The sequence below is a fragment of the Capricornis sumatraensis genome, chromosome 6 (genome assembly GCF_032405125.1).
Source record: "Capricornis sumatraensis isolate serow.1 chromosome 6, serow.2, whole genome shotgun sequence".
Classification (NCBI taxonomy): Eukaryota; Metazoa; Chordata; class Mammalia; order Artiodactyla; family Bovidae; genus Capricornis; species Capricornis sumatraensis.
In genome coordinates, this window is record NC_091074.1 from 34,245,065 (window position 1) to 34,389,243 (window position 144,179).

A 144,179-nucleotide genomic window follows, 5' to 3' on the forward strand; every position below is an offset into this window, starting at 1 on the left:
CAAAATAGAATTTATTTGAATTCCTGTGTCTGGAAGGCACAAACTCACCATAGTTCCACAAACAGCAAGTATTCCATAAGAACATATTATGAAAGAAACTGGATAAAGGTTTTCTAAATTGGACAACAATCCTAAAAACTAGAATGGTATGACCAATGTTGAGAAATGAAGTTAAAAGAAGCTTCTAAAAACATCAATAAAATTGTTTTGATTAACCAACCATACTGGAGGAAAGACTGAATTATATTGTTAAGCTTGCTACAACAATTATTACTAATTTGTTGAAATACAATAGGATAATCCAAGAATAAACAGCACACATATTTAAGGAAAAAGTTTTATAGAAGTATGTCAATAATTAAAAATGTTATTTCTTTGTCACAGAAAACATATCATAACTTAAAGGTTTTGAAAACAAAGGAATTGTTACGGCTAGATTTAAGTACAAGAACACAGTGGAAAATACCGCTTTTAGCACCAACAGCTAAAAAACATATTCCAAATAAAGCATTGTTATTGATCACCAATACATTGTATTTGTGCTCAGTCAAATCTGACTCTTTGAGACTCTATGAACTATATAACCCACCAGGCTCCTCACTCCTCTGTCCATGGAATTTTCCAGGCAAAAATACTGGAGTGGATTGCCATTTCCTTCTCCAGGGCATCTTCCCAACCCAGGGATCAAACTCGCATCTCTTGTCTCCTTCATTGGCAGGTGGATTCTTTACCACTGAGCCACCAGAGAAGTCCCATCAAATAGTGCTATCATGCATCTAATCAGGCTTTTGGGTTGTTGTAACTGAGAGCAGAGACCCTTCCCCAAGTTATTTCCTATAATAAAGGCATTTAAGAACTTATGTAGACTGGAACAAAAACTAGAAATCTGTCAGGAACCAATATAATTCCTAGAAACTTCGGTCTCTCAGTCACAGAGCAAGCCAGATCCATGATTATGGTTTACTTACATTTAATTTTCATGCTTTTCTATGATTTTCCACAATAAAATATATTATTTAGTAAAGCTATGGCACAGCGTATTCTAAAATGAGAACTTACACATATTAGGTCAATTGCTAAAGTGGAGAATGGAACTATAGAATTGTATAGTCTCCTTTAATCTTTAAATTCATGAATTGTCTCAGGGCAAAGAAAAGACTGCTATGGTTTCTTCAGTTCTTTCCCTACAAATGTTTCTGACACTTGTAATTCCAACCACCAACTTATACTCTCCCCAGCAGCCTGGAATGTACTAGATCCATCTCTGCAACTCCTGGAGGGAATAGTTACCAAGCATGTAAGTGGTAGTGTGTAGTGAATGTGTGCTGAATTGACTTTTCCTGCCATGACACCTCTCTAACATATTATCTTAAGATCCTGGCCCTGGTGATGACTATCATTTCATCATTTGACAGTTACTATCTACTTTATCACTTGAGTCTCATTCTTTAGCATCCCACATGATGCCTGACATATAACAGACACTCACTGAATATTTGTTGAAAGAGTGAACAAATGAAGGAACGAACACTTTATTGATTAAGGAGGTTTGATTTCTTTATCCTCTTGGCATATCATATTAGATTATTCCCTCACTTAAAACCCTTTAGTGGATTCCCATTAAAACAAGTCTGTCCAAGCTGCCTCCTGCTTATGTCTGTAATCACTGCTAATAGAGTTAAAATGAATAATAGTGATCCACATCAGCACCATAAGTGTAACACAAGGAAGAACAGATTTTATGAGAAAGACATGGCTTCATGGTAAAATGTCTAGGAAATGTTGACTAGGTTTCCTAACAACAGGGCTTCTCGGAGCATTTAATATTCAATTATATATCATGACTTTTTAAGGGGGGAACAGAATGTGCAGAATTTTCCAGATATAATTCATTAACTAGACTAATGTTTCAGAGTCAAAAACCTTGATCCAAATCAAAATAGAGAAAACCCTGCATTTATCTAGTATCTGATAAATACAAAAGTTTCCATCATTCTTAGTGTAAAGAGAAACAAATTATTTTAACACAATACAGTCTCATGCTTCTGTTTTCTAATCATGACATTATCTTCTCTGACACCATGGGAGGACACACAAGTCAGTAATATTCATTCAGCTGCACATATGCTGCATTAGGCATCAGGGTATTTCTTGAGGGTCAACTATTCAATGTGAATGAGAAGTTTGATCCCACTTAATTTGAGAAATTTAGTGAGATGACAGTCTGTTGTGTATCTGATGGAAAGAGAGTGTTGAAAACCAATATCACAAAGCCAGCTGTTAGCCTGAATATATTTTCAGTGTCATTTTACATCTGACAATTGCATTTTGATGCACATTGCCTTAACATAAGACAATACTTCATTGCTCCAGGGGTCTTTAAAATGTACACACCTCATTTGGACATTAGCCTCTAAAATCTTCCATCTTGGTGGAGGCTGAGAGAAAACATCAAGTTGAACCCAGAGAGATTTATCCAGTGATAAATGACCTTAAGACATCTGGAAATCCAGTTTGGAACAGAACAATAAGGTATAGATGCTTATCCTAATCTTTCAGAATTTAAGAAAATATAGGCAAACCTATAAACACCAACTTCAAAACAACTGAAATTAATTCCTTTCTAAAACAAACTTTTTCTTACACATACCAATGTCTCTAAAATTGAGATATGTCTTATAATCCAATAGCGATTTACAATCACTTTTGTGAATTCAAACTGCAAAGCTGTGTTTGTATTAGATTTTGGCTTAAATAATCAGAGGAGGCTTTGTTTTTTTTCTTCTACTCAGGGCTAATGTTAATAAATGCATTTTCTGGCTATCCTTTTCTTCATGGTGGTTTTGTTTGTTTTTTCATTTACTGATACAGTAAGGATGTATTCCTCATGTGCAACAAGTTTTTTATATTATTAGATTCTCTTAGATTATAGACTGAATTAGAAGCCTTGTCTTGAACTTTTTTCTTTTGGGGGGTGCACATAAAACAATGGTGCTTTTTCATTGAGGTATTATGGATTCAAGAAATATAATACTTACAAAAGCTCAGAGAATTTGCCCCTTTCTCCTCCAGGAAAGAGTAATGCAAAAAGGCAGGATTTCCTTTTGGGATGATAATATCATATTGAAAAGGAAGCAAGGCACTCTCAACTAAGGCTAACTTTATAACTTAAGTTCATAGACCATTGGGAAATCATTCAAGAACACCACTTATGAATGAGTAAGAGAGCCGAGAGAGAGGAAAGAAATATGGGATATGAAATTTAAACAAACCCAAACCCAGTGAGAATGTCCAATATGCAAATGAGTGTAAAAGAGATTCTAGGATCACATTAAATGGCATGAGGTGGAAAATAAAAATAATTATCAAAGAGTCTGTTAAGAGTCAGATCACTATTAAGATGCAAAGAGGCATAGTGCATATAGAGCCAATACATTTCTTAGGACCTGGTGGTCTTTAGGAATGTGCTGAGTTCTGATGCTTACAGCTAAAAATGATAGTGAACAAAAGAGGATTTGAAAATTTCCAGAAAGTGATTTAACCTAACCAATCAATATTATCATGGCAAAACAAAAACAGTCTCCTTTAGGGGAATAATCTTTAAGTAGATAAAGGCTTGTATTTTATTTTTACTAAATAATGTTAACATAAACCAATAACTGTAGCATGAGACTAGCCTAAGTCAGAATCTAACTTCAGGTTGGTTTCTTCTAGGGACTCACCCTGACATTCTGGGATTCAGTCAACCTCCTGCAACCTCCTGACTACTTCCACGTTGAGCTACATTTTCTCATCCATGGGCACCCACTGTCTTAGCATCACCTGAGACTGTGTAAAGGCAGAACAGCTGAGAAGCAAGTCACCAACTTAATGAGAAGGACAGGAGTGATTTCAAAGTGGGACAAAGTACAATCCTGCCTGTCTCACAGGCTGCACAAGAAGACCTACGATAGACTTTCTCAGAGACAAGACCCAGCTTTAGGAATATTCAGCCTCAACTGTCTAACTCGAATGTTGATTAGCATCAAAGGTTTCCCCTTCAAGAAAGGCCAGTATGAAAGGGAGTCACTTGGGGAACATCTGGAGAGCAGAAGACAGCATACAAGGATCGTGCATTTCCTCTTTGATGTACAATCACCTCTGCAGAGAAATGGCACATTAGTCAATTTTAGTTTAGCTTTTAGCATACCACTCATCCAACAGGCATCTGTGTCACAGACCCTAAGAAACTAAAATGTGTCCCACTTACACCAGGCTGAATAGAGACCAGTTCACTACCCTTCCCACCATTATTCAGCTCCAGATTCACAGGCTCAGAGCTCCTTGCCCACTCACAGTTGAGATGTACAGGTCCAGATGAATCCAACGCAGATGTAATTTGGTCTAGGGATGCCCCAGAAACTACAGGATTTCTTCTGCGTTGACTCTCCAACCACCCATTTTTTTTAATATTGCCAAATTTAAATAAAGTACCCTGTTAGAAAGTGGGTCAGTTTCCATTATGTCACTTAAAGTACAAATTTCAAAGTTCTTCTTTTGGAGAAAAAAAAAAAAGAGACAGGTATATTCCACCAGTCATGTTGCTAAATGATCTCATTCCTCAGTGGATGACATTTCCATTGAATAAAGCATGGAAATTTAATTCTATCCTGAATTGCTATGCCCTTCAGGTCAAGATCTGGCTTAGCAACAACCAATACCCATGGTTTTCTTTTTCTTTTTTTATCTCTAGTGGAAAAAAGTAGGATTTAAAGCTACCATTGGTTGAACATATGCCTCACTTTTTAAAACCTAAGTAAATTCAGTCTGGTTTCCTGTGAGTACTGTTTGGAAATGCAGTTTACAAATCTCACTTTTCCATGACATAATACAGGAAGGCTGAAATAATACTCACACACCTGGAAATGGCTTAAGGAGAAAGCAGGGTTGAAAGAGGAGCAAGAGGAAAGTTCATGACAGACCTGCCATGAAAAATGCACTATTTACCAAGCTGGTACATCAAACCTTAGACTAAGTGATAAACAGAGCTACTTAAAACTAAGGTTTCCAACAGTCTTTGTGCAGTCTTTGACAAAGGCTGCCTCTGTAACAGTTTATGAAACAACCAAAGTCAACAGACACAGGCCCACATCCTTGCAGCTTGCAGATACTTTTCCCACAGCCCTATTTATAACTTGACATAATGGGAAGTTCTCTCTTGGCAAAAGAGCTGATTAAGTGTTCCATTTAACAGTGTGATGCAAAGAATGCTTTCTTTTGCTTCAGACCTGCTGTTCTCATATTGTCTCATGCTGTTGAAAATGGAGATTCAGTAACTATTTTCTGAGTTGGTGTGCCTTTGTGATGAGGGTAATCTGGAGACACAAAATGAATAATTAAATTCATGTTGAATTTCTAATCACTTTCTTTTACTTACCCCCAAGGCCATTATTTTAGCCTGTTATCTTTGCAGCTTGAGAATATGAAATGGACTTTCTGTGGTTAAGTTTAAAGCAGAATAGTTTATCACAAATTTCTCTCTCACACACAGAATGATCCCCTTCATTTATATTTATATTCTTGTTGATCTGCTCTGACATCTATACTGTCAGGGATATTATATCCATTCAACAAATAACATCTGAAGATTAAAAAAAAAGAGAAAAAAGAACTTAAAGGGGTATGGGACTAAAAAAGAATGCTGTGAAGAGATTTTGTTATTGGAGTCAGTAGTAGTCCAGGCATATAGTCTTTAAAAGGTTTTTACTTTTTTTACCAATCAACTTGAGGGATTAAAATAATGTAGTCTCAGCTGATTTTGGTTGTTCATTTGTCCATCCAATTATTTCACCTTCCTCTTCTTTTAGAAAATTATTTGTTCCAGTTGTACTTCTAAAGCTGAAGCAATCATCAGTTAGAACTAATAAATGAATTCAGCATATTTTCAAGTAATAAAATTAACATGTGAAATCTGTCATATTTCTATACATTCATGATGAATTTTCAGAAAGAGAAATTAAGAAAACAGTTCCATTAACAACTGCATTAAAAACAAATAAAATGCTGGGGAATAAATTTAACCAAAGAGATGAAAACTCTGTACTCTGAAAACTCTAAGACACTGATGTAAGAAACTTAAGAAAACACAAATAAATGAAAAGATAAACTGTGTTTGTGGAATGAAAGGATTAACACTTTTAAAATATCCACACTACCCAATCTACAGATTCAATGTGATCTCTATCGAACTACCAATGACATTTCTCACACAATTAGTATAAATAATTCTGAAATTTGTATGGTACCATGAGACTCTGAATAGCCAATGCAATCTTGAGAAAGAAGAACAAAGATAGATGTATCGTGCTCCCTAATATCAAACTACACAATAAAGGTATAGGAGAAGGCAATGGCACCCCACTCCAGTACTCTTGCCTGGAAAATCCCATGGACGGAGGAGCCTGGTAGGCTGCAGTCCATGGGGTTGCTGAGAGTTGGACACGACTCAGTGACTTCACTTTCACTTTTTACTTCCATGCATTGGAGAAGGAAATGGCAACCCACTCCAGTGTTCTTGCCTGGAGAATCCCAGGGATGGCGGAGCCTGGTGGGCTGCTGTCTATGGGGTCTCACAGAGTTGGACACGACTGAAGTGGCTTAGCAGCAGCAGCAGCAGCAGCAGCAGCAGCAATAAAGGTATATTAATTAAAACAGTATGGTACTGGCCCCAAAAAAGACACCTAGATCAATGGAACAGAATAGAGATCTCAGAAATAAACCCATGCATATACTGCCAATAGGGCTTCCCAGCTGGCACTAGTGGTAAAGAACCTGCCGGGCAATGAAGGAGACATAAGAGACGTGGCTTTGATCAACGGGTCGGAAAGATCCCCTGAGGAGGGCATGTCAACCCATTCCAGTATTCTTCCCTGAGAATCCCATGGAGAGGTACCTGGCAGGCTACAGCACCTAGGGTCAGGAAGAGTCAGACTAACTGAAGCAATTTAGCCCACATACATACATACTGCCAATTAATCTATGACCAAGATGGCAAAAACATACAATGGGGAAAAGGCAGTCTTTTCAATAAATGATGTTGGGAAAACTGGATAGTTACATGGAAAGGAATGAAAGTAGAACATTATCTTATATCATATACAAAGGTAAACTCAAAATGGATTAAAGACTTGAATGCAGGACCTGAAACCATAAAACTGCTGGAAGAAAACATAGGCAGTATTATCATAAACATCACTCTTAGTGATATTTTTCTGGGTTTAACACCAGAGACAAGAACAACAAATCAAAAATGAACAAATGAGGCTATATTAAATTAAAAATTTATTGCACAGCAGGAAAAATCAGCAATAAAAGTCAACCTAAAACTTTTGCAGAAAAGTTGTTTTTTTGTTTTTTATTTATTTTATTTTTTAATATAAATGTATTTATTTTAATTGGAGGTTAATTACTTTACGAAAACAACTTACTATACTGTTCTCTTTTTTTTCCAGTCCTGCAAATCTGGGTTAATGCCACCTTACAAGCAACATGCTACTAATAGAAACAAGTTGATGGCATGAAATATTTTCACATGCATTACATTATTTCAGTCCTCACAACAACACTTTAAGATTGTGAAACTGGTATGACTATATTTGTTATTGATAAATGGAGACTCAGATAATTTAGGGTGACTTCTCCAAAGTAAGCTAGGAAGTAGTTGACTTAGGACTTGACCTCAAAATCATTTGAGTCATTAGTCAGTGTCTTTTCTGCCGAACTATATCCCATTTCCAATTACAGGTTCTCTTTAAGAACTAAAGAAAATCAGTTTTAAGACAGAAATGTACTTCTAGACATTGATTTTGGAAGAGGCTTGACTTATTAAGCATGTGGATAATGCCTGTGCTTTATAAACATGAGGGCTAGAGAAGCCCATATTTCAAGTATCAATATCTGACTTTTTAATATGGTTGTCTTGCAGAAAATTTCCAAACATTCCCATTCAAGTCATCCAAGGATGACTTTTCTTTCTGGAAATTTGAGTGAAATCCTGTTAGTATTCAAGTTTAGGAAGGAATTAAAACATTTCTAAGAAAACTCTTCTGGTTTTATGAAAGCAAAGGAAAACTGGAGTTTTAAACTTCTTTCTTAAGGGCCATCAAGTCAAAATTTTTAGTAAAACTAGTATGATGAAAGGTTTCAGTGGCCGGTTCCAGCACGCACATGATGGAGTATTTCTATTTGTCTCGTGAGGGTACCTTGATTAAAGTTTCATGAACATAATAGAGATATGTGAAAGAAAGAAATATCTTGTTAGAGGTGCCCCCAGTTAACCATTTTCTTCATCTAAGTGTAAAGATAATGTTGACACTGAATTATGCAAAAAATAATTTCTCTTAGGGAGTTAGAAAACTACACTCAGAATCTGTTAGGAAGAAAAAAAGACTCCACTCTGCACATCTTGCTTAGTACTAACAACTTCAGTGAGAGATTCTAGAATAAATGAACACAATATAATCTATAATATTTAGCAAACTATAGTAATGAGAATATAATTTACAGTAAAATTTTTGTATATAGTAATTTTGAAGAACTATATTGAAAAGATTTTTTAAATCTGAAAGATCAAAGAAAACAGATTTTAAAATATCAGAGTTATGATAGAGAAAAGTTTTGAAAAAGTAAATGTAAATGGCAAAAGTGCCCAGCATATTTCAGATCCAACAAAATAAATGAGATCCTCACCAACAGGGCAGGCTATTACCGTGATTAATTGGAAACGGTTTGGATCCACAGGAGATTCAGCTTTTTTTATGCCAGCCAGCAAGAAGGGCTTGTGTAGATGACTCACCTTACAGCCAAAGCAATCATTTTCACTGGATGACCCCAATGTCTAGCCTATTGTTAACAACTATAAACAAATTAACACCCCCAGTTATCTCAGCATACATTATGAAGCCCTGTTTATCTTGGAGAGCTCCCTTGGAGAGGCTTCCTTCCATTAGTGAAAGTTAGAGCTCTGTGTGTGTTTCACTGTGAATCTTTCAGGGTCTTTTTTCTATGTTTATCTGTGTGTTTAGGTGAACTCCAAGTTGCTTCCTGAGGAAACATTGGTCCTAAACACAGATATCTTGGTTTTTCGTCCACAGAGAAGAGGGAAAGGCCTCCCCTTATATGTTCTGGTTGGGAATTTGTCAGCACTTCCGAGAGGATGTTGGCCAGACCCTGTGGAGATGATTGTTACCGCCTGTGGTTCTGCACTGTCACTAACAGGCAGAATAGCCTGCGCTCCAGATGCTGGCCACGGGGTGAAGACTCTCATGCTGACTTGCCCTGCAGTACCAAAGAAAAGGCCAATTAAGAGAAAGAAAGTTTAGGCTGCCTGAAGGATAGTCCAACAAATTCAGACCTAGAGACTGTCATACAGAGTGAAGTAAGTCAGAAAGAGAAAAACGAATATTGTATAATATCACTTATATAGGGCTTCCCTTGTGGCTCAGCTGGGTAAGAATCCACCTGCAATGCAGGAGACCTGGGTTTGATCCCTGGGTTGGGAAGATACCCTGGAGAAGGGGACAGCTACCCACTCCAGTATTCTGGCCTGGAGAATTCCATGAATTATAGTCGATGGGGTCGCAAAGAGTCAGACACGACTGAGCAACTTCTTCACTTCACTTCATATGTGGAATCTGGAAAAATGGTACAGATAAATTTAGTTGCAATGCAGAAATAGACAGACGTAGAGGACAAATGTATGGATACTAAAGGGATGGAATGAATTGGGAGATAGGAACTGAGATACACACACACACACACACACACACACACGAGAACCCAGGCTTCCCAGGTGGCTCAGTGGTAAAGAATCTGTCTGCTAATGCAGGAGACACAAGAAATGTGGGTTTGATCCCAGGGTTAAGAAGATCCTCTGGAGAAGGAAATGGCAACTCACTCCATTATTCTTGCCTGGAATATCCCAGGCGCAGAAGCACCTTGTGGGCTACAGTCCATGGAGGCACAAAAGAGTCAGCCATGACTGAGCAACCAAACAATAAGAACAATGACACAGGTAACTTTATGAAGCTACTTGTTTACCCCAAAAGTGCCTGTGCACCTCATAGCAGAACTTTTTGTACTAGTCATAGAGATAATTGTGCCCAACATTTCAGGGGTTCATGTCTACCTAGAAAAAGAAATCACTTTCTAGTCTCTGTGCCAGAAATAGTATGTTTCCCTGAGTAGTTTCCTTTAATCTTATGGACACTGTGAATCCTATAATGATACCCCCTCCAAACCTCTCCTCATTGGCTGCTAAGAAGTCTAGAGCTGCATTTGTTTCCAGCCTCTAATACACATTTAGGACATCAAGGTAGATATTTTGCTAAATTCTGGTTTAAATATTCCAATTTTGAACCAACTCAAACTTTACTTTATTTATTTATATTTTATTTTATGTCACTGCACATATTCCTTTATATATATAAATTAAAATATAAATATATATGTATTATATTTTAACTTATAAACTTAGGTATTTTAATTTATATATAATATATATTAAAATAATATAAAATATATATTTTATATACACATTACATATGTGAAGTCACTCAGTCATGTCTGACTCTTTACAACCCCATGGACTGTAGCCTGCCAGGCTCCTCTGTCCATGGGATTTTCCAGGCAAGAATACTGGAGTGGGTTGCCATTTCCTTCTCCAGGGGATCTTCCCGACCCAGGGATTGAACCCCGGGTCTTCCGTGCTGCAGGCAGACTGTTAACCATCTAAGCCACCATACGTTAAATATATATATATTTAAAGCTCTTTTCGAATGATGCAAACTGCACATGACTGTAAGATCAGGGCTACTGCTGTAAACAAGCAATTTGTATCTCTCTGTGGGAGTCTTCGGGTTCCCCAGGTGGCAGTAGAGGTGGTAAAGGATCCATGGGCCAATGCAGAAGAAAAAAGAGATGTGGGTCCAATCCTTGGGTTGGGAAGATCCGCTGGAGGAGGACATGGCAACCCACTCCAGTATTCTTGCACAGAGAATCCCATGGACAGAGGAACCTGGCAGGTTACAGTCCATAGGGTCACAAAGAGCCAGACATGACTAAAGCAACTTAGCATGCACGCATGTGAAGGTCTTCAGCTACATCTGTCTCTAAATACATGCTCTTAAAAGCTATTCGATATAAGATTATAATTTCAATTTTTTTCCTTATGCTTTTTACTTTTTAATAATAATATGGTGCTCATCTGTACCTGTACTTGCAAAGTGAAAGTCACTCAGTCCCGTCCGACTCTTTGTGACCCCATGGACTACAGAGTCCATGGAATTCTCCAGGCCAGAATACTGCATTGAGTAACCGTTCCCTTCTTCAGGGGATCATCCCAACCCAGGGATCAAACCCAGGTCTCCCACATTGCAGGTGGATTCTTATCAGCTGAACCACAAGGGAAGCCCTCTCTCTTATTAAATTTAAAATTTAGTGTTCAAAATTTAATACATGGATAAGAATATATAATTTGAAATATATATTTTTTTCTACAATGGGCTTATCAAATTTTATTCCTAGGCATTGTAATGTATATCTTCAAGACTTTGAATCTAGGATACTGGTAGAGATGTAAGAATTGTGAAGCTCAAGATCCCTAAGAACTACAATGTAATTGGTTGAACCAAGTCTGTGTGAAATAATTTCAGTAATTAGAATGTAGGATAGCTATTTTGGTAGGATAGAAAGAAAACTCGATAAGCAGCTTCCTTACATTCCTCAGTACACACTGAATACCTTGGTTTAGTTCCAGAAATATTCTTGATGCGAAATTTTAATTTAGTGACTAGATTGAAATTGGATTATGTACATTAACCAATTTACATTTCTAGAAGATATATAGAAAGCAATTCTTGGAATAATTTATTGACACAGCCAATATATAGCCCTCAAAAGGCCTTTATATTCCAGTAATTAAGCAAAGAATTTAAAATTCTGTTTCGTTTTCTCAAAAAAAGAGAGAGAAGAAGTACAAGTGACTGGGATAAAACTAAATCTAAGTTATTTGTACTGCTTGGGGAAAATGTAGAAATATTAATTTTTAAACTTATTGAAATTAAATATGTGTTAAAATTTAATGTTATCCAACAAAAAACTGAAATAAAACATTTAACTTCCAAATAGGTATAGTAGAAAAAAGAATAGTGAAAATACAGAAAAAGTTCAGAATACCCTATACTTCAAAATAAAATGTCACAATGTGAAGGAGAAATGTTGAACTGGATCGTATTATGAGCTAAGCATCTAAGAAATAAAAGCAATTCCATATACAGTTAGCAAAAATACTGAAAGAGCACAGGTAAACATCTATAAAGAGAAATATAGAAAGAAAAGAGAGGGTCCTTATTAAATAAACAAAATCTAAAGAATCTCTGAAGAAAGACAAATATTCTAATATTTTGTCTGGGGAAATCTGATAGCAAATTTGAGGGGAGGCACACTGTTAGCTTGGAATGGAGAAATAATTCTGAACCCTAGTGTCTCAGCATCTTTAATGGGATACAGTCCCCAATTATGCTTGGCTCCAATAATTACCTCACCACTAACCAACATGGTTGAAAAATCATGAATCTTGGAGAGCTGAAAAGCTGAACCATGTCAAATGGAAGGTTCAGCAATTTGTTATTTTGTTGCCATGATTTTGCAATGGTAGAATTGGTGATTGCTTTTCATGAACCAACAGTGTATTTACAGCTTTGTGTAAAAGAATATTTTTTAGCAGTCTTTATCAAACAACAATTTTAGACAGTGAATCCTAAAAGAAAACTATTCCTACAACAATGAGGGAAGCAGAACTAAAATAATAATATTTTGCTGATTCCAAAAAAAAATAATAGTTAAGCACAGATATCATGAATGAATGGTTTTTGGATACTGGTTTTATTATACATTCTTTGACTTCACTGGCATTTATGTGCTGCCATAAAATTATTATTATCATTTTAGTGGGAAATAGAGAGGATGCAGGTGGGGAGAAAGCTACTTGAGAAACAAGAGTGAATAAATGATATTCTCACATCATTTAAAACAAATCCTGCCACCAATTGCCTATAACTCCCTTCCTGCACCATGTGTTGCTAGTTTGGGACTATAAATGTGACCAGCATTAAGTGAAATCTCAGCCAAATACTACTGGAATAGTGAAAACTACAATTCATCATGTACCAAGGATTTAAAGATTAATTTTGTGCTTTAAAACAAAAAGAGGGCTGAAATTTTAAAGGTAGATAATTATTCTTTTCATTGTTGAAATTAGAACTTAATATTCATTTCACAGCTAACATTACTAAGCTTTGGGGATTCCTGTTTGGACTTGGTAATGGAAAAGGAAGGGCTAGGAAGATGCTCTTTGTTCTTTATTATTATATATTCTTCAAATTCAAGGTAAGTAAAATATTTATAAAGTTGTTTTAACAAGGGTATTATTCAAAATTAAATTCAAGGAGTAACATAAAAGGGAAGTGAAATATTTTAAGCCTGTAGAAAAGTAAATTCTTCATTACTTGCAGAGGAAACACTTAATGCATTTCACCATAGAATGAGTCATACCATTTCTGTCCTCAACTGATATCTGGCAGCTGTACATCTTGGAGGCTAGTGTGGGAATTTGGAGAGATGATAAAGCCAGAAGCCCAGGGAAGTGTCCAAGAAATGCAGACAAGAGGTCAACTCTGAGGAAGAATTTAGGTTGAAAATTCTGTTGGGTCATACTTTCTCCAGTGGGTAAAAGAAAAATTGCCCAGAGCCTTCATAAGAGTGTCATTTCAATCCCCTGCCCCCCGCCCCAGATTTTGCTAGCAGCCTGTCCCCATTTGGCTGTGCGCTCCTTGGGGGCAGGATTTACGTGTGTGTTCCTGGTGATTCTGGCAGAACGGGAGGAGATCAAGGAAAGTTTATCTCTGAGGAGACAAAAAAACAGAGATAAAGTCCCCAAGCATAGATTTAGAAGATGTACCTAGAGCTTGTTCTTTGCAAAATGTTTATAAGGAGTGTAGGAAGAGTATGGGAGATGGTAGAACAGATGAGGACAGAATAATGTGATCCAGGAGATGTGTAAGCAGAATCAAGAAAACTCGATCAGCAGAACAGAGGGAGGTATGTTTCAAAAGAAAAGAAATGGTCAACAGAGACAAAGGGAGCAGACATGTCAAGTACAGGGAGAACTGGAAAACACACAAGTCCCCTGCATACGAACAAGCTCTGTTTCCGGAGAACATCTGTAAGTACAATTTGTCCGTAAGTCCAACAAATTAAGCCTAGGTACCCAACCAGCACAATCAGCTATGTAGTACTGTATTCTACTAGGAATGAAAACATGTTATAGTGGTGAAGGCGGTTCATTCCAAGGTGATATGAGGGCTTTGTAGAGTCAAATCTCTTCATATGAGATTTCCTGGGGATGAGAGAGATTAGGACATCAAAGGAGGAAGGGAGTGACGTGTGTAGAGCATCATCCACCATGATTATTTGATGATGCAAAGCCTCACTACTCAGGAGTGTGGTCCACAGAGCAGCAGCTTCAGTGTTCCTTGGCAACTCAGTAGAAATGCATCATCTGCAGCCTAATCTAGATACCAGACCTACTCAAACAAGACTCTGCATTTAACTAGACCCCAGGCAGTTCACATGCACACTACAGCTAGGGAAGTACTGTTTGAAATTTACATTAAAAGACTTCCTGAAGCACAGGAGTGTAACATTCTTTATTCCTCCATACCTGAACTCAACCTCATCACAAACATTCAAGCTCCCATCTGATGGGGACAATAACTACTCTACATGTGTCGTTTCCAGTTAGGGCAGTGTCTTCCTGGGGTAAATATGTCATTCCTTCAAGATTCAATCTCAGCTAATAGAACAATCAGGGAAGTACCCTCATATCAGAAGTCTCACATCTATTATTTATTGCTCAGTGACAAATGACCCTGAAATATAGTGACTTAAAAGTAACTACCACTTGTGAAACATTTCTGATAATTCTCTGGATCAGCTGGACAGTGTCTAGTCTAGGCTGGTTTGACTGATCTCTGTGGTCAGCTGACAGCTGAAAGATCTCGCCTGGGCCCCACTTTTGCCAGTGAAAATCAGAATTTCAAGGCCTTAGACACATACTCGATGTCTTTGTTCTAGGGGAATTAGGACCTCTCACCAGCCCTCCCCACTGCTCTCTACAGCCAAGAACAGCTTGTACAGCAAGCTGCCAGAAAAGCAAGAGAAAGTAGAAAGTGACATTTTTAATATTTTAAAATACCTTTTATATTTATAACTTAACATGAGATATTTAATGCACATACATACACACAAAAGGGTTTCCCAGATGGTGCTAGTGTAAAGAACTCGCCAATGCAAGAGACATAAGGGACTCAAGTTTAATACCTGAGAGGGGAAGATCCCCTGGAGAAGGCATGGCACCCCACTCCAGTATTCTTGCCTGGAGAATCCCATGGACGGAGGAGCCTGGCAGGCTACAGTCCGCGGGGTCCCAAAGAGTTAGAAACGACGACTGAAGCGACTGGGCATGCGCACACACACACAAAACTCCACCACCTTGTAATAACGATATTAACAGATGAGAAAAGTTTGTCTCAGGGTATTTAGGGAACTTCCCACAGGGACAGAATATATATGGTGGGGCCAGAAATGGAACCTAGTCTAGTTGTCCCTCTCTACTATGTAAGGAAATGTCTAAGGACAGAACACGGCATGATTAGTCCGTATTTATCCTCAGCTCTGTCGCATTATTTAACGTTATTTTTCAGTGTAGGCCTGTGGCCATTTTCACATGCTCCCTCCATGTACTGGCCATCCTTTTATTTGGCATCTGATCACCCTTTGGAAATCCACCCTATAAAGAGGTCCAGCCTAGAAGTGTTGTGTTACAATGATCATTGTTCATCACAACTTAGAACTCTGCTAGTAGGGATCTCTCCCCAGTAGGTGTTCAGCAGGGCTGGGAGGTAATTTCAAAGAAACCACAAAAAGTTCATTGTGATGTTGTTCCTAAGGTAGTTGCACACATATTCAGGATGTATCCTTTAAGCACAGGTCTCCTTCCTGCTATTAACATATCCCTAAACAGACTCAGGGTTTTATGGCTCCTTTGTTTCTTTGGAGATACTGATATTTCTTTCCTTTCTGTACTACAAGTTTCCATGTGCCTGCAGACGTTCTCGAAAACAAACATTCCTCTCACTCTTCCCAATCTAAAGCACTGTTCACTATTAAAGAAGGAAGAAAGTCATCTTACCACAGTTGAAAGGGAAAGTGGCTAAATTTAGACACGAGTTTTGGAGTCATCTCTCCTGCCAGGACTCTGGCAAAATTAAAATTTCCAAACAATTCTGCATTAGAAAGTCAGATAGGTAACCAACAAGGACCTACTGTTTAGCACAGGTAACTATGCTCAATATTTTGTGATATCCTATAAGGGAAAAGAATCAGAAAAAAGAATATATATATATATGTATGTATGTATATAATATATGCATTACATATATTTATATATGTAACTAATACAACCTTGAAACTAATACAATCTTGTAAATCAAACATACTTCAATTAAAAAAATATAAAAGAACATTCAATAATAAAAAATTGGGGAAAAAAGTCACACGTGGTTAAGACTGAGATTTGTGGCAGGAGCCTTGGCAACTGGCAATATGAGCATCACTGGAGCAGAAAAGGCAGCTTCTCCATCAGCTTCTTAAACACTTAACCATTGCTGATCTTGAGCTACTCATTTCTATTTGCCAGCCTAGAAAACACACACACGATCTCGGAAAGTTGTTAGCTTTTAAAGCCAGTCCTTTTCCAAGCCATTGTGCAAGGAAGAGAAAACTGCCTGCCACCTGTCAAACACCTCCAGCAGTAGGCTGAGAATCTACACCATTGTGAAGATAAACCAGGAACCTGGTTTATTGTCTTTGTATGCCAGCAGTCATTGGAAAAACAGAAATCCTCAGGAAGGAGCCAAGATAGAGTATAGGAAAAATATTTCATTGAGCTGTCTAGAAACGGTATTTTACAGGCTATGGAAGGGAAAAAGGAAACATCTAAAATCACCACACTTCAAATAAAAGGTGCAAACATTGGTGTTTTTTCTTTCATCCGTCGGCTGTCTTTAAAATAATTCTCATGGGTTATGGTGAAATATTTTACTGGGAGAATATGAAGAGAGTCAAAGTCTGGTTCTTTCCTCCCCTGCTCTGAATAAGCTCTTGGAAAATTTAAAAAGGAGGTCAGTTTTCTTTTCCTTCTTCTATACAGAGTCAATGACACCATGGCCCTTCATCAAGTGTAAATTCCAGATTTCTGCACACATTTCATTAAAGTTCTCATTCTCCATTAGACAGAGACAATTCTTTTTTCTCCAGGTGAAGTCTTTCGCCCTCGCTTCCCACTGTCACCTGGCAACATGGTATTATACCACATTGAGAGATGGCATGCTGTGGACAGTCCTGGAATCAAATATGGCTCTATTCCAAACAAGCATGATCCTGGGCAGGACATGTAACTTTTCCAAGTCTCAGCATCACAATTTGTAAAGAGGGACTAGTTATATCTGCTTCCAAAAGCTGCTCAAAAAACCAAATGTAAAACAGTACACTCAATCATTGGTAGCTATGATTAATATTATTATTGCACCTTAAGAACACAGATAGTAAAAGCTACTAATTTTTCATAGCAGGAACAAAGTAAGTCTTTAAACTTGAGGGGAAAATGAATGGATGGACGGACAAACCAAAATAACATTTTATTGATTAACCTAGACACCTTTTCTCTCTGTTTCACATATCAAAACCACTTCTTGAAGAAGGTCTAATTTGCCTGGGTCAAGGGATGACATGAAGGCCAAGCAGCTCCAGAAAGAGTTTAACCACTTTAATATCAGTGTAAGCTTTCATTATTTGAGTCCAGTGTATGAATATTACATTTAATTTCAATTAGTTTCACCCATTCAGATGCATGCATTCAACCTGCATGACTTCACCCAAGAGGAGAACTGAAAGATCTAGAGAAAATGAGAGAAAAGCAAATAAATACTGAAACGTGTCAGCACACCTTGTGGGAGAAAAGAGCTGGGGAGAAAGGGAGAGAGGACTAGCAGGAACCACCTGTTACCCATGTGGGTTTTCCCTCACGTCCGACGGGAGGGTCTATGTTATTTCAGAATAAAGGGCTCTCCTTGGTGGAAATGACCCACCCTTCTCACTGCATTTTGTAATGGCTCATGTGCCTTCATTTATGGCATGGATTTACCTGAAGAACTGGACTAAGTGAGGAAAACGAGATGGATAGAAATGGAGGTAAATTCAGCCTTAATGAGAAAAACATGAACATTCTTTTTTAAAAAATGAAGCGCTAATAAGTAAAATGTGAACCCTCCAGATTGACCGAGTCATTTGGAAGTTTATTCAGAAAAACGTTCACTTTCTTCCTTCCCCAAGTTTTTCATTAAACTTCTCTTTGCTTCAGTTTAAAAGTAGCAACATTTTATGTTCTTTTCCCAGAAGGGAAGACCAGAAGAGTCAAGTCAACAAGTAAAAAATTATTTATAACTCAAAATAACTATTAGGGCTATTGCTATGGCATAGAGGGAATAGAAAATCCAAATTAGCTTTATAGTATCCATTTAGAATACTATACATACTCCTTAATTTTCTCATTCCCTTACTTTTTGCTTCCACCTTTATATCATCTATTCATTTTGTTTTTCTCTCATTTACCATATACTTTCCTTCTTTTTTATAAATTGCGTATTCTTTCTGAACCATTCAGGTTCTCATTTATTTCTTATAAATGAAGAAATTTATATTTCAGGTTTCTTATAAATTTGGGTTTCTTATATTTTTCTGTTTTTTTTATCCTTCTTCCTTCATATTGTTTTTTCTAAGTTCTTATACTAACAAAGTCAAGTAAAAAGAGAAGCCTAAGGAATTAATAAAACAGAGTAAAAGGTGTTAAAACAGATGCAGTGGGTGACAAATAAGAACACAGGAGGAAAAGGAAACAGCAAGGATAGAGAGAGCGGGAGAAAAAAGAGAAAATAGGAAAAGAGTCAACAGTCCTTATTTTAACAGCCCCTAGGTACTCCCCACACTCAACTCCCCCATTCAATCTATGCTTTATTTCTTTATGCCCATGGAATGAGAAAACAGGAAAGGGGACTTGCATGAAAGCTCTTAATCCCCATTGGGATGATGGAGTAAGGGCAATGGCCCAAGAATGCAAATATGGGAAGTGCTGCCCATTTCCTAATTCCCTTATTCACATTTACACCTCTTTGTTTTAGCCAGGCCTTTTATTTTTTGTTCCAGACACTCAGTTTATGTCTTTTCTTACCTTCGTCTCATATTCACTGTTACTTACATTCTTATCCTCTCATCTCTTAGAAATCCATTTTCCCCTTTCCCTGTTCTGAACTTTGAAGGCTAACTAGAGACTCTCTGGCAGCCTCATCAGCTTCCTCACTCATGCCAGTCATAGCTGTCCTGTTGCCCCAGCTCTTCCCTACCAAGCTTCTCACCTCAACAACCATCATCCTTACTCTCAGAAGATGACTTTGCTTCTTTCTTCATAGAAAAAAAAAAAAAAAGATAGAGGCGTTGCTCAGGCGCTCCCTCAAGTTCCAACATTCACACGGGCATCTACTACCTCACTCACTCCTGCGACCAAGTGTTTCGCAGCCCAAAGCTAATTCTTTAACCTGCACTCTCAATCCCATCCTTTCTAAGCACCCTACCTCATCAATGATTTTCAGTCCCACTCCTGTGTTGATCCCACTAGCCTTTGTGACGCTATATATATGCACACACATACACACACACATATATGTGTGTGTATATATATATATATATGGGATTGGTCAAAGGATGCTGTTAAATTAATTAAACAAGGAGGCCGTTAGCCTGAGGTAGCTCTAATCCTTTTGTGACTTACACAAACAAATTAGAATCTAAGCCTGTAAATGGCTAAAGGTTAAGAAATGGAAACCTAAGGACAACCAATCACAGCCAATTAGGCTTTAGGCTCTAGCCAATCAAATCATTTCCTTTCCTTGCTTCTGCATTTTCTCTCCTTCCTCTGGCTCCTATTGGCAGAGCATTCCTAACCTCTTTGGTTTGACACCTCCCAACTTGAATGGAGTTTTGCCCAAGTGAACTCTCTAAAAATTTTAGCATACTTTAGTTTATCTTTTAACAATGATATGACCAAAGAGGAAGAGGAAGGAAGGAAAGAACTTAGTGAATAAGATGGAGGTAATGAAAATAATTAAGAAGGAGGGTGGGGTGAGGGGAGGAAAAGTCTTAAGGCAAGAGGTAAAGGAGGAGAGAGTTTTGTTCTGAAGAGGGTGAGGAGTGAGAAATGGGACCCTGCCAGGGGATTTGCTGTGGACCTACTTTAGCATCCTGGAAGAGATGTCAGTAAGACACATTTTCTCTTAGGATGTGCTTCTTTTTCTGTGACACAAGAAAACGTTCAGTGTGTGAGACGTGGCTTCAATTAAGTTACATCTCCCCATCTTTAAAACAAAAGCAAAAACAAGCAAAATTTGAAAATACCCCTCAAGCCGACATCCCTCTCTGGCTGTATTGCCAACCAGGATTCTTGAAAGATTTCTATAGGCAAGGTTTCTGCTTGCTCACTCTAACTGTTATTGTTGTTCAGTCATTAAGTTGTATCTGACTCTTTATAACCCCATGGACTGCACCACGACAGACCTCCCTGTCCCTCACCATCTCCCAGAGTTCACCCAAGTTCATGTCCATTGAATCAGTGATGCTATCCAACCATCTCATCCTCTGCCACCCTCTTCTTCCTTTGCCTTCAATCTTTACCAGCATCAGGGGCTTATTATACCAGCATCAAGTATAATCACTCTCATAATACTTTCCAAAAAATAGTTCAAAAGAGTTACCATTCATCTGTGTTTACTAGGTGCCAGACCCCTAGCCTCACAGACATCATTTCCTTCATTCTTCAAATAACCATCCCTGTATTTTAATGTGGTTGAAGACTTATTTCCTAGGCCAAAGGCAGAACTAAAACAGGTCCTTTCTCCTTTCATCTAGTGGCTTTACACAGATAGCGCCAAGCCAGCAAATAGCGGTAAAGAAAAGCCATCTTTATTGCCTCCTCCCTCCACTCTTTTGCTCAGAATAAAAAGAAAGCATTGCTCTGCTTTCTCTCAGAGCAACGATCTCATGCCCCCATCACTCAGGGGACTCACTGTAGACTGAGGGCCAATGTGCTGGGGGCAGTACCCACAGCAGCCTTCAGGGTGCTGAGAAACATCCTGCTCACCTCATCTCATGAGCACAGGGATGGAATTCATAGCTGCGCTGTCCATACACACCTTAGTATGGAATGCAGTAGAAAGTTTCGATCTCCAAATGCTCCCTTGTTTCTAGAAGTTTCCCTGTTGGTAGTGCCAAGAAGTCTAACGAAATATTATCACAGAGGACAACAAGGGCCAAGAATCAACTGGTAGATTTCTGATGCCTCTGCTGACTCCCAAAGGCAAAATTAAACCGCCAAGCACTCAGGCACTACTTGGGGAAGAAAAGAATTAGAGATTATCTGAAAGGACTACTGTAAACTGAAATTAGACAAAATATTATCAGGCAAGTGGAATTTTCTCCAATAACCATCCAGTATTTACAATCAAGATTAAATAATTTCCTAAAATGAAGCTACTACATTTTCTTTACACATAAATATATATTAGGCTAAATTCCAGACCCCACAGGAAAAATGGAAAACTCTTTAACCAGTGCTTAGCCTAGAGTAAATTCATAATAAATGACAGTTGAGATAGTTAATTCAGAAGTCATTGTGTGTCATAATGATTAGTGATCAAATTGAACTGGGAGGCTCAATTAAAGGTCATTGAATACTATAGTTAAATGTGAAAAGAGTCTAGAAACAATCCAACTAAACTGTATAATTTTAGAAATCACAGCAGCAAGTTCCAGAAGATAAAGAATTCCCTGAGGATCATGCAGATAGCTTTCTTCAGGCATTTCTGATAGCCTGGCCCACTCTCACTTGGTAATGACAATATGTTGATGGCAAAGGTTATTTACAAGATGGTCACCCACCCTCTCCACAACTCCCCCGCCCTCACCTCACCCAAGCACTGTGAGTAAGTGAATGAAATGGTTCCATAGTTTGCTGCTTTGCCTCATTTTTGTTATTTTTTCTATGGCTATGATTTTATTATGCTTTGTCCCATATTTCAATATGGAATCAGGAAGTGGTTGTGTGCAGAGAAAGCATATATTTAAGAGAGCTCCACATGTAACCAAATCCTTCAATACTGTATTATATCTGTAATAGATGGGAGTAAGCCTTCAATTAAGAGCCAAGCCAAAAGTCCTCGATGATAGAGTTTAGTGATTATGTGTTTTTATAGTGTCGGTGGATGCACATTAAATCTAGGAAAATGAGACTTGTGACATTTGGAATATGGCTGTGTGGTAATGGAAAGAGTCCTGGACTAGGGGTCTGACGACCTCAGTCCAGGTCTACTACTAAGACCTTGGGCCACCCTGTGCTCTTCTCCCTGTCTCTCAGCTGTAAATGTAGATGACTCCTGCTCTACTTTTCACAAGGTGATCATGGCAATCAAACCAGATACTTTAAAGGGTTTTGTAAACAGTAACAGGTTCAGTGGGAAAGAATCCACCTGCCAGTGCAGGAGACATGGTCTCCATCCCTGGGTTGGGATGATATCTGGAGAAGGAATTGACAATCCACCCAGTATTCTTGCCTGGGAAATCCCATGGACGGAGGAACCTCCAGGCCTACAGCCCATGGGGTTGAAAAAGAGCTGGACTAGTTTAGTTTAGTGACTAAACAACCAACAACCAAACTGTAACAGCTAATCAGACATGCAATGCTAGGACTTTCCTGGTGGTCCAAGGGTTGAGAGTCTGCCTTCCAACGTAAGGGATGTAAGTTTGATCCCTGGTTGGGGAACTAAGATACTACATGCCATGGTACAACTAAGCCTGCATGCTGTAATTATTGAGCCGTGTGCTCTAGAGTCCATGCTCCACAGTGAGAGAAGCCCCCTTGCACCAGCACAAGTAGAGAAAGCCCTCGTGCCCCAACGAAGACCCAGTGCAGCCAAAATTAAAAGCAAAAACATTCAACGCAATTCACCATTCTAATTATCCATGAGTGTCCTTCTCTATGTGTCTTTCTCCTCCTTTAAACCTTGGTGATGATACTCAGTGATTCTCTTGCTGGTTATTTAGTCCTGAGAGCTGCCATTTCAAAGTTAGCTCCAGGTTATTTTTATTATGCATCCCCTCTTGTTTTAAATGTTGAATGGCAGACACATCTTATTTTGCTACTTCTAAGTTCCCAAATTTGTTCTCGAAATCAAATGGGGAATTGCAGTTAGAGGATTCTCTATTTGACTTTTAAGTTGCTTTGCTGTCCAGGCCTATTCTTGCACTGATTAAAAATTCCCATTGTCTATAACATACAGATATTTTGCTTGTCTTAGAATTATCTGGAGCATCATTCCCACTGTGGGGCCCACTGGTGAGAAAGAACAGCTCATGCATATTCAGAGATCTAACACCAGAGCTGAGCCCAGGGCCCTTGTGGGGAAAGAGCTTTATTTATACAACATATATACCTTTCGAGTTCTAAGTTTCATCAGGACTGCATCTGGTTCCAGAGAGAGATTCTAAACTAGAATAAGAATTGCCTCTTTACATCCTAATGTCAACATTTGTGTTTGCAAAAAACACTTTCAAAATTCAGGACATCATACAAACGTGTTGATACATTTTATAGTGTCATGTATTTGTGGTTCTAAAAACCTGTTTATTATAATTTCACTGTCCTTTTGTGTTTAAAAATGTATGTTTAAAGAACTACATAAACATATCACAATAATAAAACTATTATGCTTCAGCAAACATATATTTATAAAGCACGTAAAAATAACCAGTAAACCGAAGAGAAGCAACTCAGATTATATCAGATTCCACTAAGAAGAAAAGCCTCTCCTTTGTGCCTAGTGTATTTTTAAGGTTTGGCAATACATGCAGTTTGCAATGTGATATAAGTTTCTGATGTATCCCACCCTTAGTAAAATATCAACTACAGGGGAAAGACATTTGGTGTATAGTCATAAAATATTATTCTAATGATGGAATGCATGATAGCTATGCTGAGTTTTATATCAAAAAACAAACCTAAATTGAGATCCTTTAACAAGGTCAGGGTGTACACATACATGGCCCAAAATATAAAGCATTAGAACATGAATAAAATTTCTATGAGCACTGCAAAATCAAGGACCTTATTCTATCTGAGACATGCATTGCTTAAAGCAAGCAATCACTTTCCAAATTTAGATAGGTTTTTATCCAAACAGAGCAAATAAAATAGAACCAGACATAAAGATCAACCAAGAATTCCTATAGAGGCATTTACCCTTTTAAACAATGGCTTTCAATGTAGCATCTTGTATCAGCCAGAACACATGCCAATGTTTAAAAATGGCTCTATCTAGAATATTTACATCTAAATATTTCCCTGAACTCACATGCTAATTTTATGAGCTGACATAATCATAGTCCCTCAAATTTATCCACCTAAAAAAAAACACACAAGATCATTATCTTTTTTTCTCCATCTCCATCCAATTGTTACGAAACTGTGTCTAGCTCATAGTGACTGAGTTCAATGCAAAAGTGCTATGCTCTCTCTTAAATAAAGATATTCGAGGCCTGGCATGCTGCAATTCATGGGGTCGCAAAGAGTCGGACACAACTGAGCGACTGAACTGAACTGATTCTATAAATGCAAACTTATTCACATGTGAAATGCAAACACATATACAACCCCAAAAAGGAAATAGTGCTTTCATATGCAGTAATAATAAGTAAAATAAAAGCTATAGAAATTCCTGTTATTTACCTTATCGATATAGACATGAGTTGCTATCATTTTTTGACTCTTTAGGATGTATGAGGTAACATGCTAAGTGCTTTAAATAAATATTATTTAATAAACAGCCTTACAAAATAGATGGTTATTATATCCATTTTACAGGTGAGAAATGTAAGGCTTAGTGAGGCTAATTACCTGCTCAAGAGCTCATGAATAGTAAGTGCTAAAAGTGAGTTCACCATGGCAGTCTGACTCAAGAGCCCAAGCTACTACCCAGTGAATAGAGTATGATATTTACCCAAAATGTGAACTCTTCTTTAAGAAACAGTAAATTTAGCAACTCATTTTTCTATATACTACAGTTAATTAATCAGAGTCTAAATTATCCTATAATATTACACAGTTCTAATTTCTCTCATCATATCATATTTAGACTATTTTTTTTTTCTAACTGAAGACCAATAACACCAGAACAGAATCCTTATTTTGGGCATAAGCAAAGTTAACCAAGAATTAAAGGACAAAGAACACATATTAGATTAAATGATTAGTGAAATTTTTTTTTGAAGATTATGTCTTTATTTTAATCAACATAGAGAATTAATTCCTTGGCTGTAATACATCATCTGGATTCAGTTATTCTCTATTTTCTTTCTACATGAAATACCTAATTTTCCTGCAGTTCATTACGTATAATTTCTTCTCTTTTTAATTAAATTTGAATATATGTCAATTATTATTTTTTACATTAAGTACTATTCTTGACGTCAGTCAAGATATATAACCTTATGTTCTATCTCATAATCATGTCAGTACATGATATCAGTACAATTTTTCATACTTCTAAAAATCCTTATAAATTCTACCTTTATTATTTGCAAAAGCAAAAGTAAATCTATTTCTTTAATCATTTATGTCAATACTAAGGCAGTGTGTATATATTTACTTCAAGATGAGGAAATCAGTATAGGTTGGGCTTACCCTTCTAATTTTTAATTGCATAATCTACTTGTTTGAAACAACTTACTATAATGTTTAAAACTTACCATAATCTTTCTTTTTCTTCTTTATTATTATTATTATTTTTTTACTTTACAATATTGTATTGGTTTTGCCACACATCAACATGAATCTGCCACGGGTGTACACATGTTCCCAATCCTGAATCCCCCTGCCACCTTCCCCCCAAAACCATCCCTCTGGGTCATCCCAGTGCACCAGCCCCAAGCATCCTGCACCCTGCATTGAACCTAGACTGGCGATTCGTTTCTTATGATATTACACATGTTTCAATGCCACTCTCCCAAATCATCCCACCCTCTCCCTCTCCCACAGAGTCCAAAAGACTGTTCTATACATCTGTGTCTCTTTTGCTGTCTCGCATACAGGTTTGTCATTACCATCTTTCTAAATTCCATATATATGCGTTAGTATACTATATTGGTGTTTTTCTTTCTGGCTTACTTCACTCTGTATAATCGGCTCCAGTTTCATCCGCCTCATTAGAACTGACTCAAATGTATTCTTTTTAATGGCTGAGTAATACTCCATTGTGTATATGTACCACAACTTTCTTATCCATTCATCTGCTGATGGACATCTAGGTTGCTTCCATGTCCTGGCTATTATAAATAGGGCTGCGATGAACATTGGGGTACATGTGTCGCTTTCAATTCTAGTTTCCTCGGTGTGTATGCCCAGCAGTGGGATTGCTGGGTCAGATGGCAGTTCTATTTCCAGTTTTTTAAGGAATCTCCACACTGTTCTCCATAGTGGCCGTACTAGTTTGCATTCCCATCAACAGTGTAAGAGGGTCTCCTTTTCTCCACACCGTCTCCAGCATTTATTGCTTGTAGACTTTTGTTTTGTGCTTTTCCTACAAAACTTTGGGCCAAACAGTAACTCCCTAAGGTCTCAGTAGTAATTTTTTTTTATCCTACTTGAAGTCCACAATTTTATTATATCTGCTATATCAGTGAATATTATTGAAATGCTCATATCATGGCTTATATAATGATCTAGAATGAAACACATTTATCCCCCAGAACTTCTCCTTCCATCCACAGACCTGATCTCTCCTCAGAAGGCAGCTCAGTTACATATAAATGTAGAAACTTGAATGAATTTCACATTCCTAGGGATGCAATCTCTTTTAAATAAAATTCTCTGTTTTAGTACATAAACAGCAAATAAATAAAAATTCTATGTTTGTATATGTTATAACTCAATTTATCTCAATTTTTTGGCTGACATCTCTGTCAGTTTGGACGTTGGTAGAAACCTTTAAATGAGCTGATTACATTGGCCAGTGAAGAGAGTTTTTCTGAGTAGAATGAACAGAGGTGATTAAAGAGGGAAATGTCAAAAAGCTGCTTAGTAAGAAAATGTTACCATTTTAATACTCAGACAAAAGAATAAGAGTTAATTATTGACTTTCATATTTTTCTACTCTAATGATAGTTGATTTAAGAGACATCACATTTTAAAAATAGAACTTGGTTTTTTTTGTTGTTGTTGTTTTTTGCAGGAGAAATTACTAGATCACAGGAAAGTATGTGCTAATTCTGCAATGCCTCCAAGTTTCTGAAGAGTAATAATATGAGAAATCTGTGTGTCTCAGAAATAAGGAAATGGTATGTGACGATACTCAGAAATATACATGTAAAGGAGAATTATGATATGTGGGACTAATGAGGATGGGAAATAGAAATGGGATCAAAGGAAGGGAATATGATGAAATGGAGCATGGTGATGACTTGAGTTATGTATGTACAAGAAGCTGATAGAAGTCTGGTTTTTTCTTACCATGAGAAACTTACACAAATACAAACAAACACAAAAAGAAAGGCTATAACTCATATAACTTTGATCTGCCTTGTTTCCTTCTTGGGTGCATTCAAAGAAATGCCACTCTGGCATCCAAAAATACATAAAAAGTACATTACATCATTATTACTATCTCTCAAGAAAATGTCAAAGGGAAATGATACTCAAAATATGCAGCAATACACTAACTCAGTCCGCATTCTCTCACTCTTTTCTGTTACATTTCAAGATCTCCAAATTACAATTCAAGACCTCCTCTACCTCAGCCTAAATCTTGTTTCTTTTGCCTCTTTCTTCTAATTCCTGTTTGCATCTGTTTATTATTGTGAAATTACCAGGCATGCAAAGAATGTATACAATGCATACGTATCTCGAATAGAGTTTAAAACATAAATACCTCTGTGCCACCATTCAAGCTTATGGGCTTCTCTAAGATTTTCCTCCATGACACTAAATTTGGTATTAATCAATCCATTGCTCTTCTGGCATACATCTCTAAATAATGTATTGCTTTTGAAATTTATATTAGTAGAAATGTACTTGATATAGTTTTCTACGACTTACTTTTTGTCCTCACTGTGTTTTGATATATAACCATGTTGATAAGGTAACTATAATTCATTAATTTCGAGGGCCTCCATTTTATAAAGGCACCATACTTTACTTATCTAGCATACTATTGATAGAAATTTTAGGTTGATTCCAGTTTGGAGCTATCAAGAAAATCCCTGTTATTGATGTTTTATACATATTTCCTGGGGGCATATGCCATGCCTTTGTATGTATATGTCATAGAGTATGGGCATGTTATTCTGTTATCTGATAATTTCAATACCTGTAGGTTTTGAGGGTCTGCTTATATAGCTTATTGTTTTTGCTTATTACACTTCATAGAGACATTGCTATTGTTTAGTCGCTCAATCATGTCCACCTCTTTTGCAACCATATGACCTGTAGCTTACCAGGCTCCTCTGTCCATGGGATTTTTCAGGCAAGAATACAGGAGTGGGTTGCCATTTCCTTCTCCAAGAGATCTTCCTGGCCCAGGAATCAAACCCACATCTGCTGCACTGCAAGTGTATTCTTCACTGCCGAGCCATGGGGGAAGTCCTTTTAGAGACATACATGAGTTTGTGAGCTCTTATCTCTTGGAGTTTTCTCTCCAGGAATACTTTAAGGTCAGAGACTCAATGTTAGTGTTTCAGAGAGCATTTGGGCCTGCTTCTATTCTGTGGCATTATCAGTATGGACCCACTTTAACTTGAATTGTCACCTGAGTTTCTATCTGGGGCCCCACACTTGTGTTTGTAAGTAGACATCTTAGATTCTTCCCATTCTTTCTCCCCGTTCTATTCAGAGTCAAGCAAAGACATGGAGAATTAACGTGTCCCTTTAACAAGTGGTTTTGCCCAGGGAGAGTACCACTGTTTAGATGGGAAAGGCCCTGGATTTATGAAGGAGTTTCTACTCCATCTCCTGTTCTTCTCTGGTCCGTAGGCTTTGTCTCTTGTTCAAGAAAGTATATCACCGTCAAGACCTGACAGACAGCTCTAGCCCCTGTTTTCCTCTCTGGATTCACACTTTTTCTTCAGTTTTAGCCTCTAAGAATTTCTTTTAATTTATAGCTCAGATATGCTTTAATAGCATGATTATAATATTTTAGTCAGTATCTTCATGTGTTCTATTCAGGATATCCAGACCACCGTGTTGCTAGCAACTATACTCCTTTTCCTGTTTCTGGTGGTTTTAATTCTGCTACTTCTCCATTTATGATTTCTGTTTATCTTTCTTTTTAAATTTCTTCGTAACGTCTTTAATTTTCCTTTCTTATTTTCTCTTGAACCAATGCAGCTGGATATTACTTAAAGCTGCAACATGTTAGAAAGGAGGAACAGGCAGCTCTGACTTTCTCTTTCCTCAAACATTAATCAGAAGAACTTTGTTACGCATTACCTTACCTCTATTACAGACTCACCACAAGTACCAGCAATATTTTAAAGATCATCTTTAGTAATTGTAGCTGTGTGTCAATCTATGTTAAGTGGTTCATAAGCATTCCTTACAAAAAGCATGAAGAATTATCTATTCCTATTTTAAGAATGAATAAACCAAACCACAAAACCTAAAGTAATTTAAGGTCACAGAGCAAATCAAAACTGAATGTTAAATCTGATTTCTAAGCCTAGGGTCTTTCTATGTTGCCTTCCAATTGAGTTAATTAATTCCTGTATATGTTGGTCAATTTATAACAAGCAAATAAGATATTGGATTGCCTACACAGCTGAGTTTATGACTGTTTCTTTAAGACAGACCTCAAAAGAATCACATTAGTTATTGCCAAAAATTTGTAGCAGGATGCCTGATGGGTGAGTTGGTGGGAGTGGCATTAGACCCTCAGTTAACACCTCATCTAGTTGGGAAGGGCACTGATATTCTGGGGAAGATGGCTAGAGTTCCCAGTCAACAAACTGCCTTGGGATGTTCTTGATGGAATATTCCCATCATCAGTTGCTTTGTCTCCAATATTACTTTTAGGTATGAGACTGAAGAGAGAGGAAGTTCTGTTACCAACACAAGCATGCCTGACTAGCTTGTGCCTTTTTGTTCTTAATAAGAAAGAAAATCTGTTTAATACCCCTGCCAGTTTCTTGGGAAAAGAGTTAAGATACAAATAAGCTTATTTGGGTTATTGGCCTTTGGCTACTTGGTTGAATTTCTTTGCTCACATTAGTCAACAATTTGTTGGTTTTCATTAAGTTTTAATTAGTGCTAAAGCAATAACCAGGTGCTATTTTAGGTTCTGTTAAACTACCAATAAACTCTAATTCCAGTATTTTAATAAATTTAGCCACTAATGTGGGACTCATTCAGAGAAAGAAATATCAGTCTATCAATAGCACAACTCCCAGGCTGGATTTACCTTGCCACTCAGGCTTCACTAATGAATGACATTGAGTGGACTCTTACAGCCCAGTCTCTGATAATGGGTTATGATTATTTGTGCAGGAGCCAAATTATTTAGTTGTACACCCAATGATCTTGCCAATAAAATGCCAACCCCCTAAGAATTAGAACACAAAGCAAGGAGCGTTTTGCTATTCAGCATACTTCTCTCTAAATAATTAAAACAAATCCAAGTTGAATATATGGAATGTGAGAGGAATGGACCATGGAAAGAAAAAGTTAATTGCTAGAATTTTCATTTCCTGAGTTGGCCTATGTTCAATCAAATAATTATTGTGCATTACTGCAGTACTAGACATTTTTGAGATTTCTAGAGATTCATAATATATTTGTTCCAACTTATTAGGCACCTCATCAAGTCTGAATTTTTTTCCTAACTACCTTCTTAACTGATTTTGTATCCTTCCCTATGTTCCAACGTTAGGAGAATAGAAAATTTTCATGGATCTTAACTCACTTGTGCCAACTGTGGCTGGAAGAGAATCTATGAGCCCCTTGGTGTTAGAACTGTCAACATCCTTTGAATGAAGACTCTAAGAGTGAGAAATTTCAAATGGTAAGCACAGATGATGTCCAGTACCCATTTATCACCAGAGTCATTATAATTGACAATACTTCTACCCTTTCCACATAGGTAATACAACCTTGACCTGAGAGAACAGCTCCCACTAGGAACAAGAAGTGTTTTATTCTTTCCTTAAGCCTCAAAACAGAGGGCTTCTCCTAAGCAGGGACTGGAAGTTGTGCCAAATTGAACATAATTATGTATGATGAATTTGTAATACAGGCTAAAACTTGCTGGAAACTCAGCTGAGACCACCAAAATCATTGAGCGGGGTTTGGTCGAAGGCCAACCCTTTATTTGCTAAGCTACAAAGTCTCTAGAGCTTTTATTTGCTCACGAAAATATCTGAATCCAGTACCAGAACCCTTGTCTACACGAAAAGGAAATCAGTTTGATGTTGCTTTTCAGTTATGCTCCCTGAAGTACTCTAGGGGATTAAAAGTTGGAAAAAAGAAATGACTTTGGAGTAGAACATAGACAACTCTAGATGCTAAGAAGATGGAATTTTTCTTGTTATTTGTTTCAAGAAACAATGCAGCATTAAGTTCAAATCATTTTAGCAGGGGGATCTATAATCCTCCCCCCAAAGCCTGCAGCCACAAAGACATTTAGTGAAAAATTATTTATAATTTTAAAAGGAGTCATATAAATATTAGATGGAATGTTCAATGAAAAAACTCTTGGTAAACAATTGAGACTATATCAAGTGAAAAAAAAATACTAAAAGGAAATATACCAACATTTTAATAGTGGTTATTTTGGAAGTGGAATGATTATAGATGATTTCTCTGTTCTTTTCTCTATTTTCTAAATTTTCTATAATGCAAGTTTAATATTCTTTATAATAGAAAAATAAATTTATTGGAAAAGAGCTCTAGATGCTTTACAGATGGTTTCGTTTCTTCTCGTGCCATTCACATACTGCTGTAAATGTAAACCTGTCGACAGTATGACTTGTAGAGGCCCTCCAAATCAGGGAAAACAATACTGTTTTGTATTTTATGTAGCTTCTGTACTCCAAAGGGCCTACCACACATTTAAGATGCCTCATTTTGTGATTCAAATCTCTTTTTTGTTTTTACCAATTGTTAACCCCGAGATTTACTCAGATTCAGATTTATTTGGTGGCACAGAAGACAAAATATGGGAAATGTAAAATTACATATCCTTTAATCCATTTTTCTAGGAAAAAAATGAAAAGATCAGAACATTGTCCAAGACTTGCTAGTAATAGAACATAGGAAAGGAGATCCATCACCTGCCATTTGAACCCACATATTGAGTGGATACTGTCTAACTTTTTATGTCAGAAGTTTGATTTTTCAAAACATATTCATCAGATGCCATGTTTCTAAATAGTAGTGCTATTGGCATTTTGAATGAGCTAGTCCTTTGGTGTCTGAGAAAATCCCACATGGTGAGTATTGCGTGCCCCTGCTCCTATACCCTGAATTAGCCAGTGATGCCCTCTTCCAGTCATTGGGGTAATCACAATCGTCCCACACCTGCCTCCCTTTGCTCATCATCAATAAAGAGTTTCTTACTTGTTTACACTAAAACACAAAGTGATTAGTGCAAATACCACTAGTTCCATCTCACAGAAGAGGGAAATGAAGATCAATGAGTTTAAAAATCTTGCTCAGAATATCCTATATACCTATGAAATAACAGAACCAGAAATGGAACTCAGGTTTCTGACTTCCTACAGCCCAGTACATAGAAACTGTGATAGGATTCTTGAAATCACCTCATCATTCCTTCAACTTGTTTTTATGTAGCTTCTGGATCATATAACTTTACTATTACTTCATACTGTTTTCAGTTCAACTCAGTTCTGTCTGGATTTAAAACCACTGAGTGGGAGGAGCAGATGAGGTAGATGCTTAGGGACCAGGAGGATGGAGCATTTCCTATGAAAGCTCCAACAGACACATGAGCTATCCATGAATGCCCAAGGCCTGGGAAACCACTTTCTGACTTCCCTTCACTGGGAATGACATCAATAATAAAAGCACCATTTATTGAGCATTAATTAAGTGCTGTATACTCTGCTAGCTGCTTTCATCTTAACCCCACCATAATTTGGAGGATTTATGTTATGATGATTGTTTTAGAGCTCAGAAAACTGAGGCCCAGAGATTTAAGTTAAAACGTCAGCCCAGATGTATCTAATATCAAAGCAGGGTGTGTGTGTGTGCATGTGGTGGGGAGTGGATATTAACACTGATGGGTGGAGACTTTTGGTATGATGCCAACACTTTATGAGAAACACCCTTAGACAGATTAAAAATAGTATGTGGTGGTGGTGGTTTAGTTGCTAAGTCATGTCCGACTCTTGTGACTCCATGGACCATTGCCCACCAGACTCCTTTGTCCATGGGATTCTCCTGCAAGAATACTGGAGTGGGTCGCCATGCCCTCCTCCAGGGGATCTTCCCAATCTAGGGATCAAACCCAGGTCTCCTGCATGGCAGGCAGATTCTTTACCACTGAGCCACCAGGGAAGTTACAGAATAATATGAATTATGCTTAATCCCCTGGAGGAGGGCCTGGCAACCCACTCCTGTATTATTGGGCTTTCCTGGTGGCCCAGTGGTAAAGAATCTGCCTGCCATGCAGGAGACCTGGGTTTGATCCCTGGATTGGGAAGATCCCCTGGAGGAGGGCATGGCGACCCACTCCAGTATTCTTGCCGGAGAATCCCATGGAGAGAGGGGCCTGATGGGCTACATTCCATAGTGTAGCAAAGAGTCAGACATCACTGAAGTGACTTAGCACACATGCATACATGCTTAATCTATACCATACATGACGAAAATGGCTGCATGCACAAAGATAGGTAAGACCTGCAAACCCAATTTGGGTGCACAAGAAAGCAAAGGGTACAGTCACCTCCCTGATTATTGGCAAGGGTTCGGATTCATGTGCGTCCCTGTAAGGAAAATACCATCTTTAGTGACCATGTTTCTGTTAAGCATTGTCCTTACTCTTTGTCCTTTAATATGGAACTATCTCTAGGGGAAAAATAGCACATTATTAACCCACAGGTCACCAGTGAATGATCTAATCACATAACTGTTCATCAAAGATTACCATAGGCCAAGCATTCTTAGAACAGCATTGGACTCTGGGGGGAGAGGAATGGAAGAGATAGGGGTTGAAGGAACCAGGAAGGGCCCATGGGAAGGGAAGGGGGTTACCTCACATACAAAACTCCCAAACAACTCAAGCCAGGACCAGCCTTATTTTCTACTAGAAAAGTCCTGTAGCTCAGTGGGTGCATGGATGTGTTTGGATGTGTGCAGTATAATTGAAGAGTTATTATAAAAATGAAATACTGAATGAGTTGATATTTACCATAGTTTATTGATTAAGAGCATGACGGTATATCTGACTATGACATGTACTCTAATAAAGGATTCAAATTTTCTGAAATCACAGAAATTTTATAACCCCTCCTCTCTCCTGTGACTCTAAATCCCTGTTTTAGATGATGACAACAATCTGTACTATTTAGCACATGATATTGGGAATCAAATTCTTTATGATCTTAATTGAAAACATGTTCACACCAAAATTTATACATGGATGTTCATAGTAGCATTAGCCCTAATAGTCCTGCAAGGGAGTAGTATTCAGGTATAAAAAGGAATGAAGTATATACTATATAACATGGATAACTTTGAAATCATTATGCTATGTGAAAGAAGCTAAACACTAAAGGCCACATATTATATGATTCCATTTATATGAAATATCCAGGATAGGCAAACTCACAGAGACAGAAAGTAGATTAGTAGTTGCCAGGGAATAGGGGGAGGGGTGGAGAAGGCAATGGCACCCCACTCCAGTACTCTTGCCTGGAAACTCCCATGGATGGAGGAGCCTGGTGGGCTGCAGTCCATGGGGTCATTGAGAGTCAGACACAACTGAGTGACTTCACTTTCACTTTTCACTTTCATGCATTGGAGAAGGAAATGGCAACCCACTCCAGTGTTCTTGCCTGGAGAATCCCAGGGATGGCGGAGCCTGGTGGGCTGCCGTCTATGGGGTTGCACAGAGTCGGACACGACTGAAGCAACGTAGCAGCAGCAGCAACAGCAGCAGGAGGAGGGGTGGAATTGAGAGGGACTGCTTCATGGTTAGAGAGTTTATTTTGGGGGTGATGAAAGTGCTTTGGAATTACTGGTGATGGCTATGCAACATTTTGGATATGCTAAAACCACTGAATTTTATAGTAACACCATGAGTTTTTCATGAATTTTAGCTCTATTTAAAAACTATCCCCAAATGTCCCTAACTTTCCCATGGAGGGATCAAATAATGGAAAAACCATTGAGGTCATTTATCATTTCTTCCATGTTCTATTCTTCAACACATGGGAAAAAAATAGCTCTGAGGTTAACTAGCATTCTTTAAGTTCTCCTAAAGGAAATCAGTCCTGAATATTCATTGGAAGGACTGATGCCAAAGCTGAAATTTCAATACTTTGGCTACCTGATATGAAGAACTGACTCATTGTAAAAGACCCTGATGCTGGGAAAAATTGAAGGCAGGAGGTGAAGGGGATGACAGAGGATGAGATGGTTGGATGGCATCACCAACTCGATGGACATGAGTTTGAACAAGCCCCGGGAGTTGGTGATGGACAAGGGAGGCTTGGTGTGCTGCAGTCCATGGGGTTGCAAAGAGTCAGGCACGACTGAGCAACTGAACTGATTAAGCTCTTCTGCATGCCAGGCACTGCAACGTGACTCATGTATTTCTCATTTAATTCTCACAGCAACCCTAAAGAGGCTACTGGTAACCTTACTGTAGAGATGAAAAAATGATGAACTGATGTGACCACGGTCATTTGTCATCTAGTAAATGGAAGAGGGAAGGTTTGACCTGTTTAGGTCTATAAGCCCAAAGCCTAATACTCTCATTCACTACTGAACCCCTTGGAAAACACTGTGAAAAGGAGATTTAGACTGAGCCACAATGAAGTAAAATATTTACTGCCTTGGAGTCTAATCCACTGTGCGAGGGGTGGGGGTGTGGGGAGTAGGATAGCAGGTCATTCTACTAAAATAATAAACTTAGAGATGAACTTGCAAGATTGCAGTGAATGACAACTCTTCTTCATTTTCATGTTTTCCTATATTTTCATTTCCGAGGCTATGGGAAAAAAATGAAATACATATTCTACCTTGTAGCTGGCGATACTTAGACAACTGTGCTTTTGGCACTGTATTTGACTCTACTTGGGAACAAATACATAACTGAGGGGAAAAATTCAGATGAAGAAAGAGAATTAGATTCACATTCTGAAATGTTATCCTTATGGAAACTTGAAATTGTGAAAAAAAAAAAAATCCAGCAACATCACAGGAACCCTTATGGCTAATCTCTGATTACAAAATACCCAAAGAACTCTAGGAAGCATTTGAGATATTCTTGAGTTAGAAAAAACCCTGATCTAGAACTCCTTGCCCTCTGGGAATCCATGGGTATAGGCATGGAAACTCAGTCTTTATCCTTTATCAACTTTCTGCTCAAGTAAACAGAGTTTGTTAATAATACTTCTACCAGAGGAATTACCGATGGGTGGGCCACAACCTATCTTTAATTAAAGTCTTAATCAAAGCTTTCAGTTTTCTCAGCAGGATTCTTCTGAATTAACTGGGGGAAAAAACATTGCACAGTGGCCCTACTTATATTTCCCATCAAAAGTACCCAAAGGTGAGGTTTCTCATTAGAGTATATACACTTGAGGGCCCTTTCTATTAAAAAAAATTCCCTCATACATTTCAGACCGTCAATAACTTCTTGGAAATTTGGAGAGAAAATGCCCTGGTATGACTCTCAGGTATGTGTGCTGGGGAAATGGGGTCAATGACGAATTTAAGGTCCTTCAGCTTGGATAACACTGTTTGATATGTATTCAAAGAGCTTAGTGTAAATGTTACTAAGAAGTTGTAGGAATCACCATAGCAAGTCGTGCTGGGAGTGGCGGACTTTTACAGTCAAAGTAGATTTCAGCACAGAGGTCTTCAATGTGTGTAGTATGTGAAAACTTTTATGCTTTTTGGAACATGAATCAGTGGGCTACAAATCTTTCTTTCTCTGTGAGGCCTATTAGTAGCTTGTAGTAAATTTTTCATCCTCTCAGATCCCCTCCTGCTGTCTTATCTCTCTGAAGATGGAGCTTACTCCTTACTTCCTGAAATGTGTCAACTTTATTGATTCATTTTAACACGTTCTAGGAAGTAGTGCAAAGTGGAGTGCAGATGCTCTTTTTGAAATAGAAATAGGTATTGAGTGGGGGCTTCCCAGGTGACGTTCATGGTAAAGAATTTGCCTGCCAATGCAGGAGACAGGAGAGATGTGGGTTTGATCCCTGGATTGGGAAGATCCTCTGAAGAAGGGCATGGAAACCCACTCCAGTATTCTTGCTTGGAGACTCCCATGGACAGAGGAGCCTGGTGGGTTATGGTCCATGGGGTCACAAAGAGTTGGACACTACTGAAACGACTTAGCACAGACGCACACACACACACACACACAAACACACACACACAGAGGTACTGAGTAGGTGCATGAAAATTTTAGGGTAGAGATAAAATAATTTTTTAGTTAAGAGTCATTACTTTAGCTTAGTCAGGGAAAGTTAAAAAAAAAAAAATAAGCCTGATTCAAACAACCCTCTTAAGGTCTGGGCTGATAGTAGAAACTCTAAACATTTACTGAATAAGTTCAGGAATATGTCCCCCTTTAAGAATATTTATAGACATCTCTAAAATAAAATGGAGTTTTGGATGCTGTATATCTTTCCCTAACTATAAAAATGTTTCAAAATAGCTTTAGAAATATACTCTTATTTATATTTGAAAAGGGGTTTTAAGATTTTAAGAATCTTTCTTGCTATGAAATAGCAAATGAGCTGGATGAAAACACCACCTCCAGTTTTTGAGCCAGCTTGGTGTTCTACTGGCACTCTTACAAAACACATATTGAGAAATCCTAAGCCATTTGATTAACCTAGTTTTGACTTTTTATAGAAGTCAAAATATATCTCTGTATACTTTATATTATACCTTTCTGCCATTAAAAATTGCTTCTAGAAGTTCAAGGATCTTCAAGTGACTCGTGTTTTGATTAATTTCTTATGGCACCATCAGAGAAAGATGGCAATATTACAAAGAAAGCAGCATCTCAAAGAGGTGAAACAGCAGGACCCAGGAACCTCGTCAGTGAGGGTCTCCCAGGCCTGGCCTCCAAACCAGTGATTTCCAAACTCAGTGTTTCTGGAGCTCCGTGGAATGCAGCAGGGACAGCTGGGCAATATCAAGGTATTTTGTCTCTTTCTACAGTCTAAATGGGCTTCCCTGGTCGTTCAGACAGTAAAGAATCTGCCTGCAATACAGGAGACCTGGGTTCGATCCCTGTGTTGGGAAGATCCCCTGGAGAAGGGAATGGCAATCTAATCCAGCATTCTTGCCTGGAGAATCCCACGGACAGAGAAGGCTGGTGGGCTAAAGTCCATGGGGTTGCAAGGAATCAGACACAGCTGAGCGACCAACACTTTCACTTTCGTAATCTATCTATTTATAACCCATAATCACATTAGACACACATTACTTCCCACTTTCTACATCTGCTTTGCTTCCTCTTTGCACTAATATAACGTTTTATCTTCCATTTTCCTCTTTAAAAATGGAGAGAGGAATAATGAAATCTTGAATCTATAATACATCAGCGATCTCATTGTGTCAGGGGAAATGAGTTCTCATTTAAAATAAAAAGACTATTCATCATAGCAACAAAGTGTCTGACCTATTTCTCCATATGAAGACATATGTTTATTTATGGGCTTTGTGGTTAGTAGTTGCTAAAGAAACTAACAATGAAATGAACATAACATAACCAGAGGTATGGACAAAGATGTATGTATACTAAGTATTTATTTGTACTAGCAAAAACTCTATATCTAAATGGAGAAGGCAATGGAAACCCACTCCAGTACTCTTGCCTGGAAAATCCCATGGATGGAGGAGCCTGGTAGGCTGTAGTCCATGGGGTCGTGAAGCGTCAGACACGACTGAGGTGACTTAGTAGCAGCAGCTATATCTAAAAGTATAGCAATAGATGATTAATTAATTAAACTATGGTATATCCATACAAGGGAATACTATATAACTACTTAAAAAGGTGATGTCAATATTTATTTATATTTATAACAGGAACATACATGCATGATATATTTATTGTGGAAGGAAAACTGTGTGGAATATAATCCTGTTTTAGTAAGGAAAAAAAATTAGTATTTATAGTAACATATAGGTATAGAAGAAGTCTGGAAGAATATACCCTAAACTATTAGCAGTAATTTCTATTTTTATGAGATTACATTTTGACTCTTTTTCAATACTTCTTTCTTTTTGATAGCATCTTCTAAGTTTTCTTGCAAAAGGCATATATTACTTTTTATAATCAGGAGAAATGATAAGGCTGTTCTGATTTTGGAGGAAAAGGCAATTGAATTTTATACACACACACACACAGATGGCAACAATAGGTTTATGCCTTATAACCTGTGAAAATAGAAACCATGACTATGACTTTCCATTGCCCCCTGGCGGAGCAATATAAGAATTTTATGTGTATCCTTGAAGTGAAGTGAAGTGAAGTCGCTCAGTCGTGTCCGACTCTTTGTGACCCCGTGGACTGTAGCCCACCAGGCTCCTCCATCCATGGGATTCTCCAGGCAAGAATACTGGAGTGGGTTGCCATTTCCTTCTCCAATGTATATCCTTACCAGCTAACTTTAACCCATGAAATGTTTGAATCCAAAGTTAGATCAATGCCATCTTTATGACCAAGGGAATGCTTGCCTATTTCATCCTAACCTAATTCAGTGGATTAAGACAAGAAACGTCTGCTTATCCTCAATAAACAATTACCAATGTCCCTGAACTTACCTAAAACTTACATAAAGCTATCAATCCTGTTCACTTGGAGGTGAATTCCTCGTAGCAAGCTATTTTAGGCTTTAATGTCTGCTCCAGGTTTGGTCACCGAAGAAGAACACAAGTTCAGGATTATGGTTGATTTACTTTAATTTCTCCAAGGCTTCCCTAGTGGCTCAGACAGTAAAGAATCTGCCTACAATGTAGGAGACCTGGGTTCGATCCCTGGGTTGGGAAGATCCCCTGGGGGAGGACACTCCGGTATTCTGGCCTGGAGAATCCCCATGGACAGAGGAGTCTGGTGGGCTACAGTCCATGGGGTCGCACAGAGTTGGACACAGCTGACAACTAAGGACAATTATAATTACTTTTGAGTTTAGAAAAAGTGCATACTGGGAACCATGTTTGGTACACACCAAGTTACGTATCAACCACTGTACTACAACTACTCTTTTTACATCTAAGATAAAGAAGCACTGCTAAGATATCCATGAGATAAGAGTACAGATTAGTTCCTTGGTGCATCCAAGGAACATACAGGCATATCTGATGTTCTGTGGTCAACGACTGCCACAGGGAGTGAGATACCGCCACATGGAGGAACCCAGAATGGAGGACTTACTTTTCTGGGAGTCCCTGCTCAACACATCAAGCTGACACTCAAGGGTCTACACTATTATCACATAAGGAATTTTCAGCTTGCCACATTCTCTTTCTCACTTCATTAAGCGCCTATGGTAGGCTTGTTCATAGCCTACCAAATATATATATATTTGCTTTTGTATACAAAGAATGTCTCTTTTAGACAAGCATAAGAAAGATGTTCAACAGAGGTTGTATCCTGCTGGGGAAGTTAGGTGACGGGGGAATAGGGGTGGAAGGTGAATTCATTTTTCCTATATACCTTTTTGTTACTTTTATTTTGTATACCCTGTGTCTGTATCACTAATCAAAAATGAAATAAAAGCTTTTGATGGTTTCTTATACAGCATACATTGAAACTGCTTGATACAGTATACATTTTTAGATGGGGTTGGCAAACAGAATATTACCAGAGTACAAAGGCAGAGGGACATGGACACTTAGGAAGTTATCCTACGTACTGGGATATAGAAAAGAAAAATGTTTAAATAATCCCTAATCTGAAAGCTGCCAGACTCCTCTGTCCATGGGGATTCTCCAGGCAAGAATACTATAATGGGTAGCCTTTCCCTTTTCCAGGGGTGCTTCCTGACCCAGGGATCAAACTCTGGTCTCCCACATTGCAGGCGATTCTTTACCACCTGAGCCACAAGGCAACAATAATGTTTTATACACTTCAAAATGTTACAAGAGTAGATCTCATGTTAAGTGCAGAGGAGGCAATGGCACCACACTCCAGTACTCTTGCCTGAAAAATCCCATGGACGGAGGAGCCTGGTAGGCTGCAGTCCATGGGGTCACTAAGAGTCAGACGTGACTGAGCGACTTCCCTTTCACTTTTCACTTTCATGGATTGGAGAAGGAAATGGCAACCCACTCCAGTGTTCTTGCCTGGAGAATCCCAGGAACGGGGGAGCCTGGTGGGCTGCCGTCTATGGGGTGGCACAGAGTCAGCCATGACTTATGCGACTTAGCAGCAGCAGCATGTTAAGTGTTTTTTGCCATCATAATAAACAAAAAGGCTGTTAAATCCCACCAAATACACAGGTGCTAGGACAACAAATTCCATCTATTATTTCTCACAGCTTTTAAAGAAGCTACAAATTCAGTGATGATAATTGAACAACTAGATCATCCTTGACATTTGAAACTATTGTCCATGATCCTTAACTGCCAAGTGAACTGCAAAAAAATATTGATATAAAATGTTTTCTCTTAAAAAATTCTCTAATTTTTTTTTTAATCACAAAGTTACCCTATAGTACACTGGTTGCTTTAAAGAATGTGGTGTCAGGAAGACTATTACACATATTTTTAATGCACTGTTAATACAGCAAATATTCTTCTTCACAATATCTAACTGAATTTTAGTTCAGTAAGGAAGTATGATCCAGTATATCCAAGTCTATAACTAGAGGGAGCTGATGAGAAGGAAGGTCAAGTTTAAGCTTTCTGGGGGGTCTAACCTCTGTTTCAGCCAGACTTCTTTCCCCTTTCGGCCTGAACTTACTAAGCATTTGTAATTATATTTAAAAAATATAACGTGCTATTACATGCCAACACTGCCTTGCCTCTGCTTGAGAACTGGTATTACTAAGTGTTCTCTCATCATATTTCCCAATACTTTTAGAATCAAAAACTAATGAAATGCAAGAGTTCTTATTTATGTGTTCTTCCTCTGGTCAAAGATATGACTAATCATGCCTTGCAAGTGAATCATTAAAACTCTATGAAAACCATCCACCATGTAGCCTAAGTACCTTTTGTAAAATGTGTTTTTAAAAAAGAAGAGGTTTGGACCACACACAGACTTTTTTTTTGTCTTTCATCTTGAAAGCTTTTTTTTCAGTCCTCCCAAGGAACCTGACCTGCTTTAAATCTTCCTCTGCCAGATGATGTAGTGTCTTGCATCACCTTATTAATCTAGATGCAAGGTATTTGCTTCAATCTGTGTTTAGGCAGGCTGCTTATTATTTAATGTCTTCAATTTCGTTATTTCAAGGCAGTGTGGGTACAAATGGACTAAGAAATCCAGTCCCATGTGAGATACAACTTGTGTCTCTGTTGCTAAAATGTACATACAAGAAAATGAATTCCAAATATACACACAGTCATATGGTGCACTTCCAATGCTCCTCAGACACAGTCCTATGAAGTTCTCACCACCTTTTCTCCTTATAGAAAATTTTGAGACTATTACAGACTGCATTTTGCCTTGAGACTCGTGAAGCTGTCCTGCCAATTCTATAAAAGAGTGAGATGAAAAACTCCTTACCAATTCACTCACATCTCTAATAATGTGAAGTCTCTGTCTGGCCAAAACAAAACCCGTATCCTCTTCAGGTAAAGGAAAAGTGGAAATTCCAGAAATTACCATCTTATTTTGATGACTTCCAGTGTGAGATAATTAACGCCAAAACAAACTCTCCAGGGCTTTCTTTATTCCTCCAAATCCATATGTGGAATCCAGAACACACCCAACTTTCCATTCTGGCAACTGTCTCGTATTTCTAGACTTAAACTCATAGGTTTTCGAAGAAATATGTATTCTCCCTGCTCCTCTCCTCTCTTGATAGGCAACAAATTCACCTTAACCTTTATTTCAGACTTTGGGAGTGGGTTAGAGGGGAGGCAGGAGGGAAGAAATGGGGGCTTCACGTTTTCTTCATGGGATTTCTTCCTACTTTCTGATGTTTTTGATTAGGGCTGAATCCCTCCAAGTGTACAATTTCTTTTCTTTTTCTTTCTTTCTATCCTTCCTTCCTCCTTTCTTTTTCTCTCTCTCTCCTTCCCTCCCTGCCTTCCCCCCCTTGCCTTTCACAGTAGCAGACCTCTCTTCAGGCACCTAGAAGAACAGAGCAGTTGTTCCAAGGTGGGCAGCCCGGCTTCCACTGTGCCACACGCAGCAGCACCAACAGCATTCTGTGGTTCTTACACACCTGGGGACCAGGTGGGGATGTATCAAGAGAAGCTGGGAGAAGGGACTGTGTGACGGACCATTTGCCAACTAGTTAAAACTCTCTTCAAATCTGCTCCTTCTCTTCCAACTCTTTGGGGGTCTTTTCCACTTGGGCTGTGCCGGTGTCCAGGTTACTGCAGGCTGCTACAGCATCCGTGGTGGGCTTCTTTTTTTTTTTTTTTTGTCTTCAGAAATCTAGGCTGAAAGGAAGTTAGAAAACTTCCTTCAGACTATATTTGGGCCTAGTGTCTTTCTGAAAGCTAAGTGGACCAAGGAGGTGGTAGGCAGCCATTCTCCCCTTTAAGATCAGCCCCATGAGTGGCTCATGGTCTCCAGTACTCTGCAGGGTCTGTGCCGCAGCGCAGGCTGACACAGGAATAGCTCAATTTTACCATGATTATGTTCTCCTCAGGCTCCTATAGGCTCATCTGTCCATTGAATTCTCCAGGCAAGAATACTGGAGTAGGTTGCCATTTCCTCCTCCAGGGGATCTTTCCAACAAAGGGATTGAACCCAGGTCTCTTGCATTGCAGGCAGATTCTTAACCAGCTGAGCCACCAGGGAAGCCCAATTATATTCTAACGAAGAGGAAATGAGTAAATGTGTTCCTCAATGTGATTTTTCTGAAGCTGGTAGAGGAAATTAGGAAAGGGTATCAAATCATCACTCCACTTTCCTCTGAGGCAGAGGTCTCCTCTGGGGATCTCTTATGCACCAGGGAGTTGCATTTACGTCTGACTAAATCCAGACAAAAAGACCTCAGGATCACTCTTCTTATTAAATAACAACAACAAAACCAGGAAATCAGTTCTAAACAAAGGCAAGGACAAAAGTTCAGCCTTCTAGAAAGACACAAAAGCAGGATTGGAATACAGAGCTTCAGACACCTAACTTACGATTTCCTTTTAGCTAGAAGCAACCCACTCTAGTATTCTTGCCTGGGAAAACCATGGACAGAGGAGCCTGGTGGGCTACTATCCATGGGCTTGCAAAGAGTTGGACATGACTAAGGGACTAACACTTTCACTTTGATAACTACCTGTAGCCTCTGGGCACTCATTTAAATAAATTCATATTCTGTGATAAACAGGATGTAGCTTCCAAGTTTAAAGCTCTTTGTGATGTGCTCTCATTGGTTTTCAAGTTGCCTAGGGAGATAACAGTTGGGGCATGAATCATGTGTGTCTCATTTACTCAGGAGTACAACCAACAAATACAGTCGGAATGCTGGTTAAGAAGGCTAATTCCAGAGACAGGCTTCCTGCATTCAAACCTTGCCTCTGCCTCTGGAAAATGTAGGACCGTAGCTAATTATTTAAGCTCTCTGTGTTTCACTTTCCTCAACCTTGAAAAACAGGTACAATAGTAGTACTTACTGAACAAGGTCATTACAAGGTTTAAATGAGACAATAGAGGTAAAGATTTAGTAGAATGACTGGAAAACAATACTTGGTTAATAAGATGATTATTCTTTTACAGAACTGTTTTACTATATAGAGGTATAATATTGTAATTTATTTTAGAGTAATTACTTTAAAATGAGACTTCCCAGGTGGCTCAGCTGGTAAAGAATCTGTCTGCAGTGCAGAAGATGAAACATGGGTTCTATCCCTGAAGTGGGAAGATCCCCTGGAGAAGGAATAGCAACCCACTCCAGTATTTGTGCTTGGGAAATTCCAGGGACAGAGCAGCCTTGCAGGCTACAGTCCATGGGGTCACAAAAAGCTGGACACAACTAAACAACTAAACAACAACAATTACTTTAAAACAGCCTGGTAGCTTAATAGCGAGTGACTTGGATGAAGAAAAGAACCTGGTTTCTTACCTTGGCTCTGCAGCTTTGGGGTCATGATACCAGGAGAGATATCCTCTTTGATCTCGGGGTTTTCAATTGTAAAATGCAATAAGCTGTTGATACTATTTCTAGATCTTTCTAAGGATCCGGAACTTAATGTGTCCATGACATAGAGAATTTATTTACTGTGTAGTAATCATTATACTTCGCATGCATCTGCTTACTTAAATGTAACAAAAACATTCCCATTTTACAGATGGTGTCAGTGAGGTTTACTTAGAGGGATTAGGCAATTTGCCCGCCATCCTAATTCCCAACTGGCAGTGCAGAAATCGTATTCAGGTCTGACCGACTACATGTGCTGGCACTAATCACCGTGCGCTGCTCCCAATCTGTTCAACTGGGGACCCATTAATGAAGTAACAATGGTCTCTGTTTTAACCACCCAAGTAAGTAAAAGTCCATTATAAACGGAAAATACTAAATCAGTTCCCTATTAGCCACAATGGCCATTTTCACTCCTAAAAAGATTAATAAGTGTGAGAAGCTCGATTTAAATCTACAAATGGCCAGAGAGTAAACTAACACAGGTCTGTTTTGGAAGGAAGCTTTTAAAAGGCCAGAACTCAACTTTTCGAGTTAACGGGACTCAAGCTTTCAATGCTTTCCTTTCTCCTTCCCTTTAACTAAACTCAACTTTGTATTTTTCATCTTGTTTTTGGAATCTTTCCAAGTCACCTCTGTTAAGACACACAAGGCCCTTGGCACTGAACTTTGGGGACTGTGCCCACATCTGCCTCTGGATGTCTGCTTGACTAACTTTGATGCTGCATTCAACACCTAACGTAAAACAAAGCAGGGCTTGAGACAAAAAGCTACTCAGTACGATGGATCCAGCTCACCAATCAGTGGCCTCAGTGATAAATATCATGAGCAAAAGAGGCCTGAAAACCCCCAAAGAGTTCAATATTTCAAGGCAGGGCCAACAGATTCTCATTTAGTGGCGGAAAAAGAGCAGTGCTACGTTACAGAGGAAGAAAGGAGTAAATGACAGCGACAGTCGTGCTGATTCATTGGTTTTTTGTTTTTTAAGTAATTCTGAAGCATTCTAACTATGTTGATGCCCCGTAGATCCTTCCCAGAGCTCAAGAGGTTTGGTTCCTATTCATATACATTCTTTTATTTATAAAAAGGTTTTCATTTTGACATGATAACTCCAGTTTCAAATGTGAAATTCTTCCTTGCTTTAGTTCTTTAGATTTAAATATGTCATTCATCATCTTGGTGGTCCCAGTAAACTGCCCTGGAATTCTCATCCCAGTTTTCAATAGTTACGCATCCATCCATATGGTAACAATATTACCACAACCAAATTCCTGCTACCAGAGACATCAAATAGTTTAACTTCACCCCACACCCAGGATATTTCCTTGTCTCTAAGTAGGAAATTTCAATCTCTAAATCATCAGGACAGATAAATATGAAATAAACTAAAGTAATATGTTCTATTGAACGTACCCTATTGTACATTTTGAAGAGAGGGGGTAACCACTTATATATAGGGCAGAAAAAAGGCAGAAGAGACTGGGGTGTATTTCTGTTTCAAACAAGATGAACCTCTACAAAACTTGGAAGAACTGAGTCAAACAATCACTGTGGCTGAAAAGCAGCCTTCTGCAGCAAGGGCTCTGCGTGTTTGCCTCTGAACAATAGCTTTCTTATTCTAGGATCCTGAAAGGAGAAGTCTGAGATGAGGAATCGCTTCTACGGAAAAATGAATGGAGGTAGAAGAATGCGCCAGGGCCGCCAGGTCCTGACAGATCACCCCCAGTCTCAAGGTCTGTCAGTGTCAGCCTGAGGCCCTCAGAACATCAGCAGTAGCTAGGTGTGATGGTTGCGAAAGACTCAGGTAGGAACCAGGTAGCCTTGGTTCTTTCCCTGTCCTCTTGCTAATTAGATTTTCTGGAAATCTTCTAGCTTTCTGTACTTCGGTTTCCTCATTCGAAAAGGAGAGAATCCAACTCACCAACAAGGTCATTTTTATTTCTAAACTTTCTGCTGGGTGCATTTAACCAAGTGGGACTTCCTCTACATACCTAGCTGAATCAGAGCGAATTACAGGATCTACCATTTCTTACGTGATATCTGTTACAGGCACTGTGCTAGAGCTTTCCCTATGTGATCTCTAACCTCCCAGAGCCTTCTCAGGTTGATATGATTCCCATTTTACAGATGAGAAAACTCTAAGTTGCTTACAGTCGCTAAACTAGTTAAGTGACAGGCTGGCATGGAACCCAAACAGTCCTTACTCCCAAAGCTCGAGATGTTTTGCTGCCACACAATGACCAGTGTCCAACCCTGCTCTGAGGGGGCCATTGCGGGAATACCCAAGGTCCCCACCAGGCTACCCATATGCCATGTCCAGGAACATGAGGAATCACAGATAGGGACAAACTCATCCACAAAGCAGAATAATAATGAGATTGCCTTTTAAATGCAAGACTTAAGATTTGTAAAGTACTTCGATCAGTATATGGCATATGGTAACATAAAAACTTTCCAGGTGGTGTCAATGGTAAAAGAATCCACCTGTCAATGCAGGAGATACAAGAGACCTGGTTTGATCCCTGGGTGGGGAAGACCCCCTGGAGAAGGAAATGGTAACCCACTGCAGTATTCTTGCCTGGAGAATCCCACGGACAGAGGAGCCTGGTGGGCTACAGGCCATGGGGTCACAGAGTCAAACATGACGCAACATAACAACTATAGATGTGTTTGTCATACAAGTTCAAATAAATAAGAACCTTCAAGAAGTAGAAGACTAATGAGTGTGCAGTCTTAAAGGGCCAGAGGGGAGCTAGAGATTGGGAGGGACTGGAAGCTGGGAATGGGGCAGGAGAATGCAGCCACAACGGGAGCGAAGTGAGAGGGCCAGGCTGACTGCCATCAGGTAACCTGCAGTCCCTAACCTGTGGTCTTGTTTTGTGTTTGCTTGTTTTTTCTGGACATACTGTACTTGAATGGGTCTCCTTACTCCTCCCTATCATTGATTTGGGGTCACCTGCCCCTTGCGTTTCCAGATGCTGGAGGGCCAATTCCTTAGCTCAGAGTTCTGCGTAGTGCCCATGGTCCTGTGAAGCGGAACCCAAAGGTAGCTACCACAGAAGCAGTTCCTCCCACTTCTGAGATGCAGGTCCATGAACTTGTGTGTCTTCCTGATCTGGGCAGTGGTCGACATGCTGTCTGACCTGCGAGTACTCTTGACAGGGGACTGGGTTCATAGAGGGAACTCAATCAGAATGGAGTTGTTCATGAGGAAAGTGCTGCACTATTTCTGGGTGAAAAGACTCAGCTCCAGGGATGAAACAGGAAGGTCTGGGTCACCTGGCTACTTTCACCGGATCTGTCAGAAGCCAGGACCACGCCTTTGAGCTTAGTGGAGACACGTCTACCAGGCCTCAGAAGAGGCCCTCCAGAGGAGAACTCCGCTTCAACGGCTTCATCAGAATGACTAGAGAGATTCCAAACTCCCCTGCTGAGCTTCCTCCCAAGCCCCCTGGTCTCTGAATTCAGAGCAAGTCTCAGATGTCAAGTATGCGGTGTGGTCAGACTTGGCGCCTGTCGCTGTTCATGTCGTTCCCACCCCGACCTCAGTGCGGTTGATTTAACCAACCTTGCGGATCCGCTTACACCTTTTCTAGGATTGTAACTTGTTACTTCTTTATCAGCATTAATGGCCAAAGGCAACTCTGTGGTTCAACGCCCCTTTCCTCATTATCCCAAGTACTCAGGATGGGTCCATTCTGCGGGGAATGCCGAAGTTTCTTCTATCATTATTATCAACAAAACCTGTTTGTGAATCTCACGTATGTATCAGCCACTTAAAAGTTTCCAAATTTAAAAGACAGTATAGATATGGTTCCAAAGATGTTGACAGAAATAATTAAAGTGTTAACAAATAGTGAAAGGAAAAGTTAGATTACCTCTTCAAAGATCTAAATAGTTATTATGAAAAGGTAGCAGGGAATAAATGAAAATTAAATCAATTGCAGTTTAAGATATTTCAGTTAAAAGAATTTCAGCATGGGTGGGAATCCTACATTTTAGTGCTCAATGAATTTTCTACTCTCATGACAAGAAGAGTAGGTTGTACGTTGCATAAACATTCTTTAAGACTACCAGTGTTTCCTTGAAACACATGAAGTAATTTTTTGGAGGGAATGGATGGTTTAGCACTCAAACATGAGGAAATGAAGTTTGATTCCATTAAGAGACATTCTACTGGACCTCAAGAGAGACTTCCATACAAGGAATTATGAAATTTGTTTCCCAAGAGAGTAAATATGCCTATCACATTCTTCAGAGGTAATGCTCTTTTATTAATAGTAACAGATTGAGTTTGGAGTTCCTGCATTAAAGTCAAGGACTTATTCCCAAATATGAATGCCCAGGAATCCTTGGCTAGACCAAATGTATCACAAGTTTTTTTTTTTTTTAATTTTCTAAGATAAATTCTAAGAAGCTTAAGGATCTTAGGTAATATTACCTATTCACTACCATACAAAGCTTTGAAATAAGCTTTCATCTCCTCATTCTTCATCCCAACTGTTTACCTGTGGCATAGACGTGTAAGAAGGTAAAAATCTAAGGGAGGATTTAGAATTAGAGAACTATTTTAGTTCCATTGCACCAAACACCAATGACATAAATATATTCTTTGGGAGTAATCAATCAGGATTATATATTCTCTTGGTTTACTGAAGAAGGTTGATTTCAAGCCAAACTAGCTCATGCTGGATAAATGTTTGTAACTGATACTTTTTTCATTGATCTCTGCTGGGGTCCAGATGAAGGAGTGGGAAATTCACTTATAGATATTAACATGCAAAGGAGAGAAGGAGACAGAAAGCAAAGAAGTAAGGTTTTAAGATTAGTTTTGAAAAATGAAAGGGGGCAGAAATATTCTTTTAAAATGTAAGAGGAGGTGAAACTTTCCTGAAAGAGAACTTAAAACCACTAAGACCTATACAACTTAACTGATATACATATTAAAGAAGACATTTTTTTTAAAATAAAAAACATTCAGTCTAGTGAGAATTATGTTCACTTCCACTAAATAAAAGTGTAGCTTGTTATCTGTATACCAGTGGCCTTACATAGGAAGTGTCAATAGGCGAGGGCTTGCTCTAGGGAAAAGGTAAGAGATCAGAAGCTTGGGATGGAATCTTCCTTGAGTCCAGTTCCTTTTCTTATTTATTTATTTTTTATTTTAATTGGACAGGGCAGTAAGAGATATGGTCCTCAGTAGATATTAGATACAGAACCAGGAGTAGAAAATCATGAGTTCTGCCTTTCTCTGGCCAGTACTCTTTTGTATGTCAAGGCTGGACACAACTTTAAGTCTTTTAAATTAATACAAATCTCAGGGAAAAAAAAAATCAATACACACATTCTCAAGGGTCTTAATCGCTCCAAATAGGTACAATCACCTGGGACAGAGAACAGTTAGGCAGGAGTAGCCGTGTTTGCCACACAAAATATCTTACTAAACCATAATCAAGCTTAAAGGTTAAAAGGTAAAGTATAAAAGATTAAAACTTATATGTGTAATTTAATAAGTAAAAGGGGTGATATTTTCTAATATTGAGATCTAAAATAGAGAGATGCAGCTAAAACAAGACGAGCTACAAAAGCTAATGGATTCTCCTCATGGTCCCTTTTATGACACCAAGCTACTCTAATTCTTCTTCACCATTTCTATAGCCCAAATGGCGTCTACCATTTGAGGTGATACCTGTGAATAGTGTCTGAAACTATAATACCAACATAAGTCATGAAATAAAGAATTAAAGGAAATTATCTATGAACTGCCTAAGCAGTTATAAAAGTGGTTTAAAGGAAGATTGAAGAAAAAAGTTCCTAATTTTCCCAGGTTGTAATTAACTTGTAACTTCACTGGGCCTGTGCCTTCTCTATACTGAAGACCAGAGCCCCTTTGCCCATGGGATATTTTCAGGCAAGAATACTGCAGTGGGTTGCCATTTCCTCCCCCAGGGAATCTTTCCAATCCCGGGATCAAACTCGTATCTCCTGTAGCTCCTGCACTGGCAGGCAGATTCTTTACCACTGAGCCACCTGGGAAGCCCCAAGTAGCTAAAATGGGGTTAAGAAAAAGACATGTATAAGAATGGAGGGATTGGACTCGTGAGCAAGGCAGGGAAGTATGATAGAATAAAATTTTACCTAAATAAGAACTGAAATGGTCAATTTTGTACTTCAGACAGATTATCTTGCTGGTAGGGAGAAGACTGCTTATGGTCTGTTGGGACAGACGTAAGCGCTGCCGACCACCTAGGAGACTAGTAGTTTGTCATTTGAAAGGTGGTGGAGTCTGGTCTGGGGTAATGACAGCAGAGGCAGTACATATGAAGGAAAAGTAGACAGATCTGAGAGATAAGTAAGTTAATTTGATAGAACTTGATGAACATTTAGTGTGGTTTAGTCGCTAAATTGTGTCTGATTCTTGTGACCCCATGGACTGTAGCCCAAGAGGCTCCTCTGTCCATGGGATTTCCCAGGCAGGAACACTGGAGTGGGTTGCCATTTCCTTCTCCAGGGGATCTTCCTGATCCAGGGACTGAACTGGTATCTCCTCTATTGGCAGGCTGATTCTTTACCAGCTGAGCTCACAGAGAAGCTCTGATGAATACTTGGGTTATAGGAAACACAGGCAAGGGGAAGAGAGTTTATTTAGATAATATTTAATGCCTTGATAAAATGGACCCAAATGTGCACAGTGAGAAGAGAAGGTAGCTGATGACAGAATGTGAGAAACTCTGGTATGTCAGAAATAAGCAAAGAAAAACGTATCTGTCAATAAGAGAAAAAAGCAACCAAAAAACCAGAATAAAACCAAAAAAATTAGTGGCGTTGGAAAAGTCTGACCTAACTTTAAAAGCTAAAAATATAAAGCTTCCAGTAACAATGTAGAAAAATCTCAAGTGTCTTTATAGTTTGAGGAAGGCAAATCAAGTCCAATATCTGCTTCTGTTTGCAAGTATGGTCAAATAATTTCACCTAGCTATAAAAATAGAAATTAGACTACATTAACAATTAAACATTCTATCACATAAAAACCAGTCCACTCTATAGCACAGGGAACTATATTCAACATCGTGTAATAATGTATGGTGGAATAGATTTGCAAAAAGAATATAAATAGATACTTATATATGTATGTACAATTATAGATATAAAACTGAATCTGTTTTATACCTAAAACTAGCACAATATTGTGTATATCAACTATATGTCAATAAAATAAATAAAAAATAAACAACTGCATTATGTGCAGAATTTGATATAAACCACATGCTTTTAATAGTTAGCCATACATATAATTTCTTGAATATTATACTGTTTTACTCTGGCAACTCTAGAGCAATTTTATCACTTTAAAAAAAATGAAATATATAAACATCTTTATTGAATAATTTCAAATATCCAGACCATTAAAAAAAAATTCAGCTTAGATCTTTTCATCAGTGCACAAGGCTGATAGTTCTCAGGTAGAAAAACTGGTGTCTGTGGTTAAAAAAAAAAAAAAAGTGAATGTGAAATTATGACTTCCTAAAAGAAAAATATTTAAAGAGCATTAGGAATCCTTACAAGTTACTTAAAGTTTCCTGCAGTCTGTCTTATAGACAAAAATACCTCTCCAAAAGTTTTTTTCTAGGTCCAGCTACCTGGAACACAAACTCTTTAGGCATTTCACTAGAATTTATTTGAATTCTATGGCATACATTTAAGGTATAAAGTTTAGGTAAATTGTAAAATTCCAGGTAATTATGTTATACATGGTATAATAAAACCTGGACTTGTTTACTCAAATGAAAATATGTCTTAAAGACTTGCTTCAGAGTCCCTCCCATTATACTAGGTTATCAGTATCCCCTATAGACTATACATCTATAGTCAATTAAGTCATTCCTACAGATTCTAAAATCAAGGCTTCCCAGGTGTCTTAGTGGTAAAGAATCCACCTGCCAATGCAGAAAATGCAGGAGATGTGGGTTTGATCCCTGGGTCAGGAAGATCCCCTTGAGGAGGCAATGGCAACCCACTCTTAATATTCTCGCCTGGAAAATTCCATAGAAGAGGAGCCTGGTGGGCTACAGTCCATGGGGTAGCAAGGAGTCAGACATGACTTAGCAACTGAGCGTGATCACAGATGCTAAAATCAGGGGCCAGAATTTTCTTTTCTCTTTGTGAAAAAATTTCAACAATTTTCCAAATTCAATTCAGGAAACCCTCAAATCTTCAACTATCTTATTACTTTATGAAACTCTGAAGGTATTAAAGAAAAAAAAAGAAAACTTTTAAAGTATGGTAGTAAATCCAAATACTTTGAAAGTCTAATGGTATTAATATATTTTAATATCAATTCACATAGGTATGGTATAAATGGTTCAGATTTTCATTTTTGAAGTTTTTTGGAATACATGGTTCTAAAATAGGAAAGCTATGAGGTTATTTAATGGTGACAGTGAATAGTAAGATTGTCTTAAATTGAGTCTTCCTTACAATGTATGAAGTACCTGGAGGTCCAGAATCTAATCTTTTTATTACAGGGTAATCTATGTTCAGAAAATTTGGTTACATTTTTAACCAAACCCACAAAAGACCTCTGTATAATTACGACATGTGGAAACTCCATTATGAAGACTGGAATATTGCCTTCCCAGTTTGGAACTAATTAGTGGTCAGTAAACTCCAATACTTCGGCTACCTCCTGCAAAGAGTCGACTCATTGGAAAAGACCCTGATGCTGGGAGGGATTGAGGGCAGGAGGAGAAGGGAACAACAGAGGATGAGATGGCTGGATGGCATCACTGACTCGATGGACATGAGTTTGAGTGAACTCTGGGAGTTGGTGATGGACAGGGAGGCCTGGTGTGCTGCAATTCATGGGGTCGCAAAGAGTCGGACACGACTGAGCGACTGAACTGAACTGAACTGAGGTTTTTAGTAAATATAGAACCAGGGAAAAAATGAGTTTGGTATCTGCTTAGAATATTTTCACTGTATTGTAGTAGCCTGTCTCAAGCCAACAAGTTCAGGAGTATTTTTTTTAATACAAAAGACATGTGAGGTCCCTTTGCCATTTGAATTTGAGCCCCATGGATAAGAAGAATATTCCTTTTTCCCACATGTCTATTATGGCAATCAGCCCTCTGAGGGTCATTATATTGAGATGCTGACATATTTCACAATGTGTTATTCAATATTCAGGTTAAGACATCTAAATTATCAGGAGCTTTTATTATATATTAAAAATTCTTTGAAAACTATACATGGTTATGTTCATGAGGATTTGTCTTGGCTAATGGAACAATAGAAAATGTTCTGAATAAAGAACTGGAGAAGAGAACACTTAGCAGTGGCAGTTTTAAATAAGAATAAATGAGAATAAATTGAAAATAAATAAGAGAGAAGTCTTTTAATTCCACTGGATTTGTTTTCTTCAAGCCTCAGTCTTGTGACCTAAATTGATAACAGACTCTAATTTGTTAAAGATTACTCTGTCCACCATATGAATTTGGAAGAAATGTGTAAATTAGCTAGATGAATTGGCTTATTTAGAAAATGATTTGTAAGTATGTTAAATGTTAAAAAAAAAACAAAGAAAATATTGTCTGAATAAAACCACTATTAGGACTATGAACTTCAACTTTACAAACTAGCCAATGATGTAATTTCAGAATTAAAGTGGAAATAGCACCACTTTAGGCAGGAGAGAAATAACTTTCTGTATAATCTTTTATGAATCATAAAGTTCTATACAAGGACTAAATCTAGGCATATTTGTGTGTGCACACGTGCACAAGCATTTATGAAGAAAGTGATAGCTCACAAGCATCTCTTGTGAGAAGTCTCCGGCAAAAGACCACATGAAACCTAAGTCAGAGCTTCACAATACGAATGTGCATTGTGCTTAGAAGATGAACGGCACCTCTGGAACCAGAAGCAGACTGTTTAGGCACACTCCTCTCCCTTTCTGTATATTTTATTTCATGAGATGCTTACTAACACTCTAAGAAGTAGGTATTAATATCACTATCTCTTGCTTGTTTTTTTTAACAATGATTTGGTAGCTTGAGTCAGTTTGCCCAAGTCTTCAAGGGACAGTAGGAAATAGAGCTGAGATTGAACCAAGGATAGTTCAATCTCACTTCAAAGCCACTTCACTTCAAAGCCAACGAAATCTCTACTCTACCAATGTCTCCCCTGTGTCGGTTATGAAGCCAGTTGATTCTCAGAGTAAGGCCTCCAAAGTAGGATCTGCCCAGAGCCTATGTATATCTTGCTGCCTTGGACAGGACTGGGGCTTTCCTGGTAGCTCAGATGGTAAAGAATATACCTGTAATGCAGGAGACCTGGATTTGATCCCTGGGTTGGAAAGATCCTCTGGAGAAGGGAATGCCTATCCATTCCAGTACTCTTGCCTGGAGAACCCATGGACAGAGGAGTCTGGCAGGCTACAGTCCATAGGATCATGAAGAGTTGGATACAACTGAGTGTCTAACACTAACACACCTGGACAGGACTAACTGTACTAGTCGGAGTCCCAAGGGTATGAGTTAAGAATATCACCTATCATATTAAAAGAAATACTGTCTCTAAAGAGTCCCAACGAAATCACTAAAATAAGAACTGGTTTTGAATACCAGGCAAAATTCTGTCTGAATTGCTTTTTTTTTTTTTTTCTCTTATACTGAAAGCTACATATAGTGAGAATTTTCTTGGCCAAAAATTATACTCATTTACAGTAACTGGATCACAGCCTTGTTGTGGCAAAGGGCTTTGGGTAACTCACTGAGCCATAGCCATACTATGCAGGGCTACCCAGGACAGACGAGTAACAGTGAAGAGTTCTGACAAAATGTGGTCCACTGAAGGAAGAAATGGCAAACTGCATTGGTATTCTTAACAGGAGAATCCCATGAACAGTATGAAAAGGCAAAAAGACATGACATCAGAAGATTACCACCACCCACCCAGGTCAGAAGTTGTCCTATATGCTACTGGGGAAAAAGCAGAGGGCAACTACTAACAGCTCCAGAAAGAATGAAGCACAGGGCCAAGTGGAAACAAGCCTCAGCTGTGTTTCTGATGGTGAAGGTAAAGTCTGATGCTGTAAAGAACAATATTGCATAGGAACCTGGAATGTTAGGTCCATGGATCAAGGTAAATTGGAAGTGGGCAAACAGGAGATGGCAAGAGTGAACATTGACATCTTAGGAATCAGTGAAATAAAATGGGACAAGAATAGGCAAATTTAATTCAGATGACCATTATATATATACTACTATGGGCAAGAATCCCTTAAAAGAAATGGAATAGCTTTCACAGTCTACCAAAGAGTTCAAAATGCAGTACTTGGGTGCAGTCTCAAAAAGGACAGAATTATCTCAGTTCATTTCCAAGGCAAACCACTCAACATCATAGTAATCCAAGCCTATGCCCCAACCATAGATGCTGAAGTAGGTAAAGTTGACTGGTTCTATGAAGACCTACAACACTTTCTAGAACTAACAACAACAACAAAAAGATATTTTTTTCATCATAGGGGATTGGAATCCAAAAGTAGGTAGTCAAGAGAGACCTGGGATAACAGACATATTTGGCCTTGGAGTACAAAATGAAGCAGGGCAAAAACCAACAGAGTTTTGTCAAGAGAACACAGTAGTCATAGCAAACACTCTTTTCCAATAACCCAAGAGACAAGTCTACACATGTACATAATCAGATGGTAAATACCAAAATCAGATTGATTATGTTCTTTGCAGCCAAACGTGAAGAAGCTCTATACAGTCAGCAAAAACAAGAGCTAGAGCTGACCTGCAAGACCTGAGCTCCTTATTGCAAAACTGAGGTTTAAATTGAAGAAAGTAGGAAAAACCAGTACGGCATTCAGATACGACCTAAATCAATGCCCCTATGATTATACAGTGGAGGTAAAAAATAGATTTAAGGGATTGGACCTGGTAGACAGAGTGCCTAAATAAATATGGATGGAGGTTCATAACATTATACAGGAGGCAGTGACAAAAACCATTCCAAAGAAAAAGAAATGTAAGAAGGCAAAGTGGTTGTCTGAGGAGGCTTTACAAATAGCTAGAAAATAAGAGACATGAAATGCAAGGGAGAAAGGGCAAGATGTACCCAACTGAATGCAGAGTTCCAGAGAATAGCAAGGAGAGATAAGAAGGCCTTTTCTCAATGAAAAGTGCAAAGAAATAGAGGAAAACAATAGAATGGGGATGACTTGAGATCTCTTCAAGAAAATGAGATATCAAGGAAGCATTTCATGCAACGATGGGCACAATAAAAGACAGAAATGGCAAAGATCTAATAGAAGCAGAAGAAATTAAGGAGAGATGGCAAGAACACACAGAAGCACTATAGAAAAAAGGTCTTATGACCTGAATAACCACAATGGTGTGGTCACTAACCCAGAGCCAGACACCTTGGAGTGTGAGGTCAAGTGGGCCTTAGGAAACATTAGTAAAAACAAAACTAGGGAGGTGATCAAATTTCACTTGGGCTATTTAAAATCCTAAAGGATGATGCTGTTAAAGTGTTGTACTCAATATGTTAGCAAATCTGGAAAACTCAACAATGGCCACAGGACTAGAAAAAATCAGTTTTCATTTCAATCCCAAAGAAGAGCAATGCCAAAGAATTTTCAAACTACTGTACAATTGCACTCATTTCATATGCTAATAAAGTTATGCTCAAAATCCTTCAAGCTACACTTTAGCAGTATGTAAAATGAGAAATTCCAGATGTACAAGCTGGGTTTCAAAGAGGCAGAGGAACCAGAGATCAAATTGCCAACATCCGCTGGATCATGGAGATAGCAAGGGTATTCCAGAGAAACATCTACTTCTGCTTCATTGACTACACTAAAGCCTTTGACTTTGTGGATCACAAAAAACTGTGGAAAATTCTTAAAGAGATAGGAGTACCAGAAACTACCTTACATATCTCCAGAGAAACCTATGTGCAGGTCAAGAAGCAGCAGTTAGAACCAGACATGGAACAACAAACTGGTTCAAAATTGGGAAAGGAGTACAACAAGGCTGTATATTGTCACCCTACTTATTTAACATATATGCACAGAACATCATGTGAAATGCTGGGCTGGCTAAATCATAAGCTGGAATCAAGATTGCTGGGAGAAATATCAACCACCTCAGACATGCAGATGATACCACTTTAATGGCAAAAAATAAAGAGGAGCTAAAGAGCCAATTGATGAAAGTGAAAGAGGAGAGTGAAAAAGTTGGCTTGAAATTCGACATTGAAAAAACTAAGATCACGGCATCTGGTCCTATCACTTCATGGGCAATAGAAGGTGAAAAAGTGGAGCAGTGACAGATTTTATTTTGGAGGGGCTCCAAAATCACTACAGACAGTGACTGCAGTCACGAAATTAGAAGACGCTTGCTCCTGGGAAGGAAAGCTGTGACAAACTTAGCATATTAAAAAGTAGAGATATCACTTTGACAACAAAGGCCTGTATAGTCAAAGCTATGGTTTTTCCAGTAGTCAAGTACGGATGTAAGAGTTGGACATTAAAGAAGGCTAAGTGCCAAAGAATTGATACTTTTGAATTGTGGTGCTGGAGAGGACTCTTCAAGAGTCCCTTGGACTGCAAGGAGATCAAATCAGTCAATTCTAAAGGAAACCGACTTTGAATATTCATTGGAAGGACTGATGCTGAAGCTGAAACTTCAATACTTTGGCCACTTGATGTGAAGAACCAACTCACTGGAAAAGACCACGATAGAGGGAAAGATTGAAGGCAAAAGTAGAATGGGGCAGTAGCGTATTAAATGGTTCAAGAGCATCACCAATTCAATGGACATGAATCTGAGCAACGCCAAGAGATAGAGGAGGACAGAGGAGCCTGGTGTACTTCAGTCCAGGGCATTCCAAAGGGAAGGGTATGACTTAGCAACTAAACAACAGCAATAAGTGAGTTAGAATATTTGGTCCCTGTTCCCTTATCTTTTCTCTCCATTATCATTTTACATGGTTACTACATTTGTCTTATTTGGAAAGCTGTCTGAAATCATCTTTGCAAGAAAGGCATGGAATAAATAGATGGCAACATTAAAATAAATAAATAAATAACACCTGAAGCCATTAAAAATCCTTTGAAACCAGATCCCTTCTTTGCCAGATAATGTGATATACATGTCCAGGCATTCTGTCCACTCACAAATAATTACATTCTGAGACGGGAAAGAGAAAGGAAGATATGAGGAAAAATTAATGTATCATTAAGCTTCTGCTGGGTTGGGTGCTTCATGTACATAATTCCATTGTATTCCTCACACCTTCACAGGTGATGAAAGAGACTCTGGCAATCACCAAACCCAGGCCACTCATCAGTGCCAGAGTTGGGATTTTAAATTCAGTTATGCCTGATTCCTAAGCTTATGCTTCTTTTTACTCTGTCCAGCAGCCTCCTGATAGAGTCATGCTGAACTCAGGTACTCCAATGGGCCAGAGCATACTGCCTTTCAACTTTGCCTACAGAAATAAATGTGTAAGTTCTAATTTAGAGGGGTGGGGTGAGAGATGGGGTGGGGTATATATACTTACGGCTCATTCACATTGTTGTACAACAGAAACCAACACAACATTCTAAAGCCACTATCCTCTAATTAGAAAAATTTTTAAACTTAAAGTAACTTCACTTACAAGTATGTAGTCGTCAGCAATCTATGCTCATGCTATATGTTCATATTGCAACAAGTTTTTTAAAAGAAAAGCTGGCCTGCTACTTATCAATAAAAGAGAGTAAAACTTACAATACGTGATAGCATGGGGTATGCAGTTTTTCCTGCTACTTGTTTATGGAAAACTTCAAAACTAGTATCTCTATTTATATGTAATATTTTCATTTTTAAATACAAAACCATGAAAATTTTATAAGGCTCCCAACCTTTTCCCCAGATATTGTGTAAAATGTATGTTTACACCTATGTAGGATACATGAGCTGGATGAGATCCAGCCATGAGCGTAAGGTGAGGAGTGTGCCTTTTGTAGTTAAATAATATATTGACTTTGGGCTTGTGCTAGAGGGATTGTTCTTGCCTCCAGCTCCTGAATTTACTACAGCTGCCAAACACTTCCAAAACCTCTCAGTCTCAATCCCAGGCCTGGAGAAATTCCACAGCACTGGGAGATCAAATTTCACATCAATATTTTGGTGGGCTCCTTGCCAGTGCCTTATCAAGAAAAAATATAATTATAGGCGAGACTGCAGCAAGCTGATTCTATAATATTCTCCCCTCCTGTCTCAGCTGCTAAAATATAATGCAATAAAAGTGATATAAGATACATCATCTGCCCTTTCCATAATTCCATTTTCATTTTCGTTCCATGACTGGATGGAGGAAGATTCTAAGCATGCCAGAGCTACTGACGCTTAGCTCCTAAAACTCTTAACATTTGATTTAGGAAAGTTATAGCTTAAAATAGAACTCACGATAGAAAGAAAAGATGGCAGTAGGGGAGAAAATCTGGGGTCTTGTAGTAAATGGGATATTCCTGGTTTCCTTCCTAGGACTGTTTTAATGACTAGTTCAACTTCTACATCAGCAATACAATTACATTAAGGACCCCAATAAGCCATTTATATCGCTTATGTGTCTATTGTTCATTCAGATTGGGTTACACCAAGCTTTTGTTCATGGCCGACCCAGGAGAAAGGCATGATTTGATCCGTGGTATCTTAGAAACCATAGTTAACAGGATGGGGTTGAACACTACCAAGAGTCATTTTTTATTTCTCTGTTTTTCCAGCTTTATTGAGATATAATTGACATGTAAGACTGTGTAAGTTTAAGGTATATAGCATGATGATTTGTATAGGATATGTCTATATTGCAAAAAGATAACCACAATAAGTTTAGCTAACTATCTGTGATCAGAGTCATTATTTTAAAATACAGACTTTTTATGGCTGTTCATCAGTTATACACCCAAGTCTAGATGCTTTAGTATTGCATTAAAAACATGTCTGTCATCTTGCCCCACCCCAACATCCTTCCTTAGCCTTATCCCTCATTCTTCTCCATAATTATTTTCCTCTATCTGCCGCATTCTTTTCTGAAGTCCCTTCAATTGACTTCTGTATTCTCAAACAGTTGTCACCTTCTCATACCTTTTACTTTTATCTCTTATGCACCTCTCCTTCCTCTGCCTGTAAAAACTGCTTGGAAAGTATGCCCTGACTGTGCCATCCCCAATCTAGACTGAACTAATGATTTCTTCCTCAGATTCATAATCACCTCCTATTCGCCTCACTTCCCCTTCCTCGTTTACATGAGTGCCTTTGGACAGGATCATGCCTACCCATCTCCAATACTGAGCATCTAGGAAGTCACCAGCATGCAACTGGTGCTCAGTAAATATTGGTTAATCAGTGATTGATTTCATGAATTGGCTTCCAGGAAGGCGATGCATCTCTTAAAATACAGTCCCTAACAATTTGCTTGCTTAGGGCTACACCTAAGGGCTGTATGTCTTTACAGCTGGGATGTATCTTGTTTTTACAGCTTGGGATTTATTTTGTTTGTTGTTCAGTCACTAAGTCCTGTTTCACTCTTTGGGACCCCATGAACTGCAGCATGCCAGGCTTCCCTGTCCTTCACTGTCTCCTGGAGTTTGTCAAACTCATGTCCATTGAGTCGGTGATGCCATCCAGCCATCTCATCACTTTGTCTGTAGGGAGTCACTAGATACTGGATTCTGAAGAAAGAATTCATATTCTAGCTTCACCACTTTCTACTGTGTGAATTTGAGATGATACTATGCTGAGATCAGACATGCGTTTGCTCTCTAGAGCAGTGAAAACTAACAAACTGGTTAACTGGCTAACCTGACATCCAGGCAAGCCCTTCTTAAAACAAGATTTAATTTTTCCTATATATTCAGTTTCCTTCTCAGATCTTGCAGGGTTATCTTAATCAGTGATGTTGTTTCACACTTTTATTGACTTGTAATGCCTCTTTCACAGATTTCTTCTGTTATTGGAGTCTAATACAGTTACTCAAGTTTTCTAGCATGTATTTCTTACCCTTACAACTAGATCCTAATTTACTTTAAAGTAGAAAAATCATCTTAAATATCTTGAAACTCCCACAATCTAAAACCATGCTGAAAATACTTACTGAATAAATGAATGAGAAGCCAAGTTCATAAGATTGGTAAACAAGTTCTTTTTCTTCCTAACGTATTTTCCTAATAGGATTACTTTGAACACAAAATATACCTCTATTCCTTTACATATTAATCTCTGGGTCATGATCTTTTGTAGTGATTTTAACATTAGCCCAAAGGCATTCATATCAATAGACTATAATTCATTTGCCTAACAAAAGGAACATTAATATGTCGAAACAAGGTTTGGAAACCTGAGGTGTAATCGTTGCCTCTCTGCCTCACGCTGTGGCTTTAGAAACCCAATTGCGACTCTGTTCTTTAGCAGGTGCATTTGAAATGGGAAGGCAATTTCTGATGTATTGCTATTTCCCACAGATAAGGGAGAATCAACACATACATGGGTTGACTAACTTTCAGTTCTGCAGAGGGAAGAGCCCAGATTCTCTTGTTCAAAATTAGAGGGTCAGTTGCTAAATGCCCCAAATAAAAAGAAAACGTATGCCCACAGGGTCTGACTCTAAATGGGGTCACGAACGGGTCTCTTCAGTTCACTCTTTGGAGCAGGTCATTTAAGTCAAGAAAAACACAATCACACTATGACATCATGCCAAACACCCATGAGTCTAATTTCATCTATGTTTCAGTCAATTTGGTAAAATGCAATACTAGAAGAGCATAGTGTTTTGCCCAGTCACTTATTACAAAAGCAGGAATGTCACTGCTATTTAGCAAGAAGCTACATATAATTAAAAATGACCTACTGTGAAACTCAATAAAAGTGGAGGATCAGTAATTTGAGGTTTTTATCAGCTTTTGCTAAGTTTTCTCTATTCCAAACCAAGAAACCACTCTTCGTTTGCTAAAAAGATCTGGAATATATTTATTGGCTCTTTTTTATTCCTTTGTATTGGCAAAAATAAGGGTTTTGAAAAAAAAAATAACTGGCCTCAATGTTTTGCTCATGGTTGACTTTGCATTTAAATCCAATTGTAAGCAACAGGTCATATTTCACTTAAATAATGGCAGGCAGCCCTATGTTAGAGACATTGTCACATAAAAGTTCCATAGAAGGAAAAAAGCATTCTGGGAAATAATGAACTTGACCACAAAGAGGTCAAGTGTATGGAAACCAGAGCTCTGATCTTCAAAACGTTTCAATAGCCTTCATTCATTTACTGGTGGAGGGGGTGAGTGGGGCCCTGCAGGGCCAATGTGTGAATACCAGTTCCTCAGGAGAAATGTGCTAATACTTAAATACTTCTGAATCAATTTTTGGTTAATATAGAAGATGACCAATTTAATTAAATATCCAATGTTTAAGATGAATTTTATTAGAGTAAGGAAAATCCAAACCACACTATGACTGATTTCTGTAATTATCTAGCAACCAATCTCAAATTATTGCTCCTTTTTTCTTGAGGTTCAAAAATTACATGAAGGAAAAATGCACACATTTTTAGTGTGTAACTGGATGAATTTTGATAAAAGAATTCATCCATATAATCACCACAATTGATACAAATTTCTGTCACCCTAGAAGAATTCCCTATGTCTCCTTCTAATTAAGCCCTCCACTCAGGTAACTAGTATTGATTTCTATTGTTGTACATATGATTTCCCTATGGTTGTATATTATAGAACTAGTAGATATCTGACTTCCTCCACTTGATATAATACTTGAGATTCATCCATACTGTTGTAATACTAGTTCTTCTTTGAACTGATAAGGAGTATTGGCTTGTATGAAAACATCATAACAACTTGGTTCTCTATACTACTGCTGATGGACAATTGGGATGATTCCAAAATTAGGCAAACTTGAATATACCTGGTATGAACATTCCTGTGTATGTGAAGGAGGAAACAGACAGAACAGGCTTCATCTTGAAAGCAGGACTCCATCCTGGGCCGGACTGTGGACTTTGAGCTAGAAGCCCAGTATCTATGGACATGACAAACTGGAAAACCAGGCCCCCTGGATGGAAGAGCCCCAGGGCTCATGCCTCGACTCTCTGTTGCCTAAAAGAGTACTTATGTGTGTAACCGAATAGAATCATAAATTCTGTTATGCTTTTTGGGGTATGACCACAGGCCTATTGATAATTGTCCACTGTTAACTACCTAGCCTTAAGGCATATGAATCACGGGTTAACTTTGACTGTATCTTTCTTTTCCTTTGTTCAGACTAGTTTCAGGGAATTTGGGGAGGTGGGTTTGGGCACGTACGCTTAGGGTATATAAGGTTTTCGGAAAAACTGGTCAGGGTCCTTGGCTAAGAGGAGACTCTGCCTTGGGCCCGCTGGTGTAATAAACCGCACTCCACTATCTGCATTGTCCTTCTGAGCGCGTTTGTTTCCCAGAACGCATGGCTACAACATATGCCTTTTTTGTGGAAATCATGTTTTCATTCCTCTTGGATGAATACACAGAAATAGGATTACTGGGACACAGAGCATGTATATGGTTTGACTTTATAAGAAACTATCAAACTTTCTGCAAAATGGTTGTACCTGTTCACACAGTCATCATCAAAAGATGCTGCTGCTGGTTGCCCTGCATTCTTGCCAACACCTGGTGTCATCAAAGTCTTAAATTTTTCCATTCTATAAATGTGTAGTAAACTTTATATGGTTGCAGTTTAATTTCCTTCAAGAATAATGATACTGAAACTTTGTATGTTGATTGGCCACTTGCAGCTCTCCATCTGTGAAGTGTCTGTTCAAGTCTTTTTGCCCATTACAAAAACTAAGTTGCCCCTTATTATTGATTTGTGGGAGTTCCCCATATATTCTGGATACAACAATTTTGTCTTATATGGATTGGAAACATTTCCTTCTAGTATGTGGCTTGCTTTTACAGTTTCTTAACAGTGCCCTTTGATGATGAATTCTAAATTTTGATACAATCTGTAATTTCTTTTTACATTTAGTACTGTTTGTGTTCACTTTGGGCTTCCCTCGTGGCTCAGGGGTGAAAGAACCCAGCTGCAATGCAGGAGACACAGAAGACGCAGGTTCGATCCCTGGGTCAGGAAGATCCCCTGAAGGAGGGCATGGCTTCCCACTCCAGCATTCTTGCCTGGAGAATCCCATGGACAGAGGAGCCTGGTGGGCTACAGTTCATAGGGTCGCAAAGAGTCGGACATGACTGAAGCGACTGAGCAAGCACTCATGCATTCCCTCTATAAAAAAAATCTTCACCACTTCAGGCTATAAAGACACTCAAGGTTTTCTTCTATGCTGTGCCTAGAAGCTTTTGATTTTTACCTTTTAAGGTTAGATCTATTGTCCATTTTGAATTGTATTTTGTGTGCACTGTGAGGCAGTAATCAATGTTCATTTTTTCCCCTTATATTTACCTAGGAGCTCCAGCATACCTGGTAAGAGCACTTTCCTTTCCCATTGCACAACACTGGCAGTCCTGTCAAAGGTCCATTTATGTTCGGGTCTGTTTCTGGTCTCAGTTCTGTTTCATTCATCTAGTTGTCGATTCTGGTACAAACACCACACTGTTTTTATTATTGCGCCTTTACTTCAAGTCTTGAAATCAGGTAGTGTGCTTCCTATTTAATCTTCTTCTTCTCAAAATTCTTTTGGCTCTTCTGGGCCTATGTAAATTTAAGAATTACCACAACAGTACCTACAAAGAAGCGTGCTACAAGTTTAAATGGCATGACACTGAATCTATAAGTCAAATTGGGGAGAACTGGCATCTTTAGCAATATTGAATCCTCCAATTCAGGCACATGGCATATCTTTTCATTTATTTAAGCCTTATTTGATTTATCTGAGCTATGCATGTGGTTTTGCACATATTTTGTTAAATGTATTCCTTATGTATTTCATGTTTAATGCTATCATAAAAGTGTTTTTTTAAGTTCAATTTCCAATTGTTTGTTATTGGTATCTAGAAATATAATTGATGTTTGTGTACTGAATTTGTATCCTGTGACGGCTAAATTTGACTTAATTATAGTGAGTGTTTTGTATATTCTTTAGGATAAAGAACTATGCTGTCTGTGAATAGAGTTTTACTTCTTTCTTTTACTTAAAACTTACCTGTGGCTTTATATTTAAAGTGTGTCTCTTGCAGAGAGCATAAAATTTAGTGTAACTTTTTTTTTTTTTTTTAAAGAGAAGTTATACTGGCGTAGGTAGACATTCCCTTCACCATGGATCTTCCGACCCAGGCATTGAACCCAGATCTCCTGCACTGCAGGCAGTTTCTTTACCATTTAAGCCACCAGATTTACTACAGAAATTATAGATTCATAGCAAAATTGAGCCAAACTTACAGAGATCTCTCACACACTCCCTCCCCAACATATGCACAGGGTACCTCATTAGCAACATCCCCCCTCAGCATGGTACATGTGTTACAATTCATAAACCTACATTAGTGTTAATAACCTTAGCGTTATTTTTTATTCATTCTGTCAATCTGAATTTTGTCAACTAACAATGTAATTATAGATACAGTTTATTTATATCCACTATTTTGTTATTTATTTTCTATTTGTTTCACCTTTTTTATATTCCTTCTTATCTTCTTATTGGATACCTTTTTTAAGTATTCCATCTAAATTTCTCAAAACACTTTTTAATCAGTTCTACATACACTCCCTTAAATCATCAGTTTACTTAGAATGAATGTTGTATTATTTTACATGAAATACTGTAAGTATTTTGCAAATACTACATGTAATTATATTAACCTCTCCCATATTCTGTGATAATCATTTTTATACATTTTTTGCTGACTTATTTTTCCATTGACTTATAAACTAATGCAATTTTTGAATTTTGTATTAAAATCAGTTATCTTTTAAAGAAATTAAGAAAATGGTCTTTGTATTTACCATTTATTTACCATTTCTAGTGTTCTTCATTTCTTCCTCTAAATCTGGAATTTCATCTGGTATCATTTCCCCTTTATCTTAAAGAATCTCTTTTAGCATTTCTTATTGTATAGGTCTGCTGGCATCAAATTGTACTCATTTTCATTATCTGAAAATATGGTTATTTCACTTTCATTTATAAAAGATATTTTTGTTGGATACAGAACTATACATGGACTTACTTTCCTTTAAAGGAAACCTGAGAAGTTCCAAGTCCTATAAAGGACTTTATAGATATTTACACATTTTCTTCAGTATCAGTTTTTTTAAAGCTACAATAAAAATTATCGCCAACAGTAGCTTAAAACCAAATAAATATACTTCACAGTTCTCTAGGTCAGAAGTTCAAGTACAGCATGGTTTAGCTATTCCTCTGCTTAGCGACTTGCAAGACAGACAGTGGGACATTGACACAGCTTCACTTCCTCTGCAGGCTTTTGGGGACAGTGTATTTCCTTGTTCATCCAGGTCACTGGCACAATTTAGTTCCTTGCAGTTGTAGGGCCAAGGTTGTTTTCATCCTCGCTGGCTGTCAGTTGAGGGCCATTCTCAGCTTCTAGAAGCCTCTCTATTCTTTCGCTTACACCCCCCTTACTCCCCCTTCAAAACCTTCTTACAGAGGGGGTACAAGTCCTCCAAGTATCAAATCCCCTTTGCCTCTTCTCCTTTCTTTCTCTGACTCCAGCTGGAAAAACTCTGATTTTGAAGGTTCATGTGATGAGATTGAGGATGAGACGGTTGGATGGCATGACCGACTCAATGGACGTGAGTTTGAGCAAACTCCAGGAGATGGTAAAGGATAGGGAAGCCTGGCGTGCTGCAGTCCATGGGGTTGCAAAGAGTCAGACACAACTTAGCAACTGAACAACAAAGCAGCTAGCCATAGGAGACTCAACTAGTACCAGAATTGGAAATTCCTCCTTCCCTTGCCTTAGTTTAAAAGTTAGAGAAATACTAAATTGCTGCAGTTCATGAAATAAATGATAATAACAGGGCAATTAACATGATTTTATATTTAAGGAAATCCACTCAACAGATCAGTAGACTATTTAGACTGCTATGTAAATAGAATATAAAATTGAAAGAAAAATATCCAAGTTTTTAAGGATACGATAAGCTTAAAGCTCAACTCTATCATTATTAACTGTGTGAGCAAAGGTAAATAATGTATATTCCTTGATCCTCTTCCTTTATTTGTAAAGTGTTAATAATGAAGTTATGATATATACATTCAATAGTTTATACTCAGTTAAATAACTTAGCATAGAACTTGGAATATAATATCCTTTAAAGCAGAGTGGGCTGGATCTGAATCACTCCTAAAATGGCCTAAAAACAAAAACATTTTTAAAAAAACTTTTCAACTACAGGGACCATGGACTCTAGACTCTCTAGAGAATCAAAACCTCTGGGTCACTTTTTCAAGTCACATATGCCCCTGGAAGCACTGACACAACCCTGCAGGGAGAGACACAGCCTTCTCCCCCACTCAGGAACCAGTGGCTTAGATCAATTTTAGGGATGCATAGCAGACTAACAATGTTGTGTTTTTTTGTTTTTTTGTTTTTTTTTTTCCCAAATAGCTGTTCTTCTAAACCAATGTTTCTCAAACTTCTGCATATGTTAAGATCACCTGAAGGGCTTGTTGAACCACAGATGGCTGGTAATAATTCTGAGTTTCTCATTCAGTAAGTATGGGGGGCTGGGGAGGCAAGAATGTACATGTCTAACATGTTCCCAAGTGCTGCTGCTGCTGCTGATCCATGTAAAGACCACAGCTTGAGAACTATTGGTCTAGAAATCTGAGAACGAGAGAACAGGTGTGTCCTCATAAAGTACACTTTAGGGCCATCGTTTAGAAACACTGCTGGGTCTGGATGAACTATGACCTGGCTGAGAGGCAATGATGTTGAAGAACATGAAGTGAACTCACCAGTGCAAATGAACATCAGTATTGACACTGACCTTGACAAATCACTGACTACATGTATTGTGTGGTGAGATGTGCTTTATATCGGTCATCTGATGTAAATCTCACAAAACCCCCATGAGGTATCCATTCCACACCGAAGCAAACAGAGGCTCAAAAAGACTAAATCAGGGGGTCCAGGCAGCCCAGTAAGAGGCAAGTGAGCAAAGCTTCATGTGTATTTACAGCCACCCCTCATTGTGCACATGACCACCTGAGCTCCCACTGATTCTGCATTATGGCGAGCTGTATAATAATTTCACCATATATCACAATGTAATAATAGAAATATGGTGCACAATAAATGTAACATGCTTGAATCATCCCTAAACCACCCCACCCCCCACAACCTGGTCTGTAGGAAAATCATCTTCCATGAAACCCATCCCTGGTGCCAGAAAAGTTGGGGGCTACTTGACTAAATAACATGTCCAGAGCTTGTGAGTGGCAAAGCTGGGTCTGCCCTCTACTCTATTTCAGGAAGCATGACAAAAAATCAAAAGAGTTCTATTCATTCCTTCCAAAGCCCAAAGTCAACTGGATCCTGTTTTCCAGGCATGGGATTGAGAGAAAATTCAGACCTGGTGTCTGTCTTCAAGAAATTCACCTTCTCATAGGAGCAACTGATTAAGTCCACAGTGATTACAAATATCATGAACACTGTTTTGATAAAACTGATTTTAAGGAGGTGGAGGAGGGCTTCATCTGCCTGGGGGTGGACATGTAAGGGACCCTTCCTTCCTGAGGTGGGATCAGGCTGGGTGCTGAAGTAATTAGTCTAGGAAAGCAGGGGGGCTAAGGGCCTTCTAAGAGGCTTTCAGCCAAACCTTGGCTGCACAGGAGAAATATCTAGAGAGGCTTTTAAGAAATACAGATGTCTGCGCTTACACTGACCAGCTGAATCAGAATCTCTGGGAGTATGACCTACAGATCAGTATTTTTAAAAGCCTCTCCAAGTGATCCTACGGTTAAAGAGAACTGTTGCCCTAAATGATTGTTAAAATAGGTTTTTAAATATAACAATCACATAATTCACCTGGGGAATGTTCACAATATGGTCTAAATTTCCCTGATGACTGAAAGCACCTGGGCCTTTTGGAGAAAGAAAAATCAACATCTGAGGATCCCTCCCCTGCAGATTCTGTTCCAGTAGGTCAGATAAATTTGGGATACAAGATAAATGGTTCTCGGGGTGTTATCCAGGTTGCATTAGCATAGCCTGAGAACTTCTTAAAAATGCAAATTCTCAGGCCCTACCCAGACCCACTGAATCAGGAATTCTGCAGTGTAAGCCAGCAAGCTATGTTTTTAAAAATCTCATTTGATTCTGATATACACTCCAAATTTAAGAACCACCCCAAATTTGAAAATCAATTAGTGAGCTGTGTCAGGTTAACGTCATGTGATGATGTCTGCTGCTACAGACCTATTTTAAATCCAAGGCCTTTGGTCAGAGGCAGGGTCAGTGTCCCTTATTACCGTTCGTTCTAAAGAACTGGCTCAATGGTAAAGTATCTGCCTGCAATGCAGGAGACACAGGGGACTTCGGCTCGATGCCTGAGTTGGGAAGATCTCCTGGAGAAGGAAATGACAATCTACTCCAGTATTCTTGTCTGGAGAATCCCATGCACAGCAAGCTTGGTGGGCTACAGTCCATACAGTTGCAGAGATTCGGATACAACTTAAGCAACTTAGCACGCAAAAGAACAGAAGTGTTCTTCAGCTAGTGGTGGCCAGAATCAGCACATTACTCATATAAATATCATTAAAAACACTCTTTCCCTTATAGGCTAAGCTATTAGGGTGACTGCCATTAGGAAAAAATGGAGAGAGATCAATCATCTTTGCAGAAAGTTGTATGGCAGCACGTTCAAGGAACTTTAAGACAGTGGGAGAGGTTGTGGATAGGGTTGTGGGGTAGACAAGAATCAACAGATTTGATTCCTGTTTTCAAACTGAGGGTGAAAAATGGGTTCCCAGAATACCCATTTTCAGGCTTTGCACAGAAGCCTTGTGTTGTTCCAGGAATTTTTAAAGTACCCAGTGGGAACATCTTGGCATAGCATTTACTGTGATCCATCTGGCTACCTCAGGTGAGGCCGTGTGCACACTCCAAGTCACTGGCAGGCAACAGGAATTCAGGTTCAAGTCCAAGGCCAGTGCACAAGGCTACCACTTTGCAGCCATTTCCTGTGACTCCTGCTCTCACTTCAATTTTTCTTCGCTTTAAATCTTCTTACATGCCATGGTATGGCATTTCAATTCCCACCCAACGGAGGCTATGAAATCAGCTCAAGGTCTTTTCCTCCAGCAAATGCCAAGATGAACACTGTTGCACTTTTAGGCACACTGTCTGGTTTTAATTTCATTCACAGAAAGTCATCATCCATCCTGCTCTCCAGAGGCAAACTGGTCAACAACCCGAGGACTCACGTTACAGGTTAAAGTTCGGATTCCTTAGTTTGTCTTTCAAGACCCTTCTGATGGGAACTAAACAGTTTCACCAGTCTCATCTTCATGACTTCCCCTCATTACACTAAATGACTGGCCATTACCGGAACACTGCAAGTCCTCTCATTCTATTAGGATATTAGTTTCATGGGAACTAGTACTTGGTTTTAGTTGCTGTTTTGTATCATTGCATTCAATAAATATGTAATTCTCTGTGCCCTTCCCCATTCTGTTCTGTCCCTGGAATGTAGCCTGCTCACATGCCCCTTGGCAAATGCCTTCTTGGCCATTAGGTCACATTTCTAGCCCACCCCACCACCACCACCAGCATAAGCAGAGGGCACTGTTTATTCAGGCTGTGTTATAAGTGTTCCTGAATTTTTCCTATAAAAGTAATTTACAGTGATAACCTAGAGTGGAGGGATGGGGGTGTACTGGGAGGGAGCTGAAAGGCGGGAGTCCCTGTATACATACAGATGATTCATTTCATTGTACAGCAGCAACGAACACAACATTGTAAAGCAATTATACTCCAATTTTTTAAATAATTTTTTAAATTAAGTAAATTTACAGTAAAACTTCACTAAATAAGACTCATGAGAAAGTGATTGTTAGATTAATGCAAATAGGAATTACAGAGTCCTAAAATCCATACAAGTAAAAGAGATAAGACATTTTTGAAAGCATAATATTGATTAGAAAAAAAGGTTTACAATTAGCCTACTAAAGAGTCCTCAAAAAAAAAAAAAAAAAAAGCCTAGGCCCTTTTGTTACAAAGCTTGCCTACGTTAATAGCACCAAATGTGTTTCAGTTCAGTTGCTCAGTCATGTCCGACTATTTATGACCCCATGAGCTGCAGCACGCCAGCTCTCCCTATTGATCACCAACTCCTGGAGCCTACCCAAACTCCTGTCCATTGAGTTGGTGATGCCATCCAACCATCTCATCCTCTGTCATCCCCTTCTCCTCCTGCCCTCAATCTTTCCCAGCATCAGGGTCTTTTTAAATGAGTCAGCTCTTCACATCACGTGGCCAAAGTATTGGGGTTTCAGCTTCAACATCAGTCCTTCCAATGAACACCCAGGACTGATCTCCTTTAGGAAGGACTGGTTGGATCTCCTTGCAGTCCAAGGGACTCTCAAGAGTCTTCTCCAACACCACAGTTCAAAAGCATCAATTCTTCGGCGCTCAGCTTTCTTTATAGTCCAACTCTCACATCCATGCATGACTACTGGAAAAACCATAGCCTTGACTAGATGGACCTTTGTTGGCAAAGTAATGTCTTTCACATTTTGTAAATGTGTTTGGAAGCAGTTTATTTTCTTAACGTAGGCACACAACCTTCTTGTACTTTTTTATAATTGTGGTTTTCTGAGGAAATACTTTGCTTCACTGACAGTATTAATGAAAGATAAATTTGAGCTTGTATCCTCTGGGAAGGATTGGTGGTGGTGGTTTAGTCACTAAGTTATAATTGATGCCATAGACTGTAGCCCACCAGACTCCTCTGTCCATGGGATTTCCCAGGCAAAAATACTGGAGAGGGGTGCCTTTTCTCTCTCCAGGGGATCTTCTCAACCCAGGGATGGAACCCAGGTCTCTCATGTTGCAGGTGGATTCTTTACCTATTGAGCCCCCCAGGGAAGGATTATTGATTCCAAATACCAATTGAGGTTTTGCTATCTTGATATTACACAACAACCAACACTAGACATATTAGAGAGGAAATGAGATAGACATTTCTGGAAAGAGTGACAGATTTTCTTTTCTTGGGCTCCAAAATCACTGCAGATGGTGACTGCAGCCATGAAATTAAAAGACGCTTGCTCCTTGGAAGAAAAGTTATGACCAATTTAGACAGCATATTAAAAAGCAGAGACATTACTTTCTCAACAAAGGTCCATCTAGTCAAGGCTATGAATTTTCCAGTAGTCATGTATGGATGTGAGAGTTGGACTATAAAGAAAGCTGAGTGCTGAAGAACTGATGCTTTTGAACTGTGGTGTTGGAGAAGACTCTTGAGAGTCCCCTGGACTGCAAGGAGATCCAATCAGTCCATCCTAAAGGAAACTAGTCCTGGGTGTTCATTGGAAGGACTGATGTTGAAGCTGAAACTCCAATACTTTGGCCACTTGATGCTAAGAACTGACTCATTTGAAAAGTCCCTGATGCTGGGAATGATTGAAGGCAGGAGGAGAAGGGGATGACAGAGGATGAGATGGTTGGATGGCATCCCCAACTCAATGGACATGAGTTTGAGTAAACTCCAGGAGTTGGTGAGGGACAGGGAGGCCTGGCGTGCTGCAGTCGTTAGGGTCACAAAGAGTCGAACGCGATTAAGTGACTGAACTGAACTGAATGTTCATGGGCTCATAATGATTTCTTTTTTTTTTAGAAAGTAGTTTTTACAAAATTCTGCTTCTTGAAAACCCTCAGGAGCTGCTAGAGGTAGGAATGGGAGTGAGAGAAGCTGGCCAATTTCTGACCCCTTCCTTCAACCTTCACATCCAAGTAGCCCAGGTTCATGTTGCTTTACAGACAAATTGGGTTCTGTGTGAGAACAAATTTGAACCAATTATTCTATAACAGAAAAAAAAAATGTTTGAAAGCCACTGTTTTACAACAGTGACAGACATGTAGAGGACATGTAGACAGGAAAGTAAAAATATTAAAGTGATGCTTAAATAGACCCTGAAAGATTTACATCTCCCACAGGCCAAGGTTAAATTCATTTTATTGGTGTGGAGCAATGTAGCTGTCTAAATGGGTAGAGCTATGGGAAGAGAGCTGTCATCTCCCCATGGATCTAGCAGAGAAGGCCCCACAGAGGAAAGAAGACCAAGGCCTGGAGGATGAAAGGAAGTGAGCTTAGTGGGGGGCAGAAGAGGACTGCAGGATAGTCTAAGTCCAGGTGAAAACTGCAATGGACTCCATGATGATGAAAAAGTGAATTCTTGCTGCTAAATCCATTCATGGTCATAAAAATGTCATCTTTTCCTCGTTAGACAGGATTTTGCTTTACTCTCTTTGGTTTCAAATGTCAGTTATTTCACAGTCTTATTAATGCCCCTCTCACACCCCCAGGAAAACATTTTATTTATTTATTGAAGTATAGTTCTAGGTGTTCAATACACTTGTATTGCATTGGTTCCCAGCTTATAAAGGTTTATAGTTATTAGAAAATCCTGGCTATATTCTCCAGATTTTACAATACATCCTCCCAGTTTACTTTATACCTAATCACTTGGACCTCTTACTCCCTGTTCCTATACTGCTCCTCTTCCCTTCTGTCTCTCCCCTGGTAACCACTAGTTTGTTCTCTGTATTTGTGAGTCTGCTTCTTTTTTACTATACTCACTAATTCTTATAGTGTTCTTTGTATGTGATATATGTGATATCATACAGTATTTTTCTTTCTCCATCTGACTTATCTCACTTAGCATAATGCCTTCCAAGTCCATCCATGTTGCTGCAAATGGCAAAATTTCATTCTTTTTATGGATAAATAGTATTCCATTGTGTGTGTGTGTGTATACACACACCACATCTTCTTTTTCTGTTCATCTGTTGATGGACACTTAGGTTGCTTCCTCATCTTGGCTATTGTAAATAATGCTGCTATGAATATTAGGGTGCATGTATCTTTTCGGATTAGTGTCTTTGTTTCATTCAGATACACACCCAAGAGTGAAATTGCTGGGTCATATGGTAGTTCTAAGTATTTTCAGGTTTTTGAGAACCCCTCACTCTGTTTCCCACAGTGGCTTCACCAGCTTATATTCCCACCAACAGTGTAGGAGGGTTCCCTTTTCTCACACCCTCACCGACATTAATTACTTGTGTTCTTTTTGATGGGAGCCATTCTGAGCGGTATGAGGTAATATACCCCATAGCGGTTTTGATATGCATTTCTCTGATGATTAACAACATTGAGAATATTTTCATGTGCCTGTTGGCCATCTGCATTTTTTCCTTGGAAGAAAATGTCTATCAGTTCTTCTGTCCTTTTGAAATCAGGTTGTTTTTTGATGTTGAGTTGTATGAGCTGTTTATATATGTTGGGGGGTTGATCTCTGATCAGGGAACTAGATCCCGCATGCCACAACTAAAGATCAACTAAAGATCCTGCATGCTGCAATGAAGAACTGGCACAGCCAAATAAATTAATTAGTTAAAAAAATATTTATGTTGATAATTTTAAAAAGTGCCGATTGACTCCCTAGACACTGCTAGACCCTTCCTATACTCTATCCTTTTTAATTGTTTGAATAAATTTGATGAAAAGAAACAAAGTATGAGTTTCTATGACTCCTTCCTTATATATTAAATCACCCTTATGAATTGAATATTCTCTCATGGGAATGAAGTTCAGATCATTTCATGCCCAAGATATTAACTCAGATCCTTTTTCTGAGTTACACACATTCATTCCAAAAGTGGGAACCAAAATACAAATATCTTTGGCTATCTGTTAACAATAAAAATTAAATAGCCTTTTGCAAAGACTATTCTTTTATTAAAAGTATTGCAAGTATAGGATTTAAAAGATGCCTAAAACTCTAAGCCATCATTAATTATTAGTTAGAAATTTGATACTTAGGCATAAAAGAAAATATAAGTAAGTAGTTATTAGATTGTTATATATGCAATTAACTCTTAGAAGCCTCAAGCAAGGAAAATATTTAAATCATAATAAAATCAATCAGTTAAAAAAAATAATAAAATAAATAAAATCAACCAGTAAATATTGATAGCATACCTGATATTTATCTATTTAGATAACCTGTTTACATATTTATATCTTTCTGTTTAGCACAAGAACACTCGGAATCTAGACCCTCAATATTTTACAGTTTTATTACAGTCAAGAGCTAAACATATGGAAAAAAAGGAGAAATAAATAGAAAAAGCAAGAGAATTCCAGAAAAATATCTACTTTTGCTTCATTGACTACACTGAAGTCTTTGACTATGTGGATCACAACAAACTGTGGAAAATTCTTAAAGAGATGGCAATACCAGACCACTTTCCCTGTTTCTGGAGAAACCTGTATGCAGGTCAAGAAGCAATAGCTGGAACCAGACATGGAATAACAGACTGGTTCAAAATTGGGAAACGAGTACATCAAGGCTGTTTATTGTCACCCTGCTTTTTTAACTAATACTCAGAGTACGTTATACAAAATGCTGGGCTGGCTGAAGTTCAAGCTGGAATCAAGATTGCTGGGAGAAATATCAATAACCTCAGATACACAGATGACATCACCCTAGTGGCAGAAAGCAAAGAGGAGCTAAAGAACCTCTTGATGAAGGTGAAAAAGGAGAGTGAAAAAGATGACTTAAAACTCAACATTCAAAGCAACTAAAATCATTGCATCAGGTCCTATCACTTCATGGCAAAAACATGGGAAAATATGGAAACAGTGAGAGACTTTATTTTTGTGGGCTCTAAAATCATGCAGATGGTGACTGCAACCATCAAATTAAAAGATGCTTGCTCCTTGGAAGAAAAGCTATGACAAACTGTATTGAAAAGCAGAGACATTACTTTGCCGACCAAGGTAACCATATCAAAGCTATGGTTTTTCCAGTAGTCATGTATGGATGTGAGAGCAGGACCATAAAGAAGGCTGAGCACTGAAGAAGTGATGCTCTTGTACTGTGGTATTGGAGAAGAGTCTTGAGAGTCCCCTGGACTGGAAGGAGATCAAACTAGTCAATCCTAAAGGAAATCAACCCTGACTACTCTTTGGAAGGACTGATGCTGAAGCTGAAATGCCAATACTTTGGCTACCTGATGTGGATTGTCGACTCATTAGAAAAGACCCTGATGCTGGAAAGACTGAAGGCAGGAGGAGAAGGGGACAACAGAGGGTGAGATGGTTGGATGGTATCACCAACTCAATGGACAAGAGTTTGCACAGACTCGGGGAGATGGTGAAGGACAGGGAAACCTGGTGTGCTGCAGTCCATGGGGTCACAAAGAGTCAGACATGACTGAATGACTGAACAACAAAGTAGTATGGCTCTCAAATTTTTTTGTCCCAACACGATAAAACATATATATATATATAGTATAATACATATATATAATACTTTTATCAGTAACAATGGCAAGGCTGCAAGGCAACAGGGCCTTGACGAGGTAGAGAGTATTATCTTGGAAAGCTGTTAATATCAGTAACTCGTTTGTGTGGTGTTGTAACAGTCCTCACCAGCAGGCTGAGCTTTCTCTTGATGTTGGGGTTCAGTCCCTAAGTCGTGTTGGACTCTTTGAGACCCCATGGGCTGCAGCACGCCAGGCTTCTCTGTTCTTCATTATCTCCTGGAGTTTGCTCAAATTATCATGCCTGTGCCCAAACTCTGTCCTCTCCTCTGGCATGGAGAGTTCCTGGAGTGGCTGAAGTACAGTAGAAACTTAGAAAAGGTAGAGGTCACGTAATATCAGAGCTTTTGACGAGCTTTAATGAAATGGAACTCCCCACTGAAACTTTAAAGATGGTACAGCCTTGGGACTTTCCTGGTGGTCCAGTAGTTAAGAATGCACCTTCCATTGCAGGGGACATGTTTTTGATCCCTCGTTGGGAAACTAAGATCACACACGCTGTGGTGCAACTAAGCCTGCACACTGAAACCACTGAGCCCACGTGTTCTAGAGCCCATGTGCCCCAACAAAGATCCTGCATGCTACAACTAAGATAATATGCAGCCAAATAAATACACAATTTTAAAAAAATATATATGGTATAGCCTTAACTCTTTGCAAATGAGTACAATCTTCCATACCTTTCCTGTGGAACATAACATAAGGCCTCTACGATCAACTCATGTGTCTGAAATTTAGAGGGCCTGCCATTAGCACAGAATAAGAAACTTTTTTTCACATATTTGGAATATAAGGCAGTTAAATTTAGATAATTTTTATATTTATCAAAGTAATGTATGCACACCGTTAAAAAAGACAAAAAGTGCTCAAAGATTTGTAACCAAATCTGGAGGCTCTAACACAATTTTCTTCATCCTCCAATTTCCCTAAATAACATAATCACTTTTCGTGTGATTTCTTCTGCTTTTTGCTGTATTTTTCTAAATATGTTTTGTAATATCTTGATTAACCAAATTAAAATAACATATATTTGCTTCTGATAATGTTACATGAGGATTTTCGTTCTTTTACACTCCTTTCTAATTATTCTGCTGCTGTGCTGCTAAATCGCTTCAGTCGTGTCCGACTCTGTGCGACCCCATGGACTGCAGCCTACCAGGCTCCTCTGTCCATGGGATTTTCCAGGCAAGAGTACTGGAGTGGGGTGCCATTGCCTTCTCCTTCTAATTATTCTAGCCAACTGCATTTTATCAATTCTAAGTTACATTATTTTCATATATTTTAATATCTCTGAAATTGATAGGTACTTTGTCATGAATTTGTGTTGTATACTCTTTTTTTCTTTCTTATGGGTACCTAAGATAATGGTGCATGTTATAACTGAAGGTAACTTGGACTGATAAAGTAATTTTGTATTATATCCATATTCCTACCTCATTATTATGACTACAAAATTAGTACGTACTGTAGAGCTAAGTAGTAACTTGATTATATTTTTCTTCTACAATTTTTCACTTACAATGAAATAACTGTCCGATTTTTTGTCATTAAAATTCTTTTTAGCCTATAGCTAATTTATCCCAAATATCTGTAAAGTGCCTATCAATATAATTTTCTACATGGCTCCATAGTATTAAGAAATCCTTAGTTTAATAATTTTGTAAACTTCCCTCTGAAACCCAGCATACTTCTGCTCTCATTTGGGCTGGGCACTTTAGGCTCGCTATTCAGCTGTCACCCCGGGATTTAGTTCTCTGTCTTCATCTTATAAGTTCCCTTTGCCTTTCTCCTGTATTAGGTCATCTGCTCACTGGATCTCATCCATGGTTTTGTGGTCACCACCCACTAAGAGCTTCCTTAAAAATCATTTTCATCTTGAATTTTGAAAGCATTGTCCTATTATCTTCTAGCTTCCAATTTTGCTGATGAGAGGACATGTTCTCTGGAAATTTTTAGGCTTGCCCCAGTTTCCTTGGGATTTTGAAATTTCATCAATGTCAAAGTGTGCTTTGGTGCAGATTTTTTTTTTTTTTTTTCATTTTACAGGTTCCAGACTCGTGACTGTTTCTGGCTCTTATTCCCCAGATCTATGTTTGCCATTTCCAGCGAGTTACCTTTGGCCTTGAAAATTCTCACACCCACTCTCTGCTTCATCACTCAGATTTTTCATCTTCAGCTTTTAGCCAATTCTGATGCAAGCTAAGAATTCCATGTTTGAAAATAGCAAGTGTGTATCCTGGTCCCATGATTGTTTTCCTCAGAGAGAACATGGCAGGGCTCAGATATAAGCCAGTTTCTTGAGCTGTGTCTCTGAGATTCCTCTTATGTGTGGCATTCAGAACACCTAAGTTCAATTCTAAGCAGTATGAGAGACTATTAATAGCTTTATCTACTCTGAAACATTAACTGCCATTTCAACAGATGATAGCAGTAGTTGTCCTATGGCATTTCTTTAAAACCTAACTAACTTGAGACATAGCAAACTCTTTTTACCAGGTCATTTTCTCAACCAATGGAGAAGATACAGATGGACACCAAGGAGGAAAAAGTTCAGATGTATACAGTAAAAACTACGTGAAGAGGCAGAACAATGTGGCAGCTCAGAGGCCAGGCACTGTCATCAAACTTCTAGGTTTGAACGACCTCCTAGCTGCAGGATATTGAGAAACTTACCTAACTCCTCTCAGCCTCAGTTTCCTCACCTACCAAATGATGCTAATAATAATGTTTTATACCATGCCGTTATTATGAGGACTAAATGAAGCAAGGATACATGCTGCCTGGAAGAAATGCCAGCTATTACTATTCTTGGCTGACACTAGTTCTGTGACTGAGCAAAGTGCTTACCCCAAGTCTTGTTTTTTTCATATGAAAAATGAGAATACTTGAGTGCTTACTTCATAGGGTGATTCTGAAGAACAAATGGTTAAATGAGCATACAGTTTAGCTAGGCACCAGTACACTAAGTACTTAATAAAAGTTAGTTACCCACACACCCCCAACCCCCCCACCCCCACCCCACACATACACACACACTGGAGATGATACCTCTGAGTCAAAATTCAGTGCCTTGTGGCCCATGGTTACAGCTACTGGATTCAGAGTAACTTCCCTCACCTTTTATTGTGGATATGACCTTTTTTGGCACCTGATTTTGTTTTCTGGCATCTCTTTCAATTATAAAAGAGGAATCTGTTCTCTATGACTCGTGGGATGTATTTATTTTTACACCATTTTTGGCCCTTTTGGGATTTGGGTTCTACTTTCTTTTATATAAGTACCTGCTCTTCTCCATGCCTTTACTTTAACTCTAGCCTCCTTGGAGTTTCCTTTTTCTCCTAATCACTGCCCTCATCCCACTTGTTTAAGCCGCTTTCTTTCCTCTCCTGGGACTATAGCCTAGCACAGAGAAGCTATGTCTGGTTGTAGCCGACTCCAATTGAGAAACGATGGGTTAGCGGAATGGAGACTAATTCAAACCTGCAGGTCTCTTTTTATGATGCTACTTTATCATTCCACGTTAAAGAAAAAGGTAAAAGAGGAAGTGGAACTAAATGATAAATGCTGCCAATAAAACAATAGCATCAAGTCCCCTGCTCCGAAACGATACCAAATGACCCCCAAAAGACTTACTGAGGTTCAAAGAGTTCCCATTTCTGAAATACTAGGTACAATATTTTTTAACAGAGTAAATAGAGCCCAAGAGATAGTAAGTCTTTTAAACACTTCTCTCCCTTCCCCTTCAGTTAAGAGGAGCCAACTTAATATATTTTTCTTCCAATTGAGCCCAGGGGACCCTATGCACTACTGGGGGACTATAAAAGGTATTTGGGAGTCTAACCAACAGCAGAAGACAGATGGCAGGCTCTGTGGCAATCGCAGGTTCATCTGAGGGGTGCTTATTAAGCCCATGCCCTCTTCCAGAGCCTTCTGACACACATCCCTTTTGAATTTGACCCCTTTCATTTTCGTGTGGCAACTTGTAGCTCATGATGCCTTGGGGCTAGTTATAATAAGTTCATGTCTGAGATTACACATCTGATATTTATAAAAACACAAATACTCCAGAACTTTCTCCAGGCAGGAAATGACAAATCTTTGGTAAGCTATTTTCAGGACTTAAAAAAAAAGAAAAAAAGAAAAAAAAGAAGTTGGTGATGAACTAACCATTGAAAGTACGATGTTGCCTTACTGCATATTGAAACCAGTCCCTTCTAACAAAAATGCCAAAAGCCATTATCTATACAATTTAATACTGTGCAGTAAGTCCTTGGCAATCCCCAGTAATCTGAAACATTACATAGTACTGCACCGGACGGGACATGAGATAATATGGACTGACTTAATTAGACTTGGGGATGCCGGCCTATCGTGACTCTGTAAGTCCAACTTTGTTATTTCTCAATGAATTCCAGTTGGAAAATATGATCTCAGGTGATAACATTTCCTTAACTTTTATGTATCTCCTTTTATTACATCAGAGGATCATGGTGGTGGTGGAGGTGGTGGCCAATGGCAGCTGTGGTATGTTTTGTTTTAAAAAGTACTCAACTTTAGTGTTTGCCAGAAAGCATTATTGAAGTCTTCAAGATACAAAGTCCCTGAAAGCAATGCTCTCTTTTTAGTATTCAAAGCACAGATTCTTAATCATGTTTACCTCTGGTATGAATGGGGGAAACAAAGAGAGAGCTTCACTGTGATATCTTGGTACTGGATGACCTTTTGTAAAATGCTTGTTCTTGGCTCTGTGAGGTCAAGCTTTTCAAAACCAACTATTTCAGCAAAAGGTCATACACTGATATAATACATGACTCAGAATTGTAAGTCCTTGTGCTATTACTTAAAAATTTTTTTTTAATTCATTTTTTTCTATTTGTATTTTGAAGATTTCAAGCATAGAGAAAAGTTGAAAGAATGATATAGCACATTAAGATTTTGCCATATATACTTTATTTATATGTATATATATTGATGTACATTGATATCTATCAAATATATATAAATATATAAAATACTATTACATATATGATAATTCACAATTATTCTCTAATTTGATACAAATGACAATCATTCTCTAATTTCATCTACTATCTAGCTTGTACTAAATTTTTCTTAATTATCATCCAAATATTTGTGGGAAATAGATTGAGAAACAGTGGAAACAGTGTCAGACTTTCTGTTTTTGGGCTCCCAACTCACCGCAGATGGTGATTGCAGCCATGAAATTAAAAGACGCTTACTCCTTGGAAGAAAAGTTATGACCAACCTAGATAGTATATTCAAAAGCAGAGACATTACTTTGCCGACTAAGGTCCGTCTAGTCAAGGCTATGGTTTTTCCTGTGGTCATGTATGGATGTGAGAGTTGGACTGTGAAGAAAGCTGAGCGCCGAAGAATTGATGCTTTAGAACTGTGGTGTTGGAGAAAACTCTTGAGGGTCCCTTGGACTGCAAGGAGATCCAACCAGTCCATTTTGAAGGAGATCAGCCCTGGAATTTCTTTGGAAGGAATGATGCTAAAGCTGAAACTCCAGTACTTTGGCCACCTCATGCGAAGAGTTGACTCATTGGAAAAGATTTTGATGCTGGGAGGGATTAGGGGCAGGAGGAGAAGGGGACGACTGAGAATGAGATGAATGGATGGCATCACTGACTCGATGGACGTGAGTCTGAGTGAACTCCGGGAGTTGGTGATGGACAGGGAGGCCTGGCGTGCTGCAAATCATGGGGTCGCAAAGAGTCAGACACGACTGAGTGACTAAACTGAACTGAACTATTTGTTGGTTTGTTTTTATCTAGTTTGTTTATTTGAATTGGAATCCAATCAAAGTTTATATTTGCATTTGGTTGTTATGTCCCTATAGTTTCTTTTAATTTACAACAGTCCTCACAGATGTTTTGTTTATTTGTTTGGTTTATAAAGATCTTGACTTTCTCAAGGGTCAAAACTAGCTCTCTCGGAATGTTTTGTATTTTCAATTTGTACAATTCCTTCTTTGAAATAAATATAATTTTGCTTAAGTTTTTAGTTCCTGAATATTTTATCAACTAGAAGTTAGTTCTAAAGGCTTTTTTAGATGAATAACATATTTTGGCTGACATACTTCAATAATTATGCATTTATCAGGAGACACATAATGTCAGGTTGGCCCACTGTTAGTGATGCTAAGTTAAATCGTTTAACTAAGGTGATACTGTGATGTTGGAGAAGACTCTTGAAAGTCCCTCGGACTGCAAGGAAATCCAACCAGTCCATTCTGAAGGAGATCAGTCCTGTGTGTTCTTCGGAAGGAATGAAGCTAAAGCTGAAATTCCAGTACTTTGGCCACTTCATGCGAAGAGTTGACTCATTGGAAAAGACTCTGATGCTGGGAGGGATTGGGGGCAGGAGGAGAAGGGGACGACAGAGGATGAGATGGCTGGATGGCATCACCGACTTGATGGACATGAGTTTGAGTGAACTCCAGGACTTGGTAATGGACAGGGAGGCCTGGCGTGCTGCAAATCATGGGGTTGTCCCCATGGGGACATGACTGAGTGACTGAACTGAACTGAACTGAAGGTGATAATGAACTGATTTCTGCATGGTAAGCGCATTTCTCCTTTTTGTTATTACATTTAAAAAAATCTGTACCTATTTTGATGTTACTTAATGTATTGTGTATAAATCATTACCATTTCATCTTGAAGAATTTTTAATCTCAGACCCATAGATAAGCTTGGAGGATATACATGAACTCTTTGAAATTGCTTGCAAAATGTTATGTACATGCTTATGCCTATGGGTAATGAAACTCATGCAAGTTTCAAAGGGGATAAAGACACAAAAGTGACAGGAACAGTGTTAGCACATCAAAGTCTTCCTCCTTGAATTATATTGTAATACCATCCATTTTGGGAGAAGGAAATGGCAACCCACCCCAGTATTCTTGCCTGGAGAATTCCATAGACAGAGGAGCCTGACAGGCTATATAGTCCATGGGGTCGCAAAGAACTGGATATGACTGAGCAACTCAGCACACACACCATTGTTTTTCCCTCTTCTTCTTCTGGCAAGTTGGTGCTCTCTACACTGGAACCTCTCAATAAAGCTGATGATTTACTGATGTGTGACCTCACTGCTACAATTCATGGACTCATCACTTTGGGACCATAAAGCTGTGTGACCCATTCCCATTATGACTATGATGTAGACTGGCACTTTATAAAGACATTTTAAAAGCTTTATTGAAACAGACACATGACATGCAGGTGTAGCAAGGGGAAATAGGAAGAGGACGTTCATGAGAGGGGGGAGGATGAGAGGGAGAGAGGCAGATACTGTGATCTAAGCTGATCTCAGAAGTGATGAAAGAAAGGGAGAAGCAGAGGATGCAGAAGAAGGGGAAAGGAGGAGGGAAGAGAAAGGGAGCGAAGAGAAGGGCACAGAAATCTGCCAAACACAAAAAACTGAGAAGAAGCATAGGCCTTCCTCCTCCTCTTACAACCCATGAGGATTCCCTTAAAACACTCGATTAGCCAACCTCCTCCTATCATTGGCCTTCCCTTGGGTCTTATTTATCACTGACTTCATTGTGCAAAGTTCTGCTCTTGGGAAGGGTGTGCAGGACTCAGTTCAGCTCCCTCTCTGGATCCCACAGAATGTTCCTTGGAGGTTTCACTAGAAAGGCTTCAAGTATTACCACAGGCTCCTCCTTCCCCAACAAATTCAAGATGATCCCAGACTTTCAGTAGGCACCACCAGGCAGACCCATCACCAGACCATGTCTCATTTATGTAAATGTGGAGAATGGCGACCCATGGGGCAGAAGAACTGGACAAAGGAAACTGCCTCTACCCTACCTCACCTCCCCCATCCTGGGCAAACAGTTCATTGGCTCATGGCTTGGCCCTCAGAATCTGGCAGGATCTTGGTTCCCTTCACCCCACTGATTGGGCACCATTGCACCATTACTGTTATTTTTAGCCTGTCAAGCAAAGGACCCCAATAAGTAGATTCAGGAAAAACAATTCAAGGAAGAACTTCCCTCCCCTTCTGTTTCCAATATTAGAGAAACCTGAAGAATCCAGGTTTATAAACATACTCCTGCTAAGTATCCCCCTCCACTAATAAAGTGGAGTCTTTTTGAACTTTTACGAAAAACCACTCCACATCAACCTGGGATTCAGATGATTTTTGGCGTGAAATTTCAGGTTGGCAATTACAGGTATTCCATTCATATTGGTTCATTTACCCCCAATAATGCCTCTGTGTTTTATAATGAAAACCTCAGCACAGGAACTCTCTTTTTAAGCCCATGCAGCTGGACGACAACTTAAATTCATGGTTCTGAGTCGGGTAACTGATTTTTCCTATTAGCTTTAAGGAAATATTTTCCCTGTTATTTCAAGTTTAGTACAGTTTAATATGGCTATTACAATATATCACCTCTGCCTCCACTCCGCCCCCAACCCATTTTTGACCGATTAGAAACACCATATTCCTTATTTAGTATTTGTAAATCCTTTGATTGAAGAGTCTATATAAATAACTCATGCAGTGTCTAGAACTAAGACCCGCTCTTTGGGCAGAAGGTAAGGCATCCTAACAATAACTAGGTTAAGCAGAAATTTATCCTCCTTCCTATATGGGCCAGGGCCCATATTACAATCCTGCAGAGGGGAGGAAGACCAAAGACCGTATGAGGGTCTCAGAATCTGATTTTCCCCACAATTGTTCACTTGCTCACTCTGGCAGAGCCTGAGACAAACCATGGGGACAGCAGAGTTCATCTTCTTGGCCACAGAGCTCTTTATGTGTGACTTGTAGTGTTTGCCTCTGGGGCATGAATCTGGGTTCCCTGGTTAACAGGGGCCACACTGCACTGGGCTGGCCCAGGCAACTACCTTTTTAAGTGGATGACTGCCTGTCTAATCAGTTAACATGGTTTTACACGTTAACAAGTCTATAGTTAAATATAACTGACTCCACTGGTGGTGGAGGAGACTACAGGTTTTTTTAGACCAGGAGACTATAAACTAAAACCTGTGGACCAGGTCCAATTTCTAGTTTTTCTTTTTTTTTAAATAAAGTTTTATTGGGACATAATGTGATGAGCAGTTATGTCGGAAATCGTATCATATAGCCTATAAAGCCTGAAATATCTACTTTCTGGCCTGTTACAGAAAAACAAAACAAAACAACTTGCTGATCAACCCTGGTCTATATAACAACAGCTACTTCCTTTTCTTCCTATTCCTTCCTCAGTAATCATGACTGGCCTTGAATCCCTAAGACTGAGAACATGCCTGCTACCCTGGTCTCCTATTGACTGCTTTGCTTACCATTTGATCCTATTGTTCTGCACTCTATTTCTTTTAGGCAACTCTAGCACCCAAGATGTCAAGCTGGGCCAGACCTCTGCTGATTACTTGCAGCTCATGTGCTCTAGCCCTGTCTAGGATCTGAACTTCATTTGAAATTTCTTATTAATCTGGCCCTGATGGCTCACTGGGTAAAGAAGCTGCCTGCAATGCAGGAGACACAGGGAAGGGGAAAATGGTAACCCACTCAAGTCTTCTTGCCTGAAAATTCCCATGGACAGAGGAGCCTGGCAGGCTATAGTCCACAGGGTCAAAAAGAGTCAGACATGACTGAGTGACTAAGCACACACATTAATGGCCTTCAGGAGTTATCTGAAGCTTCCTTTAGGGATTAATCTTCTAAATCCAGATCTTTATTGGGATTAATATCCCATTTATCAAACGACTAGTTCCTGACTTGGGTAATGTTCCAGTGCCCAGTGCTGGCCTGACCCAGACCAGTCCAAGCCCTGCTGCTGAGTCTCAGCAGTACCGTTCTCTTCCACTTGTTCCAGCTTCCCTCAGTCTACCTCACACAGTTCTCATTATCTTATGTATGTGATTACTGAAATACGAATGTGTGATTTTGAATGATTAACACTTATAGGCTGTAAAGAGTAAAGGCACATCCTCATATTAAGGGGAAAGTTAGTTAGTTAAGTCGCTCAGTCGTGTCCAACTCTTTGCGACCCTGTAGACTGTAGCCTACCAGGCTCCTCCATCCATGGGATTCTCTAGGCAAGAAGACTGGAGTGGGAAAAGTCTCAGCTAAAAGGTTAAGTCATTTGTAATACCTACGGGTGCATGTTTTGGATAATGGAAGAGAATTTAAAGAGATTACCTTGGAGATGGAAGTGTCTGTGTGTCAGAGGATGGGGGAGGTTGTCTTTTGGTTTTGAGCCTAACAGTGGCAAGAATCCAGCAGACAGTTTATCAATTGCAGATATAAAGACAGGAAACAAGAAGCCCACAAATGGTGCTGGTTCCAGCTTTTTGGGGCTGAAGTAGATATTTTAAGATAGGGGGTTGAGAAAGACAGTCCCTAGGATCATACTGGCTACTATACCTTCACCTAGAACAATGGCTGGCATTCAGGTCAGTTCAGTTCAGTCACTCAGTCATGTCAGACTCTCTGTGACCTCATGAATTGCAGCATGCCAGGCCTCCTGGTCCATCACCAATTCCCAGAGTTTACACAAACTCATGTCCATCGAGTCAGTAATGCCATCTAGACATCTCATCCTCTGTCATCTCCTACTCCTCCTGCCCCCAATCCCTCCCAGCATCAGGGTCTTTTCAAAAGAGTCAACTCTTCGCATGACGTGGCCAAAGTATTGGAGTTTCAGCTTCAACATCAGTCCTTCCAATGAACACCCAGGACTAGTTTCCTTTAGGATGGACTGGTTGGATCTTCTTGCAGCCCAATGGACTCTCAAGAGTCTTCTCCAACACCACAGTTCAAAAGCAGCCATTCTTTGGAGCTCAGCCTTCTTCACAGTCCAACTCTCACATCCATACATGACCACTGGAAAAACCATAGCCTTGACTAGACGGACCTTTGTTGGCAAAGTAATATCTCTGTTTTTGAATATGCTATGTAGGTTGGTCATAACTTTCCTTCCACGGAGTAAGCGTCTTTTAATTGCATGTTGCAATCACTATCTGCAGTGATTTTGGAGCCCTGAAAAATAAAGTCTGACACTGTTTCCACTGTTTCCCAATCTATTTCCCGTGAAGTGATGGGACCAGATGCCATGATCTTCGTTTTCTTAATGTTGAGCTTTAAGCCAACTTTTTCACTCTTCTCTTTCACTTTCATCAAGAGGCTTTTTAGTTCTTCTTTGCTTTCTGCCATAAGGGTGGTGTCATCTGCATATCTGAGGTTATTGATATTTCTCCTGGCAACCTTGATTCCAGCTTGTGCTTCTTCCAGTCTAGCATTTCTCATGATGTACTCTGCATATAAGTTAAAGAAGCAGGGTGAAAATATACAGCCTTGACGTACTCCTTTTCCTATTTGGAACCAGTCTGTTGGTCCATGTCCAGTTCTAACTGTTGCTTCCTGACCTGCATATAGGTTTCTCAAGAGGCAGGTCAGGTGGTCTGGTATTCCCATCTCTTTCAGGATTTTCCACAGTTTATTGTGATCCACACAGTCAAAGGCTTTGGCATAGTCAATAAAGCAGAACTAGATGTTTTTCTGGAACTCTCTTGCTTTTTCCATGATCCAGCAGATGCTGGCAATTTGATCTCTGGTTCCTCTGTCTTTTCTAAAACTAGCTTGAACATCTGGAAGTTCATGGTTCATATACTGCTGAAGCCTGGCTTGGAGAATTTTGAGAATTACTTTCCTAGTGTGTGAGATGAGTGCAATTGTACTGTAGTTTGAGCATTCTTTGGCATTGCCTTTCTTTGGGATTGGAATGAAAACTGACCTTTTCCAGTCCTGTGGCCACTGCTGAGTTTTCCAAATTTGCTGGCATACTGAGTGCAGCACTTTCACAGCATCATCTTTCAGGATTTGAAATAGCTCCACTGGAATTCCATCACCTCCACTAGCTTTGTTCATGGTGATGCTTTCTAAGGCCCACTTGACTTCACATTCCAGGATATCTGGCTCTAGATGAGTGATCACACCATCATGATTATCTTGGTCATGAAGATCTTTTTTGTACAGTTCTTCTGTGTATTCTTGCTGCCTCTTCTTAATATCTTTGGCTCCTGTCAGGTCCATACCATTTCTGTCCTTTATCGAGCCCATCTTGGCATGAAATGTTCCCTTGGTATCTCTAATTTTCTTGAAGAGATCTCTAGTCTTTCCTATTCTGTTGTTTTCCTCTCTTTCTTTGCACTGATCGCTGAGGAAGGCTTTCTTATCTCTCCTTGCTATTCTTTGGAACTCTGCATTCAGATGCTTATATCTTTCCTTTTCTTCTTTGCTTTTCGCTTCTCTTCTTTTCACAGCTATTTGTAAGGCCTCCTTAGACAGCCATTTTGCTTTTTTGCATTTCTTTTCCATGGGGATGGTCTTGATCCCTGTCTCCTGTACAATGTCATGAACCTCCGTCCATATTCATCAGGCACTCTGTCAGATCTAGTCCCTTAAATCTATTCCTCACTTCCACTGTATAATCATAAGGGATTTAGGTCATACCTGAATGGTCTAGCGGTTTTCCCTGCTTTCTTTAATTTAAGTCTGAATTTGGCAATAAGGAGTTCATGATCTGAGCCACAGTTAGCTCCTAGTCTTGTTTTTGCTGACTGTATAGAGCTTCTCTATCTTTGGCTGCAAAGAACATAATCAATCTGATTTCGGTGTTGACCATCTGGAGATGTCCATGTGTAGAGTCTTCTCTAGGTACTCAGTAAATATTTTTTGAACAAATAAGTGAATGATAGCATAAGAGTCTCTAGTTTTTAAGCTGTCTTCTGCCACCCAAGGAACCATTTGATACTCAAGGGTCTCAACTTGTTCAGGTATAAATATGAATAAGTTTTAATTTTTGAATAGCTACTCTCAATGGGTATAGAGCTTCACTCTGGTTATTAGCTTAATCTGTTTCATTTTAGAGCTTTAATCTCAAATTTAATTCTAAGTTCTGTTCTTATCCTCTTGCTCACTTACTCTACAGCCCTAGCTAGATGACCTGGGGTAAAATTTGATCTCTCATCCAATTCACAAGTCAGCTTTCAACCTCATACTCGTACAGCCCTATTATGGAGTAGGATAAAGGGAAAATACTGTCTGTGATAACTTGGTTGTTGTCATTTCTGGGTCTAACATTGAATGGCATGGGACCTAGATGTGTAGCTGATTGATGAATCCTAATTATTTTGTGGAGTACATGTGTTAGCTTTGGGGCAGATCCTGCTGTGGCCTTTTGCTCCACAGTCCCTATATGAGAGATTCATCTTGCTTGACCCCTGCCTTACCTTACCTCAAGCCTCTACCCTGCTAGTAGCTTGAGAAGTGGGATGACAGGGGAAAAGTTTCTTACAAGGTGGCTCAACCCCAGCCATCTTCTTTGGTGTCCATGTGATCGATGGTGAACTTGGCCTCCACACATCAAGTTGTAGGAATGCAGGACTCCTCTTGGCTGTCGTTTAGCACAGTTTTGCCATCTTGCTCTTGCTAGGTTTTCCACCCTGCTGCAGCACCAGGCAAACCCTGTTCTATAGCAGAGCTACTTTCGAGAAAGAGACCAACTCTAGTTCCCAATGCAATAGGGAAATCAACAGTGATTCCACTTAAATGTATTAGTCAATAAGATCTAACAACCACAGGGTTCACCATGGAGCTAGTAATGCCATCATTTTCCTTTATACTTAAAATTATATTCATTATAAAAAATAAAATGAAAGACAAAGAACAGCAAAAATTACCTATAAACTCAGTATGTAGGATAAACTTTGATATATGTACTTCCAGATTTTTAAAATAATATATCTACATTACATTTAAAAAGTAGGAGAATGGTGGAACTATATGCTATATTGCTTTGTGCCCTGCTTTGGTCATACAGTAATAAAAGTACATCTACTACTCCACATTGTTACTATGCTGGCAACCTGGCATTTCATTTTACAGATACACAGAAAATCTTATTGTAGGACATTTGGGTTCCATCCAATTTTCCATTCTTATAAATACTGCTTTAGTAAGTATGTCTATACTTGTAATTTTGGTACCATTTCCAATTATTCTTCAGAATAATTCTTGGAAGTATAATAGCTAGGTCAAAGGATGTTTACAATTTAAAGTCTGGATCAAAGGGTTTACATCTTTGTAAGGTTATAACCAAGACACTCTTCAGAAAGCTTGTCAAAATTATGTAAAACAGTGCCTGTTACCTACATCCTCATCCGAGAGTAGGTATTTTTTTCTTTCTCTGTTTTCATCTAGTGATTATCTGAGAATATCAAGGAAAGGATAAGCTTATTTTACTTCACCTTATAAAGTAGGTATAAGTCCAGCCTCTGCAAAAGGGTAGTGGAATGAACTTGGGCAATTTCTCTTAGTGGAAAACAAGTATAAAACTGGATAAAATTATTCAATATAGTTATTTTAGGAATGGAAATAGCCAAAAATTGGCAACAGTTGGATAAGTGTTTATTCATGAAAAACAGCTACTGTATTTGATTAAAAACTGAATTAACAGCCTTGTTACTTGTGAGTGTTCCCATCCCCTTAAAGCTTAGATGGCAAAACTCCACAGCTTTGCCAGTTGAAGATGATAGACTTGAGTAAGGTTAGGGGACAGAGCAGCTAGGAATTTAAGGTAGAAGGGATTTTAGAAGTGAGAGAGCTATAGAAGTATTGTGGTAATAAATTCTCCATGCATTGCTGGATGACTGCTAATCGATACATGCCTGACCAAAATTGAAAGTCTGGGGACACATAAGAATATGCTGTGCCTTTATGTCTTTAAGCCCCACACAGCCTAATATCAACAATGGAAACTGGCTTGACTGAATATAACCCATGCCGAATTATTGGCTGGATAGCCGCTAAATTACATAAGTGCAAGGAAGATGCTTAGGAAGTCATACTAAAAACAAGAAGAAGGAAAAAAGGAAGCTGAGCTGAGATACAAGAAGCTGCTCATTCTGAACGTGACAGATTTCTTTCAGACATATTTCAGCACAAGAAATTTAATCACCTACAAAGCAAAACAAAACCACCAGTTTCCTCCTAACAAAATGAAAGTCAGAATTGATAAAGCATATTACCTTGGCACCCCACTCCAGTACTCTTGCCTGGGAAATCCCATGGATGGAGGAGCCTGGTGGGCTGCAGTCCGTGAGGTCGCTAAGAGTCAGACACTACTGAGCGACTTCCCTTTCACTTTTCACTTTCATGCATTGGAGAAGGAAATGGCAACCCACTCCAGTGTTCTTGCCTGGAGAATCCCAGGGATGGGAGAGCCTGGTGGGTTTCCGTCTATGGGGTCACACAGAGTCGGACACGAGTGACGCGACTTAGCAGCAGCAGCAGCATTACCTACAATGTCCACATTTCAACCAAAAATAACTAGATATTCAAATAAAACATAAACTCATTGAATAATGTGCTTAATAGAAAATGACACCACCTGGCCCATATGTTAGCAAAAACTTTAAAGTAATTATTATAAATATGTTCAAACACTTAAAGAAAATATGTCCAAATAATTAAAGAAAACATATACTAAGTACACACAGAGAATGTGTTTACTTTTGGTTAAAACCAAAAGATAGAAACTAGAGAAATCATTTAATACAAACCATAAACCTGAATCTAAATCAACTTGACAGATTTGAGAAGAAATAAGAATCACTAACGGCTTTCCTGGTAGCTTAGCCAGTAAAGAATCTGCCTGCAACGTGCGAAACCTGGGTTAGATCCTGGGTTGGGAAGACTCCCTGGAGGAGGGCATGGCAACCCACTGCAGTATACTTGCTCAGAGAATCCCCCATGGACAGAGAAGCCTGTTGGGCTACAGTCCATGGGGTTGCAGAGAGTTGGACATGACTGAGCAACTAAGCACAGCATAGCCAGCACAAGAATCATTAAACTTGAAGACAGAGCAATAGAAAATTTTCAACTTGAAGCACACAGAGAAAAAATTTTAAAGAAAATGAACATAGAACTGAGGTATTCCAACATGCATGCCATTAGAATCTCAAAAAGAGAAGAGATATAAAAAGAGGAAGAAAAATATTTCAAGAAATAATATCTAAAACCTACTGAATTTGTTGTATTAACTACTGTGAACTATATCAACTAATTAAACTAACCAATATTAACTGGTTAAGTTAATTAATGTTAACTAAGATGCTCAAGGCTGTATATTGTCATCTTGATTATTTAACTTATATGCAGAGTACATCATGTGAAACGCTGGGGTGGATGAAGTGCAAGCTGGAATCAAGATTGCCAGGAGAAATATCAATAACCTCAGATATGCAGATGACACCACCCTTATGGCAGAAAGTAAAGAGGAACTAAAGAGCCTTTTGAAAGTGAAAGAGGAGACTGAAAATGCTGGCTTAAAGCTCAACATTTGAAAAACTAAGATCATTGCATCTGGTCCCATCACTACATGGGAAATAGATGGGGAAACAGTGGAAACAGTGGCTGACTTTATTTTGGGGGGCTCCAAAATCACTGCAGATGGTGACTGCAGCCATGAAGTTAAAAGACATATACTCTTTGGAAGGAAAGTTATGACCAACCTAGACAGCATATTAAAAAGCAGAGACTTACTTTGTTAACAAAGGTCTGTCTAGTCAAGGCTATGAGTTTTCCAGTAGTCATGTACGGATGTGAGAGTCAGACTATAAAGAAAACTGAGCACCAAAGAACTGATGCTTTTGAATTGTGGTGTTGGAGTAGACTCTTGAGAGTCCCTTGGACTGCAAGGAGATCAAATAAGTCAATCTTAAAGGAAATCAGTCCTGAATATTCATTGGAAGGACTGATGCTGAAGCTGAAACTCCAGTACTTTGGCTGCCTGATGTAAAGAACTGACTCTTTGGAAAAGACCCTGATGCTGGGAAAGATTGAAGGCGGGAGGAGAAGGGGACAACAGAGGATGGTTGGATGCCATCACTGACTCGATGGACATGAGTTTGAGCCCGCCTGGGGAGTTGGTGATGGATAGGGAAGCCTGGCATGCTGCAGTCCATGGGGTTGCAAAGAGTTAGACGCAACAGAGCAAGTGAACTGACTGACTGAAGATGCTCAGACACCAAGGAGGACAAAGTGAAGAAAGACACACTGAGTTCAACATCTCAGCTAAAATGCTGAAACCAAAAATTACAAAAAAAGTTCTTGAAAGTATCAAGGGAAAAATAATATATCATATACAAGGAACAATGACATGATTAACAGCTTACTTACTCTTCATCAGACACAAGAGGCTGCAAGATACTGTATTACATAATTAAAATGCTTCAGAACAAAACAAGTGTTAACCAGGAACTTGATATCCATTGAATATATCCTAGAAAGAGGAAGGTGAAATATAGATGTAAGAGAATTTGTCACTAGTAGACATATGTTGTAAGAAATGCTGAAGGGATTTCTCTAGAAAAAGGAAGTGGCAACAGATTATAACTTAGATTCACAGGTAAAAATGAAGAACCACAAAAATGGGCTGTATATGTGTGTATATATGTATATGCACAGTGTGTGTGTGTTATTTGCTTCTTTTAATTACTGTAAAAGATATATTGCTGTTTAAGCTAATAGTGGTTAACATTGTACTTTTGGGTTTACAACTTATACTGGTATAAAATAAAAAGACACAAAGTGAGAGAAAGAACTATACTGATATACAGTTCCTATATTTTAACACAAGTCAGTTAATTTCAAGCAGATTGTAAGTGAAGGATGTAAATTGGCATCTCTCGAAGCAATTGTTAGGACAAATAGATGAAAAGTAAATAGAACTACAGAAGACTGAAAAATTTATAACTCATCTGACCTAACTGACATCTATAGAAAGCTCCAGTAATAAATAGATACATTTTGTAAGTACATATAGAAAATTCTATTCATTTTATGACCAGCATAGACCACATATTAGGTCGTAAAATAAGCCTGAAAATATTTTTAAAATCTGGAATTACGTTCTCCAACAACAGAATTTAATTAGAAATTAATGACAGAAATAAATCTGGGAAATTTCCACACATTCCCACAATTCAAAATAACCCATGGGTCAAAGAAGAAATAAGAAACTATATTAAATTGACAGAAAACAAAATACCTAATCAAAATCTGTGGGATTCAGCTAAAGCAGTACCTATGGAGAAATTTATTGCTTGAAATCTTTATATTAGAGAGTCTCAAGGAATCCAAAGAAACCTACTAGAATTACAAAATGAGTTTAGCAAGGTCATCATATTTCTATTTGGTAATAACATTTAAGAACACATTGGTTATATGATCAAACAAAACACTTAGGAACAAATTTAACAAATGATATCTAAGGCCCAAACACTAAAAATCTACTAATCACTGATGAGATAAATTAAAAGACCTAAATAAATTAAAATATATACTAAGCTCATAGATGAGAAGATAGTACTGTTTGGATGGCAATCTTTGCCAAACTGTTCTATACATATAATGCACTCTCAATATGAGTCCAATAGGCTTTTTATGTGTATGTAAAATAGAAAAGTTGACTATAAAATTAATATGGAGATTCAGAAGACTAGAATAGCCAAAATAATTTTTAAAATAAGAACAGAGCCAGGGGACTTACACTTTCTGAATTAAAGGTTTACACCAAGTTACTATAATCAAGTCAGTGTGATTTTAGAATAAGAGACTATCCATAGATCAATGGAATAAAAATTAAGGTTAAAAAATAGACTCACACTTAATTTGATATATGAAATGTTTCTTGAGAAAGGTGCCAAGTAATTTAATATTGATAGGATAGTCTCTTTAATTAATGCTGCTGGCATAACTGTATTTCTATATGGGGAAAAAAGTAAACTTCAATCTTCACCTCATACCATAAACATTAACTTGAAACGGATAAGAGGCCCAAACCCAACTGCTAAAATCATAAAACTTTCAAAGGACAGAAAAAAATCTCAGAGACTGAGTTAGGCAAAGATTTCTTAGGACACAAAAGTAAACGAATCATAAAAGAAAAAAAATACTTATATGTTGGATATCAAACAGAAAATTTGGCTCATCAAAACTATCATTAATAAAATGAAAAGGTAAACCACATATTGGAACATAACACCTGCTGAATATATATATAGAAAAAGAATTATTTTCTAAAATATGTAAAGAAATTTTACAGCTCAATAATAAAACATAAATACCCAATAAGAAAGGGGTTGGAAGATATTTTTGAAAAAAACAACTTGCCAAAGAAAATATACAAATGGCCAGTAAGCACAATGAGATATCAGTACGTACCTACCAGAAAAACTCAAAGAAAATATACTTTTAGTGAGCACGTGATCAATTCAGAGCTTTCATACTCTGTTGATGGAAATGAAAAATAGTGCATGCACCTTGGAAAAAAGTTTAGCAGTTCAACACAAAGTTAAACATGAACTTATAATAAAACCTAGCAATCTTACTCCTAGGTATTTATCGAAAAGAAATGAAAACATGCCTACATAAAGACCTGTACACAAATATGTAAAACAGTTTTATTAATCATAGTCCCAAATTGGAAACAGCTTCAAACATCCATGGCTCATAGATAGATTAACAAATACTGGTACAATAATACTCAAAAATTGAAAAAAAAAAGAATGGATTACTGATACATGAAAGAACATAAATAGCCCTCAAAAATATGCAATGTCAAAGAAGTCAGACTTAGAAATAAAGAAATAACAGAAATTATACAGCATCTGATTTGACTTATAATTCTACAAAAGGCAAATCTATAGTGACAGAAGTGATCAGTAGTCGCCTGAGGCTAGGGGTGGGAGACAGCTGCCAGTGAAATAAGAGAATGTTTACGGTGATGGACTCGTTGTGAAACTTGACTGTGGTTGGTGGTAGCTGGATGACTACATGTATTTATCCAAACTCATAGAGCTCTACACTTAAGTTGAACTAATTTTATTATATGTAAATTATACATGAATAAAACTGCTAAATCAATGGATGTGGAAATATGGCGAAGCGCTGTGAATAACAGTTTTTATAAATCACTATAAAGTAACGTGCATAATAATGGGAATGAGCAAACAAGCTCTCTCTCATCCTCATTTCATCACTTTTAGCTTCCGTATCAGAGTCAATGACCAAGAGGACTTTTGAAATTGGTTTTTACTCTTTCCCTAAATACTCCCAACTGAATAGCATTGGTTCCCTCCTCTAAAATACCAAATACAAATTCTGCTCAGATGGACAAAAGATGTATTGTCTTCAAACCACTCAGTTGGCTCTCTCATACTTAACTTTTACTTCAGATATTCAAGTTTAAAAGCAACCAGATGACATTTTATGGAATTTTGTAGAGAAGGGGGGAAAAAGAAGACAACAATGAAGAAGAAATCATGAAAACAACTTTTGCTCATGGGAGGAAATTTTCTGTGCCAACTTTTAGTTCAGAATGATCTTTCATTGGCTACATTTCAAATTCCTCAAAGTATAGGCTTATAATGGAAGTGCTGACACAATCTCAAATGTAGCGCTGCGAACAGGATGATATAATAAATGGTGGGTAAATCCACTTACTATCTTTTATAATAGTCTCCTTCTTTTGCAACAATTCAACTCACTTTAGTTTCTGTTGTTACCGCAGAATTATGTGAGAAAAGTGACTGAAGACCATGTCTTTTCCATACTTTATTTCATTGCACTTATATATAAAAATTAAGCTTGGTGCTGAAAATTCTCTCTACATGGACATAATAAAATCTTTTATTTTTTGCATCAAATACAAACTTTCTTTTCATTTTACCCACTCCTGTTGTCTTGCCTAATAACTGAAACATCACAAGATTCTTTTTAAACTACTACTGCCCTCTATGAAGATATCATCGATTTCTATCTGAAAAAATTTAAATAGATTAATAACTTATTTATTTGGGGGAAAGAAATATTAGCTGAGTTTGCACATGTGTGCTTTTGTACTGTATATTTCCTGCTATATGCAGAATCACACAACTAAACAATGTTACATTATTACCATATGTTAATCTTAAAAAAGTATAGATGGAAAGAGCATTAGATATCATGTACATTTTTTTTAATGTCTCAGATAAACCATGTCTAGAGAGAGTGTTAATGATTCAGGTTTTCCCATAACATATTTGAAATTATTGTACTAAACTGCATGGAAAAGAATTCACAGTTCTTACTTTGGCAATGCATGTGTGAGATTCTTAAACCTTTCATTTAAAGTTTCTTTTCCATGGTTTCTGGGATTCATCCTTCAAATTATTTAAGCCTAAATGTTAAATAGGTCTTTCAAATTATGATCTGCATGTGTGCACCAAGGGGCATGGCTTACATTGCTGTGAGAAGCATACATGAGAATTTCCTGAATTTAGTGCATATAGAAATCTCTAAGGGTCTTTCTGCACAGTTGACAATGATTAAGATTTGGTATGATAAATGCAGACATTTGATACTCAGCCGTGGAGGACTGATCACTCACAATTGAGCAACAGGACATGGAGCCTTCACATTACATTTTGCGCATTGAGATCTAGGTCCCATCCAAGGAAGGGGATGGGGTTTACCACATGGCTGGCACTGTGGGTGGAATGAATCTGGTTTCAACTTTCAGGTGGGATCAACACATAAAACATGCTATCCTAATGGTACACAACTGACATTCTCACTGGCAGAATAAGAATGACACCAAGAACGAAATTAGCTGAAAATACACTCAAATGTGGAAGATGATTGTAGCTAAGGGGCCTTATGGCCAAAATTGCCAGAGATGTCTGCACTGCACTTAATTAATTTTATACTTCTCTGCTCATAAATAAATGTGTTAATTTTTGTGGGAAAGGCTCAGCGACTACTATATCATTTCTAAGATATAACACTAAAAATATTCTACTATGAAGGTCAATGTTACAATGAGGTACATATCCTGAACCCTTTCCTCCCTATAAGCATCTTCCTAAAGGCAAAAACAAGTGTGTCTGTTTTCAGTATCCTGTTTTTAAAATTACATTCTCCTCTCCTTCCTTTCAGAGAAGGCAGTGGCACCCCACTCCAGTACTCTTGCTTGGAAAATCCCATGGATGGAGGAGCCTGGTAGGCTGCAGTCCATAGGATCGTGAAGAGTCGGACATGACTGAGCAACTTCACTTTTCACTTTCATGCATTGGAGAAGGAAATGGCAACCCACTCCAGTGTTCTTGCCTGGAGAATCCCAGGGACAGGGGAGCCTGGTGGGCTTCCATCTATAGGGTCGCACAGAGTCGGACACGACTGAAGCGACTTAGCAGCAGCAGCAGCTCCTTCCTTTACCTTCTAATTTAGGCAAATGATGCCTTTACTCATTAAAAAACATTGTAACAATGTGACTGCTCTCATTCGGAGAGCATATAAGACAGAACAAAGATTGGTACAGAGTTTAATTGCCATGAGTTCAAAGAAAGGAGTGATACCTGTAGTGGTAAAAGAAAGCTTAATGGAGGAGATAGGAATTGAGTGGGAAATGGGTAGGAAAGAGACAAGTAGATTCAGGAGAGATAAAGGTCTAGGATGGCCTCAGTGATGTCTAGGAAAACCATTTTGGGGAAGGGGTGAATGGGAGTGCTCAGCATTCAGAGAATGCCTTTTCCATGTTTAAGTCCTACAATATTAATACAACTCTTAAAGGATACCTTCATTGCACAAATCCTAAACGTAAGCATTAACAGAGAATGGGAACAAATCAGCCATTTTACAATGACCTTTGTTAGGGACATTTTTATTTATCTCCTGTTATTTGTTAAACTGAGGCTAGATACTGAAACAGATAAACCATCAACATTTCATTAACTTAACATGATAAACATTTCTGTCTTGCTTACAATACAGTCTAATGTAAATGCTCCAAGTTGGGTGGCCTTCTTCCCACCAACCACCTGATTGTTCTGAAACTCAGGCTCCTTCCATCTTGTGGTCCCACTCCCTTCTAGGGTTTTAGACTGCGACAGAGGATGAGGTGGTTGGATGATATCATTGACTCAATGGACATGAGTTTGAGCAAACTCCAGGAGTTAGTGAATGACAGGGAAGACTGGTGTGCTGCAGTCCATGGGGTCGCAGAGAGTTGAACAAGACTTAGCCCCTGAACAGCAACAAAAAAGAATGACCTGTCACTTCTACTCATATGTCCTTTGGCTATAACCAGTCACAGTGTCCTAATTAGATGCAAGGAGGCTGGAAAAGAGAGTCCCTAGCTGGATAGGTACTTCCCCATGACAACTCAACATTGTGTAAAGGAAACACTTCCCATCAACTGTAGCACCTCTAAAAACATATATATGTGTCATTATGTCTAAATGATCTTGCATTTTTGGATAAAAGTTCCAATAAAGCAATAGATCAGTTAGATTATGATAGAAATATTAATGAGATTTACATAGGAATCAATCTGCTGCGGCTACTAAGTTGCTTCAGTCGTGTCCAACTCTGTGAGACCCCATAGACAGCAGCCCACCAGGCTCCTCCATCCCTGGGATTCCCCAGGCAAGAACACTGGAGTGGGTTGCCATTTCCTTCTCCAATGGCTGAAAGTGAAAAGTGAAAGTGAAGTCGCTTAGTTATGTATGACTACCAGTGACCCCATGGACTGTAGCCCACCAGGCTCCTCCATCCATGGGGTTTTCCAGACAAGAGTACTGGAGTGGGTTGCCATTGCCTTCTAATTAATACTCATAGTTTTCACCTGGCATTCATTCCATTCAATTATCATCCTAGAAAGAAATTATCAGAAATTCAGCTTCCAACAGAGGCTTTCTGGCTCTCGGAAAGGACAGTAAGATAATTCGGTCTTTGTAGATCTTGATATTCCAGTTGAAGTATCTCAGAAGTTTCTCTGGCCTTTTATGGAAAGTAGTCTCCTACAGACAACACTTGATTACAAATCTCCCAAAAGTTGCTTTTCCAAAATCCTGGTCTCTAAGATGTCACTGAATAGAGCTAGATGCTCATCCATGAGCAAACAGGATAAATATAAATAAGCAGTAGGGATACCCACGCACACATACAAGATGAAGAGGAAATAATCTCTCCATGGAGTTTTCCACATTGGTTTGTGGTAACACTTAAATTTGTTTACAGTTCTGGGGAAAGTTTAGGGTATGGCCTTGAACAGCACCCAAACAAAACTGCAAGGGGCTTGTCCATACTTTTTTCCATGGAAATGACTCTTGATGGTTCATCATGTTTTCAAGTAGGTCAGTTATAAAATGAAGAGAGACATTTTTGCAAAAACCAATTAGTGGCCAGGATGATTATGCTCTAATTGTCCCTATATTTTAATGGAAATCCACTGCCAAATTTACCAATAATGAGACCACATTGATCTGTTCTTAGAAAACAATTACATATTTTCCTTTTGGAGATGGCATGGTTTTTACTGGCATTCAACTGTCAGATATTTTCATTTGATGTTTTATGTACTTTTGTAGATCTCCAAGTTTGGGGTTTATTCAAAAGACCTATAGAAAGAAAGTGAAAGTCACCCAATCATATCCAGTGCTTTGTGACCCCATGGACAGTAGTAGCCTGCCAGGCTCCTCTGTCCATGGAATTCTCCTGGCCAGAATACTGGAGTGGGCTCCCTTCCCAACCGAGGGATTGAACCCAGGTCTCCCACATAGCAGGTGGATTTTTTATCATCTGAGCCATCAGGGAACCCAAGAATAATGGAGTGGGTAGTCTATCCTTTCTCCAGGGGATCTTCCTGACCCAAGAATCAAACTGTTAGGGGAAGCACACTAATTGAAACCGCCCACCCTGGCCAGGTACCATAGTAACCATTTGCATGAGTTGTTTTATGACAGGAGATCCTGATAAGGAATACAGAGAAGGAAATGGCAACCCACTCCAGTGTTCTTGCCTGGAGAATCCCAGGGGTGGAGCCTGGTAGGCTGCCATCTATGGGGTAGCACAGAGTCGGACACGACAGAAGTGACTTAGCAGCAGTAGCAGCAGCAGCAAGCCACCACCAACTGGAAGAGTTCGGGAAAGGTCTAAAGGAGATACTGCGTGTCCGTCCACTTCCCAGAATCCCTCTCTCTAGCATCCATCTTGGCTGAGCGATGCGTGCGCCACCAGGAAAGACTCTGAATTATAATGATTGGTCAAAGAACACCTGAAAACTAATCCCATCACCATAAAACCCGACATTGCAAGCCACGTGGCAGAGCAGTTCTTCTGGGTTTCCTTACCCTACTGCTCTCCACCCAGGTGCCTTTTCCCAATAAAATCTCTTGCTTTGTCAGCACATGTGTCTCCTCGGACAATTCATTTCTGAGTGTTAGACAAGAGCCCAGTTTTGGGCCCTGGAAGGGGTCCGCCTTCCTGCAACAAAACCAGGGTTCTCCTGCATTGCAGGCAGATTCTTTACCAACTGAGCTACCAGGGAAGCCTTACCTATAGAAGAACGTCTCAAGAAGTCCATGTGGAAGGATCCTGCAGGGTTCTTCCTTCATTTGTAGATGCTTATCAAGCACTTATGACATAGAGACATTATGCTAAATATCTTAAATGGTACAAAAGTAAATTGGACCCTCCCCTCAAGGAATTTAGAACATAGCTGGAGAGAGAAGATATTTATACAAGCAACTATAAAGCAAGAGTGCACACACTTTATTGGGCATGATATCATATCACATTCCCTCATTCCACAGGCTATTTTCCAGTATGAATCCAAAATGGATTATTATTTGTTCTATAAATGTTTACCAAAAACATTTTAACACATATATGATTTTCTTCTTCTATAGCTATGTAACAGCATAGACTGACTAGGATATGTACAACTCTTAATATAGAATCTCAGAACTCTAAGAAATACCTTTTTTTTTTTAGACAACAATCTTCTTTCTCTAGGATCCTTTGAAGTTTTAAATGGTACTGAAAGTTGAGCTTATTGAGGGATATATGTTTATTCCTGAAGGAGTTGGATATTCAATTTTATATGCCATAGGAGAAAAAGAACATAAAAAACCCAATGAGGTATGACTCCATAGTTTTATTTTCCAATGTCATGAACAGACAAAAGATCTTACTAGCAAAGGAATCACCATGTGCTGTATAGAAAGAACCTATTTCAGGTTTCCTTCTTTTAAAAGTACATAATGAAAATGAGCTAGTCTGTCAGCTGAAAAGGTATTTGATGATTTGAAAAGGATTCCACTGCCCTTTTCTCTTCCGGTTTCTCTCTGGCCAACCCACACTCCTGGAAGAAAGGAAAAACATATTCCCTACGGCTAGAGAAATGAATGGAAGCATTGTCAGCTCAGAGAGGATAGGAATGCTTGACACGTTTATCATCATTTTCTTGTTAATGTCCACTCCTCTCTCTTTCCCTACATATTTTTAAATGACTAATATCTGACCAAATGACATAAAAGCAATTCTGAAATCTTATCGTGTATTTTTGGTGGAGCTGCTGTGGTCTGCAATTTAAAATGGATTAATTAAATCAAATTAGAAAGAAACTAGCAAGTAGGGAAAATAAGCCACTGGTCTTGGGACTAATACCCAGGGGAGGTTATTTTGTTTATTTATAATGTTATAGTCAATACAGGAACCAGTGACTTCAACCCCAGACTCTAGAATATAGATGAAAGGGAAAAAAGAGAGATCAGAATAAACACAGTGACCAAAAGCATCTCTGAAAAAGCATTCCAAATTTGAATCTAAGATTCAGCTTCCCAAGCTTCTGGTAAAAGACACGTAATTTAATGTGGCAATTTAAACCAACAAAAGGTTCACATCTTCCTGGCTTTCAAAAAATTTAATAAAGAAGTATTTATTTCTTATTGAAATGAATTTTCAGTGCAATGCTTGCATTTCAAAAATCTGACCATTTATTTTGCAAAATACAACTTAGAAATTGCTAGATCAAAATGTTTAAAAATAAAAGTGATTCTAGAGTTTACTTTGAGAAAAGTGAGTGAGATTATGAGAAACTAGAACTCAAGGTAAGAAGACTTCTAAGGAAACTTTCATTCAGAAAGAAATGTATGGGTCAAAGATTCTACAAGAAAATACCTTGGCTTCTGGAATCAGTGTCCTACTTTTCTAAGATTAAAAAATTGTAAGGGATAGATAGCCCCTGAATAAGTTGAGAAAAGCTTAAGTGTTTATGATTCATAAGCTAATTTCCTATTACTTTTCTAAAGTTAAAAAATAATAAAGGTAGTTTTGGGATCAAGTTCTCTGTATCTAGAACATTTACAGATTGAATAGATTGAATTCTGTCTATTCTTTCTTGACTTTTCACAGAGTGCTGACCCCTTAACTAAGAGCTCCTGTGGACTGAGTGCAGTGGCAGGTTCCTTTCTGCAAGCCACGTGCTGAAGTCCTGGTAATGCACACATTTTACATTTCCTCCCATTTGTCCTCTCTTCTGGTGGCAAGAAAAACGTGTTTCTGATAAATTTCTGAGTAAGAACTAATCTGAATGCAATTTGGCCATTTGTAAGACTCAGGTCTCATGTTTACCAGCTCTCTCACCTGAAAGACCTATAAAAGATAAAAGCTCAAAACATTACCTTTTAAATGCCATCTGGAACTGAACTTGGCTGATACTCATACAATGAGGTAAGAAATCACTGCATGACTGACTATATTGCCTCCAAAAATAGTCCCCAAATGACACTGCACCTAACTTGGCCTTGGGAACCCAGACATGATTCAAAATAGCTCCAGTGCACCTGGGAGAATACTAGTATAAACTGATGTTTCCAAGGTCCTGCACTGCAGGCCATTAAAGGTCATTGCAATTCTTCAGGCAAAGTGTAACGAAATTCGATCAAAACAAGAAGTGGCAAGATATGCAGCCTGCAATCCATCCTGTGCCTGAGTAAGCTCGGCCTTGCTGTGTACAGTGTCCGCAGGTAGGAACAGAAGAGATTAGCGGCAATTCAATTCCAATGGCGAGGACCCAGGAGGATTCATCTCAAGGACCCTGGGCCTGAAGTGTCATTGCAGTTTGGCAAGCCCAAGCCTCATTAACTGTATTTCACTTGTCCAGAGAAAAGGACAAGATAAAACATAAGATAAAAACATGAATTCCTGTTTTGAGGCTCAAAATGGAAAAATTTCAGAGTTAGAGGTTACTCACATTTACTCAAGGGTGGTCAACATGGTTAATCACTATGGTCCCTACAGTGAAACCACCACCTTAGTGAAGAAGACGGATGCAATTCATTTTTCTGGAGGGTGACCCCTTAGAGACACCTGGATTCCTCTATTCTAGCTTTACATATATAAGCTCAGTAAACAAATACAACCTCTTATTCTAGTTTCAGCTTTCCCAGATATAGGGAGAGTATGTCTCACTGTCACTCGATAGTTTGTATAACAGTAGAAACTCATGAAGCATCCTCGTTGATTATGAATGGATACCCATATTTACCTCTGACTACTTAAATCACTTTGATCAGTGAGTCTCATTCAGTTCTCTTGGATGATAGGCTTTGGATTATCCAACACAGTGTGCTTGTTTAAGAAAATATTCTTTTACATAGGTTTTAGAAAAAAAGTTTTCCTCCTCATATTCATTTTATTTATTTATTTAAATCTTTTGGCCACATTGTGTGGCTTGTGTGATCTTAGTTCCCCGACCAGGGGTCGAATCCACACCCCTGGATTGGAGGCACAGAGTTTTAACTACTGGACCACCAGGGTGGTCTCAACAACACAGTTATTTTTAAACTGAGAACGTGATGCTGGTCCACAATGAGTTCACTAAGCTGATGGCCCCCTCGATGACACCCATTCCCTTGTCACAACATCCTTTCTCTCAAACCACAATTTACCCAGGTGAAAAAGTCATACTAGAAAATGAATGCAAATGAGGAAATGATCAATGGTTTTTAGGCAAAGGCAAGACAATAAGAAGCGCACAATTAAAGAGAGCAGTGGTTCCTGCTCCTCTTCTAAATATTAGGGCTGGGCTGTGTCCAGACTCAGTCGTGCCTAACTCTTTATGACCCAATGGACTGCAGCCCACAAGGCTCCTCTGTTCATGAATTCTCCCAGCAAGAATACTGGAATGGGTTGCCATGCCCTCCTCCAGGACATCTTCCCAACCCAGGGATCGAACCCGAGAGAACCTTGCATTGCCAGAAGGATTCTTTACCACTAGTGCCACCTGGGAAACCCTAATATTATTAGGGATATCCATATGTAATAATGCTATAAACCAGGGGGTAATTTTTTAAAAATTAATGTTTTTAAAGTTATTAGTCTATTTTTACTTTAAATTGTAATTAATTTTAAATGTAAAGTTTTTGATTTCAATGTGAAAAATAGCACTCTAAAAACAATGAGCTCTCAGTGTACTTATTGGCACAGTCTGGGTCTTCATTCTGAATGATGGGTACAGTTCAGGTAACATAATCCTGCCTCTATCATATCTGCAAATTTATAATAATAAATTGCAGTTCAGCCCAGTTTTCCCTTAATTTAATTTTCTTAAACAGTGAAGCATCCTCCTTCCCTTTAGAACTGTATAGCATGTGTGTGAAAATATTCTGTTTTAGATGATTTTAAAAGGCACGTTTGTAAAAACTTCCCAGTGCTCATATAAATACAGTAGCTAACATACACTATATATTTTTTAAATGAATAGTAAAAAATTCATATCTTTGCAGACTGTCAAATGGACACAGCTTGTTCACAGAGTTGAATAAGTAGAATATTTTACTGTAACTTATTTGTTCAGTTGTTCAATATATATTTACTGAGAACCTATTAGTGATAGGAAACAAAATAGACAAAAAATCCTTGGTTTCATGCAATGGGAGGAGGGAAAAATAAAGGATGAATGATTAAAATAAAATGTGCTAGGGACAAGAATGTAAGAGAATAAGTAAAGTAGGAGGGGAGGTATAAAGCTTTGGTGCTGTAAGGGCAATGCTGACATTCAGATGAGCTGGTCAGGCAGACCTCACCAGGAAGGTGAGTCATGAGTGAAGACCTGAACGAACTGAGGATTGAGATGTGCAGATACCTGAGAGAACAGTGTCTGGAGAAAGGCCCCAAGGTAGGATGGGCCTGGTATATTCAGGGAGCTGGAGGAGGTCAGTGTATATGAAGCCTATGAAGGTCAGTGTTCCTCAAACCGGATTCCTTGATCTCTAGAATTCTAAACTGGTTGTTTTTCTTTCTTTCTTTCTTTTTTTTTTTTTTTAAGCATTTTTACTATGAGATTATGAGAAAATAATACAACGGTGGTTACCACTAATTCCAGCATAAATAATGACTGAGGACTTGTAAGCCAGGCACTGTGCTAAGCCCTTTGCCTTATTTAACCCTTACAACAACCTTGTAAAGCAAGCTACTATTATTAAAACATACAGTTATTATAACCATTTTGCAGAAAGAGAAGCAAAGTCTGGGAAAAATAAAGACATTTGTCCAGTGGTACACTGTGGGTGGTAGAACCATTAAATCTAAGCCATTTGAATCTCAATACAGAGCCTCCAATACAAATCAATACCATATGCTTCTGTGTGTGTGTGAGTGTGTATGTGTAAAAGAGAGAGACTTTAAAACTTTTCTACTTCTACCATTTGTATACCAAAATCAACTTTGATAAGTGTGTTCACTGGTCATCAGGAAATAACCTGTAATAAGCATTAAGTCAAATGCCCATCGATGGCTAAATAAAGAAAATGTGATCTATACATATAATGGAATCTTAGGAGATCCTTCAATTTGCAACAATAGGGATGAACTTCAGGAACATCATGTTTGGTGAAATAAGCAAGTCACAGAAGGACAAATACGGCATGATTCTACTAAGTCAGATATCTAAAACAGTCAAATTTAAAGAACCAAAGTGTGGAATGGTGGTTTCCAAGGGCTACCGGGAAGGGAAATGGGGAATTACCAATCAATCAGTGTAACGTTTCAGTTGAAAAAGATGAATAAATTCTATAGATATGCTCTACAACTTGTGCCTGTCGTCAATAATACTGTCCTATACACACAAACATTTAAGAGGGATTATTATTTCATATTAAGTAATTCTTACCACAATGAAATACTTTTTTAATGTGAAAGAATAATTTTATTTACTTGAAAAAAAATTTAAAAATTAACATTAAAAAAAATCTCAAATACACTGTCATTAAATTGGAAATAGAAATGCATCATGTCAGGTAAACACTGTACTTTCTCATGTCCTTCACTTCACTCTTCATGGCTAAGGAAATGAGGAGTTGCCTGGCTCCCTTAGGGGCCTTGGAAAAGGGTTTCTTTCTTTCTTTACTTGCTGCAACACAAAATATGTGGGATCTTAGTTCCCCAACCAGAGATTGAACCTGTGCCCCTGCATTGGAAGTACAGAGTCTTAACCACTGGACTGCAAGGAAAGTCCAGGAAGGGGATTTCTCAAGCAGTACCCCTGGCTTCTGAATGCCTCCTCAGCTTCTCTGTGGACAGGACTTCCCACCTCTACAGGCCCTTCTTCTGGGTGACTCACCTCTTCAGCTGAGGGTGCTCCTGTACGGCACCCAGGAATTTAGACTTGGTAGGAATGCATGTGTTTTAATGAGGACTGATAGATGATCAGGTGTTTTAGAACAGTAATTTTGGAGGCAAGGTGGAAGATGAATTTGAGTCTGTAGAGAATGAGCTCAGCGATTGATTTAGAGAAATCTTAGGCAAGAAACGATGAGATCCTGAAATACAGATGAGGAGGCCTGGGCTGCCATAATAAAATATGACAGGCCAGGTGGCTCAAACAACAGACATTTATTTCCTTGAAGATCTGGAGCCAGCAAATGTGGTTTCTGGTGCGAGCACTCTACATGGCTTGCACATGGCCACCATCTCACTGTGTGCTCACATGGCCTTTCTTGCCTGGGTGTGTGGGGTGGGGGGTGGGATAGAAGGGAGAGGGAGAAAGCACTCTTTCTGGTGTCTCTTCTTTTAAGGACACTAATGCTATCAGAGCAGAGATCCTTACGACCTCATTTAATCTTAAATTCCTTAGAGACTCCATCTCCAAATACAACCACACAGGGGTTAGGGTATCAATATATGAAAGGGATGGGGATGGGGAGATAAACATTCAGTCCACAACAGTAACTGGGATTTTGATTTGGAATTTGAGTTCAGGCTAGAAAGGAGAATGTCAACATATCAACGAGAGCTGAGCCAATTCATGTCAATGAGATTACTGAAGAGTACTGTAGAAAGGATAGTGCGGAAGGCTTCTAGAACTCCAGATATTGCCAAATTAAAGAGGCACATGGAGGAAGCAGCAGGAGCCAGGGTATTAAGGAAACAGAGAGAAAGGCAGAGGCATGATCCGGCAAGAGGGATGCTAAGACATTCAAGGAGAGGATGACTGGAGATTGAATAATGTTAAGACCCCCTTTCTAAGTAGCTTGTGCAGTGAGAAATACCTGTTAGATCTGATACCAAATGAGTTATCAGTAACCTGCATCCCTTCAACATACCTTGCACCATCACATGGCTATGGTTTCTTTATTGAGCAATCATTTACCGAGCTTCTCATGTGCCAACCATCGGGCTAGGGGCAGTGATGAAAAAGATACCTAACATATGCTGTCCCCTTCCAACATATGCCTTCGAAGGTCTTAGTAGTGAAACATTTACTTTACTGCCGTCAGAGAGCTCTGGGCTACAAAGCCTGAGCACACAGGCTCAGGGCCTGTACGTAGTCTCCTTGTTCTAACTAGTCTGGCACAGTCTAACCATTAATCAAATATGTAGCAGGCGGTAATAAATATTTTCAGTTTCTAATTTTTTCTCTTAATCTGTTCAAATATTCTTTCAATGTGGATTCGTGTGCACTCTGGTTGAAAGCACTCTCTCCATAGTCATCCAAATAATCCATATGGTCTCTTTCACCTCTTTTTGTACAACTTGACCAGAATCTGTTTGTCTTTTAGGGCCCACATACCCCAGTGATCCCTCTTGGGTTTCTTCCACCCTCCTATTTGAAATATTTCTGGTATACTTGTTATCAGTATATCAGTATATAGCTCTTATCTAGAGAAGGGAATGGCTACTCACTCCAGTATTTTTGCCTGGAGAATCCCACAGACAGAGGAGCCTGGCAGGCTACAGTCCATGAGATCGCAGAGTCGGACACAACTGAGTGACTAAACCTCCAATACAACTCTTGTAGGTATCGTATGACAATCTCTGGCTTGTACCAAATCATCTCACTCCCCCACTGTTCTCAGATTCTCCACTCACTCCCCCTAGAAGCTTCAGTATTTCGTCACATAAATCGTCACCTTCAAGAGTAAAAGAAATTCACTGGCAGCCTATCCATTGAATGGGTCTTGTAGAATATGCTTTATTTGGCCAACACTGTATTGTAAATTAAAAAAATTAAAAGTTTCTAACATTTAAAAGTCAGGATTTCTTGCATTAAAAAAATCTGGATTTCCACGTTCTCTTGAAAAATCTGACAATCTGACCACAATCCTGCCTGCCAAGCACTGGTTAGAGCTGTTGGCCCTGCGTCCTTTACCAGGATCATCGGTGCTCTGGTTTGCCACATTCTCTAGCACTCCTAACATGCAACCCACAGCTCCTTTATACTCTGCTAGTCATTATTCTCATTTCATACCTGATTGGGCTCTTGAAATATTTGGGTTTGTGACCTTCACTCTGGAGAGATTCATCTACAATGAAGTTGTAGGGCTTGCTCAGCAATAGCAATCATGCAATACTTCAGTCAAATTCTCAGTTTTTTTAAATTCTAGCACATCTAAAACTATAATCTATATTATAATTGTATCTTTCAAGCCAGATGAGAAATTCACATATTTTACCAAGGATGAGTTTCAGAGGTTTTATGTTAAAGACTCATTAACCCCTGCTTCTTTCACGGAGCACTCACATTTACCAATCATTACTAAGCTGTTTTCCTGTCACCCATTGAAGTCTATTTTTTCCATGCTCTGAGTTCTATTCTTGATTTTATTTAGGCCACTTCCAGAAAACACATAATATATGAATACAGTGACAGCAGTTTTCTTTATGCTTTTAGTAAATGTATACACTGTTAATACTGCAGTGTAGCCCCCCAGGAGTGCTGAGACAGCTGCTATTCAAATTGTAGTTACGTATTGATAAATGGCAGACTTCAGTCTACAGCATTGTTAATCCAGCACCTTAAACTGGCAAAGGTTAGAAGATTGTTCCACCCTAAATCTCCCCAGAACCAAATATTTACTTGAAAAACATATGTGCAGAATTCTAGAATAAATAAGAGACAGACAATGCAGCTCTGGGTGAAAGGTCTGAGAATCAGAATGTACACTTGTGTTCTTAGATGTGTTCTCTAGCTTCCTGCAGGATTTCAAATAAGACTTCATTACATTCAGCTATCGAGTGGAAATACTATTATTTACCTGCTGTACATTGTACAATCATGCTCAATCTTTGTAAAGCTTTGGACATGGAATCATGCAAAGGGAATCCCATGACAGTGTAAGGATCTTCAAATATGTGAAGCAAAACGGAGCACAAAAGGCTTCTCTCCAGCAACCAACGGTCTATTCTGGAAAAATTTAAGATCAGGGATGACATCTGTCCTGAGGCCACATAAATGGGCTTGTTTCTACTTCTGTGTTACTGGACAGGCTGCCATTGTTCCCTCACTTTCTATTCTAGTCAAATATTGGGACTTTCTATCTTTTTCCCCGGACTTCCCTGGTGGCTCAGACAGTAAAGCGTCTGTGTATCAATGCGGGAGACCTGGGTTCGGTCCCTGGATCGGGAAGATTCCCTGGAGAAGGAAATGGCAACCCACTCCAGTACTCTTGCCTAGAAAATCCCTTGGACGGAGGAGCCTGGTGCAAGCTACTGTCCATGGGGTCGCAAAGAGTCGGACACGATTGAGTGATTTCACGTCTTTCCCCCCAGCACCCCCCATTTAATAAGAAACATATTTACACACACACACACACACACCCCCAAAAAAAAGGAAAAGAAAGAAAAGGATTTAAGTAGAAGAGCAGGATCTCTACCTACAGACAACTTGCTAAATATATAGAGCTGAAAATAGCCAGAGCTGAGAGAAAGGGGAAAAAAAGAAGAGTGTTTTAACAGTAAAATAAAACCACAACTAATGACTTCAGGAGACAGGAGCTAGGTGGACAAGCAAAGCATTACAGTTTTAAATATATGGGATTTGGCTTCACCTCCCCAGTAAGTGGCCTGGCACCAATTCAAATAGGCTGGTCTGGCACGCTAGTGCCTCTAAGAGGGACCACACTGGCGGATGGAAGCGACCACAAAAGCCACAGAGAAAGTGCAGGCTTCCAAAGGCAACAAGGAAACAACCAGACTGGCAGGGCAAACAATGCCAAGGCCCCAGCAGAGGGAGGGGCCGACCTCGCCAAGCTGGATGTTCTCTCTCATTAGACTGGGATGGATGGCAATCAGTCCCAGTGGTGGGAGGACAGGCAGTGAGCGATCAGGTACCACGGAAGGCTGGACCCAGGTAGCCCAAGAGCTGATGACACTGCAGAGAATGTCACAAAGGAGGAAGAAAGGGTCTTCCCCTTCTGGGTACCGTAGTGCAGAAAGCTGAGAGAGTCATGTTTGTGGAATATTTCTGTGTACTAAAAGGACGGCAATAATCTTTATGGGCTTCTAGTTCTGGAAAATATTTTGCTATACAAATAGTTGTTTTTTCATGCCACTGAAGACTGCCAAATGATTTGGTACTTGAAACATTCTTCCTTTGAGCTGCATGAAAGAGTAAAGAATCCAGTCCAGTGGGTGGAAGACTCAGCAGGGGGCTTTAATTGGCCAGTTCCCATGTTTAGCATCTATGCTGGTGTCTGCACAATGCCAGCATCGCTAGCTGGAAAGCTGAAGTGGAATTAAAGCTTTTCCCTAGGCTAAATAATACATAATAGTGTGACTAGTTGCCCAGAATCGGCTGATTCCTTTGATGGCCTAACTGCCAGTCTCAGTTTTCTCAATGTTAAAATATGGATAAAAACTGATTTCCAAGATTTCCAGTGAGGAGGGAATATCAACAAATTATTCCCAAGTCCTTTAATGACTAAAATATACCAAGCAGTTATCCAAGATATCTGTCTCTCAGTGACTAGAAAACAATCATAATTATGAATTTACTATGTTAGTTGTTTTGCTTTTGTGTTTTAATCTGAACAGACCAGCATGAATAATAAATGATAATAAAAATTGTAATATTTCCTACTCTAAGCATCTCAGATATTATTCTGGCTTAAAAATCATGGAAGTTAGGTATTATTAGACCCCCAATTACAGAGAAAATGAGTTTGGCACATCTGGGAATGAGAAAGGACATGGAGGCAGAAACCCAGTGAGGCAAATGTAGTGTGATGGTTGTTGTCTAGTCACTAAGTCCTGTCCCACTCTTTGCAACCCATGGACTGCAGCACGTCAGGCTTCCCTGCTTTCACTATCTCCCGGAGTTTGCTCAGACTTACGCGCATTGAGTTGATGGTGCCATCCAACCATCTCACCTTCTGTTGTCCCCTTCTCCTCCTACCTTCAGTCTCTCCCAGCACCAGGGTCTTTCCCAATGAGCTGGTTTCTTGCATCAGGTGGCCAAAGTATTAGAGCTTGGGCTTTAGCATCCAAAGAATATTCAGGACTGATTTCCATTAGGATTGACTGGTTTGATCTTGCTATCCAAGGGACTCTCAAGAGTCTTCAACAGCACCAGAGTTTGAAAGCATCTGTTCTTCAGCACTCAGTCTCCTTTATGGTCCAACCCTCACATCCACACATGACCACTGGAAAAACCACAGCTTTGACCATATGGACATTTGTTGGCAAAGTAATGTCTCTGCTGTTTAATATGCTGTCTAGGTTGGTCATAGTTTTTCTTCCAAGGAGCAAGCGTCTTCTAATTTCAAGGCTGCAGTCACAGACTACAGTGATTTTAGAGACCAAGAAGATAAAATCTGCCACTGTTTCCACTTTTCCCCCATTTATTTGCTATGAAGTCATGGAACCAGATGCCATGATCTTAGTTTTTTGAACATTGAGTTTTAAGCCAGCTTTTTCATTCTCCTCCTTCACCCTCATCAAGAGGCTCTTTAGTTCCTCTTTGCTTTCTGTCATTAGAGTGTTATCCTCTGCATATCTTAGGTTGTTGATATTTCTCCTGGCAATCATGATTCCAGCTTGTGAGTCATCCAGGATGGCATTTTGCATCATGTACTCTGCATATAAGTTAAACAAGTAGGGTGACAATATACAGCCTGGATGTACTCCTTTCCCAATTATCAACCAGTCCGTTGTTCCATGTCTGGTTCTAACTGTTGCTTCTTGTCCTGCATACAGGTTTCTCAGGAGGCAGGTAAGGTGATCTGGTATTCCTATCTTTTAAATTCTCCACAGTTTGTTCTGATCCACATAGTCAAAGGCTTTCACGTAGTCAACGAAGCAGAAGTAGATGTTTTTTCTGGAGTTCCCTTGCCTTCTTTATGATCCAATGGATGTTGGCAATTTGATCTCTGGTTTCCCTGCCTTTTCTAAATCTAGCTTGTACATCTGGAAGTTTTCGGGTCATGTACTACTGAAGCCTAGCTTGAAGGATTTTGAGGATTACCTTGCTAGCATGTGAAACGAGTACAATTGTGTGGTAGTTTGAACATTCTTTGGCATTGCCCTTCTTTGGGATTGGAATGAAAAGTGACCTTTTCCAGTCCTGTGGCCACTGCTGAGTTTTCCAAATTTGTTGGCATACTGAGCGCAGAACTTTAACATTATCATCCTTTGGATTTGAAATAGCTCAGTTGGAATTCCATCACCTCCACTAGCTTTGTTCATAGGAATGCTTCCTAAGGCCCACTTGATTTCACACTCCAGGATGTCTGGCTCTGTGAGTGACCACACTATTGTGGTTATCTGTGTCATTAAGACTTTTTTTGTACAGTTCTTCTGTGTATTCTTGCCACTTCATCTTGATCTCTTCTGCTTCTGTTAGATCCTTGCCACTTCTGTCCTTTATTGTGCCCATCTTTGCATGAAATGTTCCCTTGATATCTTTAATTTTCTTGAAAAGATCTCTAATCTTCCCCATTCTATTGTTTTCTTTTATTTCTTTGCATTGTTCTCTTATGAAGGCTTTCTTTACTGTTCTTGCTATTCTTTGGAGCTCTACATTCAGTTGCATATATCTTTCCCTTCTTTCTTTGCCTTTCACTTCTCTTCTTTTCTCAGCTATTTGTAAGGCCTCCTCAGACAACCTCTTTGTCTTCTTGCATTTCTTTTTATTGGGGATGGTTTTGGTCACTGTCTCACATACAATTTTGTGACCTCTGTCCATAGTTCTTCAGGCATTCTGTATAGCATATCTAATTCTTTGAATCTTTTTGTCACTTCCACTGTATAATCAAAGGGCTTTTATTTAGGTCATAGCTAAATGACCTAGTGGTTTTTCCCTACTTTTTCAATTTAAGCCTGAATTTTGTAATAAAGAGCTCATGAGTTGAGCCACAGGCAGCTTCTGGTCTTGTTTTTACTGACTGTATAGAGCTTGTCCATCTTTGGCTGCAAAGAATGTAATCAGTCTGATATCAGTAATGACCATCCGGTGACGTTCATGTGTAGAGTCATCTCTTGTATTGTTGGAACAGTATGTTAGCTAAATACACTCTTGGCAAAAGTCTGTTAGCCTTTGCCATGCTTCCTTTATACTCCAAGGCCAAAGTTGACTGTTATTCGAAGTATCTTTGTGTGATGGAAGAGTCAGGAAAAGAGGGAAGGGCGGGCTCACTTCACCTTATAATCTGCATCGGCAGAGCACACTGAGCTTGCTATGCTAGCTAAAGAATTTAAATAGAGATGGGTAATAGGTAATTTGGCTATTGGGGCTCATATTCTGGATGCAAAGTTTGGGCTGGACTATGACTTTGTAAGCATATGGATGGTATTTTAAATGATGTGAATAGATAAAATTGGCCCTGAAGGAAATGTAAAGAGGACATAACATTCAATCAGGAGAAATATGCAGAAACAGAAGCAAGTAAGGAAGACAGAGTGAAAAACAGGCAGCTTTACTGAAAGCCAAGGACAGAGAAAATTCAAGAAAGGAGTCATACATTGTGTTGATCCTTCTTGCAGTTTTGATGAGACAAGGGTTGATATGTGTTCATTGGACTTAGTGAGATAAAGGTCACTGCTGACCTGGGCCATGGTAATTCTACTGGATGGTCTGGAGAGAAACCACATTAGAATAATTAAAGGCTCCATAAAAATGAGGAAATGCAGATGGCAAGTGAAGATGCCTGGTTATGAAGAGGAGGAAAAGATGGGTATACAGGAAAGATTCGCAGGCTTTGCTAGGTTGTTCATTCGGAGCACAGTATGAGCAGACTTAAGAACTGCTGGAGGAATCCAAGAGCCGGGGAGATACTGACGATAGGAGAGGATCACTCGGAGCCCAGGTCCTGAAGAAGGTGTAGCAGTCCAAGCTACGCACCAGCATTTTTGCCTTCACTAGGTGGGAGCTCTGCTTAGGATGGCAAGAGGTGAGGATGGGCCGATGAAGCTCCTCCAGAGCTGCAGATGAGGCTCTTGTGGCAAATCTCTCCGTGCATCTCTCAGTCCTGCTCCTTCGCTTGGGTACCTGGCACAGAGCCCACAACCCCCACAGTGTTCTTTTGGTTCTTTTGTTGTCTCCAGCTTACTTTCTCTCAATCCTTTCAGATAAATACTCATTTACCTCATTTTGCATAACAGCATACTGCCTTTAATTTTTTCTTAGGTATACAACTTGGGAAAGGAACTTCTTGCCTTTCAAAATAGTGAGGTAAAATATACATAATATGACATTTGCACTTTTAATCATTTTTAAGTGATTAAATTCAATGGCATTAAGTACACTCATTCACAGTATAGTGGGACGATCACCACTATCAGAAATTTTCATCATCCCAAACAGTATTAACTCTGTACCCATTAAACAGTAACTCATCCTTTCCCACACCCCAACCCTGGTGACCACTCTCCTACTTTCTGTCTCTCTCAGTTTAGCTAATCTCGCTACCTCATATAAGTGCAATCATATAATACTTGTCTCTTCATATATGGCTTGGGTTATTTAGTGTGTTTTCAAATCTTATCCATATTGTATCATGTATCAGAACTTCATTTCTTTTTAGAAATGAAATGAAATTTCTTTCTTTCTTTTTATGGCCAAATAATAGTTCACTGCAAATAATAGTTCATTCTATGAATACATCACATTCTGTATATTTACATAGCTGTTGATGGACACTTGGATTATGTCCGCCTTTTGGCTATTGTCGATGTTGCTGCCATAGCATGGATGTGCAACTACATGTTTGAATGCCTGCTTCTAATTCTTTTGGGTATATATCTAGGAGAGGAGTGGCTAGATCCTATGGTAATTCTATGTTTAATTTTTTGGGAAACTGCTAAAGTATTTTCCCTGGTAGCTATATACTTTATATTCCCACCAGCAATGCAATGCAAGAAGGTTCCAATTTCTCCACTTTCTCACCAAAACTTTTTATTTTGGGTTATTATTATTATTTTGGATAATAGCCATTATAATAAATGTGGAAGAGCATGCCATTGTAGTTTTGATTTGCATTTCTCTAAGGACTAAAGAGGTTGTACATCTTTTTCACATGCTTCTTGGCCATTGGTATATCATCTTTGGATGAATGTCTATTAAAGTCCATTGCCCTGTTTTAAAAAAATTATTTTCTAACTGAAGGATAATTGCTTTACAGAATTGTGTTGGTTTCTACCAAACATCAACATGAATCAGCCATAGGCATACATCTGCAATGCCCCTTTTTGAACTGAGTGTTTTGGTTGTATTTATGGAACTCTTTGTCTTTTGTAGTATTAGTCCATAGTAAAGCACGATTAATAAATGAATGAATGAAGAAATGAGTCTTTCCCCCAACATGATACAAAAACTTTCAAATATTCAGAAAAGTGGTAAGAATTACACTGTGAACCTCACTATACTTAATGCAGTATAATTCTTCCAAATTAACACTTTAATATATTTGACTTAACCTCATACTTATCTATTATCTATCCAAGCTTCTATCTGTCTATCAGTGAAGCTTATTCTGTAGGAACACTCCAAAGCTAAGTTATAGATACCAAGAAATACTTTTTAGTGAATAAAAAATGCAGTCTCATGAAATGTATCCCCAAAAGGTTGAGGCAGGGATACAGCTGTCTCTGGGACTTCTCAGAGCAGATAAAGTATAGGGCAGAAGAAGGTTAAAAGTCAGTAGGGGTTTAGCTCCTTTACTTTGAACATACCTTAATGAAATTTCTTGGGAAATGAATCAAAGAAAATATGCCCAGGGAACAGGCAGTGCTGACAGGGGGATGTCACCATCACAGCACCGGGGCTGTATATAACTATGGTTGCTGGGCAACACGGCCGGCTCCTGTGGAGCACATGTTAGAATGAATCCTGGGGCTAGAAGTAAAACTGCCTGAGGCTAGTAGCTTCAAGAATCAGCTCCAAGTCTCCCTGGCCCTCTCTTCCCCCTCTATTGACCTTCTGGTCTTCCCCACTGGCTTGTTAACTCCTTGGAAATTAGGGATCATATTCTATTCATTTCTATACCTACCTCTTTTAGGACACCATTCACCATCTAGAAACATGTTTTAGACTGAGAAGGTCTACAGTGAACTTTTGGAAGCACCCATACAGGGCTTCCCAGGTGGCTCAGTGGTAAAGAATCCACCTGCCAATGCAGGAGACCCAGCTTTGACCCCTGGGTCGGGAAGATGCCCTGGAGAAGGAAATGGCTACCCACTCCAGTGTTCTTGCCTGGAAAGTCCAGTGCACAGAGGAGCCAGATGGGATGCAGTCTGTAAGGTTGCCGAAGAGTTGGACATAACCTGGTGACTAACCAACAAGCACCCATATGCTCCAACCTTAGAGCCCATCAGACTTTGCACTTGGCTTCTTTCCCTGTACTCACATCCTGCCTCTGCGGAGCTCTCAGAAATCCTGTCAAGATCGGAAGGGTCCACATCGCTCCTCCTCATTATGACCAATCTATTGCCTGCCTAGCATCTTCATCTTCATCAAGCTCCTCATGCCCAGCTAAACCTCCCAACCTGTGTGGTGCCCTTGGACCTTCTCCCATTTCTACACAAACTTCGTCCCAACTCCAAGCCAAGTACAAAGGATCACGGATGATGAGGAAGGGTGGAAGGGACAGAACCTGCAGGGCAAAGGTACAGAATGTAGACAATGCTCAGAGAAACACAGTGTCCCCAGGGAAATTTTAAGAAATGGAATCATATGATAAGCACATGAGAAATCACACTTTTAGACTGGAAGAACATTTTAGGTTAGGGAACAAGAAATACTGGCGAGGATAGTGTTACAGTCACCAGACACGAAAAATTAAACAAAGGGTCTTTTGATGAAGTCAAAGTCAGTGGCATCTGACAAACAAGCCTGCAAGCAGATTTAGAAACAGATTATAATTTCTCCTTCTCAGTTTTGTTGTCAAAAAGACTCCATGGGTCTGCTGGCAAATAGAGTAGATGGTAAAGCTTATGAAGGGCCTGTGGGAGACCAGGAAAGGGGCAGGGAGGTGGGAGAGAGTGGGCAGAGAGACAGTAGGATTTTGACAGGACGATGAATTGCATCCAAATAAATAAGATTTAATAACAGAGTATGAAAAGACAAAGTCCTCATTTTCACCTGTCCTTGGATTTGCAAACACAGATATTTCCTTTAGAGAGGAAACCACAGTATTTATGATTGGTTCATATTTCACACCTTTATCCATACATATCCTGTAACGTAAAAGGCCTATTTCTTATTACATAGGAAATGCCAAATGCACTGGGGATTCACAGAAAAGCTCAAAGCTTTTCTAGGAGAAGTTCACATAAGTAGTTGGTCACAGGAGTACAGCCTAAAACACAAAGCCTTCTTTCTGACTCTGCAGAAATGAAGTCCTGACATGTGAAACCTGCTGAGAGTTTCATCTGTTTTTACTCTGAAAGCCTCATTCTTTTTGTCTAAGTGTGTGCATGCACGCATCATGCTCTTAAAGATGCTAGCTAACACTGACATTCCCAGCACTGGGCAGAGAATGCAGCAGCGCCCCCTAGTGCTTTCTGTATCCATTTACAGCCCAGGAATGTATGAAGCGATCAGACCCTTCAATTCTCATCCCCAGACTGACAGAACACTCAAACCCCAAAACTTGGACTTGTTAATATGATAACTGCTAACCAAAACTCAAACCATATGAAGTTTTGTTAAAAGGGAAAATGAAGGCAAGTCAGAAATAGGAACTTTCAGTCAAACCTTTTAGTTAGCAATTTTTACAGTTATGTTGCAGATCAATGCAATGTTACTTGCACATACAAAAAGTAATACTTGCAATATAGGAACAACATATACCTACGCATTATCAGGTGAAGGTGAGTTGGCTTTCAAACAATGGGTCCCTGGCGCTAGCATAAGGAGGGCTGACTAGTTTGATTCTTGCTCTAGATAATCTGATACATTGAGTTCCTTTATATCAGATTTAAATTTATTAAAGAGTAAATCAGTAGAGTAGAGAAGGAAATGGCAACCCACTCGAGTATTCTTGCCTGGAGAATCTCATGGACAGAGGAACCTGGCAGGTTACAGTCCATGGGGTCGCAAGAGTCAGACACGACTTAGCGACTAAACCACCCCCGCCACCACCAAACTAGTAGAGAAGACCAAGTTTTCCCCTTCTTGTCACACAGCCAGTTAACATTACATCTTCCAGTATTTTTTAATAATGAGGCTTCCTGGTAGATTTAAAAATGCTGTTCTCACATTTCCCTTCTTGTACTTTTTCCTTATTCAGTTCAGTTTACTTCAGTCGCTCAGTCGTGTCCAACTCTTTGCGACCCCATGAATCACAGCACACCAGGCCTCCCTGTCCATCACCAACTCCCAGAGTTGACCCAAACTCATGTCTATCGAGTCAGTGATGCCATCAAGCCATCCCATCCTCTGTCGTCCCCTTCTCCTCCTGCCTCCAATCCCTCCCAGCATCAGGGTCTTTTCCAATGAGTCAACTCTTTGCATGAGATGGCCAAAGTATTGGTGTTTCAGCTTCAGCATCAATCCTTCCAATGAACACCCAGGACTGATCTCCTTTTGAATGGACTGGTTGGATCTCCTTGCAGTCCAAGGGACTCTCAAGAGTCTTCTCCAACACCACAGTTCAAAAGCAGCAATTCTTCAGCACTCAGCTTTCTTCACAGTCCAACTCTCACATCCATACATGACCACTGGAAAAACCATAGCCTTGACTAGATGGACCTTTGTTGGCAAAGTAATATCTCTGCTTTTCAATATACTGTCTAGGTCGGTCATAACTTTCCTTCCAAGGAGTAAGCGTCTTTCAATTTCTTTCCTTATTAGAAGTCTATTAATCAGCACGTCAACTGTAGGTCCACAATTACGGCTTTTTAAGATCTTAGTAAAAAAAAAGAAGCTGACTGTCTCTCAAGCAATGTTCATGTCTACATACTAACGATATGGATGATGGTAACTAACATACTAGTTACTCGTCATGTCTGACTCTTTGTGACCCACCAGGCTCCTCTGTCCATGGAATTCTCCTGGCATGAATACTGGAGTGGGTTGCCCTTCCCTTCTCCATGAGATCTTCCTGACCCAGGGATCGAAGTCAGGTCTTCTGCAAGGAGCTTTACAGAAATGATCTCATAACAAACCAGTGAGGTGGGCATATGCTTCCGTGTTTTATAGAATAGGAAAGAAATCAAGTCTAAAGCCACACGGCTGATGGGGGTGGCTGCAGAGAGATTTAAACCCAGAAAGTCTTACTACGGCTCCTGCCCTGAATCACTCCAGAGTATGCTATCTCGCAAATGCCGCGGCAGATCTAGAATCTAGAGAGGAAGTTTACACAGATGGGTGGGCACATGAACTGGCATGTACTTTTGTCGCCAAGGACCCAAGATGGGAATAGTGAGGTGTTTGAGGAATTGTGTATAAACACTGACCTTGATGAGCAGGTGTCATTATGTACTACTAATGCTTGCCTCATTCTACCACCTCTGAAATATAGCTGAGACCACCCACCCCGCCACAATGCTCTGCTGAGATCACAGTCTCTGTTGAGGTTACTTAATGTGAGACTTAAGAGAAAGTTGTTTAAGGGGAGATCTCTGTAGAATTTAGAGGCTGCTCTTACCAGTTAGCATTTTTTTAAAAGCATAAAATCCAGGTATAAAGAAAATATTGAACAGTAGTTCTAGCTAGAAACAAGAGGCCAGCTAAACCCATGCTGAAAGTACTGGAGCCTTGACTCCAGAGAAGCTTGATGGCCTCTGGAAATAGGTGTTTTCTCTCAGTGTACTGCATAGCAACCTGAGATGATGGCCCAGATCATTGAGACCACACTTGATTTTTTTTTTTTCTGTACAAGCCTTGTCTGTTCTTGGAGACAAGGCAGTTCCTGTTGTAATGGAGAATGTCAGAGTTTTAGCCCTGACTTCACACAAGAAATAAAGGCTATATTATCTTTGATAAAATTAGAAAATTAGTTTTATTTTCTTTTACTTTCTTGTCATTTATTACTACACTAATGCTTGGTTATTGCTACCAGTAAAATCATCAAAAGTTGTATAAAGGAAAAGTGAGTCATATCCATCTACTTGGTTTTCATTATTCCCAGACGTGCAAGATGTTTTGTCTTATAAATAAAAGCCCTATACATATTGTTCTGCCTTAGTCAAAGCACTGGTGCTGTTGTTTAGTTGTTCTGTGCGACTCTTTTGTGACCCCATGTGACCCCCATGGCCTGCCAGGTACCCCTGTCCATGGGACTTCCCAGGCAAGAATACTGGAGAGGGTTGCCATTACCTCCCTCAGGGGATCTTTCTGACGCAGGGATCAAATTTACGTCTTCTGCAATAGCAGGCGAATTCTTTACTGTTGAGCCACCGGGGAAGCCATTTTACATTTTGTTTGACATTGCAAGATAACTTGCAAAAATGGTAACAATTGACTACCCAACCAGCAATGTGTAAGACCGACCATTTCCTAACATTCTTAACTGTAATGGATATTTTTACTCCTTAAATGTTATCAATGTGATGAATTTTAAAATATCTCATTTTCAATTTGTGTTTATTCTATGATGAGTAAATGAGATTGAATATGTTCTTGCCTATAGTCTATTTGAATTTCACATCTATATTCTTTGCCTGGTTTTCTATTGGGTTGTAGGTCTTTTTAAAAAAATTCTAAATATTATTTCAGCCCTTTGCTTTTCATATCCACTGAACCTTTCCTCCAGTCTCTCAATTTTTTCTTTCTATAATATCGTTTACCACCCAATTTAAAAAGTTACACACTTTAATGTATCTTTTCTTTGGGTTTCATGGTTGCCTGTCTTGCTAGGAAAGTTTTTCTAACATTTTCATCATTTCATATATTTTATTTATACCTTTAACTGATCCAGAATTCATTTTGTAAAACAGATTGATATTTAGTTTTCTTCTTTGCTGTTTTGGTTTGTTTTCTTATATGCTGGATACTCAAGCATGCTAACCAATTTTTTGTGTGGCTGAACCAAACTTTTCTCACTAGATTTAAATGCCATCTTTGTCAAATGTAATTTCTTATATTTCTCTGTATCTATTTCCAGACATTTACTGTGCAGCACTAACATCTGTGTATAGGTCTTTGCTGGTTCCATTCTGTTTGATTTTCAGTGGCTTTTAGAAGCATTTGACATCCAGTAAGTTTCCCCCGCTGTTCTCCCATCAATTTTTTGGCTCTTCTCACATTCTTTTTCTTCTATGTGAATCTTGAAATTATTTTATACAGTCCCTTCCCACCAACAAGCAAAAGCCCACTGATGGTCTACTAGAAAATGAATTCAATTAGGCAAAATTTTTAGAAGGATAAACAGTTACAAAATGTCCCACCATAAAAGAATGCCCATTGTTAGTAACTTGTGATTTCTGTCTGGAAGACATTTTTTTTTTTCACACTCTGGAGTTTAGAAAGTCATTAGGAAATGCTAAAATGTACATTCTTTCTCAGGACTCAATAACTCTCTCTAATCTAGAGATTCAAAATGCTCTTTAGCTCAGGAAAATTGTTTCCTATTATCTCTGTCTTCTAGCCTCATTTTTTCAACCCAGAATTTTTCTATGGTTGCATGCTATGCCTCTAAATATGTTCTCCAAGTCTCCTGTTTTCTCACGACTTTAATTGCCTAAGGCCTTCACTCCAGATCGGGCTATTTCTGCCTTTTGATTCTTTACATAACAAATTCAGTTTTCAGCACAAATCATTCTCCCGTTCAGGTTATGCAGTAATTTTTTTAGTTTTAGAATTTAATTTGGTGCCAAATGACATCTTCCCAACACTTCTCTGTCATTTTGATTAGGGTGCTCTCCTGTTTCTCTCATTAGTTGTACTTTGTCGAGACCTGCTGTTCTTAGATGGTTCCATGCTCTCAAGATCACATTTCTCTTCAGTGAGTCATGTTCCCTCTGACTGGGATTCTGTACTCCTTCAGGACTCACAGAGCTCAGGTTTTCAAAGCCTCTTGAGCAGTGACAAACCAGTCAGGGGTGGCAGACAAGAGTTTCTCCCACTACTATTTGACAGTAAATTAGTTCATGAACTGTTAGTCCTTTGAGGAGTGACACATAGAACTGCTACTCTGCTCCCCAGCCTCCCCAGGATAGGCACCCCCTTTTGCACTCACAAGGCCTGGCAACACTTTCACCTTCTTGCCGGAGTCACCTCTAGTTACCAACCAGGTGATGTGGAGTAACTGGGTAGGTGGGCGGCGGATGTTTGCAGGGAAGGGATCCCTAGGGTTCAGAAGGTACTGTAGTTTCTAAGTTTGGGTCTTTGCTTTGCCTTGGAAAACAGCAATCTTTGCTTCAAGCTCCCATTGGCCACTAGGAATAAGCATTCTTTACCTGCCTAGTCCCTGGGGAGCCCAAGAGAACCACAGCCTCATAGGTATCCTGCAGCCCCTCCCAAAAGGGAGGCAGGAAGAGGCGTTCCATCATTTTCTCCCATGACCCATTATTAGATTTCAACAGAGGCAACAGTACACGTTTGCTGCCGCCAAACAGTTATCTTCTATTCACAGAGAATCAGAGTGAGAATTTATGTTGGTTAAGCTGGAGACATTTGTCTACTTCACCACTATGTCATCCTTCTGAACAGAGGGACTGGAGATTGGATAAGAAGCACTGGGTTGCCCAAAAAGTTCGTTCAGATTTTTCCATAAGATGTGAAAGAAAAACCTGAATGAACTTTTCGGTCAACCCACTATTTAATGTAGATAAATATGGGTATACCATTTTATGGGCTTTCCTGGTAGCTCAGATGGTAAAGAATCCGCCTGCAATGTGGGAGACCTGGGTTCGATCCCTGGGTTGGGAAGATCCTCTGGAGGAGGGCATGGCAACCTGCTCCAGTATTCTTGCCTGGAGAATCCCCATGGACAGAGAGCCTGGCGGACTACAGTCCATGGAGTTGCAAAGAGTCGGACACGACTGAGCGACTGAGCACAATAGCACATGCCATTTTACTTGGGGAAAGCATGTATTTTTGAGAAGCCTCACGGTATATGATCCCATCAGGGACAATATCAGGGATTTCAAACAGCTCAGCAACTTCCCCTGAGAGAATCCCTTCCCTGACCTTAACTCACAACCTCGTCAATCACTGAGTCCAGGCCAACCTCTCTGGCCTGAACTATTCCTTCCAAAGAATATTTCAGCCTAATAGTTTCTGAGGCATGCCTTTTGGTTTGGCTTTTGGTGAAGGTAATACGAGGAGCCTTGAGACCCATGCATCCTTAGGGTTTTCAAGAAATATCATGTTTGATTATTCTTGATTCACAGTGCCTTAGCAATATCACATAACAATTTCCACTAAATGTGAAATGTTCTAACTAGGCATGAAACATTAGCAGTAGTCCAAAGTAGCCTAAACTCTTTAAAAAAAAAAACCACAACAAAAAACAACACCTTAACACATTAAAAAAGAATATAAAGCAAATATGGCAAAAAAAAAAAACTGCACTGGTTAAATTCAGGTTTGGTCACATTGGTGTTTATAATGTCTCTCTCTATACTCTTCTGCAGGTTTAAAGTATTCTGTTTCAAATTCAAAAGACTCTTCTTGATGAAAATGATAACTCTCAGTAGATTTAGTACAAACTGAGAATCAAACAGTTAAAAATGCATTTATAAGCTGTTAATTTCCACTTGGAGATTCTAGAATGTGACTTTGTGATGGGAGCAAAGAGAAAGTCTTTTTACGGTGTTCTCCTGCCTATACTCCAGCAAATTTTTATTTCTTGCTGAGGACTCACTCTTCTGACCTCAGGGTTAATGGAACAACCACTTAGCTGGGTTCCCTGTTCCATGTCTGAAGATGAAGGAGGTAAGTAAGGCTCTCGACCACAACACACGTTTCCTTGCCTAACAATCGCAAGCATGTCCTGTCCTTACAATAGCCAAGCTCCTTCTCCACAGTTTCATTCTCTCTCAGTTCATGTAGAAGTATGCAAACCTGGATGATGTCAATGCTCAGACTGTGTACACAAAGGCGGCACAGCCATGAGTTTTCCTCCCGGTGTCCCACTGTACTATACTTTTTTTGTTCAAATACAGGAATCATCCAGCCATGCAGGAAAAAAAAACACAGACACAGAACACACTGTCAACCTATCTTTCAAGTAGAGTGAGGATGATAGATATTCAAAAAGAGAGAGAGAGAAAGAGAGAGAGAAACTGCAGGGGAGAGAGAGAGAGAGAGAAGGAATAGGAATCTCTTTAGTGACAAGGCACACAGACCAAAGCAGGGTTAGGGGACCCCCTAATGGAGGATGTTTTTGCTGCAGCTCAGGAATATAACAGAATGTTAGGAGAGTCCAGGTCCTGCAGTAGCTCTGAAATCTTCTGACTCTGATATTTATATCCTACTGCTTCATTTTCTTTTCTTTCTTTCTTTGAGTTAAATTGCCTCTAGTTCCTTTTTTTATATACTAAAAAGTCACCACATTCAGGAACTCAAGACACTGTATAATGTTCAGACTTAGTATTTCTGAACATACGATAGAATCGTGTTTCGGAAACCACACTGAGGATCCTGAACTGGTTGGCTACACCCTGGCTTACAGGTCCCTATGCAACAGGTTGGAAGAGCCAGGGTGGGAAGCCAGGCTTTTTACATACTCCACAATCTATGGTCCAGCATCGCTGATTCCATCTGCCACTGCTTTCAGAAAGAAGGGACGGGGTACATGCCAGCCCCCACCCTCCCAGATATTAGAATTACAGCTTCCGTGTTACACTACCATCCATAGCAGGCACTGTGAGTGCTCAGATTTACTACTTTTGAAAATATTGAAGTTACAGTATCTAGAGAATTTTCAAAGTTGCAGCCCTCAAATTATGACAGTTGACTTTGGAATATCTTTCCCTGTCAATGGGAAAGGAAAATAAAATTACTACCTCATCTGACAGGTCAAGTTACTCTTCTGGACAAATTCTCCATCCCCCTCCTTATTAGTATAAAATATTAATTTCCTACCATGCCAGCAAGCCCCTTCAGCAAGGCCCTCTTTCTTCTACTGTGCCTAGAGCCTCCCTCCACCTTCCCTCTCTCTCCTTGCCCTGGCTTCCTCACCATCTGTGCTGTTCATCCTCACGGTTCCCTCCCTCTTTCTTCAGGCCTCCGCTCAGTTATCACCTTACCAGGGAGAACTTCCCAGGCCACCGAGTCAAGACCATCATCTGCCATCACGCCCTGAACTTCACTCGCTCAGTTTCTACTTGAGCAGCTGCTGCTGCTGCTAAGTCGCTTCAGTCGTGTCCAACTCTGTGCGACCCCATAGATGGCAGCCCACCAGGCTCTGACGTCCCTGGGATTCTCCAGGCAAGAACACTGGAGTGGGTTGCCATTGCCTTCTCCAATGCACTTGAGCACTTCCTACCAAAAGAGCTGCAGGGGTTTCCTTCTCTTATTTGTGCTTTCTGCCAAGGTAAACTCCCCCTGTGTTCCCAACACCTAGAACGCCAGCACTCAATAGGTATTCGTTCAAGAAGTGAGTGAAATATTGTTGGAGAAAATGAATAAATGACACTTTCTTCCTGTTTCTTCATAACTTAAAGCCAACAGGATAATTATTACATCTCACTTCTCAGGAGGACACTCTAATGCATTTGATAAATGTCATAGATGGCAACAAACTGTCAATACTATTGTTTCTAATACTATTGCTAGTTACTGTTAATATTAGAACATGGGGATAATGATATTATGCTTCATTCCTTGAGAAGAAAATGCTACACAATTCAGCTCCTGTCTGCAACACTCTCTATTCTTTGCATATGTTAACAGCCATTCTCAACCTTTTTGTTGTCTTTTATCTCTTTTGGAACCTGGTTGAATCTGATTGGATCCTATACCCAGAAAAATGCAGAAAAACCTAAATTCTCTAGAAAAATGACAGGTTCATAAACCCTCCTAAGTCTCACCAAAGCATAGGTTAAATGTTTCTGTTACTGAGCTCTAGAAAGAGGTAGGTGTCTTGCAGTTATTAATTAGAAAGTCTTCTCTCCACATTAGTATATGCTTTAAATAGGACCTACTGAATTATTCATTTTCTGGAGATACACATTTCATTTTAATGTGGGCTGATGGTGGCAATAGTGGTGTTAGCAGTGGTTTATGTGTGTATATGAGTGTAAGTGTATGTGTTCCCCTAGGACTCACATATTAAAACATATTAAAAAGTAGTGGGGAATCTTGGTTTGTGCATCAATGTTGCTTTGCAGCTATTAGACTGCAGGTATGTAATTTAATTTCTTTCTGCTTCATTTTTCTTATCTTTAAAAGAGAGAAATAGCATATATCTTAGAGCACTGTTATAAAAATTAAAGAAGATATAAGTAAAGTCTCTTCGGTTCTATATACCTGACACATAAGCACAGAGCAAATAACTATTATAATCCTGCTTCAGTTCAGTTCAGTTGCTCAGTCGTGTCCGAATCTTTGCGACCCCATGAATTGCAGCACGCCAGGCCTCCCTGTCCATCACCAACTCCCGGAGTTCACCCAGACTCGCGTCCATTGAGTCAGTGATGCCATCCCAGCCATCTCATCCTCTGTCGTCCCCTTCTCCTGCCCCCAATCCCTCCCAGCATCAGAGTCTTTTCCAATGAGTCAACTCTTCGCATGAGGTGGCCAAAGTACTGGAGTTTCAGCTTCAGCATCATTCCTTCCAAAGAAATCCGAGGGCTGATCTCCTTCAGAATGGACTGGTTGGATCTCCTTGCAGTCCAAGGGACTCTCAAGAGTCTTCTCCAACACCACAGTTCAAAAGCATCAATTCTTCAGCGCTCAGCCTTCTTCACAGTCCAACTCTCACATCCATACATGACCACAGGAAAAACCATAGCCTTGACTAGACAGACCTTAGTCGGCAAAGTAATGTCTCTGCTTTTGAATATGCTATCTAGGTTGCTCATAACTTTTCTTCCAAGGAGTAAGTGTCTTTTAATTTCATGGCTGCAGTCACCATCTGCAATGATTTGGGAGCCCAAAAAATTAAAGTCTGACACCATTTCCACTGTTTCTCCATCTATTTCCCATGAAGTGATGGGACCGGATGCCATGATCTTCGTTTTCTGAATGTTGAGCTTTAAGCCAACTTTTTCATTCTGCTCTTTCACTTTCATCAAGAGGCTTTTTAGTTCCTCTTCACTTTCTGCCATAAGGGTTCTGTCATCTGCATATCTGAGGTTATTGATATTTCTCCTGGCAATCTTGATTCCAGCTTGTGTTTCTTCCAGCCCAGTGTTTCTCATGATGTACTCTGCATAGAAGTTAAATAAGCAGGGTGACAATATACAGCCTTGACGTACTCCTTTTCCTATTTGGAACCAGTCTGTTGTTCCATGTCCAGTTCTAACTGTTGCTTCCTGACCTGCATACAGATTTCTCAAGAGGCAGGTTAGGTGGTCTGATATTCCCATCTCTTTCAGGATTTTCCACAGTTCATTGTGATCCACACAGTCAAAGGCTTTGGCATAGTCAATAAAGCAGAAGTAGATGTTTTTCTGGAACTGCCTTGCTTTTTCCATGATCCAGCAGATGTTGGCAATTTGTTCTCTGGTTCCTCTGCCTTTCCTAAAACCAGCTTGAACATCTGGAAGTTCACGGTTCATGTATTGCTGAAGCCTGGCTTGGAGAATTTTGAGCATTACTTTACTAGCGTGTGAGATGAGTGCAATTGTGTGGTAGTTTGAGCATTCTTTGGCATTGCCTTTCTTTGGATATCATTTTTTTTCTTTTGTCTGATGTCCTCAGCTCCCTTTTATTTGGGAACCCTTAGACCAATGTACTAGATGAACATATTTTAAAAATCATTTCGAGTTTCCACATAGAACTATACACTGGCCTTTTGATGATTTTTCTAAAAATAGAACTAATTCACAATTTATTGCAGTTCACACAGAATGAAAGATTAAATCATTGTTGGATTATAAGCACACATTAACCCAATTATTCTTCAAAATGGCAATATATTTGCTGCATACCATCAGTATCATGAAGCAAGAGTAGAAACTACATTACTCTAAATATACACCAGATGGCTCTAGGGTGACATGGTTATTATAAAAATAAGAGTCCTGATTGTTTATAGTTCCCCCAAGGGCAAAAATCTGTGTCTAATCTGTATCTGTAACCCACAGCAACCAATTGAGGGCTATAGGAGTGAAATGTATTTTAGTTTGTGGTAATAGCAACAATTTGCCATTCTTTTCAGAACTACAGTCTCTGCTAATTTGTCTAAAAAGATTTGAAGATTTCAAAGTAGATAAGAGAAATGGCGATATTGGATTTCTAAGGTGGGGGTTAGCTGATGTCCAAGGATATGAAAGCAGTAAAATTGTATTTGTAGACGCTCAATTAAAAACTCAGAGTGGTAAATTATGCTGCTACTCAAGATGTGGGCTGAGTGAGAACATCAGACCATATGCCTTTGCCCTTTTATCTTACTCCTTCAGTGCAAAAATTACAATAAATAATAATCATTTAAAGACTGTTGTGCACTTACTTGTGCCAGGTACTGTTCTAGGTTCTGGGGACTCAATGGAGAAAAGAACAGATGTGCGTGCATGCATGCTAAGTAGCCTCAGTCGTGTTCCACTCTTTGCAACCCCATGGACTGTAGCCCACCAGGCTCCTCTGTCCATAGGATTCCCTAGGCAAGAATACTGGAGTGGGTTGCCATTTCCTCCTCCACGGGATCTTCCTGACCCAGGGATCAAACCCATGTCTCTTGGGTTTCCTGCGTTAGCAGGTGGGTTCTTTACCACTAGCACCACCTAGAAAGCAACATAATCTATCCTCATTCTCCTGCAGGGGAGGTGGTGGGAGGGAGAAAAGGATATCAGTGAGGAAAAATGAAGGCTTTGCTTTTTCATTTCCTTTAATGAAATTTCTTTTCCTTTAATCTGACTTTGTTGTTGTTTAGACACTAAATCCTGCTTTATTCCTTGCAATCCCATGGACTGTAACCCACCCAGGCTCCTCTATCCATGGGATTTCCCAGGCAAGATTACTGGACTGGGTTGCCATTTCCTTCTCCAGGGGATTTGCTCGACCCAGGGATCAAGAAGATCCCTGGGATCGAACCCATGTCTTCTGCATTGGCAGGCGGATTCTTTACCACTGAGCTACCTAGGAAGCCCAATCTGACTTACAGTCATACATAAATACATGTTAAAAAAAAAAAATGCTTTAAATAAGCAGACAAACCTTTCCTTTAAATTCAACTAACCAAACAAACATTGGGTTCAGTTCCTTTCCAAATATCTTTCGTTCTAAGTTTCTCCAACCCAATAAAATGATCACTTACTGAATTTCTTTAACCTTCCAGCAGAAGGTAGATACTATAGAGTTCATGAGCCTGATACTTTGGAATCAGTGGCTGGGGTCAATTTGGTTTCTTGGCTCTCAAGATTTGAATGAGCTGCTTATGTGATCACTATACCAATTCTAGAAGAAACTTATACAGATGACTTAAAGCTGAGCCTATAGGTCCTTATTCACTTCTGCCCTGACCTCCCTACTGGGGTACCAGTTATATCCTGGCACATTTTTTTCTCATCCCCATCATTCCTGGCTTCCTAGTTCTCAACTCTGGCTGTGCCTTCAGCGCTTGCATTGCTCAATAAGGTAGCTGTCAGCCACATGTGGCTACCAAGCATTTGATATGTGAGGTCCGAATGCAGATGTGCTATTAAGTATAAAATATACACTGGATGTCTAAGACTTCAACAAAAAATTATCAAATATCTCACTAACACTTTAAAATAATGATTCAATGTCAAAATAATATTTTCAACATACTAGGTAAAATGAAAATCTATTACAATTAATTTCATTGTTTCTTTTTAAAAACATTATCAACTGGAAAATTTTAAATTACATATGTGGCTTGCATTATCTTTCCATTAAACAGTGATGTGCTAGGCTCCCTTAATGATACTTTGGATTTCAGCTTTCCAGATGGTTTAAGGACGTTTGGTTCCTTGATAGGAAGCAGGAATTCACCAGATCTCCCCTTTTCACCCCCACCTTGATGGTCAGGCTGTTTGCCAGATACAAGTACTCCATTTCAGAACTTCTAAATGAAATGCAAAGGAAAAGCAACATGCAGCATGATTTTATCATAGTTGTTTGTGACAGTTCTATCTGATCCTATCGTATCAGAAATGATGGGAGGTACTGCACAGACTACAAGGAAGCTGGGTAGGGCTCAGGAGCAATCCCTGTCAGCAATGAGCTTCCAGGCAAATCGAAGCAGACAGGCATGATTCAATAGGCAGATGAGTTCCCTGGGTGATGTGGTCCTTACACAGCACCCCATTCATCACCACAGCTTGTTTACATCAGAAAGTTACAAGAGACCACAGGGATTTAGAAATAAGAGAAATTCAGATAGGTGGGGACATCAGGAAAAGTCTCATGAAAAAAGAGATAAATGAGCTCATACTTGAAGGCTGGGGTGGAAGAATGAAGGATCATGTATTGGGGGTAAAAAGGAAGAGGACAGTGAGGTGTAGAGAATGCTTGGGGAAGAATGAGTCACTGAGTTTGGCTGTAGCGGAGGGGCCAAAGGACTGGAGAGGAGTGAAGGCTGTGACTAAGAATGTGGGGACACTGGATTCTGGGCTGGATTCTTAACGTGGTTGACAGTGGGAGCCACCATAGCTATGCTTTAGGGAGAACAATCATGCTACAGTTGAAGTGAAATGAGAGAGGCTAGAAGTGAAGAGATAAGTGAGGAAAGTCTAAGAACAGTCTATGCCACAGAGGTTGTCATTCACCCTTCCACATTCCTGATGCACAGTGCCAGCTGATCATGGCATTCTTTCCCAGATGTAACCTCTGGACTCCTCTCAGTGGGGCTTTGAGAAACTATACACTTGCACATGGAAGAAAACGGATTTTCTATGTTTTATTTAGCAACAGGGTTATGACCCTTAATTAGGGTGGTAGCAATGTTGGCAGATGAGGAAAAATACAAAATCATCTCAGAGACTGAATACATACACCTGGTGTCTTATTAGAGAGGGGGAATACAATTGTACTAAGCATTCTTATCATCTTTACAAGGATAATATTGGTGCCACCAATAGAAATAGAGCTTTCCCTGAAGACTGGTCTCTCCATCCAAGATGACAAGTTTCACTGTAAGCTTGTTGAAAGACTTTTCATGGTTTTCAGAGATGATGAACTTTGTTGTAGGCCTGTTGCATATGAGGCAGCGGTGGATCATTTATAAAGATAAGCCCAGGAAGCTTTAGGATGTATAGTCCTGGGGCAGTGGATAGAGGATGGGTCAGACAGACTTGATCGGAAAGTCTTCTACCTAGAAGTCAGAACTGAAAACATGGGCTTACATGGGAAGATGTGAGGAGGGAATTTCAGAGCGTGACTACATTTGTGTTCCGGATGAAGGGGCGGGTATGGCACACATCTGATCACAGAGGCCCAGACAGAGCAAAATTAAGAGTTCCATAGAGGCCGAGGGGGAAGAATTTTAAGGAGATACTTTGTTTCAAAAGTCAGAATAATTAGAGGTGGTAAAATGACAACCGCATTTGCTCACTGGGGGGTCTCTGGTCATCTCTGGAAGAGCTCTCTGTTAGAGATGGTAAAGATGCAAGCAAGTCTACAATGGAGCGAGCTGATTATTAAGGGCATAGAAGCACTGAGCAAAAGAGAACAGAAGAAGGAATACTACTTTGAAAAAATTCCAAGAAAGAAGGAATGTATTTTGACTTCTGTAGACTATAACAGACTTGAAACGAGTATATTCATAGGATGAAAGGAAGGCCTTGATGCAAAGGGTAAAGTGAATATAACCTAGAAAAGGTATCATGGATGAAGGAAAACTGAGGAAGCTTAAGGAAATGTGATCAAGGACACTGGTGGGTGAACTTAGAAGAGGCCAGACCGTCTGAGCCAATAGTGAAGAAAGAGAGAGAAAATACAGACACAGGAATATTTAGCAACTCAGGGAAGGTAAATAACTCATTATTAGTCACCAAATAAGTTAGGGAACCATGACTCAAATCCAGGCCACCTGGCTCCAAAGCCCTGTCAGGTGGCTAGTACCCTCAGTCTTTAGGCTGTTAAATTGCACCCTCCATCTCAGAGCCTTGCAGACATTAAGGGGATGAATATTTGCTGAACATACAAATTAATGAATGACCAAATCATTGTGACTATCAATTATTACTGCACAATACTTTAGATGTAGAAGGTATAAGACCATGGGCTGGAATATCATTCTCTAATGTTCTCTCATTCTGGCCATTGAGACTGGCTCAGGCCCTGTCCAATCCAGGCTATCAGGTGAAAAAGCCAGACTGGACACACATCCATTGGTCAACCATGAACCCCTGCACACAGCAGAGGTGAGTGCCTAGCAAGCACAAACATGTATGACATAGGCATCAATGTCAGGGGCCGGGGTTGGGGGAGGTAGACCAGTTCACTGAACTTCTATAGAATGTACATGATATGATACTGGACTACTGTATACAATATTAGGTAACAACTCAGAGTGGAAAAAGGTTCAAAACTCATTCAACATGTCTATGGTCTATCCTTCGCCGTTGTATTTTATTTTGCTGCTCATTTCAGTATCAGCCCCCACCCACATTTTCATGCCAACAACACTGTTACATAGCTCTCAAAGGGAGGAGTACTGAAAATGCAAATATGTGACTTAAAAACTGTTTGAGACCACCGCTTCACTAAAACTACAGAAAAAAAGGCTTCTCTTCTTCTCCCAAATGTTTTCTCTTTACAAAAAATACTGAAATCAAACATTTATGTTATTCAGAACAAAAAACAGCAAAATTCACTGCCAGTAAAATTATTCCTTAAGTAGTTACCTCATTAAGCATAAGGAAGAGAAAGCATTTGCAACAATCTGACAGGTACACGGAGGGCAGTGTGTTTTACAACTCCCTGAGTTGATGTCTTTATCACACTTGATCTGTTTCTCTTCTCCACCACTCCCAATCCTAATCTCAGTTTGTACAAGAAAATGAGTTGGAAAAATCCTTACCAACACTAGCACCTTACTATGAATCAGTGTAATGACATCCACTAGTATCCTTGCATTTTTAACATCTCCTAAAAGGGGACAATGCTGGGAATGGCTCTCTAATGAAAATAACTCTTACACCTAATCTGGGGAGATAATAGAACAAAGGGCTCAACAATTCTGAGACCCACTCCTTTTCTTATCTAAAGTGCCTCCTGACACTCTGTGCCTACAGGCAGGCACAGGATCTGGGCAGTGTCCAGTGTCAGAGGCCTAGTCTCCTGCTTCTGAAGCCTGGGCAAGACTTCTTCCATTTTAGTTTCCCTGACACCTCAGATGATTCTTAAAGGGTTTTTGGATGGTTTTCCCCTTGTTTCTCTTCATTAGAGCTATATCACCATTCTTCTTTGACTCCTCCCTTCTTTCTGTAATATTAGAGAAGGGTCAGAAAAGGGAATTATCCATTTTTGGGCACCTGTTACAAATCAGACACTGTGTTGGTTAATCTCATCTAACATTCCTAACAATCCTATTCTATCCCCATTTCACAGATGGGAAATGTGTTCAGATTAATATCTGGAGGGCAGAAGCAAGATCTGCACCCAGGTCTAGCCCCAAAGCCCAGTTCCTTCCACCTATTCTCAGCTGCCTGAAAATGAGGTTCAAACCGGGCATTTCCTGCTCCCAAAGGTGCTATGTGATGAATAAGCCACCCACTCACTACAGACAAGAGAGGATGGAAGTGTGATGACAGGATCCTAGCTCATTTTCCTCTCTTTTGCAATTATCTCATTTCAAAATTATATTGAACATCTCAGGGATTTTCCACACAATTCTAATATCCATTCATTCTAAATCTCTTAAAGCAAACAGTGTGGTAGTTATTCTTATAGAGGGCTGTAGTCAGAATCTAGGCCTCTGAATCTAAATCAGAATTGTAGATGAAAAGTGGCTCTCTTCAGACAAATATCTAGAGCCCAGATAAAAAGTGCACAGTTCTTCAGGGAAGCCTCTAGAGGGCGATAAAGTGCGAGCAATGGCCAAGCCTGCGAATTCCACACACACATATTCCAGTGTGACTGGCTCACGGGCTAGTACATGAAGGTTTTGAAGAATAAACGAAAAAAATAAAAAAGACCTTTAGCAGAATAATTGCATTTAATGTTGCTTTGCGTTAACTAAAGGATACATCAAATACAGAGTTTAAAATTAAAAATGTTAACAAAAGAAGGAAGTGTACTATTTCTTGGTGATGCTCTGCGTAAAATGGAATGGCACAATTTATTAGGGATACAGAATCTTTTCAGATGCACCAAGGTGCAAGAGAGACGATCCAGTGTTTCCTTGTGTGTGTGTGTACTCTTGCTCAGTGGTCTGATTTCTCTGCAACCCCACAGACTGTAGGCCACCAGGAGGCTCCTCTGTCCATGGGGTTCTCCAGGCAAGAATACTGGAGCAGGTTGCCATTTCCTACTCCAGGGGATCTTCCTGACCCCGGGATCGCACCCAAGTCTCTTCTTGTCTCTCCTGTCCTGGCAGGTGGACTCTTCACCACTATCACCGTGTGGGAAGCCCCCGTGTTTAAGTTTTCTTTTTTTAAGTACCCATTCTTCATTTCTCTGAAGTCAGTCAAACATATGTATCTTCAAGGCAGTCTATATTATGTTTCTGTACAAGGGAACATTTTGGAGTTATTAGATTTATATAGTGATTTTCCTCTGAAGAGCTTAAAATGCCTCACCCAAAACATTCATATAAAGAATACCAAATGCTTCCCAAAATGCCAAAAGCAAGGCAGGAAACTAGCAGAGCATAGAATATGAGAGCAGTGAGAAAGTAAGAACAGACACATAGACGTCAACAAATCTAAAAGTGCCAGTGTGGAGTAAGTAAACCCATCTCTTCTGCACACGGTGCCCCCTGTCTGTAAACACCACGCCACGCTGTCACTCCTGAGCTAGTAAACAGATATGCCACGCCAGACCACTCCACTTAGAGGTGTGGTGAGACAGGGGCTGATTCCAGGGAGGCTAATGGGCAGGTGATCCTTTCCCCACATGGGAGGACGCATGGTCTGCCCAGCAAGACACATCTCCTGACACATGACATCTTTTCAGATATGTTGGGGGTATAGATGATCAAAACATGATTATTTGTTTGTTAACTGGATCTGTTTTCACTTGGAGATATGAAACATCACTAATAATTAAGAAGTTTGAAAATACATAGGACAACTTTATATAAAATACATAACCAGCAAGGCCCTACTGTATAGCATAGGGAACTATGCTCAATACCTTGTAGTAACCTGTAATGGAAGAGAATACAAAAAACGAATGCATATATTTATACATATATGTGTGTATGTATAACTGAATCACTTTGTTGTACATCTGAATCAGAACTTTTAAAAATCAACTACATTTCAACGTATTTTTTAAGAAAAACATAGGACAAAAATACATCTCTCTTTCAGTCTCTGAAAGAGACTGTGTGAAGATTCAGCCCCTCACACTGGAATAAAATATATTTACATAAAATAAAATATATTTACAACTAATTACTTCTATAATTCTAGAGGCACATAACTCTGGAAGTATTCTGAACCATAACCTTTATGACTCTTGAAAATAAAATACGTATTATATTATGGGAAACTGACTAGCACTGGTATGTCAAGAATATCTATTGTCTGCATTGCAGTACACTTTGCATTTTCCAAAAGAACATACGTGAATAAGATATGTATTTTTCTTCAGAGTCTCCTGAAAATATATCAAAGCTTTAATTTAATTCCTGTGCTTCTGAAATAAACTAACTGAAGAGATCTAATCTTGGCTGTATGAATAGGTATTAGATTTAGTAGACAGACGTGTAGCTTATCTTTTTTAGCAACCTAAAAATAACAACTGGATGCAATTTCTCCCGAACTTTGATGAAAAGTACAAACATACTTTTTCCATCATAATCACGGGAAAGGAAAGTAGGTCTGTGTACTGCTAAGGATGACAGCATTTGATGTGAACAGTAGGAGTCTTTTCACTCAAAGATATTTAACTGGGTCCTAGAATCTGACATGCATAGAGGTAGTTAGACACAAGAATGTGAGTGGCATAGTCAGACCAGGACCCAGGAAAGTCTCTCAGTTGTGTCTGACTCTTTGTGACCCCATGGACTGTAGCCTACCAGGCTCCTCTGTCTATGGGATTTTCCAGGCAAGAATACTGGAGTGGGCTGCCATTTCCTTCTCCACGCACAGTCAGAACATCACTGATTAATTTGGGAAGAGGGTACTGATTATTTGGAGTTTAAATAGAAAGACAACAATCTCTATGGGAGCCTCCCAAAAAAGTCACTTCTGCTAATCAGGAAAATCAAAGTGAAAGATTCTGGACTTCTCTGCTCAGACTGGCAAGTCCTACATCCCCCATGAATGTGCTTTTTCCTTAGTTTCTAGCAATGTGGTCATGAACAACCAAGGCTAAAGGAAAGGAACAGAAATCAAAGCTAATGACTTTAACAAAGGCAGGGAGAAACTCCCAGCAGGAGGATGGCAAGACTTCAGGGCCTTCAGCACGGCCTTTCTGTTTGGTCCTCGGCTGCACTGAGATGCATGCAGGAGGTTCAGCTCCACCCCTGAAAAATACACAGGGTCCCACTGCCTGAGCTGACAACTGGGTAACTATGGGCAAGTTCCATAACCTCTCTCAGCATGGAGAGGTTTTATTCCTTACATATAAATTAGAGATAGTAACACTCCACACAGGATTATTTCAAGGTAGTCCCCAAGCCCAACGCTGGGAACTTGGTAAGTACTCAATATTCTGCTAATTACTGGATCTAATACCTTTGTAGGTGTAACAACTCTGGAAGCCCATGAAGGAAATCCAGGACAATGAAAATAAGCTCCAACAGAAGGAGTAGTAACTTTATGGTAGGGAAACTTGTCAAATACCGCCACAGCCAAGGGATTAAGGTCAACGTCATCAGTGGCAAGTTTTTTTGACAGCAGATACCCCTGACATGACATGGTGAAGAAGGCGCTTCCCTCCCAAAAAGTCTAACATCATTCTAATTAATTGAAAAGCACCAGATAAACACAAATTGCAGAAATTCTCCGAAATGCCTATCCTATCTGGTACTCCTCAGAACTGCCAAGGTTATGAGAAACAAGGAAAGTCTGAGACTCTGTCACCATGTACAGGAGTCTAGGAGACAGGATGACTAAATACACGGTGGGATTCCAGGTAGGAATCTGCACCAGAGAAAAAGATATCACGGGAAAACTAGCGAAACCTGAATAGAACTTAGGATTTAATTAATAATAATTATGGAGCAATGATTGTTCCTTAATCGTGATACATGTACCATACCAATGTAAGATGTCACCTACAGAGACCTCTGAGCAGGGTATATGGGAACCTTACTAACTGTAATTTTCTCAAAAATGTAAAACTGTTCTGAAACAAAATATTTGTGTAAAAATAGGTTCCATAGAAAATTTGGTACTTGACCTATTGTGGCATGTATTTGAACCTTTCGTAAAAGGCTGAAAAGTGCAATGATAGGGTTGTCTGAGGATAAATCTGTTTTTAAATTATACACAGGTTGATATTTTATAATGTGCTGTATTAAATGGTAAATATATTACTCTCATCTTAAACACTCCTAAACCATGGTTAGTTGAATGTCCTTTTAGACAATTCTAGCTCATTTAAATGTAAGTCCAATGAGAACAATTGTCAGTCTTCGTGGGCTGGAAACAGAGAAGACTTCTGAGCCAGGCAAACTGGGATTCAAGTCGTGGCCCTGACACACTATTACCATTTAGGAAAAGTCAGGTCCACCACTCTGACTTTCAGGGTCTCTGTCTGTTAAACAGGTTTATCTCAAGGAATCTCTCAAGGTTCCAGGCAGTATTAAGCAACGTATGCACAATACCCAGCATTGCAGATGCTTGAGAAATGGCAGTTTCCTCCCTTTTCATTTCTATTTCAGTGGCTGCCATCTGACTGCCTCTCTGACATCTCTGCCTGGATATCTCCCAGATATCTCCAATATAACAGGTTTCAAACTAAACTCCTGACTCATCCTACACCCTCGCACACGCCCCTTCCCCTGCCAACACGTTTTTCTCCTAGATGTTCCTGCTTCTGTAAATGGCACCACCAGCCCACCTGACACCCAGCTGCTCAAGCCAGAAGTGTGGGAGTCATCCTCAATTTCTTCCTTTTTCTCGCTCTCGCCTGCCATATCCAATCCTGCAGCAAGTCCTGTCCTTCCCATCTGTGAGAGATTTCTCAGACGTGACCACTTCTCTCTATCATCTGCCTTGCTTCTAGCCTGTTTCGAGTAACTAATGCCTTTACAGTTCAGTTCAGTTCAGTCGCTGAGTCGTGTGTGACTCTTTGCGACCCCATGAATCGCAGCACGCCAGGCCTCCCTGACCATCACCAACTCCTAGAGTTCACTCAGACTCATGTCCATTGAGTCCGTGATACCATCCAGCCATCTTATCCTCTGTCATTCCCTTCTCCTCCTGCCCCCAATCCCTCCCAGCATCAGAGTCTTTTCCAATGAGTCAACTCTTTGCATCAGGTGGCCAAAGTACTGGAGCTTCAGCTTTAGCATCATTCCTTCCAAAGAAATCCCAGGGCTGATCTCCTTCAGAATGGACTGGTTGGATCTCCTTGCAGTCCAAGGGACTCTCAAGAGTCTTCTCCAACACCACAGTTCAAAAGCATCAATTCTTCAGTGCTCAGTCGTCTTCACAGTCCAACTCTCACATCCATACATGACCACAGGAAAAATCATAGCCTTGACTACATGAACCTTTGTTGGCAAAGTAATGTCTCTGCTTTTGAATATGCTATCTAGGTTGCTCATAACTTTTCCTCCAAGGAGTAAGCGTCTTTTACTTTCATGGGTGCAGTCACCATCTGCAGTGATTTGGGAGCCCAAAACAATAAAGTCTGACACTGTTTCCAGTGTTTCCCCATCTATTTCCCATGAAGGGATGGGACCGGATGCCATGATCTTCGTTTTCTGAATGTTGAGCTTTAAGTCAACTTTTTCACTCTCCTCTTTCACTTTCATCAAGAGGCTTTTTAGTTCCTCTTCACTTTCTGCCATAAGGGTGGTGTCATCTGCATATCTGAGGTTATTGATATTTCTCCTGGCAATCTTGATTCCAGCTTGTGTTTCTTCCAGTCCAGCATTTCTCATGATGTACTCTGCATAGAAGTTAAATAAGCAGGGTGACAATATACAGCCTTGACGTACTCCTTTTCCTATCTGGAACCAGTCTGTTGTTCCATGTGCAGTTCTAACTGTTGCTTCCTGACCTGCATACAGATTTCTCAGATCCACACAGTCAAAGGCTTTGGCATAGTCAATAAAGCAGAAATAGATGTTTTTCTGGAACTCTCTTGCTTTTTCCATGATCCAGCAGATGTTGGCAATTTGATCTCTGGTTCCTCTGCCTTTTCTAAAACCAGCTTGAACATCAGGGAGTTCACGGTTCACGTATTGCTGAATCCTGGCTTGGAGAATTTTGAGCATTACTTTACTAGCATGTGAGATGAGTGCAACTGTGTGGTAGTGTGAGCATTCTTTGGCACTGCCTTTCTTTGGGATTGGAATGAAAACGGACCTTTTCCAGTCCTGTGGCCATTGCTGAGTTTTCCAAATTTGCTGGCATATTGAGTGCAGCACTTTCACAGCATCATCTTTCAGGATTTGAAACAGCTCCACTGGAATTCCATCACCTCTACTAGCTTTGTTCGTAGTGGTGCTTTCTAAGGCCCACTTGACTTCACATTCCAGGATGTCTGGCTCTAGCTGAGTGATCACATCATCATGATTATTTGGGTCGTGAAGATCTTTTCTGTACAGTTCTTCCATGTATTCTTGCCACTTCTTCTTAATATCTGGTCTCTGCAATTTTCCACATACTGGGCAGACTGTTTGAAAAACACTCATCAAGGTGTGTTATTCCTGTTCTCAACAGAGTTCAAGGACTTTTCAGGCTAAAGTTAAATCCCTGCACCATGGCACCCCACTCTTCCTCTCACTGGCCACCCAGTGCCACTGGACTGTTCTCAACCTCCTGTGCCCTCCCCTCTGTTGGACGTGCTATTTCCCTAGTGTCTCCCATAACTGGCTGCTTCTCAGCCTCTAGAGATTGACTC